Raw genomic sequence first — 144,179 nt, 5'->3', positions numbered from 1 at the left:
GAAGCCAAAGCTCTTGACAGTGCACGAGGCCCCTGGCATTGCGGGGGAGGATCAGATGTACGCAGCCTTACCAACACATGAAGAATGATCAAGAATGTACATATGATGAAAACAACATGACTACCATGATCCTAATCAACCATGATATAGGGATCAACACCAAAACAACTGTAATTTCAACTGCCAAAATACCACTGTTCAATATAGTTCTGCAATGATAATTGGTAACTGAAATGCATGGATATTTCATCAATTACCTGAAAAAGGAACAGAGAAAGAAATGACAATTAACAATCAGTCAAGGAAACAACCATCATATGCAAAGACAACATAGATTAGCAGAAATAGATAATTACCATGCCATCAGGTTGTATGGTAGACACTAAATCTGGCATCCTGCAATTTTGCTCTCAACGCTTGACTTTTCTGATGTTCGAAATGTCTGGTACATTTCCTAGTGACTTGCATCCAGAAATGTCCAAGAATTTTAAGAATGTCAGTTCTTCAAGTCCCCAAATCTCACTAAGTTTCTCACAGTTACGAAGTCCCAATTCCTCTAAATTTGTTAGACTCGACAGATGAGGTATCCTCTCCAAGGTGGTGCACGAATCCAAGTCCAGCATCTTCAAGGATTTCAAAGCCTCAAGTCCCTTAATCTCAAGTAGCTTCTGGCAGTGGGTGAGCTTTAATATTTTCAGCATTTTCAAGTTCGATAGATCAGGTAATCTTTCCAAGGACATGCACCATCTCATATTCAAATATTCCAAGGATTTCAAACCCTTAAGACCCTCAATCTCATGTAGCTTCTGGCACCCGTAGAGTTTTAATTTTTTCAGCATTTCCAAGTTCGATAGATCAGGTAACCTTCCCAAGGCTGTGCAATATGACAACAGCAACATCTTCAAGGATTTCAAACCCTTGAGGCATTCAATCACGTGTAGCTTGTAGCACTTGTAGAACTTTAATTCTTCCAGCATTTCCGAGTTCGATAAATCAGGTAACCTCTCCAAGGCCGTGCAATATGAGAAGTCCAGCATCTTCAAGGATTTCAAACCCTTAAGACCATCAATCTCACGTAGCTTCTCGCACCGGTAGAGCTTTAATTCTTCCAGCATTTCCGAGTTCGATAGATCAGGTAACCTCTCCAAGGCCGGGCAAAGTGAGAAGTCTAGCATCTTCAAGGATTTCAAACCCTTAAGACCATCAATCTCACATACCTTGTGGCACCGGTAGAGCTTTAATTCTTCCAGCATTTCCGAGTTCGATAGATCAGGTAACTTCTCCAAGGCCGTGCAATATGACAAGTCCAGCATCTTCAAGGATTTCAAACCCTTAAGACCCTCAATCTCACATACCTTCTGGCACCGGAAGAGCCATAATTCTTCCAGCATTCCCGAGTTCGATAGATCGGGTAACCTCTCCAAGGCCGTGCAAAATGACAAGTCCAGCATCTTCAAGGATTTCAAACCATCAAGACCCTCAATCTCATGTAGCTTCTGGCACCGGTAGAGCCATAATTCTTCCAGCATTCCCGAGTTCGATAGATCGGGTAACCTCTCCAAGGCCGTGCAAAATGACAAGTCCAGCATCTTCAAGGATTTCAAAACCTCAGGTCCCTCGATTTCATGCAGCTTCTCACACCGGTAGAGCTTTAATTCTTCCAGCATTTCCGAGTTCGATAGATCAGGTAACCTCTCCAAGGCCGTGCAAAATGAGAAGTCCAGCATCTTCAAGGATTTCAAACCCTTAAGACCATCAATCTCACATACCTTGTGGCACCGGTACAGCTTTAATTCTTCCAGCATTTCTGAGTTCGATAGATCAGGTAACTTCTCCAAGGCCGTGCAATATGACAAGTCCAGCATCTTCAAGGATTTCAAACCCTTAAGACCATCAATCTCACATACCTTTTGGCACCGGAAGAGCTTTAATTCTTCCAGCATTTCCGAGTTCGGTAGATCGGGTAACCTCTCCAAGGCCGTGCAAAATGACAAGTCCAGCATCTTCAAGGATTTCAAACCATCAAGACCCTCAATCTCATGTAGCTTCTCGCACCGGTAGAGACATAATTCTTCCAGCATTTCTAAGTTCGATAAATCAGGTAACCTCTCCAAGGATATGCAATATGACAAGTCCAGCATCTTCAAGGATTTCAAAACCTCAGGTCCCTCGATTTCATGCAGCTTCTCGCACCGGTAGAGCTTTAATTCTTCCAGCATTTCCGAGTTCGATAGATCAGGTAACCTCTCCAAGGCCGTGCAAAATGAGAAGTCCAGCATCTTCAAGGATTTCAAACCCTTAAGACCATCAATCTCACGTACCTTGTGGCACCGGTAGAGCTTTAATTCTTCCAGCATTTCCGAGTTCGATAGATCAGGCAACTTCTCCAAGGCCGTGCAATATGACAAGTCCAGCATCTTCAAGGATTTCAAACCCTTAAGACCCTCAATCCCATGTAGCTTTCGGCACCGGTAGAGCCATAATTCTTCGAGCATTCCCAAGTTCAATAGATCAGGTAACTTCTCCAAGGCTGTGCAATACGACAAGTCCAGCATCTTCAAGGATTTCAAACCTTTAAGACCCTCAATCTCATGAAGCTCCTGGCACCAGCAGAGCTTTAATTTTTCCAGCACTCCCAAGTTCGATAGATCAGGTATCCTCTCCAAGGCTGTGCACGATGACAAGTCCAGCATCTTCAAGGATTTCAAAGCCTCAAGACCCTCAATCTCATGTAGCTTCTGGCACTCAGCGAGCTTCAATTGTTCCAGCATTTCCAAGTTTGATAGATTTGGCCATCTTTCCAAGCGTATGCACGATGACAAGTCCAGCATCTTCAAGGATTTCAATCCCTTAATACCCTCAATCTCATGTAGCTTCTGGCACCAGTAGAGCTTTAATTTTTCCAGCATTCCCAAGTTTGATAGATCGGGTATCCTCTCCAAGGCTGTGCACGATGACAAGTCCAGCATCTTCAAGGATTTCAAAGCCTCAAGACCCTCAATCTCATGTAGCTTATGGCACTCGGCAAGCTTCAATTGTTCCAGAAATGCCAAATTTGATAGATCAGGCCATCTTTCCAAGCATATGCACGATGACATGTCCAGCATCTTCAAGGATTTCAAAGCCTCAAGTCCCTCAATCTCATGTAGCTTCTGGCAACGGTAGAGCTTTAATTCTTCCAGCATTCCACAGTTCGATAGATCAGGTAACCTCTCCAAAGCTGTACAATATGACAAGTCCAGCATCTTTAAGGATTTCAATCCCTTAAGACCCTCAATCTCATGTAGCTTTTGGCACGAGTAGAGCTTTAATTTTTCCAGCGTTCCCAAGTTTGATAGATCAGGTATCCTCTCCAAGGCTGTGCAAGATGACAAGTCCAGCATCTTCAAGGATTTCAAAGCCTCAAGACCCTTAATCTCATGTAGCTTCTGACACTTGGCGAGCTTTAAAATTTCTAGCATTTCCAAGTTTGATAGATCATGCCATCTTTCCAAGTGTATGCAGGATGACAAGTCCAGCGTCTTCAAGGATTTCAAAGCCTCAAGACCCTCAATCTCATGTAGCTTCTGGCACTGGTAGAGCTTTAATTCTTCCAGCATTTCCGAGTTCGATAGATCAGGTAACCTCTCCAAGGATGTACAATATGACAAGTCCAGCATCTTTAAGGATTTCAAACCCTTCAAACACTCAATCTCATGTAGCTTCTGGCACTGGTAGAGCTTTAATTCTTCCAGCATTTCCGAGTTCGATAGATCTGGTAAACTCTCCAAGGCTGTGCAATATGACAAGTCCAGTATTTTCAAGGATTTCAAACCCTTAAGACCCACAATCTCATGTAGCTCCTGGCACTGGTGGAGCTTTAATTCTTCCAGCATTTCCCAGTTTGATAGATCAGGTAAACTCTCAAAGGCTGTGCAATATGACAAGTCCAGCATCTTCAAGGATTTCAAACCCTTAAGACCCTCCAACTCATATAGCTTATGGCACTGGTGGAGCTTCAATTCTTTCATCATTTCCAAGTTCGATAGATCTGGCAATCTTTCCAAGGATTCACACCAACTCATATCCAAATATTCCAAGGATTCCAATCTGTCGAGGCCCCTAATTTCATTCATATTCTTGCAATACAAAGTATTTAATTTCCTTAACTTCTTTAAATTCGAAAGATCTGGTAATGTTTCTAGTGATTCACACAATGATGTGGTCAAGTATTTTAAAGATCTTAGTTGTTCAAGCCCTTCAAGCATACATAGCTTTCTGCACCTATAGATATCCAATTTCATTAGGAGTTCTAATCTTCCAAGGCCTTGAATCTCCGTTAACTCTGAGCATTGGTCAAGTATTAGTTCTGATAAATTTTTTGAATTTGGCAGATCTGGAAACCTTTTCATTGACTTGCAAAATCGAAGACGGAGTATGATTAGACTTGAGGGAAGAAGTGGAAGGCATTGAAGTTGTTCACAATGTAACACATTGAGTACCTTGAGCCGAGAAAGACCACCAAGCTCCATTGGCAGGCTGCTAATGTTAATCTTGTACAAGGTCAAGGTCTCGAGTTTGGCTAACTTCCCAATATCTGCGGGAATTTTCAACAGCTTAAAGCAGTTAGAAAAGCACAACTCCTTTAGGTTCATCAGGCTAGGAAGGTTTAGAAATGTCTCCATTAACATGCAAGTAACTCGTAGACTCACTAGACTAGAGGGAAGCTCTGGCAGAAATTGAAGCTCTCTGCAACCCAGTAAATCAAGGGTTTGGAGGCGAGAGAGCCCACAAATGCTTTTTGGAAGGCTACAGATATTTGTCCAATTTAGTCTTAAGATTCTCAGAGAGGATAATCTCTCAAAATTACTGGGAATTTCGCCTTCCAAATCGTAACAACTTGAGGCATGTAATTCTTCAAGTTTCAGTAACATTCCGATGGCACCAGGTAACTTCACTATTGAAGAACAATCAATGTTCAAAATCCTCAAACATTTTAGGTTGCCAATGGAGTCTGGAAGTTCTTTTAATTTGCAGCTCCTTAGTGATAACCGTCGCAATTTCACTAGTGAACCAATTGAGTCTGGTAGTTCAGTGATACACGAATCATCTAATGTAAGGTCTGAAAGAGATTTTAGGTGACCTATTGAGGTAGAAATTTGAGTCAATGATTCGCACCCATTGGCACTAAGAGTTTCAAGCTTCTTCATAACACCTCTACCAATAGGGATTTCTTGTATGGAAGTGCCATCAATAAGGAGCTCTGTTACCACAGAATCAAATTCCAGAGGCAGCCTGTTGAGTTTAGCACAATTCTTCACATTTAAGAAAACTAGACTGTTAAGTTTCCCAATTGATGGATCAATATGATCCAAATTCTCACAGTCTTCAAGAATCAATCTCTCTAAATTTGCATATGCAGAGAAGTCAGGAGTGCTAACCATGTTTTTGCAACATGTGAGATTTAGAACTTTCAACTTTGTTGTAAACTGCAAAATAAGGAAAAAGAGAATTGCTTATAATAAATTACAAACAATTATGTGATGAGACACACGAAACAAAAGCAGAGAAATTGATTAAACCTCCTTGATATGATTCCAACCCTCCCAGGCTGCTGTGATATTGCTCCGTGATAAATCAAGAATGACCAGATTCTTTAGACAAAAAGTGGTAGTCGGTCTAAAAATTTGAGGGCATCCGTTCCAGCGAAGCCATCTTAAGTTTGAAAGAAGTTGCGTAAAATCTCCATCCAGCTCTGCATTGCCAACTTGAAGGAACCTTAGATTAGATAGGTTTGCGAAATCTTTTTTTGTAAGAGCTTTCGCCTGTGGCTCTAATTCAAAGTTAACACAGATAGCTTCAACCTTTCTTGTTCCCTGCCAAAAGAGAACCTTTACATGAGTATAAATAATATATACTAGTATTTGTTGGGGCACAGCGGAAGCAAAAGAAAGAAAGAAAAAACAACAATTCAAACCACAACACAAGATATATACGTGGTCCACTCAAAATCAGGGTTACATCCACGGATGAGAAGAGATTTATTATATATGTAGAGATATTACAATAGTAGAGAATTTTAACACTGGACCATGCACACAAACTCTTGACCAAGTTTTCCGTGTACGCCACGAGACTCCCTCTCACCATCAGTTTTCACTCTACCAAACCCGTAACTCACCCCTACCATCAACGTACTCCCTCATGAGCCTACATCTCTCTCAACTCATAACTCTTAATAATAACCTAAGTGTCTATTTATAGAGTCACATACCCAATTCCTTTGTGGACAAGGATTACAATTTCTTAGAGCCCAATTCACGTCTCTATAAGAAAGTATCATAAAATTACACTCTAAAATAGAAATTAATAATAATAGGAGTTTGAGACATAATTCCTAACAATCTCCACCTTGGCTCAAATTCCATTACGTCAATCATCGCTTCTTATGGCAATTGAATCTGGACAATTCTCTGCAACTTCAATCTTCGCGATCTTATTGCAGAACTCGGATTATCCCCTCACTATACGTTGCTCAATCAGTCAAACCCCAAGGCTCCACCTTGACTTCTCAAGCTCCATGCCATGTAATCAAGCCGATTGACTTCACCTACAACTGAAGCCCGTTGTAGCACATGTTGAGACTTCTTGTGTTTTCCGGATCTCCTTCACCTTTGGCTCTGATACCAGTTGTTGGGGCACAGCGGAAGCAAAAGAAAAAAGAAAAGAAAAATAACAATTCAAACCACAACACAAGATATATACGTGGTTCACCCAAAATCAGAGTTACATCCACGGATGAGAAGAGATTTATTATATATGTAGAGATATTACAATAGTAGAGAATTTCAACACTGGACCATGCACACAAACTCTTGACCGAGTTTTCCGTGTACGCCACAAGACTCCCTCTCACCATCAGTGTTCACTCTACCAAACTCGTAACTCACCCCTACCATCAACGTACTCCCTCATGAGCCTACATCTCTCTCAACTCATAACTCTCAACAATAACCTAAGTGTCTATTTATAGAGTCACATACTCAACTCCTTTGTGGACAAGGATTACAATTTCTTAGAGCCCAATTCACGTCTCTATAAGAAATTACCATAAAATTACACTCTAAAATAGAAATTAATAATAATGGGAATTTGAGACATAATTCCTAACAGTATTAAATGATGATATTCACTCTCTTTGAGAAAATTCCAGTTATTATTTCAACTTTTGAGCAGTGGCGGCTCAATATGAGAGATTCATGTAGTAACATAACTAATATTAATTTACTATCTATATTAAAAATTATATATATATATTTATAAACTATTATTATTCTTGCTACTTGAGATGCAAAATTACTAATTTTGATAGAAAATTTGGTTGTTTATTTACTAAAGTTTCATTTAAATCCCTTTGTATCATTACAAGAGCTCTTAAATTTTTTTTTAAATGGAATTAATTTACCCAAACCTTTCTTTATCGAAATTTATACTCATCCAAATTCACATTTTTAAGTAAAAATATTTATAGATAAACTATAGTTAAAATAAATAAATAAAAAATAAAAAAATAAAGCACGTGAATTAAAGAACAATAGAACCGGCCTTATGTAAATTAGTAAAAAATCTTACCTGATTTCAAGTGTTTGAATTTCTTACAAATTTCTCATCTTTATTTATTTTTTTATTTTTTTTTTAACTTCAAGCAAATTTATTAATATTAGAATGCAAAATTCTCACCTATAAAAGATAAAGATAATTATCTAATATGCTTAATCACATGAAGAAACACATGAGAAGAAGTTTAGAAGAATGTGGAAAGGCATGAGTTTGATAGATATAAATGAAGAAACTAGAAAAAGTGTGAGAGAAGGAGAAATTGCTAGAGAATCTTAACATTAGAACTGCTAAAATTGGCAAACCTATAGTGGGGCCTACTTTAAAAAGACTATAATGAGATTTTTTTATTGGAGGCCCTTAAGACAATCGCCAAATTGGCCTAGTGATTGAGCTGGCACTGCTTTCGAGTTCATACATAATTTTTTTTTTCTTTTCCTAAATGGAGGATTTTTATATAAAGTTAAATGCCAGTTCTGCTTCAGAGTTCATACATAATTGCGTTAGCAAGGTGAGAAAAAATTAATTCTTAATAAAGAACATCTATTTCTTGTTCCCTGCCGAAAGAGAACCTTTACATCAATAAAAAAAATATACATAACTGATATTAATGAAGCTTTCACTCTGAGGAAATTCCAGTTATTATGTCAACTTTCGAGTAGTTCATACATAACTGAGTTAGTAAGGTGACAAGAAAATTAATGCTTAATTAGGGATACCTATTCATGAAGAAGTTGGATCTTACTGTATGTGTCTTCAATATGTCATACGCTTCATTATGCAACCACACCCTACTATGCTCCCCCGGCTTCTTGAAATTTTCTTGACGGACAATATCCCTGCCAAGGTCTCTAAGCTGATCGTGCATCCTTAGCTCATTGTTGTCTCCAATTTTCACCAAGGACATGAAAAGAAGAACTTCAATCCCATTTTCTGGATAAAAATCGCAGGCATCCCACATGTGGAAAGCAATTCTTTTATCCACTCCAATGAAAAGACATGCAATATCGAGAAATATTTGTTTTTGTTCATATTCTAATGCTTCGTAACTTATTCTCAGCTTCTGCTGCACTTCAATATTTGGAATTCTTTTCAACTTCTTTAATATACCTTCCCATACCTCTTTTCCCTTGCCAGACAAAGAAGAACCAATAAGCTCAAGAGCCAAAGGCAACCCTCCAGTAGTGGACACAACATCTCTAGATAGAGTATCATAGTCTTCTGGGGGATAGTCTCTTCTGAAACCATTCCTGCTGAAAAGTTGAAGAGATTGATTAGAATCCAATTCCTTTGGTTCATAAGTCGAATTGACCTCAGCCAGTTTTAGAATCTCTTGGTTTCTAGTTGTGATAATTATCCTACTTCCTGAACAAAACCAATCACACTTTCCCAAAAGTGCAAATGCATGAAGATGATCTTTGTGATCAACATCATCAACAACAAGAAGAACTTTCTTTCCAGAAAATCTACGTTTGATTGCAAAAATTCCTTCATCCATAGACTCAATTAAGACAGGACGTCCCTGTTTTAAGAAGCTAGGTATAAGTTGGTTTTGCAAATGAACAAGACCATTGGGTTGTTGTGCTGTTTTTCTAACATCTTCAAGGAAGCAACGGGATTGAAATTGTCGGGAGAGTTTGTTGTAGATGGCCTTGGCTACAGTGGTTTTGCCGATTCCTCCCATGCCATGGATTCCCACAATCCTTACATCATCGGAATTAACACTCAACAATTTCATCATTTGTTCTTCATGATCATCAATTCCAACTAAGCATTCACTTACAACCAATGAGTAATTTTTTTTCAGCTCTCTCCATACCTTTGAAACAACCTCCTTTATCACTTCTCCTTCAGGCCTGCCAAACATATAATTAATGTTAAATATATATATATAAGGAAAAACCCACAAATATAGATCCCCCCTACTTGATTTAAATTTTCAACAGTAGTTGTCTATTCTCTGAAAACTGAAAAAAAAAATAGAAAATAGAAAATAGCTTCAAAATTCATTTGATTAACAATTTGTGAAAAAACTATTATTTGTAAACTAAGTTAAACAAGTGTCTAATTTGTGAGAACTGAACAAAACAAGTTCATAGTTGGTTTGGTGTAAAATATTATTTTTCCAGATAAAATATATATATATATTTTTTTTTTATTAGGTATTGTGCAAAGGTATCAGTGCAGGTTCCTGTAAAATAACTTATTATTTTTGTTAGATTGTAATTTTTTTTTTTTTTCTTCCTAAATATTTTACTATAACCAAACACCAAAAAAATAAAAATATTTTAAATCTAAACAAATTAATTAAGTATCTATAAATAAAATTAATAAGTATACTCAATTACCTATTATCATTCTTCACCTTCCATCCCTTCAATTGTCCAACCTCCGTCAAGGCTTTCTTCCATCCCTCCCGAGTAGGACTATTATAATAATTGTCCTTCTCGTGTTTCTGGAAGGCCTTTTCGTAACTCCCCTGCTGGTATCGCACATCGGACGTTTTGACATCAAAGAAAATGGGTAATATCAATTGCCCGAATTTCCTCCGACACTCAACCGTCTCGGCGATCTCAATCAGGCACCAGCGACTTGAAGCATAGTCTTTGGAAAAGACGGGGATGGATATCTTGGAGTGCTGTATTGCCTTGAGAAGCTCATCTATCTTCTCTCCAGCCTGAAGCTCCTCGTTGTCTCGAAAAGTGTGAATTCCAGCGTCCACAAGGCCGTTGTAGAGGTTGTCAGTGAAGTTTTCACGGGTGTCTGGACCCCTGAAACTCACGAAAACTTCATAATCCCATCCTCCAGCAGGTGGAGAGGTGGGAGATGAAATGTTGTTCTCTGTATCCATTTTACATGTGTGAGAAAAGAAGAGAAGAGAGGATTATGCAGTGACGAGTTCCTGTGAAGTTTGAGTGGTTAGGAATGAAACTGAGGAGAACCTAACATCAATCAGTGAGTATTGAATAAATGAATTCTTCAATTTCATAACTTCCACGCTCTTTCACTTTCTCAACTATGTCACACGTGACTTATTTTTTCTTTTTCTTTTTTTTTTTTGAATTTTAAGCAAATTTTTAAATTAAAAAAAATATAATTACATGAGTGGGCCGATGGGCCAAAAACAATCCAAAGGAAGGAAAATAAAGTCCAAATAAGGTCCAACAAGGGAAAGGCCCAGGACCAATTTTCAACCTAATAACTGCAATTAACGCCTTGTTTAGCCGTTAATTGTGGGTGTTAATAAGCAGTCCGATAAGTAGCCCTAGAGAAGATGATTAGTGAAATTATCAGTCCGGCTGCCTAGGCAGAGGACAGCAGCAAGCAGGAGAGAGATTCCAATCTGAGAGAATCTTCCTCGAATAGGAGCAGTCGCGTAAGAACCCCAATTTGAGAGTTGCAGTGATTCGAGCAAACATCATTCTTTGAGATGGGCTTTTCCCTTTGAAAATTCTTTCATTTCTTTTCTTCCCAAGTGTGATAAACCATGGATGAGAAGCATAATTTGCAATGTAGATTTGCTGGGGAGTTCCTTTTCCATTGCGCAGAAATCAGTTGTATAAGATCCTCCCAGTTAGTGATTGCAATGAAGAAGTTACATTTGAGTTTGATGAATCGCCAGATAGGAGATACAAAACAACAGGTAAGGAACAAATGCTGATGTGATTCTGTGTGTGATTGACATAGAGCACAAAGGTTGTTGTGGTTGGACATTGATCTGCTATCAAGAGTGGGTAACCTGGATTGTGCTGCTAACCATAGGTTGAATTTTATCCTAGGGATTGTAGGTGAAATCCAAACTAAGTTGTGCCAATGGACTAGTTGAGAGTTCTCTGTAAAGTACAATGTTATGTGCTTGAAACTGAACTTGCCATTTGGTGATGCCAACCAAATCTTGCTATCACTTCTTGAAGAACATGGTGGGGGCTGAAGTAGTAACTCAGGAATGGCAAAGGAAAGGCATGTAGGAAATGACCAAGATGAGTTTTGTATGAAAGTGTCAACTGTGATTGATTCATTGAAACCTGCATTAGTAAGAATTGTTAATGAAAAACGACTACAAAGAGGGCCACCTGAGGACCAGTTGTCAAACCAAAATGAGGTCTCTGAGCCATTGTCAATCCTGTGTTTGAGAAGCTGTCTAACAATGTGCCTGAGTTGCAAAATCTTCCTCCAACTCCAAGAGCAAGGTTGTGGGAAGTTGATTCTCCAAAAATTCCTTGACTTGATAAGGTAAACCTTACACCAAGTGATCCAAATTCTGCCATGGTTGTTTGAGTGAAGATCCCAAATATAGCTTAGGATTCTAGCCTTGTTTGACAGTTTCAAGTTTAGAATGTCAAGACCCCTTTCCTCATTTGGTAAGCAAACTTTACTCCATGTCACTTTTGTACCAGTGGATTTCATTTCAGGACCTGACCAGAGGAATGACCTGAAAATTTTGTTAAGTTCATTGATCACTGTTTTGGGGAGAATGAAGATGTTTGCCCAGTACACTTGTGTTGAGACCAATACAGCTCTGATAAGTTGGAGTCTGCCTACATAAAAGAGTGACCTTGAAAACCAGTGTGAGATTATATTTGTGATCTTTTCAATAAGTATGCTGCAGTGGGCTAATTTTAGGTTGGTGGATATGAATGGAACACCTAAGTATTTGACTAGAAGGGATCCAATCCCAATGCCAAGCATGGCTATGATTGTAGCTTCAGTGTGTGGGTCAGTTCCAGAGAAATAAACATTGTTTTTAGAGAGATTGATGTCCAAACCTGACATACAGCAGAAGTGATTAAGGGTAGATTTCAACACTGAGACTGAGGTGAAGTCTCCATGACAAAACAGAATGATATCATCTGCATAGGAGAGGTGTGTGATCTTCAATGCACCACATTTCCAATAGAATTTGAAGGTATGAGCTCTCTTTACATAATCATTGATGATGGATGACAGTACATCCATAACAATAACAAATAGGAAAGGTGAGATAGGGTCACCTTGTCGCAATCCCCTCTTCCCTTTGAAAAACCCTTGGAATTCTCCATTAAGAGCAATGGTGAAAGAGGGTGAAGAGAAGCAAGCCTATAACAGTGAAATAAACTTGGTTGGGAAGTTAAGGAGTTTGAGACAGCTTAGGATAAAATCCCATTTGACTAAATCAAATGCTTTCTTTAGATCAATCTTGATAGCACTCTTGGCAGTGGAAGATTCAATGTGGTACCCATTTAATAGCTCATGAGCTAGGAGTATGGGGTCTGTAATATTTCTCCCATTAATGAAGGCTGATTGTGACATATCAATTATGTATGGTAGGGAGAGCTGTGTGACACCCTCGAATTTTCGAATATGGGTTGGCCAGGCCCACGCCCAAATACTCGGGGATATCAAAAACAAATCGGTAATAATCGAACGCAGTATATAAGATGATAAATAAGAATAAATAAAAATGCTGAATGAACACTAAAATGTTAATCCAATAAATTCTCAGTATAAATTTTCATTAAATAATAAAATATTCTGATACAACAAATCTTCCAATACAACTCGGGAATCTATACTGTGTGGACCCCTAGAAAATTACAATTGAATAAGTAACCATAATGACTGTTTACATCTAAAAGATGAAACATAAACGAATCTCCTAAGTAGACTCGGAAGAGTGAAGCAGATTGATACCTGCTCAACACGAACAATCCTCTACACCTGAAGAACACGTGAAAAATAATGGTGGGTCAGGTCCACAAACAAGTTTTACTCTACTATAGTCCAAGTAGAGATACAATGCACGTATACATCCTAGTCAATCCAATAACAACTAATAGTCCGTGTATATATACACACACGCGCTAAAGGAAACTCACTAGACTATAGAGTTACCTCAACCTAAATAGTAGGCAATATGCAAAACGCACATATAGTGGGCATGAGTACCTAAACATACTAGGGCGCACAACTACACTATATCTAGCTACACATCCCTGGCGATATACGCGCCCTAACCACTGATCCTGAGACTCAAGCTCATATCATGACACCATAATTATATATATATAATCCAGTAATCATCCTATCCGGTATAAAGTAATCATCTATAAGTCATTCAACTTGTTCAGCTGACCTGACTTGAATATAAGTAGGACTTAACAGTTTAGTTAATCCATTCCCTTATACAAAATAGGTAGGACTTAACTGATAAGTTAATCCGTCCCTAAAGTGCCACCATCCCATACTGGTGCACTACATTCACACAATCCAATAATCGATGCAACAAATAAAATACTACATCAATTAATCCAACAATTAACATAATAATAAAATATCATGCTATCACAAAATAGGAAAACTTAATAAACCTCTTTAAGCTTCTTACATCCTGTATCCTACACAAACTGAATCTTAAATATGCTGATATTTATTTTACAGCCAAATAAGGATTTTCCATATACAATTCATGCTACACATTTAATCCTAATTGCTAGAACAAAATAAAGATTAAATCTATTCCTTTCTCAAAGAATTCAAATAGCATGCATTGTTATATTTCAGTCTGTTTTGAATTTGTTTAAACTCATACATATTCCTTATTTAATGATTAGGACCCCTCCAAATCAATTAAAAATTAATTTAACGCTGTTTACGAAACTTCCTCAGGTAAGGCTCGAGCTTTTATCCTAATTGCTCGAGCTTCCTATTTCAGGCTCGAGTTTCCTGCTTCAAGCTCGAGCTTTTCACCTAATTGCTCGAGCTTTTCATTTCAGGCTCGAGCTTTACATCCATGGCTCGAGTTTTGCCTCCAAGGCTCGAGCACTGTAACAGCGGATCGAGCACTATTACACGAAACAAACCAGAAACCCTATTGTGAATTTATTCTTTACTATTTAAATATTCTAAGACATGTTTCTAGGTTCTATCAATCCACAGACATGAAAATATATCATTTAAACATGTAAAAATTCATAAAGGAATCAAATCAAATGCATGAATTTAACAATTCATAAAACAAGAACAAATATGAAACACATTCATAAAACCTATGTTCTAATCCAATTAAACATGCATAATTATGTAGTTTTATGTGTTTAAGAATCCTGGAATCTTCTAGGCATGTATGGAAACACAAATCAAAGGGAGAGAGATAGAAGAAAAACTTGCCTTAAACTTTCGGATCGAAAGTTAAACTTCTTCTTCTTTGATCTTCTTCTCTAAAGATTCTTCTCCTCCTTCCTTTCTCTTCCTCTAACTCTTTCTAACTCTCTCTCTAGAATATATTACGTGATATATTTTTAACCCCCTTTTACAACCTATAGTTGTATATTTGTAGGCTAAATAATAACCCTATTCATTTTCCCAATCCAAGTCAACGTAATAAAGAAAATAAAAATTAAAATATTGAAAAGGTAACTTAAGATATGTTACGTATATAATCTATGTACATCTTTATTAAATAAATAAAATATATACATCAGATTATTTATTAACAAATTATTTAATAACACTTAAGTTACCATAATATTAAGAGGTAACTTAAAACATGATACATATAAAATCTATATATATCCTTATTATATAAATATATAAAATATATACATTAGATTAAATATTAATACTAAAGTTACCATAAAAATAATTAATAAATTACTTTCCTTTTATATATGTATATACATATATATCTATATATATACATAAACAACTATCTATGGGTAATTATCCATACCCATTAAACCTCTTATCCAAATAGTCCATGTAACCTAATTGGTTGGCCCATTACTACTAACCATAACCATAAAATAAAATAAAATAAAATAAAACAAAACATTTAATCATTTAATCTACAATTAATTACAATTAATCAAACACATCATTTAAGCACACAATCTAATAAACAAATACGACAAATAACACCTTGACAAATAGTCAATTAATCAAGTAACACTTAATTCAATTAAACACATAAGCAATTAGTCAAATAATCAATTAAATAATTTAAAATGTAATTAAAATAAATAAATAAATACCGAGACTATCCTTTTAAAATTAGGGGTATTACAAGCTGCAACTTAGATGCCAAAATTTTTTATATACATTTGTAGATGGAATTGCAACATGATATTAGTCTGTAGTCATGAATGGAGGTTGGATTTTTACATTTAGGAACCAATGCAATGTATGTATTATTTGCTTCAAATAACATTTTTCCATTCCTGAAGAATTCAGCAACAGCCTTGGTGATAGAATTCCCCACAATTCCCCAAGTTTTTTGAAAGAATGCAGCATTGTATCCATCTGGGCCAGGGGCTTTGTCCTTGCTAAGCCTGAACATACATAGCTGGTATCACTATGAGAAGGAATACCATCCAATAGACTGTGTAAGTGATTAGGAACCATTTTGGTAATGAAAGGCTGCAGATCAGAGATGCTATGAGTAGGAGGGTGGGAACAGCCAAGCAAGTTTTTGAAGTGATTTACAACTTCGGTCTTGATAGATTATCTATCTGTTAGAACTTGACCATTATCAGTGGTGAGAGACACAATTTTCTTCCCGTTGTTCCTGGATGAGAGCGATTTATGGAAGTAAGAGGTGTTGCTGTCACCCAACTTTAGCCAAGTCATTCTTGATTTTTGTCTCAACATGTCTTCTTGGTGTTTGGTCAACCTTAGATACTCATTGGTTAATGATTTTTCCAACTGTCTGAGGCATTCATTGCCTGGATCAGTGTCAAGGTCAGTTTGACAGGAATCAAACTCCAATTTAACTGCATATAACTTAGAGTCTATGTCTGTAAATTCTTTTTTACAGTTGGCTTTGAGGACTTGCTTCAGTAATTTGAGCTTCTGGACACATTGGTACATTGCTGTGCCTTTGATGTAAGTTTGCCAAACTACCTAGACTGAGGGTAGGAATTGGGGATAGCTGTTCCAGGCATTAAAGAACTTGAATGGAATGTTTCTTTTTGGGATGTTGAAATTCATGAAAACCAATATGGGACTATGGTTTGAGATCCCTGGTGTCAAGAAGCTACATTCAGATAATGGAAAAGAGTTGATCCACATTTGATTGACCAAGGCTCGATCCAATTTTTTGGCAATGCAGGCTGCTCCAAGCTCCTGTTACACTAAGAATACAGGATTCCATTGAATTTAAGATCTTCAAGTTTAGCTTTTTGCAGGGCACTATTTGAAATCAGTCATAGTTGGGCACTATCTCATTGCTCCACCATGCTTCTCACCAGCATGAGGGATGACATTAAAGTCACCCATTAAAAACCATAGGGATTGAGCTAAGTTGCCTGCATAACAAGTGATATTTTCCCAAAGCACTTGTCTTTCAATTGCTGAGTTAGCTGCATATATGAAAGAGGTGAAGAAGGAAATGTTTTGCCCTATGATGGTTATACTGTAGTGAATTATTTGCCTATTGATGTTTGTCACAGTGAGTTGTAATACATTGGGTTCCACAAAACCCAAAATTCTACCTAGATGAGAAAAATTATAGTTGTGTACAATATACCATGAGGGAGCCAAAAATCTATGAATAGATTCAATGTTTGTATGAAAGACCTTAGTCTCCACAATACAAAGCAAATCAAGTTTCTTATCAGAAATGAGCTTTTTGACCTCTGACTGTTTAGAGGGCTGGTTCAGCCCTCTAATATTCCAAGTAATGAAAGTTAACATAAAAAAAGTATGGGAGAGAGGACCTTCAGGATGCCTGTGGCCTTGAGCAGAGCCAATATACATCAAATTTGTGTTGCTGCAGGACTTCCTCCTTGCTACTTTCTTCATGAATCTAATTATTAACTTCTCATTTGTGGATTTTGCAAAAGGTATGTCCATTTTTTATGACTGATGGATTTTTCCTTGTTCCCTGCACGGAGGGAAGGTAGATGGGGAGGTTGGAGTTATTATGGAGGTGGGCTTATGATGAGTCTTGGGTGGAGGTGGGCTTATGTTTGAGAAGTTTAGTTTTTTGGAACATAGTGGGGAGTGGGGAGGTGTATGTGTAGTAGGTGACATGGTTAAGCTAGAGAAAGTATTTTGTACCAATGTATCAGTAGAGGAGGTGGTGTGATGTAGAGTATGGGTGGATGGGGATGATGAATTAGGGTGTTTTGGTGTGTTGGATTCCTGAGGTAAGAGTTCTAGAGCAGAGAAATGATTGGTAAAAGGGCTGGTGTGGGGTTGCAGTGGGGATTCATGGATGATTGTTGGTGGATTTCTCTTTTTCTTTCTAACTTTTATCCATTCTGTGGTGGGGGGATTGTTTGCTCGGGTGTGGTCTTTCTGTGGGGGGCTGGGATTCATTGTGATTGGTCTTGTGATGAAGAGGTTTAATGAAGTTTAGAGGGCATTAGTTTTCAGAGTGGTTAAACTGGTTGCATTTAGTATAGAATTTAGGGAGCCATTGGTATTTAATTCTGATTCTTTCAATGCTGCCATCCTCCATCTTAAGCTGAACTTCACTCTGTAGTGGTTTGGATAAATCAAGATTAATGCAAATTCTTGCATATTTAAGCTTGGTTTCGATTCTTTGTGGCTTCATCAGCATGGAGGGGCTCTCCCACTGAACTGGAGATGTAACTAAGACATTTGGTTGTCCAATAATTGGGGGGAATATTGTGAAATTTAACCCATAAAGGAATACAACCCAGGTAAGTTAAATGAGGCTTGTTTACTTGGTTCCATTTCATCAAGGAGAAAGGATGGCCAGCAATGGTCCATGGCCCAAGTGATAACACCTTTTCTGCTTCAGTTGTTGAATTGAATCTGAAAAAATAAGAATTTCTTTCTCCTTGTATTGTGGCAATAAGTTCGCGTTTGCTCCATAACTTGGCTGCTGCTGTATGGATGACTTTGAAGGGGATTTTTTTATGGATGGATACACCTACCAGGTGGGATTCATTCCAAAATCGGAGACCTTCTTCAAAAACTTCCTTTAAAGGTTCAATGATGCCTGATGGTGAGGGTGGAGGAAGGAATTCGAATTTCATTTTGTCATTGCATTGTTTAACCACTTCAGACCATGGTTTTGATTGATGGTTAATTGTTTTGGGGGTGGTGGAATGGGATTTGGAAGGTTGTGGATCAGTGATGTAATGTGCTAATGAAGATATAGGTACAGGGTTGGTAATAGTGTGTGGAGAGTTTGGTTGTAAGCCTAACATAGGCTGTAAAGTAAGTGATGGGCTTACCTCAATTGGGATGGTATGTGGGATATGTGGTAAGGGTGGTGCAGTTAACAGTGATGTCTGTAGATGAGCCTACAATGGTAATGTGACATTTCCATTTGAATTCAAATTCAAATTTAAACACAAACCTGGGTCTACCTTGTTTGTCAGATCATCAGAGTTTGAGGTGGTGGTTGCTGGTGACTATTGGTGGTGGATCTGCCTCCTGAGCTCAACAAGTTTTGTTTGTAGCTTTGAGATGGTGTCCATGTAGCCTTGGTGTTCTTCCCTTAATTCAGAGATGATCTTGTTATTTTCCTTGAACAAGTCCAATGTTTTGCCTAAATTTTCATCTTTCTATTGCAGTTGTTCGGTGAGGCGATCAATCTGGTGCCCTAGAGAACTGTATAACAAGGGGTTGAAATTCCTTATTTGCTGTGGCTGCGGGGAAGTTGAAACTTGTTTATGGACAATGGGGGTTTCTGCGAATGAGGGGAAATGTGCTCATTTGTTGAAGATGAGGGAGAGGGAGCAGGTATTATGTTCCTTGTGCTTCAGATTGGTTTAATGGTTGGTGATGGGAATGATTTTCCATTGAGGGAGGTGGTAATGGTGGGGGACAAACTTCTGTTAGCAGGGTTGTAGGTTTTGTTGGTCTATGAGTTGGTGGTGAGTGATGGTGGCGGCTTGTTTTTGTTGGTTTCTTTAATGTTGTTGTCTGTTTTATGTTTGCAGGTGGAATGCATTTACTACGTAAAGGGGTGAATGGTGGCTTAATGTGATACCCCTCGATTCTAGAGTCACAGGTGATCAAGTCCGAGCACAGATTCAAGGGATACTAAACAATTAAGTATATAAACAAGCATTTGATTACAAAAGAAATAACTAAGAACAAAATAGTAGAACAGAATCTAAATAATAAATCCTTGAATTAATAATTAAATAATCCTCCAAATGAAAATATCCAAAACCTCCGATATTATTATAACTCGAGAATCTATCTAGTGAACCCCTAATAATAATCCCAACTGAAAACTAAAAAGAAATATAATCCGAAAGTAAAACAGAAAGAGAATCCTACGTAGAATCGGAAGAGTGATGTGGACTGTCTCTGCTCAGCACGAACAAGCTCTATGTCTAAAACTGACGAACACCTGAAAAATAATAGTGGGTCAGGCCCACGAACAAGTTCTTTCTACGACAACCCAAACAAAGACCGGAGAAATTACATATCTATAGCTAATCCATGCAATAACTACATAGTCCATAAATACATATACACACTAAAGGAACCTCACTAGACTATAGGGTTGCCTCAACCTGAATAGTAGGCAACATGCAAAACGCATTTATAGTAGGCATAAATACCTAGACCTACTAGGGTACACAGCCACACTATATCTAGCTACACATCCTTGGCAATATACGCACCCTAACCACTGATCCTGAGGCTCAAGCTCGTAGCATGGCATATGTCTATATATATATATATATATATATATATATATATATATATATATATATATATATATATATCATACCCAGTATAAAGTAATTCACTATGTATCATCCAACTTATTCAGATGACTTGACACGAATATAAGTAGGACTTAACATTTTAGTTAATCCATTTCCTTATACAAAATAGGTAGGATTTAACTGATAAGTTAATCCATCCCTAGAGTGCCACCATCCCATACTAGTGCACTACATCCACACAATCCAATAGTTGATGTAACAATTAAAGAAGTACACCAAATAATCTAAAAATAAATATAATAACATAATATCATACTATCACAAAATAGGAATGACTTATAATTTATTTAAGCTTCTTACACCATATATTCTACAGAAACTGAATCTTAGACATGCTGATATTTTGTTATACAGTCAAGTAAGTATTTTCCATATACAATTCATGCTACACATTTAATCTTAATTGGTAGAACAAAATAAATATTAAATCAATTCATTCCTCAAAGAATTCAAATAGCATGCATTATTATATTTAAGTCTGTTTAGAATTTATTTAATCTCATACTTAGTCCTTATTTGATGTTTAGGACCCCTCAAAATCAATTAAAATTAATTTAATGCTGTTTACGAAACTTCCCCAGGTAAGGCTCGAGCTTTTGTCTTAATTGCTCGAGCTTCTTGTCCATGGCTCGAGCTTTACATCAATAACTCGAGCTTTGCATCCAAGGCTCGAGCTTTTCACTTATGACTCGACCTTTTCTTTTAAGGCTCTAGCTTTTCACCCATGGCTCGAGCTTTACCTCCAAGGCTCAAGCACTGTAACAACGAACGGACACTGTTTACGCGATTCAACCTAAAATTTCTACTGTGAACTCAATCTTTATTGTTTAAGGATTCTAAGGCATGTTTCTCGGTTCCATCAATACACAGATATGAAAATACATCATTTAAACATGTAAAAATTCATAAAGAAATCAAATCAAATCCATGAATTTATCAATTCAAACAATAAGAACAATCATGAAATATAATTTATAAAACTTATGTTCCAGATCAATTAAATTATAAATTCCAGTTTTAATTATTCTTTAAATAACCCTAAGATTATACTAGAGATATATATTTCACAAATCAAAGGAAAAGTGTAGAATAAGAACTTGTCTTTAGGGATTTGATAAAAAACCCTAACATCATTCTTCCTCTTTCTCTTCCTTCCTCTTCCTTCTTTTTCTCTCTTTCTCTAAAATATATTACATGATATATTTCTAGTCTCCTTTTTCAACCCTATAGTTATATATTTATAGACTAAATAATAACTCAACTCCTTTTCCCAATCCAAATCAAATTAATAAAGAACATAATAAAATTAAAATACTAAAAAGGTAACTAAAATATATGTTACGTATAATCTATGTATATTCTTTTTATATAAATAAGATAAATACATCAGATTATTATTAAAGGACTTTCCTTATACATATATGTATATACACACACACACACACTATCCATGGGTAATTATTTGTACCCATTAAACCCCTTATCTAAGTAGTCTATGGAACTTAATTGGTTGACCCATGACTACAATCCATAACTATTAGAATAAAATAAAATAAAACAACCATTTAAAACATTTAATTCCTAACCATTAATTACAAGAAAACACCTAACATTTAAGCAAACAAATACATATCATCTATCATACAATTCAACTAGACAAGTATTTCAAATAAACATATTATCAATTAATTCATATAAACAATTAAATAAATAGCCAAGAAATCAAATAAAGAATTAAAAACACAATTAAAATAATTAATAAAATACCGAAACTATCCTTTTAAAATTAGGGGTATTACACTTAAGGTGATTTGGAATGGGGTTATTAATTGAGGGGAGGTGATGATTAGAGTGAGAGTTATAATTGAGTGAGGGTTTTTGGTTGAACTGTTGGGAAGATGATTTTTGGCCTTGTGTTTTGGTGAGGATAGTTTTTTACTTGTAAAAGGGTTGTACTGCTGTTGTGAAGTTTTCTTTTGTTTGAACTGGAAATGCTGAGGTTGATGATGGTGATAGGGCTGATTAGAGGTGGAAAGTTGAACATGGTGGTGTTGGATGGAGAGACAAGGTTTGCTCATGGTGGTATTCTCTCACCTTTTTTTGCTACTAAAGTTGGTGGCCTCTGGCTTTGAAAAGGGTAACTGACTTGTCACCACGTGACTTGTTTGATGGAACTTACATGACATGACGTGGAACTTATATAATCTCCTTCACAAAGTTTTCACTGCACTATAAAATAGTACATTATTTAATAAATTGATATAATCGTACATGTATATAAGAAATAAAACACACATGTTCAATTTTAAAAAGTTGATTCAAATGGGTAAGTTTTAATGACTTCCAATTTCAAACTTTGGAACTATTGTATTCTCACTCTCACTTTTCTTAGTATTATACAATTGTATTTTTTAAAAAAAATTATATATCTATAAAAATTTAATGCTACCTCCTTAAAATTAAATATATATACACACATTAGTAAAAGACATGTGTGATGCACGTGATGAATGTTTCATAACTTATTCAATTTTTCTTTTTATATATTTTTTAATTATTTTATAAAAAATATTTTATTTTATTATATATATCCTTGTCTAATTAGATTTTTTTTTATTAAAAAACTCATAATAAATAGGTAAATATAGAGGTTATATGTGATAAAGTTTTATTTTAAAATTGATTAATAATTTTTTTATATTAAAAAATAAATATAAAAAAGTGTTTAATAAAGAAGTGTTCAAAGGTGCTAATGAATTGTTCCTAGTCTTCTTCTTAATGAACACAAGAAAGGGGATGAGGATAATTGCAGCAAGTGTGATGAGACAAGATAACCATAACCAATTATCTTTATACATTTCAAATTTGTGAGAGGCTTATGCAGTGATCTGTTCTTGTTGAGTTTCAGTGGTTAGAAATGAAAACGATGAGAACCTTATCAGTTGGCAATGAAGAAGTAAATTCTTGAATTTTATAATTTCCACACCATTGTTGACTTTCTTGTCAATGGCGCATGATGTATAATGGTGGGTGGACCTTGTTTGATGGAACTTATATGACTGGGACAAGGTCTGGCAAAGGCTGAGGAACTTATAGTGGGTTACACATTCAACACATCAAATTAAAGTGCAACATTATTATTTCAATGCTCGAAATAACGGTATTACACTTCAAATTATTGTGTTGCAATATAGACTGCAACACAATTAAATCGAATGTGGACGCAAAGCTTATTTATCACTCTCACCCAATATATATATATATATATATATATATATATATATATCAATTTTTCATCCTTTTTTTTTTTTCCTTTTTGAGAATTATTTTTCATCCTTATTTATTTATTTATTTTTTTTAGGAAACGGAAACCCTTCCAACCACCGGTTCTTTGGACTTGTAACTGAAAGGTAAATTTCGAATGTGTGCATTCGCCTGCAAAGGACGATATATATCATTCAAACTCACACGTCCAAATTTATGGCTTGCCCCTTGAGACCCTTATTTATCATTATTGTTTTGAATGTGGACGCAAAGCTTGTATAAAATTTGCTATCATTTCATGCAACCGTTATACTACTAGGCGTCAAAATAATGGATTCCACATACAAAAATACAACTACACATGATATGAGATATATATATATATATATATATATACAGAGAGAGAGAGAGAGAGAGAGAGAAATGGGGGTAAAAGAAAGAATTTACCAGTTGGTTTGGGGTTGAAGTAGTGAAAAACAGAGAAAGGTCCATCGCATTTGATGCAGCAAGGGAGGCTGATGAATTTACCCCATCAGATCTCCGAATTAACCTCTATCCCCATCCATGGACTCCACTCACTGCCACAACCTTACGCTCCAATGAATATGCCCTAATGATTTTGTGTCTTGGGGACCCAAAACTGTCAACTTTTCCCACGATTTTAAATTTATTTATTTCGGATTTATAATTAATTCATGGTTAGCTCAAGCTCAAGCAATTGAACTGGAATTTTGACATAGAGAAGTGAATTCCAGCTCCTTTTGGTCATATAGAAATCAATAACAAAAAGAGGATTCAAAGGAAAACAGGAAAATATTGTGTTTAGTAACGTTTTTGTTTTCTGTTTTTGCAATCTTAAGAAAGTAGAAACATAATTTTGCTTTCTTTAATGAAAATAGAAAATAGAAATGATGTTTATTAATACATATTATTGTCACAAATTTGAAAACATAAAACAAGTGTTCAGTAATACAACATATTTGTTACAAAATTTACATAATATTTTTTAATTTTTTAACTTTAATTTTTATTTTTTTCATTTCTATTTTATTTTTTTCATGGCAAGAATTTTAGGAGTTAGTGATTAGAGGGAAGGGTAAGAGAGAGGGTAGATGACTTAAACACGAACTCTCAGACACATGGAGCAATCCAACTACTCAGACACGACACTTGTTTCCATTAATACCAAAAAAACATAAATCTAGAAAATCTAATTTAAGATTATAAATCTTAAAAATACCCAATACAAAATTAGATATACCAAGACAAAAATATTCCCACCAATTATGTATATAAATACATGTATATGCATGATGTATACATTTATTATGTGATATATAATATATTTAGCATATGATAATTTATTATGAATAAAAAATATTAAATAATATATCTTATATGTAATAAAATATATATTGTGTTATAATATTGTAAATTAATTATAATTTAATGTTTACATATAATATAATATAGATATGATATATAATAATATAAAATATATACTGCCTAATAATTTAATAACATTATATTATATATCAAAAATTATTTTATCACAAAAAATAATTTACATTATTATTTAATACATTAGATATTAAAATATATTTTTATCAAATAAAAAATAATATACAATATTTAATCTATTCTATATTAAAAAAATATATTTTTATTAACATTTAATATGCAACTTAGTAGTATATAATACAAATAATATGAATTTTATTTAAAATGAATAGTGCCTGTGCACTGACATTAGTGAAATCGTTTCTGCGCTACAGTGCCGAAAACATAAGAAAAACAAAAACATTTTATTGAACGCGATTTTTATTTTCGTTTTGCCTTTTTAAAAGTTGACAACAGAAAACAAAAAAACGTTTCTTGTTACTAAACGAAACAAATTTTTGACACGTGATGCCATTAATCAAACGGTAATATATCAAAATTATATAAAATAAAAATTAAAGTAATTAAGCAATTGTACAGGTAAAAACTTAAATGCTTTGAATATATTAGGCTCGAACTCTTAACCTTCCTTTAAGAAGTAAGAGTCTGTTACTTCTAGGCTATTGACCTATTAGTAAATCTGTTATTTATCATTGCAAATAATAGATTTATTCGAGAAATTATTATATGGTCCTATCATTAATTTCGGCCAATTATCATCTGACATAACAGTAAAAAGTTAATTATAGCATACACAAATCAGCCATTCCCATTGATTATATTTCGTAATTGTAGAAGTGAAATCTTGATATAATTCGACAAGGCAAGCGACTTTCAAGGCAATAAAATATGAATTTTTTTTTTATATTTCTAGAATTAAACATTTTTGCCTCATTTGTTGAATTATCATGTGACACATCAGTAAAAAGTTAATTATAGTTTACACATTTTTGACTCGATAATTAATTCGAAAATCATATAATAAATTATTTCTCGAATTATTCGTAGACATGTCGGATTTCGGATTCAAATCGTTAAAAGTTTGGGCAAACATTTATCTGGATCTCATGTTTAAGACTCAATTCGTAAATGAACCGAACTACAAACTCTGAAGACCTCCTATAAAAAAATGATTTTAAGATCAATTACATCCGGTTTTATCAGCCCGTACAATTTGATGTGCCAGCCCAGAACTTTTTTAAAAAGTCCATTAGCACCATAAAGAAAACTTAGTCCAAGCCCAAAACCTTAGCAATAATATTCTTGTTAAAAAATAAGTAATCTCAACCTAAGAGAGAAAATAATCCATAATTAGGCCAACCAATCAACGCGAACTTAAACGATCTAATTCAAGTTTAATTTAAATTAAGAAAAATGTGCTAGTTTGAATCTATTGGATTGAGCGATTGAGGGTTCGGTTGTTCTCGATTGAGGTTGAAGATTATATCTTGAACTGGAATTCATGTTAACCTTCAACCTTTTTGAATTGTAATTCTACAAACTACTTCTGAACAAACTCTAAGTTGCTCAATTCATTTGCAGGAGAGATACTATTTATGCTTTGATGAGCCATCTCCAGATATTTTTAAACTTAATATTACTAATATAAAGACCAGAAAACCAATTGGTTAAATGACATCACAGATTGGTAATAATTGTAAATTACTAACCACTAATAGTTTATCAACTAACTAACTATATATATATATATATATATATTTATTTATTTATATTTGTTTATGCATTTTAAATATTGTAATTGACTAATCCCTAGTAGTTTATCGACTAATTTATTTATTTATTATTTTTTTTTATGAATTTTAAATATTAAGTAGACCCCATGTATGATCTCCGTCGACTAATCAACACAGTTCTAATTTATAAACCATATATTGTTTAATTATTGGAGTTTTCAGTAAATCTAATAATTCCACACAATTATAGCAGTACACTAAAAGGACGAAAGCGTGTGGTGGCTTCACACTTTCTCTCTCATACTCATTCCTTTGCTGTCTCCATCTCTCTCTCTCCTCTCCTCTCTCCTCTCTCCTCTCTCCGGTCCTCTGTTCTTAGAACCGAGAATCTCATATTTTGCCTGTTTAAGTCGTTACGCATATACACCACATACATATACACATATATAGATTATATTTTCTGGGTTTGTGATTTTTTGGGATGGGACAGAGAGTCTTGGTTGGACTGTTGATCTTGGCGACGGTGTTCATGGCAATAGCCGTTGCGAGGGCAGAAAAGGTAAATAAGTCGTCTTCCGGAGGGCTATTTTGGTCCAGCGCAAAGGAGGAGGGAGATCTGCTTAGGAAGGCGGAGGCGGAGGAATCCACGGCGGCGTTGAACGACAAAGATGATTTCGACGGCGGGTTTTCTTCCCTCGACGGAATGTTACAGTGGGCAATAGGTGAAGTACCTAATTCTTTCAAATTCTATAATGGGTAATTAAATATGTACTTCTAATTAGTAATTTATCGATAGAAGTTTGATTTTGTTGATTTTCTATTCTGTTTTGGCTACTAATAAGTATTGAGCTTGTGCTTATCTTATTGTGAAGTAGTGATAGTAAAAATTGATGGAACTGTTTTAGTGGGGCTATGTAAAAGTGGTTGATTTAATAGCTTTGGTGAGTAATTTTGGTTGGCACCAATTTTTTAATCAATTTTATAGAGAAAAGTTTAATTTAATTGATTTACAATTCTGTGTTGGCCAGTCACAAGTAATGAGTTTGTGTTTATCTTATTGTAAAGTAGTGACAAGTATATATTGATTACAAATTGATAAAACTGTTTCAGTGGAGTTATGGAAAAGTGGTTGATTTAATATCTTAGGTGAGTTATTTTGGTTGGCACCGTTAGGATTATGTGTTGGTTAAGTTAGCTGAATGTTCATCAAAGAGTGTGAACTACCGATTGTTCATATTATTATCGTGGTCGGGTTAGTGGAAGGAGAATTATATGTCAATGATGATGAAGCATTTGATGTTACTTGAGTAGATCTGTAAATAGAAGTATCATTTGATGAAGCATCATCTCAACTATAGCTGTTTGAATGCCATTGTACCGGGAAAATGCTATAATCTTGTTCTCCCTTGAATTCAAAGCTTCACATAAAACTATACATAGATTCTTACTGTCAAACTTTGCAGTTATTCGACTCTATAAAAACCCAATAAAACTACTGAAGTCTGGAAATGAGAGCCCAATACACAGCTTGACTAAGAATACGATGACCACACTGCAGCTCTTTTCCAGCAAAATTAGAAAAAAAAAAAAAAAAAAAAAAAACACTAAACTACAAGAAGCTAAATCAAACTAATACTTAATTCCAAGAGGTCACAGATTGAGACCAAACCAAATTTTGTAGAATCTATCTACACTTTTTAAATTTTTTTTTCCTTGAGCATCTTATGAAATGCATCATTGGGTATTCAGATATAATGATGACTAGGTCCACTTTCTCCATTTTCCTGATGAGTGATGGCAGCTTCATTTATTTATTTATAAGTTTTTAAGGTCACCTTTTTATCTTTCCCTTTGTGGACAACAATTACTTTGTCGAGATACTAATTCATAAAAGCTAGTTGTATAATGAAATATTCTATATCCTTGTATTAAAATTGATTTTCTTTCTTGCAATTGGACCAGGGCATTCTGATCCGTCAAAGTTGAAGGAAACAGCACAAGATGTTGAACGCCTATCTCTTGACGAGCTAAAGAAGCGTCAAATGGAAATAAAGGTGAGAAGAATATGGTTACTTATGATGTTGAAATTGAAACAAATAATGCTTTCTGTAAATTTCTTTTTCCACTCCACGTGGTCTTTTAAAGATATGTTTTTCTAAATCATGAAAGGAGCCTATGCCTACGCCTACCTCAGTCAAAAGAGATTTTTTCCCAGATGTTCCTCTTTCCTTCTTCTTACAATTCCTTGTTATTACTAGAATAATTAATTGGGTTGAAAATTTGTAAAACCTCAAGTTTATTGTATCAGAGCATATTTCTAATCGATAATAATAGTCTAGCAGATCGAAGTATTTGATTACCCAAGTCCATAGTTATATGGTAGTCTATTTGCATGTGTGGCACACAAAATATAGTTCAGAACGGCAGACAGTACAAAAAAAAAAAAAAGAGTGTGCAACTCAAAATACAGTATTAGAATTCAGATCATCTCATGCACCTAACTGTTTCCTTAATCTCTCCAGTAGTGAACGTCACTGGATACTGTTTGTTAACTTCTTTTTTTCCTAGTTACTGTTTGTTAACTTTCACTCTTTCAACAAGGTATTAGTGATTCATGCTCGTGAAATCGCTCTAGGCGTGTCTCAACCTTAAAACACGCTTTATTTATAGGTTCCTCTAAGTGTAAATGAGTACACCTCGCAGCGTCTATCAACAGAGAGCATTTTTGTCCTCCACAATTAAACTTTTTAAAAGATTTTTCCTCTATGATAAGATAAAGCTCATCATTTGTTTTATTATCTTGCTTACTAGTTGCAAAAGAAGGAGAAATGGCATCGACAAATTCTTCGTTTAGACAATCTAGTGTGGCTTCAAAATTGGCATTGAGGGGAATATAAATATCTTCTTTGAGTTGTGATTCTTTAGACTCTTTTAGCCTTTGCTAGAATCCTAGCATTAGAAATCTTGTTGTTGAAAACTTAAGAACTTATGAATTGTTGTTGGACCTACCTTTCCTTGCATCCAGGAAAGATCACTGATAGTTAATATGCTTTGTATGTCCTGTTGAAGCTTTAACAAAGTCTTCTTTCTTTTCTCTTCTTCCCTCTGGTATGCCACTTGAATTTCAGCTGTTGTAGTGTAAAATCTACAGTCTACTTGCACCTAAACTTGAAGACATTTGTGAATTTTATTCTAATCGGACACATATCCCAATCTCGTAACCAAACTACAGAAATTTTCAGTGTGCTCTTCCATGGACAGACTTACAGCACCAATTGTGTAAATTACAAATGTCACTAATGAGAGTGTGAGCAAAAAATTAGGTGTAGCACGGTAGCACCCATCGGTGAGAAAATTAGAGTAGACTTGAGATGATTTGGACACATGTATCGAAAACCTAGAGAAGCCCCGGGAAAGACTAGTTGTGATAGAAGTTAAGAGACGGAGAGAGGGACCTGAAATAATATGGGATGAGGTTATTAAAAATGACTTTAAAAAGTTAAACATGGTGGGGGAATGACATGTAATAGGAATGAGTGGAGAGAGAGAATTCATGTGGCCGACTCCATTCATATGGGATTAAGGCAAGGATGGTGATGTGTAAATTGCAAATTTGCAAGTAAACTGGCTTCTTGTAATTATTTTGGTAAAAAGTTATGAGTTATCAGGTAGCATAATGTGTTTGTTGGTACTTGGCCTTCCAAATCTTCTTGTCGCTTCTAAAATCATGTTGAAGGTTTTTCTTTGCGGACTTTCTGTAATTTGGGTTTAGGTGAAGGGGTTTGCTTGTGAATGGTTTCTCTTGGGAGTTTTTAATTTTTAGGTGAAATGAGGGATTTAGTTTTAGCATTGTTGCTTTGTATACATTGGATATCCATGTAGCTTTTTTCTTGGATACAAAACAAGAGATTGTTAATGAAGAAAAAACGAAGAGTTACGATTAGGAATTCCACATCCACAAGAAACCACACACGCAGTCCATACCAAAAGAAATAAGCTTCTAAAATCCCACAAACCCAACACTAAATCCCAATATAGGTGGGGAAAATGCCCTATAAAAGGAATAGAAGTAGTAGCTCCTCATTGAGAAAAAAGTGACAGTTCCGTCTTCGGTTGATCTAGAAGACCATTTAGTCTCTGCTTGTAAATAAGGCACCATATCATTAATCTCAAGCATATGATTAGCAGAGTGCCAAGTTCCAACAGCAATCGCAGGGTTGGGAGTTTGGACAATGATTAAGGGTTTCGCTTTCTTTGCCAATATTCTTTGATGGACCTTGTAATGATTAAAATTAATCTGACTATTCTATTTGATTTTTTTATTAGTGCATGTCGCCCTGTCTTGAGTCCTTTTTTCTTTCTTTCTTTTTTTTTTTTAAGGATATCTTGATTGTGTTGAAACTAATTTTGTTGGAGAATCTCCTGAGAGAGTGAATCCTTTATGTGTAACTTCTTGCATATGTTGAGATTCATATATATGATAAAGGCTTAAAGCTAATCCTGAATCTTATGGCTCTTATGGAATACCTGTTAATAAGATGATGCCCTCCTAGTGGGGACCCCTGTAAGGAACTCTCTGCGTGTGGGTGGCAGTTAGTGATTTGTTTTTGTGGTGGGGGGCAGTCCCTTACGTTAATGTGCTGAAATGTGTTTGATGCTTGTAATTCTCCATGTGGACTTGACATGAATGATACAATCTATTTAGACAGGCAAACACATCACACTGTTTCATCTTCCTGTTATAACTAAAACGTTAATTGCTTATATATTATGTTCCTAATTTGCATGTATATCCTTGTTCATTATGATTAGTTGATTACTTTATCGTCTTCTTTGTGCTCACACAGGAACTAATGGAGAGGTTAAAAACTCCATCAGATGCACAATTGATGCAAATTGCAATAGATGACTTGAATAATTCATCTCTGGCTTTGGAAGATCGTCATCGCGCATTACAAGAGCTTTTGGTACTTGTTGAGCCAATAGATAATGCAAATGGTATGTCCATATATATCCCATATTCTGGTGCCAAAATGCTATTCTTGCATAGGTGCCTCAGGAAAGGGTCATTTTCCCTGGTGTTCACCTGTCATCTGTTAAAATGATGATACATCATTTCAATTTCTTTTTGTGTGTAGAAATGTCTGGGCATTTAATGTCCAAGCAGAGATAGCAGTTCAATTTATGAATGATTAGGGCCATCCAAAAAAATTCATAAATGGCACCTGCTGGTCTACTAATTTTTATGCACCATATAGCTTATGTTCTTTGATGTATATAGTCTAGAGGTCCTAGACTATCACATCTTACTGCATGGATTGTATTTGTTTGAGGCAGCAGTTTTAAATAGATTTTATATGTAGGTTGTTGTCATAGGGTTGCTAGCCTTAGATTTTCTATCTTCATTGTACCGTTATTATTTGGTCATATGCTTCTTTACTCTAATATTTATGTTGGCTGAATTTGAGATTATTTTGACTTTTGGCGTCAGCATATTTAATATTATAGAATTGTTTTACAAAAATTGCAATGCATAGAGACTGGGAATTAATAATTAGATAAAGGGCTAATTCCATAAAACCCCCACTACTTTCAAATTTTGATCATAAACCCCCAACTTGTTTCAGAAAACCCCCCACACTATAAAAAGTGATCACATTGCCCCAATATCCGTGTCCGACCTGTTAACCAGGTGGTGAAATGACAAATTTGACCTTACTATTTAATGTTAAATTAAAAACTAAAAATTGTTTTATTAAAATTACAAAAAAACCCAACACCTTATCCACTACCCTCTTCAATGGCTTCCCTCTCGGTCATTCTTCACACCTCAACAAACCAACCTCCACCCCCAATCCCAATATCACCTCTTCAATTTTGCTACCGGCAGCGATCATGACTTTTCTGCTCACTTCTACTCTTGCTGGTGATATTTCGGCATCTAATTCATTTCTTTGTGTTCATCACTTAATTATCCATCAATTTTCAGTGACTGCAAATTTCCAATTATTTTCCCCGATTCATCACTTTCACCTTGTTGGTCTCTGACCGCCGCTGACGAACAAGAGGACCGGCACGAAAATAGACAGCTGAATTTCAGACCCAAATGTTCAATCAAAAACTCTAACCCTAATCTACATGTGGACAAACAAAAGTACAAGTGAATAGATACAAATACTATATGTATATATATATCTTGAGCACTTTTTTATGATATTTTTTTACTTATAAAAAAAAAAAACTACTACGTATATGTGTGTGTGTGTGTGTGTATCATCACTGCAAATTCTCCAAAGCAGGTGACTGAAATTGATGGGATTAGAATCGGAACAAAGGGCTATTTGAACCTGAGGCCCGTGCAACCCTCTGTGGCTTATCTTCTGCATGATTCGAGCCAGCACGAAGGGCAATTTCACGACGGTCTCACCTTTGAACAATGAATTAAGCAAAATCCAAAAATAAGGAAGGGGCCCAAGGAAACCACAACACCTGAATTGAACTTGAAGGCGGAGATCGCGGCGAGGTGAGAGGTGGGGAACATCGGTAACGCTTGCCCTCCTTTCATGCTTCCATTGCTTCTGAGTCTCCGGCTGAGGGAGTTGGAGAGACGAAGCGGCGAGGTGAGAGGTGGAAGACGAAGATGACGAGAGGTGAGAGGTGAAGCAGATGAAGAGCTCGCTGCTGAACTTCCGGTCCGGTGGGGTCTGTCAAAGTCTGTCATTGTGCTGTTATGGCCATTGAAATACACCAAATCTTGATTATATTTTTGAGTGGAAATGATCCAAGAGGTGTGTGCTGTGTGTTTTTTATGTTTGGCGGGTTGGGTTGTAGAGAGAGAGAGATTACAGATGGAGTGAAAGTGATTAGTGGAGAGAGATACATAAAGGTTTAAAGGGTATTTTTGTAACTTTAAAAAATAATTTTCAGTTTTAAATTTAAAATTAAATAGTAAGGTCAAATTTTCATTTCACAGCCCGGTTAACGGGTTGGACACGGATATTGGGGCATTGGGTTAACTTTTTAAAGTGTAGGAGGTTTTCTGAAATAGGTTGGGTATTTATGATCAAAATTTGAAAGTAGTGGGGGTTTTATGAAATTAGCCCTTAGATAAAAATCAAAAATCAATCTGAATAGAAATTTTTTCATGCATGTGTGCGCTTTCCACTTGTGTTATGTTATGTCTTAATCTGAAATAGTCGGAACTTAACCCAAAAGACAGAAAATAAATCTTTTTTGGCATTATTTAATTAACGAGCAATGATACACACCTCCGAATTCGGAGGATGCCGAATAGGGGAATGTGAGTGGGGGTGTGGGCCCCCACCACATGATGTCAGGGTCATGTTGTGTGGTGGGGCCCACACGCCCACTCACACAACACCCACTCGACATCTTCCGAATTTAGAGGATGTATCATTTTTCTTAATTAACTAGTAGAAATGTATTGTTACTATACCATTATTATTTTTGGATACAACTGGGTTTGCATCTAAGAATTTGTAGTCAATAGTTTGTTTTGAAGAAATAGCTTTTAAGGACTCATACTCAGATGGCAAGGGGGAGGATTTGTTGGGCAAGTTTGGGCGGTTAAACTTGATCAGGTCTTGGGTTGACAGAAATGGGGCTAAGGGAGATGTCTTAATCCGAGTCAGGATCTAATTTAGATACAATGCTCTATATATCCTGGATATCGGATATCACATTTTTGCTAGTATAAAAGCCTACAAAGAAATTGTGATAAAGGGGCAATTGTAAGTTCATGGCCTGTTTGGAAACTGTTTTTGTGGCGTGTTTTGCGTTGCGGGTGGTGTACTGTAGTGAAACGAAACACCAAAACACGTTTTGTAACCGGTTGTTGCCATTTTGAATGGTACCCAATTTGTTGCTGAAAAGAGAGGCCTAAATCAGAAACACCAAATTGGTGTTTCATAATGTTTTCACACTGTAGCAGCTAGTAAACAGTACAAAACACTGTAGCAAGCCTTTTTCACTTGCTATTTTGTTACTCAATCATGCAACACTTTTTACCAAACATGTTTTCATGTTTTTTCTTCCAAAAATCTTGCAACAAATTTTACATTACCAAACATGCTTCCAATCACAAATATAGAAACGTTGTTTCTGCTTCGGATGAAAACAGAAACGGTTACCAAACGAGCCCTTAGAGTGTGGTCCAGTACCCACATACTTTATGCCATCAGATTGTGTTGAATGATTATCATAGAACTTTTATGCGGTTGTAAACCTTCTCCAAGAAATTTAATAGGTAGTTTTTTATATCGTTAAAAAAGTGTCGATGATACATTTTCTGTTTAGGCACTGTTCTGCAGATGTTTTGAGATGGGTCTTTTCTGAGTTTGGTGTCCTGAATTTTGAATTTTGCTCAAGTGTGCATGCATGTTCTTTTCCTAGTCAGTAAGCAGCTTGGCATAATGCTGTTTTTGTTTTGTCAGATTTGCACAAACTAGGTGGCCTTGCCGTTGTAATAGGAGAGCTTAATAATGACGATCCAGAAATAAGGAAAACTGCTGCATGGATTCTTGGTAAAGCCAGTCAAAATAACCCTGTTGTTCAGAAGCAGGTTTGCTGATATGCATTTTTTTTTTTTCCCTTTTTCTTTTTTTTTTTTGTTAATAAAAAGACACATCTTAAATATTTAGTTCTATCTTTTATATTCTATTTTCTTTGTATTGTATATTTGTATCTGTGAGATTCACATGAACAATATCTGATGTATAAGACTTGAGGGTCTTAGGTCTTGGAACTCGGTGCATTGCCGAAGCTAATGAAGATGGTAAAAGCTAGTTTTATTGAAGAAGCTATAAAGGCGTTATATGCTGTCTCTGCCTTGATCAGAAACAATTTAGATGGCCAAGAATTGTTTTATGCAGAAGCTGGAGACTTGATGGTACAGGTGACGTAGTCAAGAATGTATAAAATAGCAGTTAAAGTATTTGCATGGGGCTGACAGATGCAATCATTGGTTTGCCTTGTAGGACATACTGAGCAACTCAAGCATTGATATCAGACTGCGGAGGAAATCTGTGTTTCTTGTGGCTGATCTGGCAGAATGTCAATTAGAAACTAGAAATAAAGCAGAGCTACCTTTTTTCAGCAATCGTTTCTTCTTGAAGTCTGTGGTTGATTTAACAGCATCAACTGACCTTGATCTCCAGGAAAAGGTGTTTTGTTAGCATCAGCCTTGTCGTTACACTACTGAAATATTTTGCTGTGGTTGTGAAGTTGTGTGCAAATACCAAATATTTGTCATCCATGCTAATTTGACATGTAAGGTTAAAACACCTCCTTAAGTGGAGAAAACGGTCAAAAGTAGTACAGATTTAATGTGGTTCAGGGACTCCTATAATTTTCTTGAGATCCGAAGTTTAAATGGATGACTAATATTTTTTGTATGTGCTTTTTCACACTGCACATCATCATGGAATGGTGAGAACAGCTCTACTTTTTGCAATCTGCTAATTTGTGTTGCTGATGTGATGCATTGCAGGCCCTTGCTGCAATTAAGAATCTCTTACGGCTCAGGGCAACTGATGCTCTAGTTTTCAAAGACTTCTGCGGACTGGACAGGGCATTGGATAGGATGAGGCAGCAGTTGCAGCAGTTAATGGTTGATGAAGACCAGAGAGATTATGTGGTGGATGTAGAGAGCCTGCGCAGAGAGGTGGAGCTGATTTTCCATGGAAAGCTAGATGAGGTTAAAACTAGATCTTCTTAGATGGATTGCGATTTGATTAACTTGGCTTTTAGCTAAAAGCTTGAAAGTGGCAGGTAACACAAGTTCCAACATGATTCATGGATGCATTTGATCGCCAACAGGCGAACCACCTCGATCACCAAGAACATGGGCAACACATTGAGCACAAAGCTAATGACTTTGTGTCGGCTTGTTAAAAGGCATTTGTACAAAAGAGATATGGATTGCTTAAGAAAGATCAAAGCCAGATTTTGCTCTAACACTTGAGTTTGAGTTTACTACTGATGTGTAACGACAACTTTATACTTCATGAACTCAATTTGTTCATGTCATGTCTCTCCCTCATTCTCTCTAAATCTCATTGTCATTTGTTAAAAAACAGGCTTCAGTTCTGTTGTTTTGGGGAATTTTGTATACCTAAAGTTTGTTTTCTTGATGACTTTTGGGTTTTGGATGTCGTTGTAGTTGTTAGTGTTCTACATATTCTGCAAATTGGACGGATGATAATGATGATGTATGTACCTAGTACATCAGCAAACAATCTGAATGTGAGTACTTTTCAAGCTTTGGGGAACCGACATGCGCCTTTGGATACCATGACAGCTTGAAGGTGTTGAAAATATTTAGTCTACTCATTGTGAAAACCCATTTTGTAAATGAAGGCAATTAAGATTAAAGATAGGTCCGTTACTTTTTCATGATGAGTTTGATTAAGAGTACTGAGTTTTGCTTGCTTTTTAAAGAGTATTGAGTTTTGCTTGCTTTTTAAAGAGTTTTGAGTTTTGAGTTTTGCTTGCTTTTTAAATTACGGTTTTTCATCGACATCTTGAATGAATGATATGATAATTAGATTAATTAATAAAGTTTTCTTTTACGGATAATTAGATTAATTATAAAAATATAATTAGATGGATTGATCAAGCATATCTTTATTCCAATTTCCAATACATTACAATACAAAATGTATTAGAATTCTATCGGGATCCGGACTCCTAAGTTAGGAATCATCCTAATTTTGAGTTTGTGTATATAATGTTGTGGATAATTGTAACATGTGCTAATTGATAACAATTTAGTTTAAAGTATTCCCCTAATTGACACACTATTTATAGACACAACACGTTGCTTAAATCTATACCCATGTCCTCCATCAAACTATCACAAGTATATATATATATGCTAGATTGCTCTTTAAGAGTTCTGTACAAGTTTATACAGAATGTCTTAGTAATGGCTGCCTAGCACGTTTATGACCTTAATTACAAGCAATAGAACCATTTTATTTATTTATTTATTTTTGGTAATTCATCCATAACAAACCATTAGTTACACCCACTCTACCACTTTTTCCTCTCACATTCCTCAATCCGATTTCATCGATCATTTTGGAATAGTAAAGAATCTACCAAACACCTCACTTTTCCAATTATCTCCCCCTAACATAAATTTGAACTCTCCACCACAGTTGAAAGCTTAGTGATTGTGTAAGGCCAACCTGGTCTTCCCTTCTACTTATTTGGCAAACAATTGATTCTGGGCTGTGGATGACAATTTTGAAGAAAAAACTAGTATTTTGATGCCAAAGGTTAAACAATGCACTCTAGCTTTCTGTTTTGAAGAACTTTCTTTATTAGTCCAAGCATTAAATTTCTTTTAGGAGCATCCTATAAGATCAGGGCATTGAGGTTTGGCGTCAACAAGCCTATTCCCATAGTCAAGTTCCAAACGATTGACAGTAACTCTACTGGGACGATCATTGTAATAATGTTGATCGAGTTTATTTTCAAAATTTTGAGTTGTTGGTGTACTCCGAACACAAGGATTAATTTCATTGCTCAAAATTTTTTTGCCTTCGCTTTTCTCTGAAGATTGGGTTTTTCAATTTTAATACACACTAAACATTAATTAGTTTAACATTTCATTAATTATCAACCAAGATATATATATACTACGCAAATATATAAATTAGGTGATGGAAGTTGGAACTCATTGTCCAACCTAAATAACTATAGAGTTGTTAAGTGTTGGAACTCATTATCTAACCAATATAACCATGGAAGCGTTTTTATAGGAGGAGAGAACTGTGCCAAGTCTCTCACTAATCAACACTTCAGATGGTATGACCTCTCTTGAGCCAGTAATTATGTTTAGGCCACAATACAATTAAAAAAATTAAGAGAGGGTAATTTTAAAATTTTAAAAATTTATACATACAAAAATGTAATTTTTAAAAATTGAGGAGGACAATTTTAAAATTTAAAAAATTATACATACAAAAATATAATTTTTAAAAAGTTGGGTGGCACATTTCCCGGCCCTAATTGGCTCCATCCATGCTCTCTTCTCTAAAGGATTAGTTGAGCTTGAGTGTTCGAGTCCAAATTCCAAAACAAAATATAATGATGTGTGTTTGCATGAACTTTTGAGTAAAGAAAAAAAAAAAAAAAAAATTATATAAAAGCATAAGGAAGGAAGAGAGGTCATACTATTAAAGCTAATGTCTATTGGTAACGCTCTGCTCAAATTGTGTACTTACCAATTCTCTGTGTGCTACTATAATTACAAGTCAATTGACAGCCCATGTACTTCAAATCCATCAATTATATACGGAGGAAGGAGACATAAATCAAAGTCATCCACAAGACCGGACCTTGCAAGAAAACCAGATCAATGAAGCACTACTTTTTGCAGTCTGTGGATTGAGGCAGCAGTTAATGGTTGAGGAAGAGCAGAGAGATTATGTGGTGGATGTAGAGAGTTTGCGCAGAGAAGTGGAGCTGATTTTCCATGAAAAGCTGGATGAGGTTAAAACTACATCTTCTTAGATGGATTGTGATTTGATTAACTTGCTTTTAGCTAAAAGCCTTGAAAGTGGCGGGTAACGCAGGCTCCAACATGATTCATGGATGCATTGGATCACCAACAGACGAACCACCTCGATCACCAAGAACACGGGCTTGTTAAAGTGCATATCTACAAAAGATTCATTTTGATCTATGAATTGCTTTAGAAAGATCAAAGCCAGATTTTGCTCCGGACACTTGTTTGAGTTTACTACTGAAATGTGTAATGACAACTTTTATACTTCATGAGTTCAATTTGTTCATGTCTCTCCCTCGTTCTCTCTAAATCTCAATGTCATTTGTTAAGAAACAAGCTTCAGTTCTGTAGTTTTGGGGAATATGCCTATAGTTTTGTTTACTTAATAACTTTTAGATTTTGGAGATTGTTTTAGTTGTTGTGTTCTACATATTCTTCAAATAGGACGTATAATAATGATGATGAATGTACTTGTACATAAGCAAACAATCTGAATGAACTGTCCGTGAGAGTACTTTTCTGACCTTCGGGAACTGGCATGTGCATTTGAATGCTATGACAATTAACATTAAAGATAGAATTAAGTGTTCTGATTATAATAATTGTAATTATCAGTTATAGGCAATATTCGTCTTAAATAATGTTGTTCATCCCATCATCTAGTAATAATGTACAGATTCATCAAATGAGAAAAAGCCTAAATACACACCATTCCTACCTCGACAAGAGATAAATACTGGAAATGATGGGTAATATATTTTGGGTATCATATATAGATTATAGTTTTGAGTTTGTGTATATAATGTTGGTGAAACTGTGTTTGTTTCCATAATTGTATTCTATTTATAGTTAATATAATTAATAATAATTTTAACTTGCCAATTGATAACATGTCAGTATACTAATATGTAGGTGTGTAAATATACATGTGTGATGTGATTGGGTTTTGAAGTGTTCGTGTAATCCAGACATTATTTATAGACAAGCAACTCTATCAAATCCATGCAGATGTCCTCAATCCAATTATAGTACGCCTTTTAGATTATTAGAGAATTCTGTGTTTTATAATACTCTAAATATATGTATAGATTTATCTTAAAAGTTCTATACAAGTTTATATAGCTTTATACAATTTTGAACAAGTATAATTAAGAATTCTAAAATGTCTGGCTAATTGCTACCTAACATATCATACGTAACAACACATTATGTCATCATATGTATACATGAACAAAACAAATCTTTACTTACACCCATTTTAGTTTACCTTAGGGGGCGGTGCTAAGAAAAAATATATATATATTTAAAGAACTAGAAAGGAAAAAATAAGAAAAAATAAAAAAATTAAGAAAAATGACAACTTAAAAAAAAAAATTTAATTTAATTTAATATGGAAATTATAATTTTTTAAAAAGAAATTTAAAGAGTAAATGAAAAAATAAATTAAAAAAATTAAGAAATAATTATATAAAAAAATTTATATATATGTGTGTGTGTGTGTGTAAAATAAAATATATATAAAAACCATACGGGCTTCGTCCCCACTTACACCCACTCTAGCACTTTCTTTCCACCGTGCCTACATTTTTCAATTCCTCCCCATTTTCCTCTAACTTTCCTCACTCCGATTTCATCCATCCTTTTGGAATAATCAAGAATCTACCAAACACCTCACTTTTTCAATTATCTCCCTCTAACATACTTTCGAACTCTCCACAACGTAAGGCCAACCTCGTCTTCTACAGATTCAGATTGATTCAGCAAACAATCTGAATGATTTGTGTGTGAGTATTTTTCTGGCCAGTGAAATAAAATAGATCCTTGGACAATAGGACCTTTATAGAACCATCTTATCTACATTATTAATAATAATAATAATAATAATAATATTATTATTATTATTATTATTATGGGCCGTGGATGACAATTTTGAAGGAAAATTTAATATTTTGATCCAAAGTTAACATGCACTCTAAGAGCATTTCTAATGTAAAATGTTATATATTCTTTCATGTCAAAATTATATTTTGATAGAAGTTACAGTGTCAAAATATTATATTTTAGTAATTCTGCTTTAATGGTATATTTTATTCTAAACACTATTTGAAGTGTATTATTTCCATCCAACTATTATATTTTGAGAGACAGCACCGAATAACAAAAAAGAAACCTCTCAAAAAATTTTGAGAGCTGTTATATATGGCACTACTTTTGATAATCTTAAAATATAAGAGATCTTTCGAGAGTCTGTTGGAGTGTATTATTTTTATCTACTTACTATATTTTGACTTTAAGAGACCCTTTGAGAGGACATTGGAGATGTTCTTGCTTTGTGTTTGTAATTTTTTTTTTTTTTTTAAATGCTATTGAGTGTTCGAATTCCGAGACAAAATATAATCGACATGATTATACTCTTACTCACGGAAGAATTATCTATTTGTGCTACCATTATTCCAAGTCAATTGACAGAGCCCATGTGCTTCAAATCCATCAATTTTGTACATAGGAGACATAATCAGAGGCATCATGTGACCTTCCAAGGGAACCACATCTATCGTAAATCCAAAAGCATTAAATTTCCCAACAAGAATTATTTGAAAAAAACAGAGGCTAAAAGGGCACAATATTTCTCAATAGACTTTATCGGAAGGACTAATTATGTCAAATAAATGAAATAAACATTGATCTTCTCATGATTCTAATACCCAATTTTCTTAGCATACCAATTGCCAAATAATATTGTAGGAAACTTTCAATGCTATGGCAACAACTTTAGCAACTCCATCTTAACTCACCTCCACAACTTTAGTCCCCACGAGATCTAACAAAGAAAGATACGCTTCTTGATTCACTTTCTCACTTCTTTTTATTTGAGGGGTTATTTAAAAAACATATTTTTCAACAACCAAAAAAAAAAGTTTGACGTGGAGGAGAGAAAGGAAAAGAGAATCATCTCCTTTGGGAGGGGGACCTTTGCTTACTATTGTTTGGTTTGGCTTTAGTCGATTTCTTTCACCCCTGGCAAATAGAGAGAATTTCGTCAATTTCATTAACAATAAGAAACATATCCTTCTGAGAATAAATTTGAGAAATTAGTGTTAGGACTTGAGTGCATTTTCACATCATCATATGTACCCAGGGATGGATCTAGAGAGGGAGGCTAGAGGGCCATGAACTCCTCAAAATTTTATAAAATTTCTTATTTGTGGCCCCAAAATAGTTATTTTGTAAATAAACCCTAACTCCTCCAAAATTTATTAAAAATTTCAATTGGCACCTTAAATTTTTTTTCACGGAAATACCTATTTATTGGCCCGAAAAGAGAGGGTTGGAAAAAAAGGAAAAAACTAATGTACCTTCAAACCTCATAAAATTTTTCAACGTATACCCTTTTAGTCATTCTTTGAAAGCCCGAATTTTGTGAAACAAAAATGCAAGTTCATTATTATAATAGTTTTTACCGTTGCATATTGGGACTTCACATGTATATATACACACACATGTATAATATCTATAATGTGAATTTTTGAAAGAAAATTATACTAACATGTCCCCATTTTAATAAAAAAAATAAAAATACAAATATTTTTTATCATATGTTTTCATTGAATGTTATGTACAAGAAAAATATCTAGAATTATATACTAAGCTCCATCGACAAGTCTTGAACATTGGGAAGGAGGGTACATAAAGTTTTTTTGTGACTAAGATGACTAGAATGTAAACAATAACAAAGGTATCATATATGCTAATAAACTGTCACTTCTTAATGACAAACTCTATAACTACTCCTCGTATAATTACTAAATTATTATTTTTATTTTGGTCCTCATAATCCTGTTTTGTTAAAGTTAGCGAGATTTTGTGTTTTAATTTTTTCTTAATCTTTTATCGAGGTAATAGTGATCTATTTTTCTCAAAGTAGAATCAAAGTATTCGAAACATTTTTAAAAAAAAAAAAAAATTAATTTTTTTAATAATTGAAACAATTGTTGGAAGAAAATTGATTCTTTAACAATGTTTTTTCTTTACCTAGTCCCTTCTCGTTTTTACTTGTAACCCATTGTTTCCTTTTCTTTATGTTTTCTTTCTCATTTCAGTTTTTCTTCTCTATTAATTTAAGATTGCATTGCTAATATTAAAACTTTCTCATATCAGTTTTTCGCCTCTATTTATTTAGCTCGTGTTCTTCTCATTTTTTGATTCTATTGTGTGAAAGATACATGTACCAAAACTAAGGTGTTATTTGATAATTCAATTCGGCGCTTAATTGTGAACGAATTAAGCGTTTATCAATTAAATGCGTTTGATAACGCGATTTGAATATCATTGAAAATGCTAAGTATCACTTAAAATGGGATAAATTTTTAAGTGACAGAGACATCACTTATCACTGAATGGTAAATGCTAAAAATTTTACAAATTATCAAAATATATATATATTTTTCAATTACCACTTAAAAATTTCAGTACTTAAAATTCAGTTCTTAAAAATTTCAGTACTTAATTTTCAGTTTTATCAAACAACACCTAATATTATAACAAAAAATACACTATTTATTATTTTTTAAAAATTTTAGTTCAATAGTACAAGTTGTCAAAGGGTCAAATTAGCAGATACCTCGATAGTCCAATGAGTTAGTGCCTCCGGTGGACTTTTGAGTGTCATGTTTTGACTCTTTGCATCTACTAATCTAATTTCTAACACTTCTTGCCTTGTAAAAAAAAAAAAGGGTCAAATTAGACACCATTTTTTGTCGTTGTGGTTGCACCAAGCTAGTTTTTAACTTAAGAGTTGTTTGATGACTCAATCTAGTGCTTAATGCTGAAAGGATTAAACGTTTATCCAATTAAGTGCATTTGATAAAACAATTTAGATATCACTGAAAACGGTAAATGTCACTTAAAATGACATCACTTATCACTAAATGTTGAATGCTGAAAATTTAAAAAGATATCAAAAAATATTTATTTTTTTTATTTTCACTTAAAAACTGCACTTAAAATTCAGCTCTTAAAACTTTCGGTACTTAATTTTCAATTTTATCAGACAACACCTTAGTCTCAACCCACACTCTAGGTGCCTAGAACTAGGGGTGCAACTCGTGCGGGTTGGAAAAATTAGAGGTTTAACTAAAGATCAACCTGGCCGATGTTTGGAATCTTCAACCTTACTAGTTCTAAAAACTAATGTTTCGAATATGAATGAAACTTGCTTACGGTTGGGTGTCTATCTATATCACGTTAGAACTACAACGTGGATATGACTTTATTTGTCTATGTATACCATGTTAAGATCAGCAATAGAATATGTGTTCATAAGGCTACAAATAAGCTGAGCCGAACTTTGGCTTGTTCGGGCACGGGTTCCCGAGGTCAAAAGGGTGCTCAAACTCGGCTCGGGATCGGGCGAGCTTGCCATAGCCAAGCTCGAGCTCAGCTAGCCAATATTTGAACAAGCTCAATCTCGGCTTGCTTAGCAAGTAATCATCGTCATCTCTGCAATATCCTTGCTACTTCATCCTTTCATGAATCTATCAAAAGTAAATATATATATATATATATATGGCTACCAAGAGAGAAAATATGGTTGAGGGACCTTTCAAAAGTGATAATAAAAGCATGGTTAAGAGAGTGAAAGCATGGTTGAAAGAAGGAGAGAGTAATAATCTTTTAGTTTTTGTTGGAGAAAGAATATTACAGCAATCGCCGATAGAAAAGCTGCCAATATTAGAACTGTCATGGATGAAGAGGATTCATGTGGTGTGGATAAGTGTAATCCAGGGTTGTTTAGATATATAGGTTAATATACTTATAAATATACGGGTTAATCGGCCAGTGGAATAAATGTAGGACAAGCTTGTAAAAAATCAAATTTCATAGGCCTTAGAAAGTAATGTGATTGGGTTAAACTTTAATATATATATTTTAAATCTAAGCCCTTTAACTAAACGAGCCCATTCACGAGCTTGGTAAGCCGAGCTCAGAATTGTTCAAGCTCGGCTCATTTATTAAACAAGCCTAAAATTTGAGGTCAGACTTGGCTCGTTCACTAAACGAACAAGCTCGAACTGGGCTTTTAACGAGTTGAGCCCAATAGCTCGGTTCAGTTTCAGTCCTACGTATTCATGAACAATTGTTATGTTTAGTGTGAAAGGTTGTATGGTATTACATGCAGAGTGCTTTAGGTGTAGAATCATCTTATAGCCTATTGGGTCCTTTTATCATCTAAGAAACTCTCTCTCTCCTTTAACTTATTTTGAGAAACACGCTCACTGTAATAATGTCTTCATTAGAGCCCGGAGACATCAGTGTATAAGATTATTTGTTTAAGGGGATGGAGATGTTCAAAGAAGAATTGAAGAGGCATGACAGTCGTAAACTAAAAGACATGTCTATTCATATATGGTAGTTGTAAGGCTAAAACAGTGCAACATTTGGAACTATAGAACTTCAAGCCTTATAACTGAAATAATGCAACATTTGGAACCATTACATTGAATTACATATGGTTGTATCTGATGATGAAGAGACATCATTTTGGTCATAAATATCCCAAGCTGCTATACTTGAACTCCTTTCTCCCACCAAACCATATGAACCCAGTAGGTTCAAGCCATGGTCGAGTGGTGCAAGCCACTAGACCCAAAACCTATAGCATTGAGCCACGGTGAAATGAAATAAACTTCATTTTTTATTATTATTATTATTTTATAAATGAAATACTTGAAGATATTGGCATGACATAAATAATAAATAAATCAAAAACTAATAAATTCAATATGTATATATATATATATATATATATATATATATATATATATATATATATACATATATCGAGTTCAATGTTCAAGTTCTGTAATACCCCTAATTTTAAAAGGATAGTCTTGGGATTTATTTATTTATTTTATTGCATTTTTAATTGATTATTTGACAATGTGGTTAATTGTTATGTGTTTAATTGAATTATTTGTTTATTTTAATTATGTGTTTAAATTGTTTTATTTTAATTAATTGTCTATTTGAATTGTTTGCTAAAATGATGTGTAATTGTTTGAAAGTAATTGTTAGGATTAAATGAAGTAACTGTTTGTTTTATTTTATTTTAAAAGAGTTGGATTTAGATAGTAGTAATGGACTAACCCAATGGGTCGCATGGACTACTTGAATAGGAATCTTGATGGGTATGGATGATTACCCATGGATGTTAGTTTATGTATATACATACATACATACATATATGTATAAGGATAGTTTTATTATTATTATTATTATTTAGTATTAGTATTAGTATTTATAATAATGTTAAGTATAGTCGGTTAGGTATATATATATTAATGTTTTCTAAATAGATATGTATATATATGTAAACAATTATATATATGTATAAGTTTATTTTCCTTCTTTATATTTTATTTTTCCTTTTATTTTCTTTTCCCTTTTAAGGTAGCAGACTTAGAATGGAGGTAGGATTAGGTTAAATTGTGATATAGCCTATATATATGATATGTTATGTCTGTACAGGGGGTTATGTATTACGTGAATACATAGTTTTACAGAAAGAAATTGAGAGATAGAAAGGAGAGAGAACCGAGAGTTTTAGAGAGAGAAGAAGGAGCCGACCAAGGAAGGAAGAAGGCCGAACCAAGGAAGAAGGAAGGGAGATTGCTCGTGAGTATGACCGAGCAGTAGAGAGGTTCGACGGCAACCAAGGTCGCCGGAAAACAGAAGAAGAAAGAGGTTTAAGGTTTCAAGTCAAAATCCTTAAAGGCAAGTTCTTCTTCTAACTTTTCTCCTTATATCACATGCTATATACATACCTAGGACAATTCCATGATAAATAAACAGTAAAATCGAATACATATGCATGCTTAAATCATATTAGAACAGAGGCTATTTGTGAATATATGTTTATGTTCTTGATTAATATGTTCTTGAAATTTGGCATGATGTGTTGTTTAAACTCGATCTTTACATGCTTAAGGTTTCAAAATAAATTATTAAGGAAGTATGAGACTTAGACTGAAGCTTAGGACCCATAACAATGGAGTTTGGAGGAGTTGCAGGGGCTGAAAAATAAAGAGGACGACTCGTAGTAAGAATGAATCGACTCAGTTGCTGAGGGAGAAGGAGCCGACTCAGTTAGGAACTGAGCCTGCTTAGTTGGAACCGAGCCTACTCAGTTGGACTGAATATTGAATTTTGAAGTTTTAGGTTACCAGATGCTACTGTAATCATTTTAATGGATTAATTAGTCTTTATGGGATAAAATAGCTTCCTAGAGTGCATAGATTATAATTGTATGCTAAGGATGTGGATAATATAGAACTTTAAATAATTTATAAATTGATTAATGGATGAGTTTGATGTTTTAAAATTATTGTAACAATTGTAAAAGTTATTCAAATGATTTTAATCATGTATATGGAAGTTTACATAATTTAATTGAGATGTAGGTTATTTACTTGTAATGTAAGTTAACGACATGCTAATTAAATTGTTATTATTGCTTAAATAAAAGCAATAGATATCTGTATAATTGATACCATGCTATTTCTAAATTATTTGATGTGCAATTATATATGTTGCATCAATTGTTGGATATAGATGAATGCACGATTGTTAGGATATAAGGGCATATTATGGATGGATTAACTATTAAGTTAAGTCATATCTATTCGTGTCAGGTCACAAAACCAATTGGATGACATACCATTGAAATACTATGGCGGATAGTTTACTTTTATGTTATGGATATGATTTATATATATGAATATGTGCCATGATATGAGCTTGAATCTCAAGATCAGTGGTTAGGGAGCGTATATTGCTTGGGATGCATAACTGGATATAGTGGATAGTTGTGTGCCCTGGTAGATCATGGTACTCATGCCCAATATATGTGCGTTTTGCATGTTGCCTACTATTCAAGTTGAGGCCACCCTGTAGTCCAGTGAGAGTCATTTAGTGTGTATCTATATATGTACGGACTATGTAGTTATTATTGAGTTGAGTAGGATGTATATGTATATCGGGTCTCTGTTTGGGATGTAGTAGAGTAGAACTTATTCATGGGCCTAACCCACTATTATTTTTCAGGTGTTCGTCAGATCCAGACTTAGAGATTGTTTGTGCTGAGTAAAGACGACTTCACTCTTTCGATTCTACGTAGGATTCTTATTTTTGTTTGGTTTATTTCAGTTGCTTCTATTGGGATTTTATTAGAGGTCCACATTATGGATTTCTGAGGTGTAATCTAGATGGTTACTGGTATCAGAGAATTTATTCTATTGGATTATTTAATGGAGGATTTATTATTTAGTTTCTTTTCAGTTTTATTATTTATTCTTATTTATCTTTTGTATTTTGTGTTCGATTATTACCTAATTGTTTTGGTATCCATCGGTTTTGGGCTTGTGCCTGATTAACCCATGGCTCTATAACTTAGGGGTATCACAGGTTCATATTTTGGGTTCATCAGGTTTTTTAATTCGGGATGAGCTCGGGTTGCCTACCACATTAACCCCAAGCTCGACTCAAAATGAAACTTGGTTTCTAATTTTCAACCCAAGCCCGAACCGAAACCTAAGTAATTTTGGACTAGGCTCAAGTTGGACCCGTTTGAGTTGCGACCCTACTTAGAACACACATCCAGTTACACTCCCACACACAAAGATTAACTAGGATTGAAAGAACATCAAACACATCAATTTTTAGAAGCCCTCGACTTTTAACCTTTACTATATCACAAATAGCACAAGGAAATCTACCCAAGGTGTACAACAAGCTCACAAGTGTACACTCTTTCACTTGTTGCTGACCCTTACGACTATTTATATGCACTCACAAATCTACTTACAATAGGCCATTAAACAACCTAATAACTAGGTGGATGACACCTCATCCACTTAGGGTTTTACTAGTTGATTTGTTGTGTGCCAACAGGGCATGCAGTTGACACCCCCAACTACAAGGGCTTTGTTGGCACATGGCAACCTTTGCCACACTGCATAGGTAGTTGCCAATGCTATTCAATGACTCTTTCATGTCACTAATGTGGGAGAAATGTTCAATAACCACCTATGTGTTATCATGGTCAGAAGTTTCCACCATGCATAGTGGTTGCTAGGTGTGCCTGCCCTCTTACTCCCCCATGTTAACACATATGTGGGAGGTGCTAGCAATTACTCCTATTTTCTTGGAACCGTTTGCTAAAAAAGCCTATGCATACTACCTATAGGGTTCACGTGCCAACCAATGCCTTAGCCATGCCCAGCTCATGGCCTTGCCCCATGCCACCAATATGTTAACAACGAAATGGAACCTAACCCATGTCAAACCAATCTTACATTCCCTTACCTTGTGGCCGAATGCACTTGCCTTAACCAAGTCCAACTCATACGCACATGACTTGTCAAGCCTTGGTCTTTTGGGGCATGGCTCCAGCCATACCCACCTTAGCCATGCATCACAAGTTCATGTTCACCTTGTATACGCCCGTGAAGGCTTGTCAAGCCATAGTTGAATGCCATTTATACCTTGTTTGAGCCACAACCTTGCCAAAAGGGCAAGTTAGCACACCCAAAGGTCCACACATGGCTTGAGGAGCGCGTGCAAGAAATGATTGATGGATGATGCATGTCTCATTGCCTGAAGCACGAATAAGGACACGGGTACAACACCATACAAACATGTTGATACAACAAATGTTAAAAAAATAGGACATCGGTACGGTATGGATAAGTTAATAATAATAATAATAAAATATATATTATTATACATATAAATAACAATTTTTTTTTTATTTTTTTATTATCTATATAATCATGATTAAAATTATTAATTTGGAGTTTAGAGCTATATTTTTGTTATTTTTGTTTTCTTAAATTTTATATTATTTTTTTAATTAATCCATAATATATTTTAAATTGCATTGAATGCCATTCTTCTAAAAAAAATAATTACAAATTCACTCCGTCACATCCTGAAAGTGTCCAAAATGTATTCTTGTTATATCCACGTCGTGTCCAACCAAAAAGTAAAATATTCAATTTTCAGGATACTTCTAGCCGTATTTGACACGTGTCTAGACCGTATTCGCATATCCTACAAATTAATGAGTGCCCTATATCGCCATGGCACCATAAGAAAAGTATTTCTCCTTCATGGCCTATAACATTTTATCAATCCAACAAAATAGACATAAATGGGTGAGGGAAGAGAATGATACTTATTTGTAAAATGACATTATTACTCTTCAATAATTATTTGTTAATTAATTTCAACGAGGGTCTAATTAGGGATGCAAAATCCCCAAACCCAGCAGTCCCCGCCCCATCCGCCTCGTCCTATTTAGGGCGAGTTTGGGGACCTTTTTATGTAAATGGTGATAGGGATGGGGGTAGTTTTTGCCCTATCCCTACCCAGCCTCGTTTAGGGTATACATTTACTAAAATACCCTTATATAATTATGATATATTACTAAATTAGATTAAGTATTGATAAAAGCACTTCTGAAACACACTTAAGAAAAATTATAACTTGGTTGTGTTGAATCTTGAAATTTGAGAATAAGAAAAATTATGTGCAAAAAAAAATTATAGTATGTGTTTACGGGGGCGGGGAGGGCGACTGCGAATATGGGGATATGAGTGAAATTTTAAACGGAAGTGGTTCGGATAGGAATGAAAAAATTCACCTATAAGGATGGAGAATGAGCTACATGCCCCGCCCCATTGTCATCCCTACGTCTAATCATAAAATAATATAAAAACTTTTTATTTTCTTCTCTCTTACCAAATAATAGAAAGGTGGATTTTCTCCTTCTTTCACTTAACCAAACAATTTTTTATTTTTTTTTTCAAAAAAAAATAAAAAAAAAGAAACGAAAGAAAAAAAGAAAAAGAAAGCGTATATTTCCTTTCTTATGGATGTCATTCATACTTTCCTTTGCGTCCACTACTATCTTAGGCCCCAAAAGAAAAATTTATACCTTAAATTAAGGTGAACAAACCCCTCAATCTTTCCAACTTACTCTTATTGCACCCCTTGTTGTATAAAGTTAAAGTCAGCATATTCTAGGAAGAACCAGGTTTTGGTTAACTTGTTGTGCACTTCTCACTATTTGGGGCTTCATTTTGCAGATGCTGGCGATCTGATATTGGGGATATACATATCTATCTCCAGCGCCACCCACCGCCAACACAACGACCTTTTCGCCGCCGTGAAACCCTAGTTCACAGCCACCGCCACAACTCACCACCGGAACATTCATCATTTGCCGCCATCGTCGCCCCCAAAAACCACCATCCCACCACCCGCGAGCACCACCTCCCCCACCGTAAACCCTTCATCGCCGCCACCCTTGTTTGCCTCATACATCCCGGTGGTCGTTCTTGAGAACCTTATCTGCGACTACTGGGCCATCTTTGTCTGCATCTGAGTCACCAATACTCGGTGTACGTTTCGTTATATCTGAGCACGAAGCTATCGGTGATCAAGCCTAAGTCACTGTAGATTTATTTCACTGTCTTAGCCGATTTGCAACAAAATCGCTACATAGGTACCCCCAATTCCTTTCGTAGTTCCATTGTAAACCAGAACCGGATTGGATCTACCCTTTTAGGGAACAACTATTATGTGCTCAATAGTCAATTTTCAGTGCATTTTATAATGCACAATTATTCGTGATATAAATATAGTTTTTACTTGGAAAGAGTGAAGTTTTGCCAAAATGATCTTGGTTATCATTTATGTTGACAAATCTACCTGAGAATATTATTTTCAGCAATCCAAAGTTCTCTGTTGAACTTTCAGTTTCATCAAACATTCCCTCTACTTATCTGTGTATATATTGATGTAGTTCTAGAATTTTGTTAACAGGTTCAATTAGTCTTTCTTCATAAGATTTTATTGTTGGGCGTTCTCATTAATTTTAGCATACTCAAGTGAGTTTGCTGTTTTTCTCTTTGTTTTTTATATCTTCCTTGTGCTGCTTTGTGTTTCAATTTTCTTCATGTTGATTTCACATATGTTAGACTCGGTGTCTTCTTTAGTGTGTTTGAAGTCTTGTGAATTGGCTATCAGTGAGTTTTATTCTTGGAATTGCATGCTTTGGTGTTATTTTAATTGGGTTGGGCAACTATGTGGTTCATTTCTCATGTTAGTGAATCTTAGCTTCCTTTCTTTATTGCCTAGTCAGTTGTCATTGTGTATGAACATATTTTCTTGCGTTGTTGAAAACTGTAGGTGTTTCCTCGTCAACCCACTGCTATATTTTGGCAGCTTGGTGGGGGATGCACAGGGTGGATGGTGCTCCGAGTAATTTTGTTGCTTGAAAGCTGAAAATATTGATACCTAAGGCTAATCTCAGAATAAGGGATATGGAAAGTTTTTGGTAATTTAGAAGGGGAAAGGAATAAGGAAGAAATTAACGAGTCGGATTAATTTGTAGGAGAAAGCGGGTTGAGTGCGAAAGAGACTGATAGGAGGAAGGAGAGAAATTACAGGGATTCAGGGTCTCCTTTTTTGTTTCCTTTTTGAGGACATGGGGGTATGGATTGTGTCTGAATCAAACACTTTATGTAAATAATGCCAATATTAGGTCTATCTTCACTTAAGCTAGAATGCTGTCTTATTCTTCTAGGAAACTGCTTTCATAAATATCTAAACTAAGAAACCATCTTTAATCACTGACTGAAATAAAAAGAAAACTCTTCAATGCCCCATCGGGCCATAACTTCAGAGGAAGCCACCAAACCTTAAGTGGTATCACTGCAAGCCCTAGCAGAATAGGAATAAACTGTAAATTGGGGAACATTCACATAAAAGACTAGCTATGAATATCCAAACCATTAATTGAAGCTTCAAACGAATTAGAGCATCCAAAATCCAATTTGAAATTCTCAATTAACTTCTTTAATCACAAACAAGGGAAGCTATAAACCAAATTTTAACCACCAATAGCTTCCCTCAAAACACTGTCAGTAGATCAAGTATGGCCGGGTGTCACTTTGGATAGCTTCTTTTTCCTGGTGTGCAGGTGTGAGCGTTTGAGGATATGCGTTGTTTGTTGGGGGGCGTAGTGTCTCATGGAGTTAAGTAGCGAAAACAAAAGCTTTGAACAAGGACAGAGGATACCAAAAAGAAAACAAAAGCTTTTGAACAAGGACAGAAGATACCAAAAAAAAAAAAGGCAGTGTAAAACATTGCCAATCATGGGAGAATGGTTCCCAGCTGACAAGTTCACCAGTCCCTTTCGTTAATTGGTTAAAAATCCTTACACCAGGGTAACAGAAAATAGAAGTCCAGCATAACAATGAATACCAATTGTAACATGAAAGCCATCACTTATGCTTTTTGTTTATTTCTAGAAACTCTCCCCATTGTGTTAATGAAAATCTTTTCGAAGTCTTTATGCTAATCCTTTTCATGTATTCCAATAGACATTTTGGTTCCATCCATTTTTCATTTACCCCTCTTTTTCTGTGTCATTGCAATCTCATTTTCAACAAAAGACAGAAACCAAATTATTTAAAGCTTAAATATGTAAGGCCTTAGAAGCCTAAGAATTTGAACTGTTCTGTCAAAAGTATGATCCATCAAAACAACTAATGAATTAAGCACAAATAACATTACTTAATTAAAAGCCATCAGTTCTGATATTAGAGTCATGAATTAGCATTTTTAGTCAAAGAGACAGATATAAAATCCTGAAAATTTTGCAGAAAATTTTACTTATCAAAAAAAAAAAAAGGTTTTTGCAGAAAATTTTACTAGTTATAAAACATGTGTGAGTCCAATCAAACAAAGCCACAGGAAAAGCCTATGTGCTCAGGGCAATCCAAGCAGATAAAAAAACCTTGGGATTCCTGTATCGTATTGCGAATACACCACTTAAACTAGTTTAATACATTTAAAGCACTTGTAATGGCCTCAGAGACCCTTTTTAGTGTAGCTTTCCCTAAGCAAGTAAAAGCAATTAAGAGAAGAGATATATCACTTCTTTATTCGTTCCTCGCTTTTAGGTTCACTAGGCAACTAGTAGAATACCTTCTCTTGCCAGAGGTAACTAAGGAACTACTACAGAATATCATCTGGAAGCCAAGAGAGTGATGTCCTCCCCTTGTGAGGAGGATGAGCAAAAGCCTATCTTTTCTATATAAATTAATCTCTACTACCTTGCAGAATTAATTCACTTCTGTGATCAATAAAATGTTTGTATACGAGTAAGATAAAAGCATTATAGTTCTCTTTTTTTGGTGGTGTATTTGGAAGGAGCAGAATAGAAGATCTTATGATGGGGAGGAATCCTCCATTGGGGCTTTGAAATTTCTTATTATTAGTTATCTTTTTAGTTGGGTGATGGGGAGAAATTGTATATCTATAGAGGAAATTGTTGATTTTTTGGGTTCCTTGGGTGCTTAGGATCCTTTCTTTGGCTTCTGCCCTTGTATAGTCTTTGGGATGCGTTCCCCTTTTGAACGCTTTCTAATGTATTCTTACTTATCAAAAAAAAAAAAAAAAAAAGAGAAAAGAAAAGAAAAGAGAGAAGATAAAAGCATTATTTTCCCCTTGAAAGCTAGTAGTTCATGACTATGAACTCCAAAGCCCCCAGACAAGCCTGAGAAGTTCATACCTCGCTTGAGATGCTTGGATAGCTAGCCCCCTTTGTTTTTGGTGGGGATTATGGCACGAAAGGAATAGTTCTTTTGATGGAATTGAAGCTCTGATATGGGTGTTAAAACACCTCATCTTGAGCTCTCTCTTTTTGCTCGATATTTTTGGATAGTCTGAGATAATAGAGATGTAGTGTTTTTTTGTGCAGTTCTTGGGTTTGCTCTCCTCTGAGCTTTTTTTTTATTGAAATATTACTTACAAAAATAAATAAATAAAGGGAACACTCTTTAGCTCAGGAAAGGGAACAAAAGAGTGGGTTGATAGTCAGAGAGGAGGAGTGATAAGAATAGGAGTTTGACAGGAATAATTTAATGTTGGGAAAGGAGATTAGTTGGAAACAAAAGACTCAAGAAAGGTACAATGATGGTGCACACTTTCATTGGGAAATAAAATGATTAATTAGATATGCTGGCTCGTTATAGATTGGATAGAGGTTAGAAGGGAGGCGAATATTAAAAATGATATAGTGCATGTCTCTGAGAAGATGTACATCAAGACTTCTAATATGATATCTAAATGTGCATAACTATGACACGCCCGTGATGTTCTCCCAGTAATAGTGGGAATTGGTCAGGAAGGATGTTGTGGAAGAAGGGTTCGAGAGGTGGGAAATCACTTACTATGATGAGGCCACCAGGAATGTAGACCTAGGTGGAAGTCCAAGCTATCACACGAGACTCCTCAAAGGAGGTTCAAGGAAGGGAAACGAGGACAGTTCTTGTAATCTCTTGTGAAGTTAAGACAGGTTTCTCTTTGTTTTCCTATGGTAGTTCGCTTCATAAATGGAACTATTAACTCCTTTTGTACTAGGTTGTCTCCTGATAAAGACCATGAGTGAAAGGGATTGACCACCGGTTGTCGCCTGATTAACCCCAGGGTACTAAAAGGGTAAGATGTGACCCCATTCGGAGGCCTAAGATAAATTGCCTGCCTCATCAGGGAAAAGGAGGGGGGCAAACATTTAATTTGATTATGATAAGGGAGATTTCGCATTAAAATGCGAGGGTTGTGGGTACTTGCTCTACTTTAAGAGAGATCATTTCTCTTCCTTTCTCGGTGATCAGCTAAGAAGCACCTGCTCTTTCGGGCCGCAGCAGCAGCAGCTTCTTGACAATCTTCAAACCTCAATCACCAGACCAATATTCCCTTGGGTCCCATAATGAGGTTACTACCGTGAGGTCTACCCCGAGGCACTACCCCTTCCTCGAATTTTATCCGGGAAGAGAATCTCCTCGAGGTTTATCCTTAGAGAGGCTGTCCTCGAGGGCCTTTTGGTTATTTCTCAAAGTTTATCTGTAAAGAAGTGCTCCTAAGGGCTTTCGGTTCTTTCATCTTAGAGGCTTATACGCAGACAGAAAGTCCTCATAACTATTAGGTGGCTTTGAGGTTTATGCGTAGAGAGGAGGTCCTCGTTAAAGAATGCTCCCTAAAGGCTTTGGGTATCTCCATTGGAGCTTCATTCCGACCTGAAGCTACACTTGTTTGCACTTGTAAAGTAAATTATAAATTATAGAATTAATGTTGAGGGTTTCCCCTTTTGGGGAGTAGTCTTCGAAGGCCCTACCATAGCAACTATCACGCTTGTTCCTTGACTTTTAGTCTTGTGGTGGGCCCTATGTAACACCGTTGTTTGCACATCATAGTTGAGTTGACGAGGTCTATGCCACGTAGTTGTTGTCAAACCCTGAGCTGGTAGACTGGGTCCCACAGATGTCATAGCAATCTGTCATTATTTTCATGACTTGGGTGAGTTTAAAAGGAGCTTGAATGCCTCCTTTACTGCTTTGACTCACAAGGAGAGCTTGATCGTGCAATTCAAGGACTTGGATCAATTAGTTTTGTTAGAGGAGTTCATAAAATTATTACTACACTGCCTAGCCTTGAGAACAATTAGAGCAGTAGATAGTGTTATTTAATTCTCGAAATGCCTTTGTTGGAGGTCATCAATCGAGAATATAATCTTGTGGCTGATGAGTGTGTTGTCTACAGAATTTGATAAGTTGGCCGGTGTTTATTTGTAAGCTTGTCAATGTAAAGGCATGCTGTTATATCAAGTTTTGCATATAATGAAGAGGGCTCGTTTCGAGAGGAAATGAATAAATTTTTGTACAATGAAGTTTTCCATTTTGATTAAGGCTGGCTGGATTATTTGACAGTTGACGTTGCATTACGCAAGGGGACCTTTTTTCGCTGATGGAAGTTTCAAGTAGAATGTTTGGTTGCTTATTGTTTTTTATACTGGAAATTGGAATAAGTGGGTGCTTCTTTATGTTGGCAACTATTATTAGGGTCTTGACTGGGGTCTCTTCCTGCCACTAATCTGGGATAGTTTTAGAGAAGGTATGTACATGTTGAAGAGCATATTAAGGTGATGATTGTTGCCAAAGATGAAAAATGGTGGTAACAATAAGACTAAGGTGATGATTGTTGTCAAAGATGAAAAATGGTGGCAACAATAAGGCTAAGTTGATGATCTTGGTTAATTTAATGACTGATAAAGTGATAGTGGGTTGTTGAAGAATTTGAGGTAGATGGTCTGTGAAGATTAACGGATAGAGGGAAGGGAGAGAGAAAGGTGGATACCAATGACAATTTGAGATGATAAAGTTTGAATGGATAAACAAAATATAGGTCGTTTTGTAGTTCTGCTACACAACCATATGTTGATCAAAAGGTGGTTTGACAAAAGAGGGTTTTTTGAAACCTTCTTCTAGATGGAAGATTTTTTGGCCTGAAAATTAGTTCAAGAGAGTTAGTTGCATAAATTGTGCAGTACATGGCTTTTTCATAATTTCTCCTAAACAAATAATCATTTGGTTTGTTTCCAGCCTTCCCCTTTTCAGCACCGTGTAGGTGAGACCAACACTGAGTAATGATATATTTTTTTCTTCTAATTGCTGTGGCTGGTTGTATTCATAAATGTTTGAGGCTACTTGTTTTATTCCTTTTATTTGTTAATTTATCAAATCTTAACCTTTCATTTAACTATGTTATGCAGGAAGTTATTTGTAACTCATCATAGAGATTTGAAAAAACAATCGTCCTGTGTTTTTCTTGTAATTATATATGGGCTGAGGTGTACATTTCATGGGAGGTGTAGAGGATGATGAACCACCCCCGTCAAAACGTGTGAAAGTATCCTCTGGAGAATTGAGAGGTCTTTCAGACAGTACATCTCTTAGGGAGCCTGCAACTCGCTCGTTGAGTGACTTAATGGCTAGGCTCCTACCGTCCCAAGGAGATGAAGAGATGGTTGGCTCGAAAGGAGTTATTAAAAAGGTGGAATTTGTTCGAATTATAGCTGAGGCATTATATTCTCTTGGCTATAAGAAAACTGGAGCACATCTGGAGGAAGAGTCGGGAATAACCTTGCACTCCTCTGTAGTAAATTTGTTTATGCAGCAGATTCTTGATGGTAATTGGGATGAAAGTGTAGCTTCATTGCATAAGATTGGTCTAACGGATGAAACTATCATTAAGTCGGCAACTTTTGTTATATTGGAGCAAAAGTTTTTTGAACTTCTGGATGGGGAAAAAGTCACGGATGCTTTGAAGACATTGAGGACTGAGATTGCACCTCTTTGTATAAATAATAATAGAGTCCGTGAGCTTTCCTCCTGCATTGTATCTCCTGCACAACGTGGACTTGTAGGGTTTCCCAGTGTAGATAATGGGGGGTCAAAATCTCGGCCAAAACTGCTGGAGGAATTGCAGAAATTGCTTCCGCCAACAATTATGATACCAGAAAAAAGGTTGGAGCATCTTGTTGAACAGGCTCTTAACTTGCAACTAGATGCTTGCATGTTTCACAACTCTTTGGATAGGGAAATGTCATTGTACACTGATCATCGGTGTGGGAGAGACCAGATTCCTTCTCAAACTTTACAGGTTAGGACATGTTTTTCTGATCTGAGTTTGTTTTTTATTATTTGGTGTACGAACACTATAATTACATGTGAGCAACACTTCAGTGATGGAGCTTTACATGTTTATGGCAACACAAATTATGGTACATTTAACTTCGATTATTATTATTATTTTGCAATAGATAATAGTAGTAGATCTTTAGGCCTTTTATGCGGATATATTATTTCCCTGGTCTAGTACTACTATATATGTTTATCTGCTCCAGACACATGTAACTGTTGGCTACTATTTTAAATTTGATTTATCTGAATCCTGGAACACAGGAATGGTGGAGAACGTTATAAGACGTTTCCATTAGAATATCATTTCTTTTGATTATTATTATTATTTATAATTTTTAACTAGCTATGCAAGTCAATTGCTCTGAAAATGAATAAAGTTCTAGGATGGGAGGATTCAGGGAGAGGGTAGCAAAGAAATCTTGGGCATCACTTATAAGCTAGCTGGGGAGGTAAATTGGGAAAGTTTTCGAGGAAGTTATATGGAGTGTCGTCATTAAATCTTAGAATTTTCCTGTTAAATGTGGGGTTTCTGTTCCTAGGATTTAATATTATCAGTCAATCATTTACAGTGAAATTGATTGGTGAAAGGAGGGGTCAGGGGATGGGGTGTTATTATATGGTTGACTTTTTGAGGATTATACAAGAATTTCGCAAGGTAATTCTGGTAACGCAGCAAGAATTTCCCAAGGTAATTCTGGTAACGGAGAATGTCCCACTTTTATTTTTATGGTTGTATGAAATGTTATCAGGGAGGGCAATTGTTAGATGATAGATCGTCAGTCAGATCGTTATATCTTAAATGGCATTATCTAAATAGTCAAGATTTTGGTTAGACAATAATGAACATATACCTTTGATCCTTTTGCATTCTGACTGTGTTAAATTTGCATTCTGATCCGAGTATCAAGAGTACGGATAATATATATATTTTTTGGAAGTTGAGTGCGGATCATATTTAAATTGCAGGTAAATGCATTTATATAGAGAAACTATGAAGGCGCACTTGCCTCAGTAAGATTCACTTCACTTCATTGATTCTGTGAGGAGTTCTTATAATATGCTCTTTAAAGTATGGCCTTCATAGCAAATTAAGTGATACGGAATGTTGTCTTCCAATTCCAATCTTAATTGGTATTATGTGGTACATATAATTACTTTCTAGAATTCTAAGTTACGGGTGCAAAGATCTACTATGCCTAATCTTTTTGTTCTATGAAATTTTTTACTTATAAAAAAAAAAAAAAAAAATTATCGTGGGAAATATCAATTTTACATGAAAGGGGTCCGCCTGAAAGGAGTGCTATCATTTTTGTTACACAGCCTTTAACCAGAGCAGGTAGAATCTTCAGTAGTGCATTTCTGCGCCTGTGCATGTGTTTGTGTGCGCAGTGGTGGGGAATTGAGAGTATCAGAAAGGCAAAAATTGAGTGAGCATGGAATTACAGTTGCAATTTGCGGAGACATCCTGGTTTTGTGCAATTTTCAGCATGAACGGAAAAATTATTCCTGACTTTTTTTTATTCTTTCTGAAAAAAAAAATTGATTCTTTCTGCCGTTTCAGGGTAAATAGAAAATCTTGCAATGTAAGAGTCAATTGGGCTAGGTGATGTTCCAAATGGATTGCAATTTGCAATGGTCTTGGGTTGCAAAAAGGTTCCGTCTCTTCTGCTAATCCATGGTTCCTCTTAGAACTCCTTCGGAGATGAAAGCAATTTGGAAACAAGTAGTTGGTAGATGCCATATGTAATTTAACCTGCCTTGAGGTTGTACTAGTTCTTAGGAGTAAAGTTGATATCAGTGAAAACTCACTCTTCAATTTGCTGAGAGACTTATTTTGCAGGGAAGAGAGGAGGAATACTATTTTCATTTGGTTAGTGGGGAAGGTGTTTTGATGAAGGGAAAATGAGCCCTTAAGGTAAGACCAATCAAGGTGTTGAAAAAGATCTCTTCAGATGAATGGCTTTGAAAATTGGAAGTTCCACAATGATTTAAAAGAGTTAGTCAGGTAAATAATTGTGGCAAAATAGAGGTCATTCGATGAGAGATGTTTAACTTTAGATTCTAGTAGCTCATTCTCGTCTGAGTCTTATTGCAGTTCCCTTTCCTAATTGGACATATTTTCTCTGAATCGTTGAGGTTATTTGGAAGGCCAAGATCCCTCACAAAATTAAGGCTTTAGTTCAGTTGGTTGCTTACAGGGAGGTATACACACCAAAGAGATGCTTTAGATGGAAAGACCTATTGAAGCCCTGAACCCTAACATATTTGTTTTATACCGATCTTAGAGTGAAAACTTCAGTAACCTTTTCATTCACTGCCCCTTTTCTGTTACTCTTGTAGGGACTTTTTGCCATGGTAGATTCATGGTGGTTGAAGTGGATATTCACTTAACAATTAAGACCTCTTTTAGTGGTTTTTTTAAGGGGGAGAACCAAATCATTACATATTGGGTATTATTTGGTGATCTAGACACAAAATAATTCTAGAATTTTGGTTGAAGAGAAAAGTTCCTCTTTGGAGGAGGCTTGGGATAGAATTGGTCTTGGGAGAGAATTGAATTCCTCTCTTCCCTTTGACAAAGCCGGTCTTCAAGTGTTACAACACATAACAGAGGACGATTATGCATGATGGGTATGCATGTAAGAGCATGGGAGTGGGGAAGGAAGGGATCAGAGTACTGGATACATGATATGAAAAGGCAATGATGCGTTGCAGCTGCTAAGTATGTATACTTGTTTGAATTTCAAAGAGGTAGGGTCAGAGGCATGTGATGACACTAGAGGCAAGACTGAGGTTTTAGAGAAGGCCCTGGCAATTGTGCCATATATGAAGAGTTAGGTTGGAACATTGTTAGCATCTAGCGAACTAGGGAATGGGGAGAATACAGTACTTTTTGTGTACGGTTTGATTTTTTCTTGAAAATTAGAATGAGAAATTCATCATGTCATAGAAAATTGAGGACAATCACATTTACATGTTTGTATTTCAGGGGTAATACGGATATTGGTCAGAATTTGGGATTAAAAATACTGTGATGACTATTTTTTATAGATTACAATGATCATTATTTTATTTATTTATTCTTTGAAACACATCATCAACAATCGTTATCTATGTTTTCTACCTCAGCTTGAAATCTTGTTTGTTAACTTCTTTTTCTTTTCTTTTTTGTTCTTTTCCTTCTTTTTTTCAAAATAAAAATAAAAATCTTTCTTTATGTTGAATGGACTACATAGTCTATTAATCTGCAGTATCTATTGTAAATTTGGTTTCTTTTTATCACTGCGGGAATTGTTGTTAACTGCTTCTGTTACTCCTGATAACACAGTTATTGCAAGAACATTCTGATGAAGTCTGGTTTTTGCGCTTTTCGCATAATGGGAAGTACTTAGCCTCATCATCCCGCGATCAATCAGCAATCATATGGGAGGTAGATTTGTTGTATTTGACTGCTAAAATATGAAATAATTTGAACATGTATTCATTACCTCATGGTGTGTATGCATGTCATCTCTGGAAATTTTATTCTCATTGCTTCATCCCTCTTTTAGTAGTAGTTTGTTCTACTAAATTCCTACTTCAATTTTCGTTTAATTTCTATATGTGAACTCTGTAATAGTCTTAATGCCATTTATTGGGGCCATTGCTTGGTGTAACGGTAAAAACTTAGTTGATAAGTGTGAGAGTGCACAACAGTTCATTTGTGCAAAAATAATGTGTTATGCTTTTATTCAGTCTTCCGCTTGTAGCATCCCGCATAGGCAGAACCAACTTTAGATAATGACTTTTACTGTTAATGCCTTCTGCTTATTATGTTATGGATTCTTGATTGCTTTAGAACTTTTCAGATCTCAAGTGTTAATATAATTTGAGTTGCATATTTATGCGTCCTAATTACTTGAGCCCTAGATTTTGTCATTCCACGAGTGAAGACATCTTAAAGGTTTTTCACTTGTATAATTACATTTACTAGAGTGCACAGTTTTATAATTTATTGACATTTTGTAACGCAGCACTTCCTTTCAAGTGTAATGTCATGAACTTTAGAACTTATCTAAAAATTGGTGGGGGTAACATGTAGAATTCAAGACTCAAAAACTTTCAATTTTCAAAATTATCTTGCCCCAGTGTCCATAATGCAAGTCAATTGTTATCTAAATTTTTGGCTTTCATAGGTTAATGTGAATGGTAAGGTGTCCTTGAAGCATAGATTATCTGGTCACCAGAAACCCATCTCCTATGTTTCATGGAGTCCTGATGACCATCAGCTTCTCACCTGTGGGGTAGAGGAGTCTGTCCGACGCTGGGACGTTTTGTCCGGTGAATGCCTCCATGTTTATGAGAAAGTTGGTCTTGGTTTGTTATCTTGTGCATGGTCTGTTGATGGGAAATGGGTAATCTCTGGTGTTACTGATAAAAGCATCTGCTTGTGGGAATTGGATGGGAAAGAGCTGGAGTGTTGGAAAGGGCAACGAACTGCCAGGATTTCGGACTTGGAAGTAACAAGTGATGGGAAACGGATCATTACTGTTTGTAGAGAAGCTGCAATACTGTTACTTGACAGGGAAGCAAATAGTGAGAAGTTCATTGAGGAGGATCAAGCAATAACATCATTCTCTTTATCCAGGGACAATAAATTCTTGCTGGTTAGTCTTCTGAATCAAGAAATCCATCTTTGGAACATAGAGCACGATGTAAAGCTTGTTGCTAAGTATAAAGGTCACAAACGTTCTCGGTTCATTGTTAGATCCTGTTTTGGCGGACTTGATCAAGCATTTATTGCTAGCGGTAGTGAGGACTCTCAGGTATATATCTTCACATTTAAATTCTTTATAAGATTGATGTGAATTCACGTTATATTATAATTTTTATGATTGATTTAAATTCACTGTATACTAGAATCTGATTCTGAATTTGTGAAGAGTAGCTCTTAATAAGTAGATTCAATAGGGTATGTTGTTCAATGCCCCTTGTTGAAAAAACTTGTTTGTGTGTAGAAGGCTCTCAAACCCAAACTAAGCAAACCTGTTGTTTTCCATGTAAAGATTTACATAACTTGCAGATGTCCATAATACCATTTGGTGCAAGCACATTCTTGTTCATGTGTTTTATCAGTTGTGGCTAAAAACTACGTGTTCCTCTGATATTTGATGGCTTTCGCATTTTGCAAAAATGCTGCCACATTGTAGCTGTTGCAGTTGATTAGATCATATCAATATTTGGAATACAGATCGATTGCTCAACATATTTTGATATAATTATTATGCTGCTTATAATTATATTATTTTCTATTTCCCTTTGTTCTGTGGGTAGGGGAATAAATTTTGGAGAATATTTTTGGCAGTTTTGGATTTGCACTATTGTAGTGCCTCCTTGTGTGGTTTTCTGTGGTTGGTATTTCATGAGCTTTACTATTTAAACAGATTGTTATTTTATCAGGACTTTCTGAATTACTACAAGTTGTTTATGGAATATAGGGCCTGTGTGGTTCACTTTTATGAGAACAACTTTCTGTTTCGAGAGAACCGATAAATGAAAAACAGAAGATGGAAACTATTTTCTGGAAATGCCCTGTTTATGGAAACGGTCTTTTTATAGTTATCTGAAATTGACCGTTCAGAGAAATTTAAGGTAACCAAACTGGCTTAAAGAAGCTTTGCACGAATCTACCACACAAGGGGAATTCAACAATAATGCCACTTTCCTGCTTTCATATGTAGTTCTTGCTATGCACTAATTCTGTCCTTGATGTGCAATATGGTGCTTCTCTGCAGTATCTATATCAATTAAAATGTTGAACATCAAATGATCCTAAGGTGCACTCACCGATTTACATAACCCTTTGAGAAATGCTTTAGAAGGTTGGCAATACACGATATGAATGAATGATACTTTTAGGACCCGACATGTGCATACATCACATTTAACCTTAGAGGTTGACCTTATTGTTGATAAACATGATCAATCCAGTTAAACAGTAGGTAGGAATTGGAAGTTGAGTCCAAAGAAACCATGTGCTGGTTTGATTGAAATTGCAACCATTTCTTGTATATTTTAATATTCTGAAGTTCATTAATATAGTTGCCACTTTTGAAGATGAGTAATTTATTACTATATTTGTAGGTCTGTATATGGCAAAGAAGCTCAGGAGAGCTCATAGAGGCTCTACGGGGTCATTCTGGAGCTGTTAACTGTGTTAGCTGGAATCCGGCAAACCCACACATGTTGGCATCAGCCAGTGATGACCGTACAATCCGCATATGGGGCTTAGGTTGTTTTAAGATGACGGCCAAGGGGACACACAGCAATGGTGTCCACTATTGCAATGGAGGAACTTGAATTAGGTCGAGGAAACAAGCATGAAATCTTCAGTCATTGATATTTCTTTCCTTGACCATTGCTTTTGTGTAAATACTTATATACTTTCGTCTTAAGCAGACATTCGTACAAACAAGCATGTGAACTGTGCATCTCATCTGAAAATAAATTATATGTTGGTTCATTTCTAGTATCTGATTTATTAATGGATTTGGTTTGTATTTTCTAATAAGGGTGTGAAGGTATTTTGGAGTAATCTTTGGTGATAATGCTTTTTGATCAAAGCGATTCTTTTTGTAAATGGTTGGTCACATTGTACTTCTTGTTAGCCTATTAGAACTCTTGATTAGGGAAAACATATGTCACACAATTCTTCTAAACAAGAATCGCTTTCACTCTTGTGCTTTGTACAGGCGCGTTGGCTCTCACACTCGCTTTCACTCTAGCTTCATGTGACTTGGGGTAAAACATAATGGTTTCTCAACTATATATTTGCTTATTTGGTTCTAAGGCTAATGGCTAATTGCATGCTTAAAACTAGATTAAATTGTGCTTGATGATCATATTAAGATCAATCAATTTCGGTTCGCTTGTAAAGCTCTCAAAAGGTTACGGAAAAAATAAATCAACAAATTGTACAATACACTTCACTGTTAAAAATAAAATAACTACAAAAATTAAAATTAAAGAAATTTAAAACAATCATAGAAATAAAATACTTTTGACGATGACAGTGTATGAGTCTTTTGAGTGCACTTCATAATCCGCTCTAAGGTACATGTATCTAGTAATATGAAATTAACACACCCCTTCTTGCCTTTATTAGAATTGGTTTAAGATAATCCTAATAGGGATAAAAACAAATTGTAAAGGGAGTTAAAACCCGCAAAGATCGAACCCGTTCCGATTAATAATAATAATTTTTTTTATTAAATAAATAACGTGGGATGAAATTATTAAAAACGATTTTAAAAAGTTAAATATAATAAGCTATATATCCTCATTCACGTGGGAAGAACGCAAATATGATGAGTTTGAGTTTTTCTTTATCCTTATGTTTTATAATTATTTTAAATTTTAACTATTTGTTATTATGATTATTAAGTTTTTTTCTATGCTTAGTTATTTATTTATATGTCAAATATGGATACTCTATTGACATTGGCAAATACGTGTCCGATGTTAAATTTATTCTTAAATTTTAACACGTATCAGATGTTAAATTTAGAATGCGAAAATATAAAATGTAAAATAAAAAGATGGAAGAGAGAAAGATAGATAACACATCATATACATGATTTCTATATCCATGGATCAAGAGCCACTAGGCTACCTTTCTCTTATTGCTTGTAGTACTTGATATGTTTACATTATATTGATACACAATATATAGGAACAAAGTTGCAGACAAAAGGAATAAATCAAAGAGGAAATAAGGAAAGAAAAATAAATCAAAGAGGAAATAAGGGAAAAAGAAAACAAAATATAATATATATTTCAATATTTAATATTTTTCAGATATTTCTTATCTTATGGTATTTCTATTAACAAGTGCGAACATTAAAATGTAACTTTTCTAACAACAATAATGTCATGTTATAATGGTTAAGAAAATTTTAAATTTTATTCAGTGATAAATAGGAATATTTATATTTATGTATTGTGAAAGGAACTTACATGTTATATTAATCATTACATTTAGATTTATAATATTTTTAAAAATTAACAAAAAATTAATTTATATATATAATAAAATTTGTTAATTTTTTTTTTTCTTCATGTCCCAAATTGTATCAAGGTTGGATCGGACTCTCACAATGTAAAGTGGGCCGGGACAAATTGACGACCCTGTCTTGTATATATTTTTTAGTTTGGTAAAAGAATATAAAGGTGAAAGTTACTCATTTTTGAAACCCTTCAAATTTGAAAAATGGACAAAAAAATAAAAAACTGATAATAATGAATTGACTTTATTACTTTTTAATATAAAATTGATGTTTTAATTAACTTTATTATCCTCGGATCAACCCCAACCCCAACCCCTTTCTGTGTGTGTGGGTGTGTGTGTGTGTGTGGGGAATAATAATGGGGAACAAAAAACCTAAAAAAAAATAATAATAATAAGGGAAATTGATGGAGGTCATGGAGATTGTGTGAAGATAAGCTGAAGAAGTGGATATAAAATATATATACTCACATATAAATTTACATATATACTAGAAACAGATCATAAAAGCATTTTTCCTCTCTTCGATTACCGTATTTTGCACATACAAGTCCTAATCTTCTATTTGAATCTAAATAAGCCTTAATCTGAATTTTTTCTGTAAAAATGTGGAGATTTCCATTACTAATTCTGAGTTAGAGATGGAAGTGAAAGCACAAACTTTATCAACCAGAGAAATAGAAGAGGAAGAGACTAGAGAGAGGAATTTGGGGAGAGAAAATCGAAAGAGATAGCAAGTTTGACTTTTCCATATACACAGATACATATATATACACATATATATACAGGCGGCGACGGTGAATGGATCTGCGGCCTTCATCCTTCGATTCCGTCGACCCATAGAGCCTTCATCCTTCGATTCCGACCCAAATTTTGCAAAGATTGATACATATATATGTACACACCCCCTTTCTGTCTCATCCATAACCCATTCACAGCTCCTTTCTATGAATACAAACCTTGATCTGGCGGCGGAGGGATCGCCTTTCCCGCCGGTGTTGCTGGTGGTGTTATAATGTGTGCGTATATATATATATATATATGTTTGCAGATAGAGAGAGGCATGGTGTGAACCGTGTGATAGGGAGAGGAGGAGAGAAAAAACGAATAAGAGGTATTGTGTCATTTTGTAAAGTCTGATATTTTGTAATGTGTCTGAATTTAAAATTGAGGGGTAAATTTGTCTTTTCATATAGCTTAAACCTTGTTTGGATGAAATTTAAGAAAAAGGAATGTCTTTGTTAAAAAAAATGAGTAATCTTCACCTGTCTGCCCTTTTTATTGAACCTTCAGCGTGTAGCTATACTTTACCCTATTTTTTTATTTGGCAAGTGACACGTCTCTTTTTCTCTGTCAAGTCCAGAAAGAAAGAAAATAGTCCAGAAGGTTTTAGAATGCGTATGCGAATCATTCTAAAATACTAGCTTTGTTCTTTTGGGTACGGTAACTAATACAGAGATTTCTAGGGTTTCACTCTCTGTTCTGGACAATCTTGATTGATTGGTGACGAAGGCTCTTCAATCTGTGTTGGGATGGCTCTGAATCCTCAGCTGTTTCCCAATGGGATGCCCGTTCCGTTTGTGAACGAGATGTTCGTCTTGGCCAGAGATGGCGTCGAGTTTGAGGTTGATAAAATCCCAGGGTAAGCAATCTTTTTATCCCTTCTTGCTTTTCTAATTTTCACAATTCTCAATTTCGTTTTTTGGGTTATTTTCTGATGATTATATTTTACTTGCTATTGAATTTTCCCATTCCGTAAGAATTGTGAACACAACCCACCTATGTATTTAGACATACATGTATGTTGATAATTGTGTTTATATATTCCTTTATTTGATTAGGGCTTTTGTATTTTTCAGTCAGCGCCTCATTTTTCTCCAATGAGAATATTCTAGAATTGGTATGGTTGAAGAACGTTTTTTTATTTTTATTTTATATTAAAAAATTGAAAATTTGATCACTGTTTTGTGGGTTTCTATAAGATACCATAAGTTGAGTCCTCTCCTGTTCGCAGCGTGCGCCTATACCATATGTTCCATTGTTAGTTTGTTTGTTAGCCTTCAATTCCTATCATACTAGTTTCATGAATGCGATGATTCTTAATATTATAAGAGATTTGCCCAGACTTGCCCAGACTGAGATCATGAAATGGATTTTTCCTTTTACAAAAGGTTTCCTCCTATACTATCATTTTCCTTAGCCTATGTTGGGTTGGAGGGAAGAAAGGGGACGGGGTGGAAGTGAGGAGGGATGGAGCAAACTTTCTCTGTTAGGTAGAGGGGAGAGGTGGAGGGGAAGGATGGGAGGAGGGATGAATCATCTTTCCAGGTTCACCATTTTGTTTCCATCCAAAAGTAGGAGGAAGAGGGGAGAAGAAAATTTATTGGATTAAATGAAACAAAGTTTATCATCCTTATTTAAGTGTATAGATTGATGCATTGTTGGGGCACTCATTCTATGATTTCTCTATGATAAACCTGCTTTTAAGTGTTAATAGCAACGGTGTGTTAGTAATTGCTTCAGCCTAGTGTGATTTAAGGCCGAAGTCTTGCGAGTCACCTTAGACTAACTTTATTGATTGGTTTTTGGCCTTAATTCAGTAGTTATTCTCTAGCATAGTGCTAAGTGATGCATAGTTAATTGTGTCACGTCACACGTGTCTTCAGCTACTAATCCGACATGGCTACTCAATCTCATAGGATAAGTGTAAAAACTTGTGAATAGAGATAGAAAAGGATGAGACATGTATGTATATACATGTGAATGTATGTTAAGAATATACTTGTGTAATATATGATTAAGATGATTCCTTTACTCCCCTGCCTATTTCTTATATATATATATATTCCAGTGATCAGGATTGAAGTCATAAACCTATATTTCTTCTGTACTTATATATATATATATATGTATTTATTTATTATATATAATTAGATCTGAACTTATATATATATATATATGTTAGATCTATCTTTTTTTGTGTGACATTGTACTGTAACAGATTTCGTTGTAAACTTCTTTAGTGAAATCCTTCTATTTTACGCCTTTTCTCCCTTCAGAATGTGATTTAACTTTCCTTAATAAAATTTATATGAACTTTTATGGCAAGAAAATCATCTCTCTAATGTTTAGGTTTGTTAATCACATAGGTAAGTTTCCTAAAAGTTTTCACGGCATGCTTGAGAATATGATATCATAGACAAGATTGAGATATATTGGAGACATGTTTGGAATTTTTTATAAGTTTAAGCATTTGACATGCCTCTAATATTGACATAGTTCTATCGTAGAAGTATAAATGTTTAGGTTAGAAGCCTTTTTTAGATTATTTTAAACTTTGTTATGGAAACGGGCTTGTATGACTTTTTGAGGTGCACTGCCTAGAAATTGGGGAGATTTGAGGTGTAATCTCTATAAGGCGTTGAGAGGGCAGTCTTTTGTTTTGCTTGACAAAAATATTCTAAGGTGATTTTCTTTGGTTGTACAACAATGGTAGAGAAAATTTGATGTTAGATAATTTGGCCTATAACTATTAACTCTTGAATTGTTATCACATGTTTGAAGGTGTGGGAGTGATGGTGGATCACAAATTGCTTCATTTCCTACTGCATGGAAATAATCTCTCTTCTTTTACCTTCTTTTCTTATCATGCCATTAGGTGTGTTTTATCTGTCATAATTAAAATAATAATAATAATAATGAAAAAGAAAAAGTAAAAACAGAAAACAGGTTTACGAAGCTTACCCACTTGAAACAACAAAACACTGATCATATCTTAACCTTACAGTTTCCTTATCACGAGAAAACAATGATGTTGCCAATCCGACTTTCAATTGGCCAACTAATATATGCCAGTGTGATTATTATTTCTTTATGGTGTTTTATTGACTCTTGCCTTTTACTTTGCTCTCAGGGCTCCCGGAGGAAAATTTAAAGCAAAGGGGACAATCTACTTGTCAAATATACGCATGGTCTTTGTTGCAGATAAACCTGTTGGAAACATATATGCTTTTGATATGCCTCTGGTATGGATAAGTTGTATTTTCTGGCTTCTTGTTTCTCTACCTCTGTTTCTTTTGTGTTATGAGTAACTGTTATGGAATTGTCAATCAAGCTGCTTTTCCCTTGATTAATTTCAATGGTTTCTTGCATTATTTGCAGATGCTTTGGTTTATCTCCTATATTTTGTCCTTTTTAATTTTTTTGGTAAATTACATTGGTGCTTCTGAAATATGCCTCGTCTTTTGACTTAGTACATTAGTCCATTGATGATGGATCGATTCTTTTGAGTATAATATTTTGCATTGTGCTCCTTTGTGTTACACTACTGTCCGGAAGAGTAACAGAAACAGAGAAAAACAGCACAATTTATTATTTAATTTTATGACTAAAGGACCCTTGAATGAATCTTTCCTAGCGCAAAGGCCAAAATCTCTCTTTTCTCACACACTGTCACAATCCTAACCATTGTTGCTTGTACCTACCATCTGATAACATTGACTACAGCCTTTATGAAAACCCAGCCATCACCATCACCATCACCATCACCACCACCACCACCACCACCACCAAACATTACAAACCCAGAATTTAATAATCACCACCAGAGCACCATTTGCCCATTTTTTGATAATTTTTCTGATTAAGTTGTCTGTCCATCCACTACACTAGCTACTCCACTTCTGTACCCACATTGCCATTGTTTCTGGTTGCCCAACAACATGGTCTGGTAAAGGCTAGCTAATTGGCTGTAGTAGCTACGGTATGAAGATGGATTGGATGTGACTAGTAGTTGTGCTTTAAAGATTTAGAGGGGTGGGGAGCTAGACCTGTACTTTATGATTCAGTGGTTCAAACATGACAAATGTTGAGCATGAAATTGGTGAAAGTAAATTATTTTATTTTATTTTTTAGAAAAGAGATATGGAAATGGTTTAGGTTGGAAGTTCAGAGAGAAATTATAGAGAGAGAAGAGACTTAATAGAAAATTTTAATGCCTCCACTTGCTACTGGTAAAAAAAAATTTCTATCTTAGTCCAAGTGTTGACTCTTTCCATCTATATAATAGTATTTAAACCACCCCCACCACCAACCCCCAACAAACAACAAAACCCACACACACAAAGAGAACCTCACTAACAGGGAGGTCAATCTGGGAACTCTTTTCAAAAAGGATAGTAGAATCTTTGTTGAAATGAGAATTCTGAGATGAATGAAATTGTGTCTAGAGGAGATGGGGTTAATAATTAACGTGTACGGGACAAACTAGGAGCGATGTCTATTAGTGATAATATAAGAGAGAACAGATTTAGATTGTTTGAATGTAGACCTATAGATGTAACAGTAAGAAAAGGAAAATGAGGCCGACAAAAAACCTGACATGGGATGTAGTAATTAGAGATGATTAAAAAATATTACATATAATAGGAGACATGTCTCCTATTGAAAAAGAGAACTTGTGATTGACCCTATTGATATGGGACGAAGAAGGATGAGATGATGATGATCTATCTGAATCGTCTCTGTCCAACTAATTTTCCTTAGTATATGTCCATAAACGATCTAGCTTGATCCATATTCCTAGTTAATTTAGCTATGGTTTCTACTAATTTTTAGTTACGTCATTTTCCACCTAGTTTGTTTTGTTTTGTTTTGTTTTGTTTTTTTTTTGTGTGTGTGTGTGTGAGTGATCTTTTGCATTCTCTTGGTATCAATTTTGATGTGTGATATTTTCTAGTCTTATGTATAAAACTCTTTCTTTATTTTGTGTATTTTATCATACCAATCATACAATCCACTTTTTTTTAAAACCATGAATTGTTTTAATTTTCATTCTGGTTCCATTTGTTTTCCGTTTTTTGTTACAGTTTCCGTTACATGTGAGAATGTAATTGTAAAGTTTCCATTATTTGGAATAAAATTTGGATTTGGTTACATTTTTTTTAATTTTATTAGAGGGGCATAAATGGAAATGGGTCACAGTTAGCTCCTTTCTATTTCCTTTTTTCCTCCCTTACTTTATGGCAAATTAGTTATATGATTTCATTTAAGTTGGTTATAAACACGTTATGAATTTTTTTGGCTGCAAGTAAGATATGCCAGGGTTCTTTTCTTTTTGATATTAGTGTATGTCAGCGATGCCATGTCTTATACTTGATTGGTATTTTTATATTTGTTCTGTTGACTTTTAGAGGTGACCAAATCTATCCCAAGTAACCTTATGCATGAAGTTAAGATGAATTTAGTCTGGGATTCTACCAAGATCACCTTCTCATCACATTTATTTAAGGACATGTGTATCATTTTAACTAAGTTGCAATAATGTTGAATTAATTGTGGGGGGTGACCAAAAAGGAATGAGGGAACCATCTGGTGGAAGTGATAATGTGAAATATAGCAGCTATGAAATGTGTGCAAAACAAGCAAATGAGAAAATCAGCTGGAGTTAAATGCTGATGTTTAACACATTGGGGAATTGTATATTTTGAGCCAAAGAGTGTGGATTACTTTCTCATAGTTATATCTTGTGACTACTATGGTGCGGATAGGAGTCGTGGAATCCTTCCATCGGTCATAAAAAATTAAAAAATAAGATAAAAATGAATTAGTGACATCTGGAACACCAACAACAAGTAATGTGATACGATTTATTTGTTACGAAGAATATCCTGAAATGTTCTGTCAACATGATCATAGATGCTTCTGTATTGTTGTAATGAGTTTGAAGGCGGTTGCTGGCAAAAACATGAATTTAGTTAGTTTCCAACAACTGTGATGGAAATTACTGAGTTGAAATTTTGTTGATTTGGCATTACAGTTTGCTGTTATAAAAGGTGAAGATATTAAAATCTCTTCATAATATTATCCTATTTGGTTGGGGCTCTTTTTGGATGTTTCCTTGAGATAGATGAACCCATTCACCCTTTGTGTTCCTTTTTTAACTTGAAATTTATTATTTAAATGGAGATATTTGATAGTACTGGAGAATGAACCATATTTATTGATACTTGCTCAGTTTTAGCTTCTCTTGAAATGACAAAGTTCAACATTTCTAATCTGTTTTTTAGATGGCTACCATCTTCCTAAATAACTGTTCAAGATGATAAATCTTTTGAATTGGCATGATATGTGGAAGGGGATTGGATCATTTGCATTCAGAGAACCTCTATATAAGATGATGGTTTTTTAACTGGCATGGCGTGTGGAAAGTGCACCGAATCATTTGCATTAAAGGATTCCAAATGGTCCCTTAATCAAAATCCTGCAATGCAATGTCTATTACTGCTTTATTCTGTGGCATCTGTTTCTGTGTTTGGTGCATCTTGTAGTCTTCATTTTCCTAGTGACATGCTTTGCTCTATTGGTTTGATGAGAGTTCCTTTGAATCCATTAAAGCTTAGTTCTCCAATTTTTGCTTTGGTTCTTCACAGAATTTGTTATGCAGGTGTGTTATGTCTAGGTGCATGCATTCACCTCTCACCAATCCTATAACTTGCTTCCTTTTGCAGCTTCATGTGCATGGTGAAAAATTTAACCAGCCAATATTCCACTGCAACAATATAACTGGATTTGTGGAGCCTGTAAGTACATGACGAAGATGTTCAGATTTGAGGGCTGTGGCTACTTCTCCTTATTTATAGGTCTGATTTCCATCCTGACCAATTTCAGGTAGTCCCTGATGATCAGAATAGGGCTCTGTACTCCACTCACTCATTCAAGATCATATTCAAGGAAGGAGGCTGTGGAACATTCATCCCACTATTTTTCAATCTGATCAATTCCGTGAGACAATATAATCAACATGCTGGTTCGGGGGCAGAGTCTCATACTGATCCTTTACAAGCAGCGCAAACTCCAGTTGATGAAATGATGAGACACGCGTAAGTGAAATTGGTTGTATCATTTGTATAGTCAATGTGATCTCAGTATCTCACATGAATCTGTTTATTTTGCAGATATGTTGATCCCAACGATCCAACAAAAATCTTTCTGCAGCAGCCCACTCCAGAGTCTCAGTTGAGGCGCCGGACATACCAGCCACAACCAGCTGAACGCGCTATATAATGTATAATCTTTAGTCCTGAATAAATTGTATCTACTTTCAAGACACCAAAGTACACTCTAAACTCTACTACCATGCTTCGTGTAACAAAATTCACTGGTTTTTTACCTTCAATATAAGAAGATTATATATTTCTAGTCTTGTTCTTTGGAAAATGTTGAGTTAGCTAATTACTTTAATACATTGCTTGGTCATGGTGGTGATTTGTGGTGGATACCATCCTTGAAAAGTTGAATAAGCCATCATCAAATGATTTCACTTCAATGAAGAGAATCTTTAAAAGAGGTGAAAAGAAAGAGCAAGTTACTGTTTGATAAATTTGAATTTTTTTAAAAAATAATAATAATAATTCAGCACATAGGAAAGCATTAGCAGGAAATAAAGTTCAAAAGAAGGAAAAGACTGTTTTGTACATCTTTGGAAATAGACAAGAAAATCCAGAAATTAAAAAACATGCATTGCGTTATTTGATAAAATGTAGTAGTGACAGCTCCAGTGTCTTTTCATGGTATCGTCCACCGTAATGTACTTAGCTTCTTAATGACGATTGTCTTGTACATCTTTGGAAGCTATACATTATTTTCTATGAGGTTACTTAGAGTATATAGAGTGCATTCTAGTTATACATCTTTGGAAATAGACAAGAAAATTCAGAAACTAAAAAACATGCATTGCCTTATTTGATAAAATGTAGTAGTGAGTAGTGACAGCTCCAGTGTCTTTTCATGGTATCGTCCGCCATAATGTAGTTAGCTTCTTAATGACGACTGTCTTGTACATCTTTGGAAAGCTATACATTATTTTCTTTGAGGTTACTTAGAGTATACAGAGTGCATTCTAGCAATTTTTTGCTGTATCTTTGTTTCCTTCATATCTAGAAAGAACTTTTTCTTCCCTGCCCCCTCGAAGGTAACTAGGGTTTGGGAAACTGTTAACCTAATTGTAAATCTCTTTAAAGTCTTGGTGTCTATTGTATGATTGTGTTTTACCTACTTTGTTATTCTGTTTATGCTGTTGATTGCATGATGGATGGATTGAATTATTTCTTTGGTAATTAGTTTTTTATATTTTTAATTGTAATTAATTTAGCTAAAATTTAAAAATTAGTTAAACTAAGTTAGTTAGGGTATATATCATGGCCCTTGTGAGTTGTGCCTGCTTGGTCATGGAGCTTTCTCCTCACCGGAGCTTGACGTGGCGTCCAAGATCTTGTAACAGAGTTGCCCATGGCTTAAGCAAATGGGCTGCTCAGATTAAAATGGTGAGGTTGACTGGGACATTTGGCCCTAGTGGTTGTTGGATCCATTGATGGATGATTGTAGTTTCTCATTGGTTGATTAATACGAGTAATATTTAGGTTTGTGTTTAATATATATATATATATGGGTGTACTAGAGAGAGTGATGTGTATGCACGGAAGTGTTTTGAGTGAGTGAATGAAGTCTCTGGGGATTTGATCATGTGATCAGTAGTAGTATTGGAGATAGTTCTGGGTGAGTGCATGAAATCTACCAAGTATTTTGTGTACAGGTGCGAGTGTATTTGTATATGAGTATTCTTTGTGACACACAGAGATGCATATAGGAATGGTTATATGTCCATGGAACATAATGTTAGGAATGGTTATATGTGTATGGAACATAATGTACGAGCGTGAGAGAGTAGGGGGAAGCTGCAAATGGTGAGAAAAAATTCATGAAGTTGCTAGTAACTAGTTTACTGCTCTACTGAATAGCCGGAGTAATAGGGGTGCACAAAAATATCGTTGGAACCATACTGAACTGTTGCTTCGGTTCGGTTATCTGCGATTCCAAAATAAGGAACTATTATTTTTCCTTATTATTTTACAATTCTGATTTCAGTATCAGATCTATTAGAACTGAATCGAACTGAACCATTATATATATATATATATATATATATATATATATATATGAATAAACAAAAATATAACATAAGTCACAAAAGTAAAATTGGTATTTTTTAAATTAATATAAAAATTTTACTAGTTCATTTGATTTTGGAATTGTTACATATGTATACATCCCAATTTCTTTGACGAATTTTTTTCTATTTTGCTAGTTAGTTAGAATTGGTCGGTACTTTTTGTTCAATCAAAAAAGTACTGTTCATAAGAAGACCTCTTCTTCTAAGAACGCCCGATTTAGATCAAAGAAGTTAAAGACACCCTCATTTATTTGAAATGGTTCCGCCTGAAGTTAGCACAAACGGGTATGGTCATTGAGCCGCCCACCTGATATATCCTCAAAGGTTCTAATGGGAAGGTTTAGTTTAATTGGAAGTAGAGATAATTCAAAGTTACACATAACAAACTTCAACTAGAAAGTTACACATAACAAACTTCAACTAGAAACCTATTACAGGTTTAGTTTAATTGAGAGCGTTATAGATCACTCTGTAGTTGTAGATCACTCTGTAGTAGGTCCCCATCGTTCAAGGCCACTTGAACTGTTCTTTTATGGTAAGCCAACTGTGAATCATATATCAAAATAAATTTAAAATTAAATTACAAAGTATTAGATTTATCTTCCAAACTCTAGATTTTGAGATACCCGCTCCTTATATAGGCATGTCTCTCTGGGATGTATGGGTAAGATTTATTCTCTCTAACTTTATAGCTATCTAGATATTTAGAACCTCAGTAAAAAACAAAATCTCCACTCTTCTAAATATTCTCTAATCTACAAATTCTTATAATTGTTTAGAAATTCTTTGCAATACTTTACAATTTTCTATACAAATCTAAAATACTTTAGAAACTTGCTGAAGTTCTCCTCAACGTTGACATGTGGCCAACGTGACACAACTTCCTTGCATGTTGGCAGAATTGGTAACTTGATTGCAGATGGGTTGTTCTACACTCTCTTATTCCTTTGTATCCTGTGGCTATCCCAAAAATAATAATAATAATAAATAAATAAATAAAAAGAAGAAAAAAGAAAGAAGAAAAGTCATTTTTTTATCTAGTACAAAAAAACTGAGTACTTACCAAATGGTGAGACACAGCCTCTTACTGCATAACCTTCTTTCTCTCTCCCTCGGAATCTCTTATATTTCTTACCTTCACTCTATTTCGAATGGTATTACTTCCTCATTTTGTTTATAGAACGTATAGATATGCATCAAATATCAAATTCCATACATTTTTGTTTTGATTATATAACAAGTCATTGTCGCCGTCATCATCCTAACATTACATATGAATGAGGGTGGACCACATGATTATTATTATTATTATTTTTTAAGTCTTTTTAAATTACTTCATTTGTAAGTTTTGATCAGCCTCTTGGTTGGTTACCTTTTAAGTGAACGTCTCTTTTTTTTTTAACAAGTGTATTATAGGGTTTACTTGAATATGACCATATCGTCTAAATATAATTTTTCAATTTTATATCATTTATAAGCGTTAAATTTAATGTTTCCCCTCACACATTCATTTATTTATTTTATCTCTTCTACCTATTCCTATCTATCATCCAACATAACATCCTTATTTTCGCTACATCGAAAACTTGTATTTGTGCCTTTCTTTTCTTTTTTTCTTTTTTTTAACGCCTGCCTTATTTGATAAAATCCAGCAGTGACAGGTCCAGTATCTTTTCATGGTATCACACAACTGCTTTGTCCATTAAGGTTATACAGAAGAAATCGTTACTTCGACATTCTCGTTTTTTAACTAATAGGATTTTATTTTAAGGGGGCACAGTTCGCTTATTGAAATATATATATATATATATATATAATAAAAAATAAAAATGTATGACAGATATAATTTTTTAATATCAGAAGGCAAATAAGAAAAAAAAAAAAAATAGTTGTAAAATAATATGTTAAATAAGTATTGTAAAAAAAATTATACTTTGACAAATATAAGAATCAAAATATTGATTAATAATATTTTAATTAAATATAATCACAAATGTCTTCGAAAAAAAGAAAAAAGAGGAAAAAATGGTAAAATACATAATTATATATAAGTCTCCGTTTGATTAGATGGAAATAAGCAAGAAAAGAAATGAAATGAAAAATGAAAGAAAAGTGAAGTGAATGGAAAAAAAATTATTTTCCAGCATGCATTTGGTTAGAATGAAGTTTTTTAAAGAAAATTGTAGAAAAATATTAATTTGTTATTTTGGATAGCATGAAAGTGAAAAGAAATCGATTAAAGATACTAAATTTACCCTTATAATTTTAAATACTAATAAATAAATGAATTTGTATTTGTTGAAGTCGATTTTTAGCAAAGAAATAGTAAAATAAAGGATTATTAAATTTAATAATATAATTATTTATAATTAAAATAAGACTTCATAATATTTTCTAAAGCAGAAGTAGAACTAATTATTAGTGTATGAGAAATGAAACTTAAAAAAAACACGGAGATGTATTGATGGCAATACTAATTTTTTTTAGAGAAAGATTTGATTATATTTTGTTGTTGCCAATTATATATGGACTTGTGCAAAAAAATAAAAATAAAATAAAAAAATGGCTGAAAAAAAAAGAAGCTGTTTTTGAGAGAACTTGCCTCTTAGAAATTAATCTAGTACAAAAATAAAATGAGGAAATTATTTTTCATGATTAAGTTAATAGGTAAAATAGGAATGTCAAGTAAAAAGGCAAACATTTCACGCGAAAAAAATTATTTCCCTGTGTTTTATGTATGAAAAGTTTTGAGAGAAAATAGACAAGTATGGAAATAAAATTTTCCATTAATTTTCTCTTTCTATCTATCCACCTAACCAAACAAAGCTAAGTGAAAAAAGAATTTTTTTGAAAAAGGAAACAAAAATTAGAAAAGGAAAAATATATGGTATAAAGAAGGGGGATATATGTAACTTTTTTTTATTAGAGGAATTTGAAATTTTTGTTTTTTTTTGGGGGGGGAGGGGGTATAAATATATGTATATAGCAAAAATATGTACTTATTAGTAAGTTAGAGCAGGGGCGGCGGACGCGTGCCCCCTCTAGGCCTTAATTACCTCCGCCTCTGCTTTTAACAGCAATGGCATACTAAACCCTTCGCAACTGGAGGAAAAATTTTATTCTTTTCGTAAGCTCGTTCATTCTTCAAGTAAAATATTCTTTTATTTTTACTTTTTCAGTGTTTGGTAAATGTGTTTGGCAGGGCATGTAAAATAACTTGTCAAAAATTAATGAATAAGTTATTTTTGTTAAATTTTAATGTTTTTTTTCTTCGTAAAAATTTACGACAAGCACACTAAAAATATATTTTAGATCCAAACAAACCGACCTCTTTTGGCATCAACAACATTTAGAACCATAAAACTCAAAAGATGCACAAAAGACTCCTCTTGCCAAGACATGTTATATATTTGACCTTTGATCTTTTAAGGTACGAGTGCTTGTCAATCAATCACTTAATTTAAGTAGCATACACATATGGCATATGTATATTAATACATATACTTACATATATAGTATATGCACATATCACGTATGTATAATACACGTAAGTATATATCAAGCACCACATAGGCAGTGGGAACTCCACCATGTGAGTAGACAATCGGAGGTAATCTTATGAGCACACGACAGAGAAATCCGGCCATCCGCATTATGCAAGAATGGGAGTTCCCATCGTCCTTCATTCGAAGCATTTCCATTTCTCCATCAATTCGGATGATCGATGCTCACCGAAGGGCAATATCACACAGCAACGCTCCTCTATTTTTGAATTTGAAAATTTGAAAGTTTTTTGGCTTGGTTGGGCTTGGGCAACTTCTTTTGGATACACTATATTGTAAATGTTTGATATGTGGGCTCTTGCGAAGTCTGGCTCTGGGCCACGTTGCTGGTTTAACTCTATTAAGCCCACTTCTATGTTTCCACTCTTTGTATTAATACATTATTGAAAATAATATATTATTTGCTTCGCGTTCCCACTCTATATTTGTAGTATATACAAATGTATGGGTAAATTACACTAACCTTCCTTGAGGTTTAAGCAAATTACACATAGAGAGCATTTGGCATTTATTATTTTATGAAATTTGATGTGTGTACTCAATTTACACCCTTACCATTAATGAAAATTTAAAAAATGACTAATTTGTCCTTTTCTTATGTTAAAATATCTCAATAATCTTATATGTGGACATGAAATGACAAAAATACAATGAAATGCCATTAAAATGCAAAGTAGATTTTATAATTTTATTTTTATTTTTTTAATGACATTTGATTGGGTTTTTTTAGAGTTTGATTAAGTTTGTTTTTTTAAAAAAAAAAAATTGTTAGGTAATATAGTGTTTAAAATATGAAAAAAAAAACAAAATAAAAATACAAGAGCTTTTGGTTTGATAGATATATATATATTTTTAATAATAAAATTAGATAAGGATACAGAAACACATTTAAAAACCCACCAAAAGATATTATACTTAAATTTTATAGTAGGTGGCAATAAATCAATCACGTGAATAAATATGATAGCAAGTGGCCATAGATCGTGATTATAATTTGGACAAAGGGTTGTTCCATTTAGTGGTTTAATGAATATACGAATATGATTATATTCAGAAAGCAGCCAGAATGAATGAAAATTTAACAGTTTATTCCACCCTCACTTCTAGATTCATATACCTTACCTGCTAAAATTACAATTTCTACAGAACTTTACCCTTTTAAAATATTCTCTAATTTACAAATTCTTACACTCTCTAATATGGTAGAATCTCATCTTTCTACACTACTTTTACAATTCTCCATAAAAATGTAAATAATCTAGAACACTCCACATATGTTGTGCAATTGCCATTTGCCATGCAAAGTCCTCCCAAGTGTTTGTGACACAACCTCAGATGATTGAAAGCTACTTCTACAAATAAAATTAATAATTAATAAATCAAATAATTTTTTTCCCCACATATATGTTATACAAGTCCATCTACGTAGTTACCAAATGGTATAAAACACACTATATAACGCACAGTTTCCTCTCATCTACCTGTGTGTAAGCAAATAATGCCAATTTAGCAAAATATTAGTGCAACAAGTTTATTAGTGTACATATATTTAAGTAATTGGTGCATTTCATCATACATGAGATACACATGCATCCGAAACATGTAGTGAGAGAGGAGCATAGGCTATTCACAAATTCAAATTTGTGTCCTAACAGCAAGAATTCACAAATTCAAATTGAAAGCATCAAAACAGCAACAAAACTTAAAAGAAAGAACAATGTCACTTTAGGGATGAAAGTAACTGAACTTGTCATCTTCCAAAGCATCAAAATGTCCAGAATCAGCTTTCAGCTACCACCACCTTCATATTCACCTAACACACCACAGACAACATTCAAAAGCATCACCTTCAACAATTAAGGATAGAAGCCTTTTTTTTTGAAGAGCAAACCCCCGTGCAAATCGACAAAAGATACCAAAAAAAAAAAAACCATTGAACTGCTTTATTTGATAAAATCTAGCAGTGACAGCTCCAGTGTCTTTTCATGGTATCATCCACTATAACAAAGCATCTGATGTTACATCAAAGATTCCATGGGATATCAAAACACTCCCTTAGATTCTTATTCATCCAGTCCACAGTGCAACATCACAACTGCCTTTGTCCATTAAGGTCATATAGACGGAATCGATACTTTGGCATTCTCATTTGATTCATAATATAAACAAACACAAGCAAAGGAAGTCTATAGTTCAAAAGCCATTATGAGATTTGATTTCATCGTGGCATAATTATCTAAAATTGGTTCCATATTTCAAACTGGATATTAAACATACATAATGACCATTTCTCATCTATCACATATTTACACCAACTGGCAACTGCAAGGAAGATGATAGATAGTCTAATTTGTCCACTACATATACAAACAACTTAGACAATGCAAAAACTGAACTCCTTACATTTCTGTAACATCTATTCTTCATGATACAAATATAAGCCAAGGCCAAACCGTGCACATGCTCTGCAAAAAGCTATTTCCTCAGCTGCAGCAACAGGATCCTTCAGATGGCCGCTACCAGATGATACCGTCCCAGTAGATTCACGGTGTGCCTGCATTAGTATGTCACTCATGTCATGGCTACAATTATTAGAGAGAATATATGCACTAAGCAAATGCAGCTTACTGAAACCTGGAAATGTACGACAAATTACAGGAGAACAAGACATTTCGAGAACATGCTAATGTAATTTACTATTCACGTCACTTGTCGGGCTTACAAGAAAAGTAAAATTTATGGAAATGCAGCATAAGATACTTGGTGAGTCCAATTTTCTTACAGTGTCTCAGATTTCAAGTTGTCCCTACTAAAGGAAAAAAGGATTTAAGTTGTACCACAAGCTACCACAAGAAACAGTCTGGTGGTAACATGGATATCCACAATAAGTTACAAGCATAGTAATCAGAACTAGACCAGACATCAACCTGGTTAAAGGGTTGGAGCGCGGTTCATCAGTTAAACTACTGGGTTAATTAGTTGAATGGAAAGCTATCAATACAAATTATTCTAAATAGGTGTACTCTATAGTTATTCATAATGTTAAATATCTATAAATACTAACTGTTTGAAGAACATCAAAAAAGGAGCAGCGAACTGGTAATTTAATGCAGCTTACGCAACCTGATATTTGAGAAGATTGTCTCATGAAGCCTGGTCTCATATTGTTTCAAGGGAAGCAGATAGGTTACCAGTTCAACCAATAGATTTATCCCAGAATAACATAAATCAACCTGGTTAGGGTCAGCCAGAACGGGCTGTCTTCGTTTTTTAGCTAACATAATCCAAACAATTGAAACACACTCGTTGATGATTTCACTGGTTTCACGCTGATTATATAACCACAACATACTATGTTTTCCTACTTTGATAGTATGTTATGCTTTTAACGTCATTGGCGTATTAACATGAAAACCCTTCGCTCTAACTAGAGAAGAAATCTTATTTGTTTCTTTACAGCTCTTAGCATTAACAACCTAGAACCACAAAACTCAAAGATGCAGCCAAAGGCTTCTGGAGTTCAATACCTTCATGAATCACTTGTTCTAGCTAAAAGTTTTTGAATTATCCAAGAGAAACAAGAAGCGTTATATATTTGATGTTTGATATTTTAAGGTACATGTGCTTGTCTTATCACATATATAATGTTCTTGTTTAGATTTCCAGATTTTATTAATTATAATCAATCACTTAATTTAAGTACCATACACATACACAACGGATATGTATATTGATACACTTGCATATATATGTCTTCATGTTAATTTGATATCAGGTTCATGAGTTGACATTTAGATTAATGGACTGACTTCATATGCTTATACATTTCACTAGAATTGTGATTGGAGTTAGTTTTTGTTATATATGAATATGAATATATATTTATGTAAATGTAAACATACATTTGGAATTGGATTTTTTTTGTTCGGATTAAACATTCATTTGGAATTGAAATAAAATAAATAAATAAAAACAAAATTTACAAAAATAAATTTTCATTTGTCCTACAAGAAGAAAAAAAAAAAAAAAAAAATTAAACACAAAAAAATAAAACAGAAAATGCATTTTAAGAAAATGATTGAATAATAATATTATAAAAATAGAAAATGTATTTAAACAATAAAAAAATGATGTGAAACTCTTTGATAGATAGATATAAATAGGATGTAGATGTAAATATATAATATATAGAAAGAGGACTCAAAATTTACAGGTCAAGGGATAATAATGCAATTTATTTTTTTTTAAATTTTAAATAAAATTGTATAATATACAAGGTATTTACAGTATGGATATTGGGCTACTATACAAAAGCAGCCCAGTTTGGAGTAATACACTGGAGTGATAACTCCCTTTCAAATTGATCTAGCCCATACTGATTGTTGTCTAAAAATAGGCCCAAAGACCATTCAAAACCCTAGCAATCAGAAACCAACTCAATACGAAAAATGGAAGAAGCAGCCATCAGTAACGCACACAAACTCCTCCTGTGTCTTTTTTCACCACCACCATCACCACTAGCCTTCCGGCGAAGGATGGAAGTCTTGACGAGCATCATCATATAGGAGGCGATTGGGAAATTTTGGTGGTACGACATCGGAGAAACAGCGAGATGCTGACAACGATGGAGGAGAGGATGATGACGATGGAGTTCTCTGAGCTTGGTGACGACGACGGACTCGAGACAGAGAGTGGTCGATCGGTTCTCAGCGACGAAGGAGTTGAGGAGTGATTGGGAGGGTTGAGAGAGATCGATTTTTTCAGGTTTGAATTTCATGATGATTTGGAATCGAAAATATCATATCCAGGCTTAGAATTGAAATTGTGTAATTGAGACCCTTGGCATTAAGAATGAATTCCAATTCTATTATCCCTTAAGAGAACCGAAAAAATAAATTGGGATTGGAAGGCAAATTCCAATTCTAAGGGCTCAATTCCAAATATCCGAACAGACCCTTTGCTCTTTTAGAATATTCTCTAATTTACAAATTCTTATAAACTCTCTAGTATTGTAGAATCCTCCATCTCTCTACAACACAGTCAACACTCCACAATTCTCTATACAAATGTGAAAAATTCTAGAACACTCCACATATGTCATGCAAATGCCATGCAGAATCCTTCTAAGCGCTCGTGTGTCGATGGTGTGACGCAAGCTCCATGCATATTGGGGGCGTGACATATAGGTGACTTAATTGGGGAACAGGTTGTTGTTCTAGACTCTTCTCTTATTCCATATAAGTAGTGGCTATCCTAGAGATCCATTGGAAGCTAGTTCTACAAAAAAATTAAAAAAATAAAATAAAATAAGAGAGTAGATATATATATATATATATATATGTATTCCACAACACATGTATGTATGTTACACTTGAAATAAATGTGTTGCGGATCTCCCGAGTTAAATTTGTTAAGTTATTTTGAAATTGCAAATGTTTTCATCCCCTGGTTTAAAAGATGTCACATTAGCATGTTAAACAAAATATTTTTCAAAGGCATCGTTTCGAATGCCAAGTCCATCTGCGCAGATACCAAATGGTATAAAACACACTCTATTACATAACCTTTTTTCTCACTCCCTTGCATCTCCCGAAATCTCTCTTCTTTCTGACATTCTCTTTACGCTTCCCCAATTTCGAACTGGTTTAATTTTTTCATTTGGTTTACATAACTTAGAGATCCATCTGATTCCAAATTCCTAATATATTTTTGTCTGGGTTACACAATTATCTCTCATCTACTTGTGAGTGTAAGCAAATAATGCCAATTTAACAAAATATTAATGCAACAAGCTTATTAGTATATTTATTTAAATGATTGCATTTCATCATACATGAGATGCACCAACTTCTGAAACATATAGTGAGAGGGACATGAGCAATTCACAAATTCAAATTGGTTCCCCTAAGAGCAAGAATTCACAAATTCAAATTGAAGCACCAAAACCACAACAAAACTGAAAGAGAGAACAATATAAAGAGTAAAAGTTATAAACTCAATCCATTTCTTATTCACTCTTCACTTTCATCTCTACTATAATCTATTCTAAGAGGATTGGGATTCCACTAATCTGACCATACGAAGTGAGACCGAGCGTTCTTAAAATGGCTTCTAAAAGTAGAATTGTTCCTTAATAGCTAAGGTAGAAAGCGAAGATCAATAAGTCACAATCCACCAACGGGCCAGTGGCCTAGTGGTTCCCAAAGGAAGGTAAGGGGTTTGAACCTCGATGGAGGCATGTGTGTGTGAGTACCAACTAGGAAAAAAAAGAAGTCACAATCCATTTCTTATTCACTGTTTCACTTTCATCTCTACTATAATATATTCTAGGAGGATTGGAAAAGTATAAGGAGAACTTGCAAACTACGGATATATGCTTTAAAAACTAAGGAAAATGATTCTTGCACCGAATAATTACAGTGAATTGCTAGACCTACTCTTTTAATTGGTCAATTATGCAACAAATAAGGAAGTGGAGCCCTCCACTTAGTTGTATTTCGTATAAATAACCAATTAAAAATTATTCGGTTAGGCAATTCATTGCAAGCGTTTGGTGTGAGTATTAGTACTCAAAAACTAAAAGTTGGTAATTAAGAACATTATAACCGTGGAACCTTACTGATTTCTAGTAAAACACGTAATAATAGAAATAATATGGTTAAAGCAAAAACAGCTAGTAAATGAGATCCTTTTAGTATTTTGCAAATTAAAATTAGAAGTTGACTATCCAAGAAATCAAGAAGATTATGTGTAAAGAACAGATTGAATCAGGAAAATCTATTTGAAATTCCCAAATGTACAGTTGAAGTTTGACGTAGACATTAAGCTACTAGGTCAGTTTTACACTGAAGGTCTGTACATGTAGACTAAAGATTTTTGTGGTGACATGATCCGTTGTCTGAATTGAAAAGGCCAAGAAGGAAATCAAGAGGCATAGTCCAGCAGATATGTCTTCTCCAGATAAACAAACAGCTCTTTTATAATTTCATCTGAACCCAGGTTTGTAGTTACTATTCTTTCATGGACACCAAAATAAGTCATTCTTCTGTAATTGGTAAACTTAAAGTTCAAAGATGGGAAGAGGGTCTGCCTGCCACGACACAAAGGTTGGGTGCAATTTCCAGTCCAATTTTCATTTTAACTCTTAAGGAGCTACCTTCCTGCTGTAGATCATCTAAACACTGGGAACAAACTTGTTTTCTTGTAATCAAGAGACATAATGTATGCTTTAACATTGTTGCCTGTCCAGATAGGTTGGATATAATATGGAAATGAATATAAAATAGCATTTCTACCTTCTTTCTTACCAGAGTTCACTAGAAAGGAGAAAACAAAATCAATGCATCTTTGACGGTAACAAGCTGCATTTGAAGGACCTCCTCACTACGTCATTTCTAGTAATACATAATTTCATCCCCAAAAACACATTTCCAAATCCTTTTATTCACATTCGCCAATGACATTTTCCAGAAATTTTATCATGGAAATTCTCAGCACCCTCTTCTTACTAGAGTTAACTAGAAAGGCGAAAACAACCTCAATGCTCTATAATGGCATCATGCTGCATATTGAAGGACTCCTTCCAATTCCACTAGTAAATTTTTAACAATTGCATAGTTCTTCAATGCTACCTCCAATGTTATATATAAAATATATGTGTATATATCATCTTGCTTTCTGTTTCTCTATATCTCCCTGCAATCCCTGATAATAACTAACTTCTGAATTAAACTTCTTTTTCATTTCTAGAAGATTTTAGTTTCTCCAAAATCCTCTATGGGTTGCCAGTCTAATTTAAAACGTCCTGCTGCATACCACCTTACCATACTTTTTTTTTTTTTTTTTTGACTAGTAAATACCACCTTACCTTTGAAGACCTTTGCAGTCCAGAGATGGAAACGACAATGTCTTTAAAAAAAATTACTCTCCAAAAGACACAACTTGATATTTATGGAAAACAAGCGCTTCTTTTGAAGGGAAAACAAACAAACAAACAAACAAACTTCCCCCAAAACTCTAATGTTTGAAGCCAAATTTTCAGTAGAGCTATTGTTTACATAAAAGGCCTTCAAAAGAACCAGGTACACCTAGTTTTCTTCATAATGCTCTCGATGAATACCCCTACACGGTGAGGCTTGAAACACAGAACTCAAACTTGGGATACCACACTGCATACCACAGAGCCAACAGGTCTACGGTGACATGGACGGAAAGTTGGTTTACTTCCCTCTATTTACATGAACTTACATCTCAGCGGAAGCACCTAAACCATTAATTCATTAACTGATCAAATGATGTAAGAAAATAAAAGCATTGATGTTTCCTTAGAGAACCTAAAACCCCATGCCAGGACAGAAGAAAGAACAGAGACGAGACCCACCATGTACGTTATTTTGCACCTTGCAAGTGCAAGAACTTAAAACCCAACCTCAAGTTTCACAGCAATCCAAAGGTAAAAGGTGAACCTATTCAAGTAAAATGGAAACTCCAGCAACACCTATTGTGATTTAGATAGCTGCTTCTACCTAGTAATTTAAAATTGTGTGTGAAATAGCACAAAGATAAGAAGATAACTATTTAGACAAAGTTTGAAATCGTTATGGAAACTATCTGGTTTAACTTCAAAAGAAGGGAGATTGTACAAGAAATAAATTATGCATACCTTGATAAGTACAGGCTTTTACAATGAATGCAGGAAGAACAATCTAGGATAACTAATAACCTTTAGAATTTCAGCATAAATAAATCTTTGCTGTTTTTACAAGTAATGGTTCAATCAAAGATTGCACTATTCTTTTTTTTTTTTTCCTAGTTGGGACTCACATACACTGCCTCCACTGAGGTTCGAACCCCTGACCTCCCTTAGGGAAGTAGGAGCCTTACACCACTAGGCCACAGGCTTGTTGGTGATTGCACTATTCTATTTCATAATTAACTTGGAAAACACATGAAATTATTCAAACATGTCTTATGCGCATATTTATTTACATTTGATATAGCATCAGTTCTAGTTATTAAATATATCAACTGAAAATTTCAAGCCCTTGCTCGAAAATCTGCATAAGCTACCTATATATAGTGATAGCTTTTAAGTGCTTTTTTTAAGCAATACAAGGTTGTGTGACATGGAACCAATATTTTAAAAATAAATAAAATTCAAAAAAATATAACAAATAAATGAACAAGTTTTCACAACGTCTTAGAAAATATACGATAAGTCAAAGGTTTTGAAATAAAATTTAGTGTGTTTCAATTTGGTTTGATTATGGTCATATGAAAATATTTATTGGACATAAAATCTTATAACATAAAAGAAACTTATCAGATGAAAACACATACAGACACATCGCATCACACAGAAAAGAGACGCACCTCTCCATCAGAACCTCGTATTGTGACACGGTACACCACAGTCACACTTCCATTTTCAGAGAAAATAACATCCCGTATCTCTCCACACCAACCTGCAGAAAGGGTCCAAACATCAGAGAAGATCTGGAAATTTGTGGGTTCATCACTGAGATGGTGAGAAATAAGGAAACCCCACCCCAAATCTGTCTTGTGAAAAAAAAAACTAAACCACCAAGCCCCGCCCCCAACTCGAGGAAAGAGCGAGTTCAAGTCACCTTGCTGTGCACAATTTTGAAGGGATAAAAAAAAAAAAAAAAAAAAAGAAAAAGAAAAAGAAAGAAAGAAAGAAATCTAAAATTATATGCATAAATTTCTTAACATTGTAGTTAGAAATCTAAAAAGAACGTGGAAAAAAAAAAAATCCAAGAATGAAATAGTTATTTATGATCTTGTTTTAAATAATCATAGAGGGTCTGGACAGTACAATTTTTAACTCTCCTCCCAAACCCATCTCTACACCCCGATTAGCAGACATCCAAACCCATCCTAATAGGGGTGGGGCTGGTAGAATTGTCATCTGTACGCATAAAATCCAACTGATGCCAGAGGGCCTAGGTAAACAAACACCAACAAGTCAAATACTGCATATTCCCTTTTCTACCCTAAAGCTCCGACTGAATTAGCATTGGTTATTCTTTGACCTGTACCACATTGATGTTAAGAAGCCTTATTTTTTTTCAGGAAAGCCACCACCCTCTGAGCTCACACAATACACTCAATAGTGAGTGAGGTAAGATTTGCACCTCCACAGTAATCATCTACAGAATTATCCCGTGTAGCACAAGAATTCATAGATCTACATAGTGCAGCATCTCACATTTTCTCTCACTTATTTCAAGGAAATAGAGAAAGATAAACTCATAAAGGACACCATAAGAGAACGCTTGAAAAGGCTTGACACTTTGACAGGTTCTTTTATGTCCTAAAATTGATATACCAGAGGATTGATCTTCTTATAATCTTTGCCAATCTTGTGCATGTTATCATTCACACAAGAGAGGACAACCACAACACAACAATACCACATGAACATTAGAGATGACTTGGAAATTTGCATATCATGTAACTGTGTTTGTGATCACCCAAATGTGTGTCGTCGAGTGCAACATAATTCCAGTCTGACGACCAATAGTTACCGAAGTAACCTAGGGTAAATAATTTGCCCAAAATTCTTTAATTTGTTTAAAATCAGTTAACTCAGCTCATGATAATTACAAAAAAGTTTAACATCAAATTCATCAATACATTTCAATCCAAAGAAACAACAGAACTATGCACGCGGAAACGTAGGGAAAACGCCTAAATTGAAAAGGGGATAAAAGATGACAGGGAAAGATAATTATATGTAATACAATGCAATTCGGATAATAAACCAGGATCACATTTCTGGTGTTTTGACCGATTTGAAAATTTGTAGGTATCTGTATATGAATATATATATACACACACACACACATATTATATGACAAGCCCAGAGGAGCAAATAAACCAGAGATCGCACCTGGAGCATAGAAACTCAACATCCGATTGGCATGGTACCTGCAAATCATAAGATCAACCCAAAATTCCCCTCAGATCAACCATCAGATCGAACACCAAACACAAAGAAAATATCAAAATTTACACTGCGAACCCACAAACAAAGAAATAGGAGTCGTCAAATTACCAGGGTATGAAAGTGGAATTATCACCATCATCAGATTTGATGATGTTATCAGGAATCCTCTTGTTGAGGTCCCTGAGGATCTCGGCGAGAGGCCGAGTGATGCAAGACGACTTGTCCAGTGGCACCACGTAGTTCGAATTCGGCACCGACGTCTTCTTACCGCCATCGGAACCACTGATATTCCTATCCAGAGCCATCACCGGCACTGAAGCTATGCACCTTCTGTTAATTCCGTCACTCCTACCTCCGAAACGGGTACCCATTTTCAACCTCCGATTGGAAATTTGGTGGCCGGAATAGCAGGACGTGATCGCCGGAACACGAGTCTCCGTCGCCGGCATCGTGAATTGTGTGAGGAAACTGCCACTCTGAATGGCCATTTCGACGAAGACGAAGAGGCAAACAACCCTTATAGCGTGTATGTATATATTTATTTATTAGAGAGAGAAAGAGAGAGAGTTGTGTTGTAGATCGGACTAGTAGATGAACTCTTCTTCTCTGTTCCCCTGTAGTAGCTGAAAAAAAAAACGACTTTCACGCACACACTTACACACACATACATATGTGTGTATTTAATTGGGAAGACTGACTTTGAAAGCGGGCTTCAGAATCGGGTAGGTTTGTTGGGGGCGTTGTCTGAAAGAGATTGTGGACTGAGGCCCACAATGCTGTGGGGACCAGCCCATGAATTGGGAGGGTGGTGGGTGGTGGGTGAGGAGGATTGACGAAGCAACTCTTGATCACCTCCTAATTCAATCAAACATTTGAATCAAACATTGGTTTTGTTTTTTAGCCCAAATATGGACTAATGATTTAGATATAATGACAAATTTATTGTGGAAGATTAATGCTATATTAGAAAATAACGAATATTTATGTTGATTTAGGATTAAGTTATTAAGTATCTTGGAGTAACGGCTGAATAAATAAGTTGTTAAGTATTGTATATTTTGTGGGACAAGTACCTACCTCTAAATTATATTTTGCGTATTATTTTTATCTCTATTTTAAAAAAGTGTGAAAAACATTCATAATTTTTTTACATTGTGAAAAAATAACCCTATGATATAAATTAGTATTGTACTACATGTTTTGCCTTTTTACTCTTCCGAAAATATTCAAGGGGTATATATGTTATTAATCTCATAGTATAGGGGTGTTATGTGCATATTACCTTTTTTTCTTTTTCTTTTTTTAACTTTTTTTCTCTATATATATCTCTCAAATTTTATTTTATTTTTTTATTTTTTTGAACTTTGAGAATTTATAGAACACGGATTTGAATTTTTGAGATTTGAATTTACTACTTTTTATATAAAAAAATAAAATAAAATAAAAACCTTTTAAAAAAAAAAAAGGAGAAAAAATCCCAATATCAGTTTGCACTGGTTTTCTGAGTTTGGAAAGATTTGTTTTCTTTAGTTTGCATTTTATTTTTATTTTTTTTTCTATTATTATCTTTTCTTGTCCATTGACAGCGTTCTCCAATAGTGTCATTTTTTGTCATTTTACAAAATTATATATTATTTATATATTTTATAAAATGGTCCAGTAAGGGTAATTTAGTCAACTTAGGGTTTAAATTTGTTAGAGGGGCCTATTTGCACCAAATTGAAACTTTAGGGGTGTTTTTTGCACGTGATGGGTGTGATATGCATTGTAAGCATATTTTGGAGATGTTTTCTGCACTTGACCCTATATTTTGTAAAGATTTATATTGTAATCTCTTTAATACTTATGTGTCGCATTTTATTCTTATTGATTAGTTGATTAAGCTTCTCACTTTTAAAAGAAATTTTTAGCATAAAATTATAAGCATATATTATTAAATGTCATAGGATTTTTGAGTTGAAAAGTAATATTCAAGCCCATTAGTTAAACTTATTTGTTAAAGTTAATACGATGAAAACTAGTCCGCGGAAATATCCTAACTCTTTTGAGTAAGATTAATAACTTACCAGATACCAGTTAACACCAACTAATATATATATATATATATATATATATATATATAATAGAAGTCAATAATTCTCATAATAAATTTATAATTGAGGAGTTGCTAATCGGGTATGTGTAATGTGCGTTTTATATACTACATATATATAGAGAGAGTGTGTTTGCTTTTTTATTTTTATTTTTTATAAGAACACACCTACTACTATTTTAAGAAAATTTGATGTATATATATTATACACACACGTATGCATAATATAGGTAAAGCACACACTCTCTACTATTGAAAATTAATTGGTAAAAAAATACCACTGTGTTAAGATTTAATTAATTGATAATACTATATCAACAAAATGGCATGATATTACTACTCTATTGTAATTCTTATCCTACTGTTTTTTTCTATGAAAAATTGATTAAGAGAATTTGAACTCGCCCCTAAAAAAGTTTATCAATTGAGCTCATAGTGTCCCTGATTAATTGAAGAATTGATAATAAAATAATAATAAGAATAATAATAAATGTTGGTGCTTAAAAGGAAAAATGTAATTGATTAAGTTTTCTTATAAACAATAACACAAGAATTTCCATTTTCTATACAAGCAAGCACTGGTCCAATTAATTAAAAAAAATTGCAAAATCAAGTTGATTATGAACTGCAATAAATATTGGAAATAATTATCTCCTCAAACAGCTTGCCAGAGAACAGCAGTGGACCATATGCCCTAAATGCAAATACACTATTGTTCGCTACGGTTGTTGCCACAACCATATTAAAGGCACCAATATTAAATCATATTACCCACCCAACACGGACTCATTAATCATGAGTAGGCAGTCTCCATACTTTCCACTCCCTGTCACAATAGAGTTTGAAGAATAACATTGAATAATAATAGACAATTTGATTCAAGACTATTTTGACCAAGTCACTACTAGTCTTTTGGTTTGGTCCCAATTAGATTGCAAATTAGTCTTCACAACACATCATTACCCAATTTATATGTTTCCCCATGTTGTTGGGTGATAGGAAGTAAAGATATTAGATTAATTTTTCAAAGTAATTGTTTTAGCTATTAAATTTATGAAACTCCAACTTTATTAGTGAAGGCTTAATGAAGTTTTACATTTAATGTAATTAATCCAATTTATGTAATAGAATTTTAAGTTCACTAAATATTAAGTTATACAGATAGATATATATAAATATATGGGTAAATTACAATGACACCCCTCGAGATTTGTTGTAACGACAGTCATATATATAAGTTAGTCATTTTTTAATAACGACACCCCTTCAGTTTTGCTTCCTTTGACAAAGACATCCTTAGTGGTTTGACATGTGTTTAAAATGACCTAAATGCCCCTTGACTTTTGAAGTGGCACTTTTAAATAGTAAAATTACCAATTTACCCAATCTAAAATGTCTAAAATAACCTTTCATCTCAAGCACCTACCCACAAAGCCTCCACTCCCTCTTCGCAGCAGCAGCAGCAGCACCACCACCACCACCACCACCACCACCACCTCTTCTTTCCTCTATTTATTCTCTTATATATATATATACACACACACACACACTTGTATTACACACATACACAATTATATACACATACAATTATAATCCAATGACAAAAAATTTCTCAAATTAATCACAAAATTTTTTTATCCAAACCAATTTCAATGGAGGCCCCAAAACTGTTAAGACACTATTTTTCTCTCCCACCCCAAATCGTCGCTGCTGGCTAAACTTGGATCCTCAACAAAATCACAATCAACACCAACAGTACCAACAATGGATGATGATGAATCAGAATCAGCCCCCACCCCCACAACAACCACCACAACAGCCTATGTATTACCACCAGCAACCATCGCCTCTAGCAACCGTGCCACTGCAAAAGCTCCAGCAACCATAACAGTAACCGCAAAACTCAGCCGCCACTCAGCCCGCTAGCGCTGACAAGATCCGTTCCGTCTGGATAGCACCGCCGGTCCCAAGGCGACCTCCCTCGCCTTCGCTGTCAACTTTACAGGCCAAACCATCGCTGAATTGGAGCTTCATCAAGAAGAAGTCGTCGAAGTAGTTCGTTATCCTCTCTCGACCCTGATCACAGCCCGTTTCTTATTAAACTCGCGCGTGATACAAGCACCGCTGGTGATGGCCCAATCAAGGCGTTGGACTACACACTCCGAGCTTCAAATTTGTTTGAGCTGTGCACCATCAACGGTGATCCGGACCTGACGATATGCCACATCTCACCTAACCTCGATCTCAGGCGAGTGTTTAAAGAGAGATAAAGAGGATAGAGAGAGGGAGGGTAGAAGGGCAAAAATGTCCTTTCAAGATTTTGATATTTTACAATTAAAATCAATTAAATATTAATGGACAATCTCGTCTTTTTCAACCTATTAAGGGCCTGTTTGGATTAAAATTCTGATAGGGGGTGTCATTGTTCAAAAAATGCCCAACTTGTTTATGACTGTCATTATGTCAAACCTCAGGGGTGTCATTGTAATTTACCCTAAATATATATATATACATTATCCATTCTAAAGTGTATTTCACGTAGCACATTTACTCTCTATTTGAAAAAGTGTGCAAAAAGTGCCTTTAATTTTTTTACATTGTGCAAAAAAAATTTCAATAAAAAATCTGAAATAAATTAGTGTTATAATACCCAGTTTACATGTTTACTCTTTTAAAAATGCCCAAGGGGGTATATATGTTACAATTTCATAATATATGGGTGTTATGTGCATATTACCTTATATATATATATATATATATATATATATATATATATATATATATTTGAAATTTTTTTCTTTATATATTTTTCTAAACTTTTTTATTTATTTTTATTTTTTAAAACTTTGAAAATTTGTAGAATAAAGATTTGAATTTTTTGATATTTTAGTTTACTATTTTCTACTAATTTTTTCTTCTTCTTTATTTTATTTTATTTTTCGTACCAACATTGTTAAAAATAAAATAAAAAATTCCAATATCAGTGTGCACTGATTTTCGGAATTTGGAGTAGATTTGTTTTCTTTAGTTTGCACTATATATTGGTTTTTTAATTTTTCTTTACTTTTCTTTTATATTTATATTTATATTTTCTATTTTTATCTTTACTTATCCATTGCCGACGTTCTCCAATAGTGTCATTTTCGATCATTTTATAAAATTATTTATTTTTATATATTTTATAAAATGTTTCAGTAAGGGTAATTTAGTCAACTTAATGTTTTAATTTGTCAGATGGACCTATTTGCACCAAATTAAAACTTTAGGTGTGCTTTTTACACGCAAGGACATGATATGCACTGCAAACATATTTTAGGGGTGTTTTCTACCCCTCAATTTGAAGTTCTTTTCTTACGTATTCTTGATAAACTAGGGTTTATATATAAATGTAGGAGGATCTGTTTGGGAAGTAAGAAGCACCTTTGACATCTCTTCGTCTGCAAATATTTCTCGATGTGAAAACACAGAGACAAATAGTTCCAGAAATAAAGTGGATCCGCAGGATCCCAAATGAATTGGCTTATTCGACCTATTATATAAATAATAGTCTAACTAACAATAATTAAGAGATCGAGCCTGAGCATTAAATTTTTGAGAGAAGTTTTTTTTAATTATTGAGTTTTTGAGAATATTTTTTTTTTAATTATTGAGTTTGAGTGTTAGTATTATCTTTGTATTGATCAAAATAAGATAAATATATAACTTCATGAAGAGAAATATAACATAGCGGAATATTAATTCAAAGAGTTGGGTGTTATACCAAATATGCCACTTAGTAACCAATTTGGATTATTTGTCAAACACAATAATTAGAGTCACTTGCAAAAATTCGGCTTTGCCAGTGATGATTACCTCTGCTGTCGTGTAATGAGAGAAAACATCAAATATTGTTTTTTTGGAAAGTCAGACATCAAAAATTTGGTATGCCAAATATTGGGCGCTATACCAAATATTTTCTATCATGTCATGAGAGAAAACATTGGTAAAACTATTTTGGACTTCATTCAATTCTGGATGTGGAACTTTCTAGGGATTTATGGTAAAACTAAATTGTAAATTTAATTCCAATGTTGTGGAATATGTTAGTAGTTTCTCATGATTCTTTGGATTTGATTCAGTTTTGCCTTCTCCACAACAACCACCCTCTGAATACTAGGAGATTTTCCTTATGATTCTGCTGTTTTTGTAGCCTGGGTGGCTTCTTCTTCCACCGGCCTATGAGGACCTCTCCTCCGGCTTCAATGTGAATCCCACTGGTAGTGGCAACATGATCCACCGCCGGCGGTGAAGGAGGAGTGTGACCAGTCAATTACGGCCTGCGGATGGAGTTGAGTATGTTGGGTCTCCGCCGTGTCTTTCTAGTGGCACCGCCTTCTTCCTTCGACCACTAGGAACCCATCATTTCCTAATTCAATCTCACATTGGTTTTTTTTTTTGGCCCAAATATGGACTAATGATTTAGATATAATGACAAATTTATTGTGGAAGATTAATGCTATATTAATAACGATTATTTATGTTGATTTAGGATAAGTTATTGAGTATCTTGGAGTAACGGCTGAATAAATGAGTTGTTTTGATGGTTAAGTATTGTATATTTTGTGGTACAAGTATATGCCTCTAAAATATATTTGGCGTATTATTTTTATCCTTATTTTAAAAAGTGTATAAAAAATATCCATAATTTTTTTACATTGTGTAAAAAATACATAAATTAGTATTGTAACACTTGTTTTGCATTTTTACTTTTCCGAAAATATTCAAAGGTATATATGTTATTAATCTCATAGTATAGGGGTGTAATGTGCATATTATATTTTTTTCCTAAAAAAACTTTTTTCTCTATATATATCTCTCAACACTTTTTTTTTTTTTTTTTTTTTAAAAAAAAAAAAAAGAACCTTTGAGGATTTATGGAACACGGATTTGAATTTTTTGAGATTTGAATTTATTGTTTTCTATAAAAAAATAAAAAAAGGGAAAAAAAAATCCCAATATCAGTATACACTGATTTTCAGAGGTTGAAAAGATTTGTTTTTTTTAGTTTGCGCTTTATTTTCAATTTTTTTCTTTCTACTTTTATCTTTTCTTATCCATTAACACCGTCCTCTAATAGAGTCATTGTCGGTCATTTTACAAAATTATATATTATTTATATATTTTATAAAATGGTTCAGTAAAGATAATTTAATTAACTTAAAGTTTAAATTTGTTAGAGGGACCTATTTGCACCAAATTGAAACTTTATGGTCGTTTTTTTGCACGTAAGGGATATTCTCCAATAATGTCTTTTCGGTCATTTTACAAAATTATTTATTTTTATATGTTTTATAAAATGGTTCAGTAAGGGTAATTTAATCAATTTAGGGTTTAAATTTGTTAAAGAGACCTATTTGCACCAAATTGAAACTTTAAAGATGTTTTTTTTTTGTACGTGATAGGTGTGATATGCACTTTAAGCATATTTTGTACATATTTTCTGCACTTGACCCTATATTTTGTAAAGATTTATATTGTAATCTCTTTAATACTTATGCAGTCACATTTTATTCATATTGATTAGTTGATTAAGCTTCTCACTTTTAAAAGAAATTTTTAGCATAAAGTTATAAGCATATATTATTAAATGTCAAAGAATTTTTGAGTTGATAAATAATATTCAGGTCTGTTAGTTAAACTTATTTGTTAAAGTTAAACAATTAGAATTATTCAACTTGAATATTATAACTCTTTTGAGTAAGCTTGATAACTTACCAGATACCAGTTAACACCAACTTATATATATATATATATATATATATATATATAAAATAGAAGTCAATAATTCTCGTAATAAATTTTTAATTATAGAGTTGCTAATTGGCTATGTGTAATGTGCGCTTTATATACTAAGAGAGAGTGTGTGTGTGTGTGTTTTTATTTTTTAAAACACACCTACTACTATTTTAAAGAAAATTTGATGTATATTATATATATTATACACAAACGTATGCATAATGTAGGTAAAACACACACACTCTACTATTGAAAATTAATTGGTAAAAAAATACCACTGTGTTAAGATTTAATTAGTTGATAATACTATATCAACAAAATGGCATGATATTACTACTCCATTGTAATTCTTATCCCACTGTTTTTTTCTATGAAAATTTGATCAAATTAGAATTTGAACTCGCCCCTAAAAAAGTTTATCAATTGAGCTCATAGTGTCCCTGATTAATTGAAGAATTGATAAAAAAATAATAATAAGAATAAAAATAAATGTTGGTGCTTAAAAGGAAAAATGTAATTGATTAATTTTTCTTATAAACAATAACACAAGAATTTCCATTTTCTATACAAGCAAGCGCTGGTCCAATTAATTAAAAAAAATTGCAAAATCAAGTTGATTATGAACTGCAAAAAATAATGGAAATAATTATCTCTTCAAGCAGCTTGCCAGAGAACAGCAGTGGACCATATGCCCTAAATGCAAATACACTATTGTTCTCTAAGGTTGTTGCCACAACCATATTAAAGACACCAATGTTAAATCATATTACCCATCTAACACGGACTCATTAATTATGAGTAGGCAGTTTCCCTACTTTCCACTCCTGTCACAATCGAGGTCGAAGAATAACATTGAATAATAATAGACCATTTGAATCACGACTATTTTGACCAAGTCACTACTAGCCTTTTGGTTTGGTCCCAATTAGATTGCAAATTAGTCTTCACAACACATCATTACCCAATTTATATGTTTCCCCATGTTGTTGGGTGATAGGAAGTAAAGATATTAGATTAATTTTTCGAAGTAATTGTTTTAGCAATTAAATTTATAAAACTCCAACTTTATTAGTGAAGGCTTAATGAAGTTTTACATTTAATGTAATTAATCTAATTTATGTAATAAAATTTTAAGTTCACTATATATATATATATATATATATATATATATATATATATATATATGCATTATCTATTCTAAAGTGTATTTCATGTAACACATTAATCTCCATTTGAAAAAGTGTGCAAAAAGTGCTCTTAATCTTTTTACATTGTGCAAAAAAAAATTCAATAAAAAATCTGACATAAATTAGTGTTATAATACCCATTTTACACGTTTACTCTTTTAAAAATGCCCAAAGAAGTATATATGCTACTAATTTCATAGTATCTGAGTGTTATGCGCACATTACCTTATATATATATATATTTGAAATTTTTTTCTCTATATATATTTCTAAACTTATTTATTTATTTTTATTTTTTTAAACTTTGAGAATTTGTAGAATAAGGATTTGAATTTTTTGAGATTTCAGTTTACTATTTTATACTAATTTTTTCTTCTTCTTTATTTTATTTTATTTTTTGTACCAACATTATTAAAAATAAAATAAAAAATCCCAATATCTGTGTGCATTGATTTTCGGAATTTGGAGCATATTTGTTTTCTTTAGTTTGCACTTTATTTTGGTTTTTGTAATTTTTCTTTACTTTTCTTTTACACTTTTATTTTTTATTTTCTATTTTTATCTTTACTTATCCATTATCAGCGTCTTCCAATAGTGTCATTTTCGATCATTTTATAAAATTATTTATTTTTATATATTTTATAAAATGTTTCAGTAAGGATAATTTAGTCAACTTAGAGGTTTTAATTTGTCAGAGGAACCTATTTGCACCAAATTAAAACTTTAGGTGTGCTTTTTACACGCAAGGATATGATATGCACTGCAAGCATATTTTAGGGGTATTTTCTACCCTTCAATTTGAAGTGTTTTTCTTGCGTATTCTTGATAAATCAGCGTTTATATATAGATGAAGGAGGATCTGTTTGGGAAGTAAGAAGCATCTTTGACATCTCTTCGTCTGCTAATAACTCTCGATGTGAAAATACAGAAACAAAAGAGTCCTGAAAAAAAAGTGGATCCGTAGGATCCCAAATGAATTAACTTATTTGACCTGTTATATAAATAATAGTCTCACTAACAATAATCAAGAGAGCCTGAGCATTAAATTTTTGAGAGAAGTATTTTTAAATTATTGAGTTTTTGAGAATATTTTTTTTAATTATTGAGTTTGAGTGTTAGTATTATCTTTGTATTGATAGAAATAAGATGAATATATAACTTTATGAAGAGAAATATAACAATAGCGAAATATTAATTCAAAGATTTGAATGCTATAACAAATAGGTCACTTAGCAATCAAGTTCAGTTATTTGTCAAACACAATTATTAAAGTCACTTGCAAAAATTCGGCTTTGCCAGTGATGATTACCTTGCTTTCATATGTACTGAGAGAAACCATCAAATATTTTTTTTTGGAAAGTCACACATCAAATATTTGGTATGCCAAATATTGGGCGCTATACCAAATATTTTCTATCATGTCATGAGAGAAAACATTGGTAAAACTGTTTTGGACTTCATTCAATTCTGGATGTGGAACTTTCTAGGGATTTATGATAAAACTAAATTGTAAATTTAATTTCAATGTTGCATTATAATAATTGGAATATGTTAGTAGTTTCTCATAATTCTTTGGATTTGGTTCAGTTTTGCCTTCTCCACAACCACCACCCTCTGAATACTAGGAGATTTTCCTTATGATTCTGGTGTTTTTGTAGCCTGGGTGGCTTCTTCCTCCACCGGCCTCTGAGGACCTCTCCTCATCTTCAATGTGAATCCCACCGGTATTGTGGAGATTGAGATAATATAGATATAGATATAGATACGCATAAATAAGGAAATGACTTGGCATTGGGTACGACTATTTTGAAGTTATTTTGATTAGACAGAATATTATTATTTTATTTTTAATTAAAGAGTTGCTAATTCGCTATGCGTAATGTGCGTGTCAAAGAAAATTTCAAAGAACACACCTACTATTATTTCAAAGAAAATTTGATGCGACACATATGTATACGCAGGTAAAACACACACTCTCTACTATTGAAAAATAATTGGTTGGAACAAATGCCATGTGTTAATATTTTGGGCGGATCGTGTAAGTTTTACAGGTCTTTTCTTTTCTTTTTATTATTTTTTTTATTTTTAATAAATATACAAATTACATTTTCTTTTTCCATATTTGTGAACATCAAATTTTTTAAACATCAAAATTTTGGGTGGGTCGGTCGGGTTTCACGGGTAATTTTTTTTTTTTTAAGAAAATTTTATTTTTAAACATCAATATTTTGGGCGGGTCGATCAGGCTTCATGGGCCAATTTTTTTTTTTTTTTTTTTTTTTTTTTTACAAATATACAAATTACGTTTTCCTTTTCCATGTTTGTAAATATCAAAATTTTTAAATATCAAAATTTTGAACTGGTCGGTCGGGTTTCACGGGTGAAATTTTATTTTACTTTATTTTTCAAATATACAAATTACATTTTCTTTTTTCATATTTGTAAACATCAAAATTTTTAAGAAAATTTTATTTTTTAAATATCAAAATTTTGGGCGGGTCAGTCTGGTTTCACGGTTCATTTTTTTTTTTTTTTTTTTTTTCAAATATTAAAATAACATTTTTTTTTCCATGTCTGTAAACATCAAATTTTTAAGAAATTTTTATTTTTTAAACATCAATATTTTGGGCGGGTCGATCGGGTTTCACGGGTCAATTTTTTTTTTTTTTTTTTTACAAAAATCCAAATTACATTTTCCTTTTCCATATTTGTAAACATCAAAATTTTTTAAAAAAATTTATTTTTTAAACATCAATATTTTGGGTGGGTCGAACTGGTTTCACGGGTCATTTTTTTTTTACAAATATGCAAATTACATTTTCTTTTTTCATGTTTGTAAATATCAAAAATTTTAATGGGTCCACGGGTCATAATGGGTTAACCCTATACACTTTTAACTCGTCTATTTTCAACTCGTTCTGAGCAGGTTGAATATGGGTCTTGACCCATGTTTGACCAGCCCATTTTCAATTCAGCCCAAATCTAACCCAACCCGTCCATTTGCCACCACCTGATTAAAAAAATTAGGCTATTTGTTAGACATCTTCCATTTTCTTACACTTTTAACCACTAAAAATATATTAATTTTACATTAAACCCTCAGCTATACATGTTAAAAAATGCCCTCGACAGAACTTATTAGAGGTGTAAAAGGATAGGTTTGATTTAGACGCTAAACTTTTGAGTCGGTTCAATATTAATACGTAAACTTACATAATAATATATATATAGCGTAATATACATTTAGCCTAAATCAAACCTCATTTAACCTAATTTTTTTTGTCACTGATGAATATTCCTCTATTACCTATTTGAGAGTGCATTTCTACTTTTTAAAATCTTTTAATAGCATAGCAATAATGTAATGCTAAAAATTAAAGTTAGAAAAAGGAGTATATATAACTTTGGTTTAATGTGATTCAAGACTAAAATAACATTTAAATTATGGGCTGATCCTAACATTTCAACTATTTTTAGCCCAATGAGCCAAAAATAACATTTGGAAAAACCAAAACAAAATCGTTGATTTGGAAAACCAAACCAAGTTGCACTATTTGAATTCAAGGATCCAATTGAAGATTTGAACATTATAGTACGCACCAAGAACTCACATCAATAACATGCGAAAAAAGGACGAAAACAAATTCCCTCTTTCTTAAATTAAAGTGAGTGATCTTACACTTTGTTTGAATTGTTGAAAATGTAAGAAAAAGAATGAAAAATCTAATTTCTTTTTGTTTTAAAAGGGTGAAGGAAAAAAATATTAAATTTTATTTGGAGGACGAGCTCACTCTATAAACATTGATTTTTCTATCATTTCAAAGTGGGAGAAAATAGATGAAAAAGAAACTGGAGTTTGATATTACCTGTTTGCCCCTATTTTCCCTTAAAAATAAATTGATGTTATGCCCTAACGATCACAAAATAAAATTAGTAACGGAAAAAATAAAGATTTATATAGTGAGCAACACTCCTTTTAACCAAACGAACTTCATTCTTAAAAAGAAATAATATAAAAGTCCTTAACTCAAAAATAAGAAAACCAGGTATTATTAATATATTTATCATTTATGTTAAGAAAAAGATCAAAAAAAAAAAAAAAAAAATATGGGAGTGCATTTATCATATTCTTTTAAGTCATGTTTGGTGTGAGTGAATAGAATCAAATAAAACTGGAATGGAATATTTTTGTTTTCATTCTCTTGTTTGGTATGTCACATTAAAAATGGAATGGACATTCTCAGAAATGCTAAAAAAAAATCAAAGACAAAAAAATAGCCTTTGGCTTCATTTCTCTCTCTCTCTCTCTGCGTACCAAAAATACACATGTAAAAGTGAAGCTCACAGGTGTGGGATGAGGCTCGCTGGACTAACCTTTTGGTTTGGTCATCACTAGTCTCGTCGGACTTGTTCACAAAGTTTGTCGGAACTATTGGTCACCGTGACTGAAGCACGCTGGAACTGATGCTTCAGTTGAATCGTCAATGCTCACTGACCAAGCTTCGGATGTGAACTTTGGTGGGTCATTGGAGTGAGTTGAAACTTAGCAACTCGCCAGAATGATGAAGATTCTGCAACTGGAGCACATCGGAATTAATAGACCTTTGTTGCTCGGAATTCACACCGGAATCACTGGTTGAATGAAGCTCGCCAGCGTTCATGGTGATAGAGCATCAACTGGGTCTATCTTTACCGGAACCGTTGAGTCTTTGAATGCAGCTCGCCGATTTGCCAGAGCTGAAGGGTTTTCACCGGTTTTAATGGAAGTCGAGAGTCCCAGTGTTCACCGGTTTTAACAGAAGCCAAAGGTCTGAACTTTCGCCGGAACAGTGAAAAGACTCCCTTCTTTGCTTGGCCACAATGAACACTTCAGATTCAATTTGTATCAAGCTCTGATTTGCTTGTAAATGATTTCTTTCACCAGATTCAATTTATTGTTCTCCTGTTATATCTATAATACCCACATATATATACATGTATATACTTACATATACATATATTTATGTTTCTCTACTTTCTCTCTCCATCCTGTTTATTTTCTCTTTTTATTATCTATTCTCCCTTTTGTTTTTGTAGAAGTTAATTTTTTTAGTTAAATTTTTTTACTAATAATAAAATATAATTTAAAGAAATAATATAAATTCATTCCATTCCAACTTTTTTCCCAAACACAGGAATAAGAGTGAGCATTTCATTTTTACACATTCATGTTTGCAACCAAACGATAGAATGAGAATCATCATTCTCATTCCATTCTCTTGTCATTTCATTCCCACCTCCATTCTCTTGTCATTCCATTCCCACCTCCATTCTCATTCTATTCCAATTCATTCCACCACACCAAACTAGCCCTTACAATATTCTTTCAATTCATTTCTTTTCCCTCATAAATAAGAAATGATAAATGCACCTCTTTTTCATTTTATTTTCTTAAACTAATGTAAATATCCTGATGTAGGACAATTTTATCCACTTAGTAATTTTTATTATTTAGATTCCTTATTTATTTTATTTTTATATTTTTTATAGGAAGTGTAGTTTTATTTAATTTCTTTGAGGAATTGTTTTCTTTTTGTTATTAGGTTTCTTTATGTTTTTGTTTTCTTGTAGAGTTAGGTTTCTATTATTATAAATAATTGTACTGCAAAGTGCAGAATTAACCTTTTATTCATACAATTATTAAATAATATATTAGATTTCTTTGAATTCTCTTTTCGTTTTATGGATTCAAAACACTCACCTTATGGATTCAAGGTAAGCTGCTCCTAGTGAACAAATTTATCACTTCCGCTTACGTCAGTTGGTATCAAAGCCTTGTCTTTTCCTGGTCTAATGGCAGGTGGCAGGTGATCGTTTTCGTGGCAACCTCACTGGCAACGAAGATCGATAGAGAATGGCTCCTTATAGAATCGAATTTCAAGACTATCAAAGTGAAACCCAGCAAACGTTGCAAGATATTTAAGCAAAGATTGTTAGGCTTAAGTTGGGTCTAGAGCAGAACCGCGATAACAATAGGTTGTGCAACGACATAGATCGTGTTCATCCTGTTCGTAATCGCAACCCCTTCCCTCCGCATAGTCAATCAGCCTATGAGGAAAAGGTGTTTGGGGATCATAGAGACGCACAAAGATATCATGATTATGGGGATTATGATTTTAGGAATTTTCCTTCTAAAAGTTTTGATGGTCTCTTTCATGTTGAAGATTTTTTTAGATTGGCTAGAAGATTTTGAGAGGTTCTTTGATTACATGGGGATTCCAAAGGATAAAAAGGTGGCACTAGTCGCATACAAATTGAAGGGAAGAACTTTTGTTTGGTGGGATCAATTATTGGTCACTCGTGCACAACAAAGAAAAGCATCAATACAATCTTGGTTGAAGATGAAACGTATTTTGAAAGCCAAATTTCTTCCACTAGATTACGAGGAATGTGAGAAGAATCAATTTTAGTCGTATTAGGATTATCGACCAAGGTGTAGGAAGGTTCTGCCTTATGCCTTCGAAAGTTCAACATACTCCAATGATGGAACGGTTTGCAAGCAGGCATAAAGTAATAATAAAATTATATATGTCCAAGAAATAACACCCCAAGGTAATTGCTTAGAAGAAGAGAAGTAAAAAATAAATGAAAAGGATGAAGTTGTCGGTTTTGTACAACCTAGAAAAGAAAGGGATAAAATTGTTGTTACTAATCTTGTAAAGCAAATCAAGAGTGCTACTAATATTGTTGGGCCAATATTTGTTGAAGGGGATATGAGTTTTTCAATATAAAAGCAACTGCCCAAACACAAGTTATTATTAGGGTTCATAGGTGGAACTTCCACAAAGAAACAAAGTATTGGGTTAGTATTTCTCACTATTTTTGCTGGTCCTCCTCTGCTTGTCGGAGCTTCTCTGCGTGTCGGAGTTTTCTCTGCGTGTCGGAGCTACTTTTTTCATCGGTGTTCTCTCTGCTTGTCGGAGTGCTACAGTGGGGGGCCGTTTTGATCGGCCTGTTTAGTCAATTTCCTCACTGTTATGCTCGTTGCTTAGAGTTTTGAGGCTTGTTTGTGTTAGGATTGTTGAGGCGGTATGAGATTCTATTGCGGCAAGTTGGTTTTTTGGAGATCCTTAAGGCTCACAATACTGACTGTTTATCAGAGGGTTGTTGGTCTGGCTGGGGATACCGAAGCTGTATCAGCGGTAGAGAGCGTATGGTTCTTTAAATCTTTGTTAGTTATCTGTCATGTTCTTTTGGTTGGAGTTCTTGGTAAAAGCGGCGGCGCTGCGTTTTTCTATTGTGGCAAATTTGTTTCATTGCAGATCTTTGAAATGAGCTCTATTGGTTGTGTCTTGGGAGGTTCTTGGTGCAATTGGGGCCACTGTTGTGGCTTATTCGGTGGCTATAGTGATGGATCGGCCGGCGGCTATTGCCATTGCTGATGGACACGAATCTACTGTCTCCCGGAAACGTCTGGAATACGCGAGATAGGGACTACAGGTTTGGTGGGCCAAGGTCTAGCACATAATTAGGCCGCTCAGTCATCCTCTTTGTTGGCAAATGGGCTGAACCCAGTTAGGGACTTCAATCATCTGAGGTCTTGTAGGCTAACTAATAGTGGTCTGGCCCGACATGTTCAATTTCATCAACCTTTGGTTGGTTCTGCGGGATCTCGTTTTTCTTCTGCTTATTCTTCAGCCGTTCTAAGTATATCAGGTTTACGACTTCCGCCTTATTCTATTGATGGTCCATCTTATTTGATGCATCATAGTTCTTTGCGGAGTCTGGTTTGGAATTGCCAAGGGGTGGGGAACTCGCTTACTGTTAGACAATTACTACAACTTAACAAGATTCATTCACCTGATATTATCACTTTGTTTGAAACTAAAAACAATTCATAGAAAATTGAACGGCTGAAACGACAATTAAAGGTGGATTTTTGTTGGTCTATTAATTCAGTTGGGTCGGCAGGGGGTATTGCTATTTTTTGGCGGTTGGAAAATCTGATGCGCATTACTGATCATTGTGACTATCAGATTACTGTGGAACTTTATGCTGCAAAGAAAGGTACTTAGATTCTTATGTTTATTTATGCTAACACTGATGATGTTATTCGGGCGGCACAGTGGGCGTATCTTACACGCATGCAGAAGATTTGGGATGATCGTTGGCTTATAATTGGTGATTTTAATGATTTGTTGTCGCCAATGGAAAAACGGGGTGGACTTCCTAAACCGTGTTGGGTTTTCAAGAATTTTTGAAATTTGGTAGCTAATTGTGCCTTCATTGATTTGGGATTTGATGGGTACCCATTTACATGGAATAATCATCGTTGTGGTGGTGCTAATATTCAAGAAAAATTGGATCGCGCCTTAGTTAGTAAGGCTTGGAGTAGGATGTTTCCTAAAACTCGAGTCCATTATATCACTGTTGCCAGCTCTGATCATTATGCTTTGCTTCTCGATCTCGAGCCAGTCTTTCATAAGAAATCTAGATAATTTCATTTTGAGGCTCATTGGGTGTCTGATCCGCAGTGTGGTGATATTATACGGGACATGTGGAGTGTGCCCATTTCTGGGTCCCAATTGTACCGATGGTCTGAAAAAATAAAAAAATGTAAAAAGCTCTGGTTCACTGGGTCCGGACAACTAATCATCATGCTCAGAAAAAAAAATTACACTAGCTAAAGCCAAATTGCAACAATTAAAGGAAAATTTGGTCGATTGTGATTATGAACAGGTTCTCGCCGTAGAGCAACAATTATAATCGTCTTGGAGACAGGAAGAATTGTATTGGTTCCAGAAAGCCAGGATTCAATGGTTGCAGTTGGGGGATCGGAATTCTAAATTCTTCCATGCTTCTACCATCTGACGACATCATCATAACCATATTTCCAGAGTAGAGGATTCCACCGGCCGATGGATTGAGGACGAATCTCAATTTTGGATGATTTTTCTTAATTATTTTCAAGATTTATTCCACACTCGATCGCCGAGTGGTATTGATCATTTTTTATGGCATGTTTCTCCATGAGTTTCTCCTGAAATGAATAGGAGTCTTCTAAAGCCGCCTTCAGAGGAAGAAATACGCCAAGCAATTTTTAATATGCAACCTTGCAAAGTTTCAGGTCTGGATGAGCTGACACCATTGTTCTATCAGCAATATTGGCCTATCCTCAAAACCAAGGTAACTGCTGCGGTATGTAGTTTTTTACATTCGGGCTATTTTTTATCTAGTATGAATCATACTAATATTGTTTTAATTCCTAAAATTGATTCCCCAACCCAAGTAGCACATTACCGACCCATATCTTTATGCAATGTTTCTTATCGGATAATTGCCAAGTTGTTTTCCACTCGGCTTCGAGAATGTATTCCTTCTGTTGTTAGTGAGACCCAAAGTGCTTTTGTCACTGGACGCCATATCACTGATAATATTTTGATTTCTCATGAAATACTTCGTTATCTAAAAAATAAGCATAAAGGTAAAAATGTTTTTCTTGCTTTGAAGCTTGATATGAGTAAAGCTTGTGATCGTATTAAGTGGTCTTTTTTGTTTGCTATGTTGGCGAAATTGGGATTTCACCCTCATTGGATTAAAATTATCCATGCTTGTATTTCTACAGTCTCTTATTCTGTGATGATTAATGGGAGCCATGTGGGTAGGTTTAAACCTATGCGAGGTTTTCGACAAGGGGATCCTTTATCTCCATACCTATTTATTTTATATGCAGAAGCTTTATCTATTTCCATGCAGGTTGCTCTTCAACATAGAGTGTTATCCGGTATCCATATCTGTCTCTATGCGCCTCCTATTTCACATTTATTTTTTGCAGATGATGCGATTGTTTTTTGCCAAGCTTCACAGTCTGAAATTACATTTCTTAAGACTCTCTTAAAGTGATATGAAAGGGCTTCTGGACAGCAGATTAATTTCTTTAAATTTGCTATTTTTTTCTCCAAAACTACTCGCCCTGCGATTCGGACTACCTTATGTCAGTTGTTGGAAATTCAAGAGGAATGATTGTGTGTTAAATATTTGGAGATGCCGATAATTATCGGACGTTTAAAGTGGGATGTTTTTCATTACATTTCAGAACGAGTGGCGGCTCGCTTAGCAAGTTGGACATCGCTCTTATTGTCACAGGCTGGTAAGTAAATTTTAATTAAAGCAGATTTGAATGCATTACCTACATATGTGATGTCTTATTTCAGGTTGACTCCTAAGCTTTATAACACCATTCTGACACATGTCCGTCGTTTTTGGTAGGGTAAAGCGGGGGCGTCTTCCAATATTCACTAGGTTAAATGGGATTTCTTATGTGCATCAAAAGATAAAGAAGGTTTAGGTTTTTGCAATTTTGAGGCATATAATGAGGCCTTGTTGGCTAAACATGGTTGGAATTTTATGGTTCACCAACAAGGTTTGGCTTTTCAACTTTTTAAAGCTAAATATTTTCGCCATTGTTCATTTTTAGAAGCGCAATTGGGATCTAATCCTTCTTGGGCTTGGTGGAGTATTTGGTTTACGCAACATCTCATTGCAAATGGATCTAGATAGATTGTAGGGAATGGCCACTCTATTAATATCTGGAATGATCGATGGGTTGCTGGTATCCCAGGAAATGGGTGGAATGTGGAGTTTGGTGGCGGAGTTATTCAATCATTCTGGTCATGGGTGGAATGTGGAGTTGCTTGCTTATTTATTTCCATCGTCCACTGTGGGCGCTATACTTCATTGTTCCTTTAGTATGTTTTCTAGAGAAGACAAGTTGGCTTGGGATCTCGAGCCAAATGGTGAGTTTTCGGTGCGATCCGCCTATCGATTGGCTCATTAGTTATTGCATCTTGGTAGTGGAAATTCTCAAGAGGATTCTAAGCTGTTGTCGTCTAATAGGTTGTTTTGGAAGAGTATTTGGAAATGTAAAGTTCCACCCAAAATTCAGCATTTTTTTGTGGAAATACTGTAAGAGGGCTCTCCTAGTTCGTCAGCTACTTTTAGCTCATAGGATAAAGGTGGAGGTAGTGTGTCCCAGGTGTGGCTTGGATCAGGAATCTATTGAACATTTGATTTTCCTATGCCCTCATTCCATCAAGTTTGGAAACACCCCGTTAAGTTTTGATTTTGCATATGCTCCTCCTTCTTCCTTTTCTAATTGGTGGATGGCTTTAGTTGGGCAGTGGGTGGCTACAGACGGGGGAATGGACGTGCTGGGTTTGGTGGCCTGCTGTTGTTGAGGTATTTGGAAGGCCCGAAATAAATTTGTTTTCGATAGAGTTTTTTGGGATGTCGATAGAGTCATTTTTATGGCGTGTTCTCAGTTTTGGAAGTACAAGGATGCATTATCTTTATTTTAATCCAGATTATCTCCAGGCTTGTCTATTCCTTCATTTTCCCGTTGGATGCCTCCAACTAATGGGATGGTTAAATGTAATGTGGATGCGTCTTTTTTCTCTTCATCACACGTTGGGGGTGGTAGTGCTGTCTTTCAAGACTCTAGGGGAACTATTTTGTAGGCAATGGTGTTTTCTCCCTTCCCTGCTGCTAGTGCAACCGTCGCTGAGGCCATTTGCCTTCGTAAAGCAGTTCTTGGGCTATTTCTTCTTTACTTTCATGGGTTTGGTTTGAACGTGATTCTATGATTGTGATTCAAGATGTGTTAGGTGTTGCTTCTGGACTGCTTGCAATTCATCCAGTTGTCTTTGATATTCAAGTAGCGCTTCGGAGATTTAACTTTTATCGCATTAGCCATGTCTATAGAACAGGCAATCAAGTTGCTCACGCTATTGCGAAGCTTTCCCGACATCATATTCCTGGGGATCTTGCTTTTGTTCATATTCCTAGGGATATTCTTACGTTGGCATCCACGGACAGTTTGCATTGTTAGGTGCCGTGGTATTTGCTATCTGCTATCTACTGGTTGACCCGGTCCTTGGCTATGCTAACACTTTCTAGTTTTAGGTTGTTGTCAATGCTGTGATCTTGCCTTTAGTGGGTGTTAGTTTTGCTTTGGATTGTTGTCTGTGTATGTGTTTCTTTGTTGTATGTTCTTGCCATATAGATGTCGTATGGTATGGCGGTTTTCTTGCCAGGAAAAAAAAAAAAAAAATTTTGTTGAAGGTGGCATGTCAACTGATGTTAATTTTATGGATTTTTAAAGTGGAATTGACGTGGCAGTTGACGCCAACTTGAATGGGGGAAATTCAAATACTACTTAGGTGGCCAATTGTGATCATGAGGTTGGAGTAAAAGAAGATGATGCACAAAGGTATGTGGCCTTGGAAAAGGTGACAAAACTTGACCTACCCATTAAATGCTACGAGTATAGAAATTCTGATCCATTTGAATTTCAGTTTTCATCCAAAGTGATTAAATTCAATCTTTTTGAAAACTCTCAAAGTGTTTATATTTCTCAGTGGGTAATTGATTTTTCAATACAAAGAATTTTGGCTCACAATCATTCCCATTGCAAGATGGTTTTGGTGAAATTGGATTCCAAAAAATTGGTCCAGAATAATTTTCATGATTTTGTTCCTTGTGATATAGGGAATTATCACTCTAACAATTTCTTTTCTTCTAAGCTACCCAAGGAGATAAGAAATATGTTAAGATTGGTGTTCTCTTGGAATTGGACAATTAAAAAGCAAGTTTAAGGTCAAGCATTCAATGGTATGAAATTTTATTCATATTAATATATGATGAGTAGCAGCGTAACTCGAGGACGAGTTTTTTCTGAAGTAGAGGGGACTGATGTAGGACAATTTTATCCACTTAGTAATTTTTATTATTTAGATTTCTTATTTATTTTATTGTTATATTTTTTTATAAGAAGTGTAGTTTTATTTAATTTCGTTGAGGAATTGTTTTCCTTTTGCTATTAGGTTTCTTTATGTTTTCGTTTTCTGGTAGAGTTAGGTTTCTATTCTTATAAATAAGCGTACTGCAAAGTGCATAATTAACCTTTTATTCATACAATTATTAAATAATATATTAGATTTCTTTGAATTCTCTTTTCGTTTTGTGGATTCAAAACACCCACCTTGTGGATTCAAGGTAACATGTTCCTCGTGAACAAATTTATCGCTTCCGCTTACGTCATATCCTTTATACTTGATTCTTATGAACTTAATCAGTTGACAATAATTGTCATTTCACATTGAAAATGGAGTGAGAAAAGTGCATTTATCACCTATCATGATATTATTATTTCTTTTATTTTTCATCTTACTAGTCGAAACATACCCTTAGGGCTAGTTTGGTGTGCAAGAATGAAATAGAGTGGGAATGGAATAAAATTGAGAATGGAATGAGAATGGGAATGACCATTCCATTCTAGTGTTTGGTTAGAAACATGGAATGCTGTAAATATGGAATGACGATTCTCATTCATGTGTTTGGTTGAACCAATTTAAAAGTTGGAATGAAATTAATTTACATTGATTTCTCCAAATTACCCTTTATCATGAATAAAGAAATTTAACTTAAAAAAAGAAAAGAAAATAAATTTAACAAAAAAATTAACTTAAGAAATGAAATTGGGGCAAGATCAGGGCAAGAAGGCAAGAAGACGCCATGTTGAGAAGAAGGTGATCGAACAAAGGGGAGGCGTCTCCGCGATGGTGGTGAGATAGGGGGTAGTGAGAGAGGAAAACGGAGGAAGATAAGTGTACACACAAATTTTATAATCTGCAAATAAAACAAAATATGGAGCAAATAAAATATTTTATTAATTTATAAAGATATAGTACAATCCTTTCTAATATTTTTTACAAAAAAGAATGGTCCTTTGATTCGATCTCCTTTTTGTTGTTGGTTGGATCCATGGGCTGCACGAGCTTGTTCTTGAATCGCCGTGGAATTTGATGAGGAACTGCACGATTTGATGTGCTTGTTGTTGATCACCGTGGAATTTGATGAAGACCAGTACGATTTGATGTGCTTGGTGTTCTTCGCTTTTTGGTTTGGATTCTGAATTTGTGCCTCTGACTTCTGAGTCTCTGGATTTCTGGACTTCTGAATTCTGAATTTGTGTCTGAATTTCTGGACTTCTGAATTCTGATTTTGTGTCCTTTGTTGAATTTGAGGAAGAACGACACGTCTTTGGATATGCTTGTTGTTCTTTGTCTTCAGAGAGGAGAGAATTTGTTGAATTTGGTGAAGAACGGCATGACTTTGGATGTGCTTGGTGTTCTTCGCCTTTAGGTTTGTCCTCTGGATTTCTAACTCTCTAATTCTCTCAATTTCTGAGTCTCTGGATTTCTGGACTCTGAATTTTTGTCCCCCTCCTTCTTCCCGCAGGCCTCTATTAATAGGCTTCTTGGGTTGATAGGATGATGACACGTGTCATCTCCTGATAAGGATAAAATTATAACTGGGCCGGACCGGTTATATTATGATAATTATCCTTAAAAATAATTATTCCAAATTATTTTATTAGGAATAATTATCTGTTTATTTAACCATCTGGGTTGGACTAATTAAATAATTTAAATGAACCAAGCTTGAGCCAATTAACTAACTTAATTAAACATTAAGCCCATAATGGGTCAATTTGTCAAAACCAAAGCCCACTAAATTTTTAGTGTTTACAAATTGCCCCCACTTCAAGTCGCAGGTTTGATAAGACTTGGTCTCCTTTTTCAAATGGGACTTGAAATATCCAACTTTCCTTTCCTCTCCAACTTTGGATGGTAAGATTTCTTCTTTTGCTTTTCTATCCAACTTTGATTTGGAATTTTACTTTCCCATTTAAACTAAATTATACAAATCCAAATACAAACAGGAGGTATTTTGTTGCCTATATATACCCCCAATAGTATAGGGTTTGGCATCAATTCCAATATTCTCTGAAGACTTGTCAAATCACAACTTCTGAAGACGGTGTTGGATTGCGGCCTCTGCTCAAATGAATAATTGGCATGACTCTTCTTTTTTCCTTTTCTTTCTTTTTTTTTTTTTTTTTTTTTCAGCTTTTCCTTTTTTTTTTCACCCATTTTTTCCACGCTAGAAAATTTTCATCACCCATGTTTTTCACGCTAGAAAATTTTCACGAAATTTGTTTTTTCTCTTTTTTTTTATTTTTTTCACGAATTTTTTTTCCTCATTTTTTTCTTTTTTTTCACAATTTTTTTTCCCACGTTTTTTTTTTTTTTTTTTTTTTTCTTTCCCTTTTTTTTTTTCTCTTTTTTTCACAACACTCTTTTTTTTTTTCACGCCTTTTTTTCTTTCCTTTTTTTTTTTCTCTTTTTTGCACGAATTTTTTTTTCTTCCTTTCTTTTTTTTCTTTTTTTTTTATTTATTTATTTCACTTGCCTTTTTTCTTTCCTTCTTTTTTTCCCTTTGTTTTTTTTTTTTTTTTCTCTCTCCCTCTCTCTCTCTTTCCCCCCCCCCCCCCCTTTTTTTTCTTTTCCTTTTTTTCCCTCTTTTTTTTTTTTTTTTTTTTTTCTTTTTCTTTCCTTTTTTTTTTCTCTCTTTTTTTTCACGAATTTTTTCTTTCCTTCTTCTTCTTCTTTTTTTTTTTTTTTTTCTCTTTTTTTTTTTTCACCAAAAATTTTTTCTTTCCTTTTTCCTATTTTGTTTCACGACTTTTTTTTTTTTTTTTTTTCCTCTCTTTTTTTGTTTCACGAATTTTTTTTTTCTTTTTCTTTCTTTTTTTTTTTCACTTGCCTTTTTTGTTTCCTTCTCCCCCCCCCCCCCTTTTTTTTTCAGTGGTGCTAGCCAACCATAGCGTTTTTCAAGAGTTTCAAGCCCCATACTATTACCGTTTTGGAGCGAGAACAAACTCTAATGTCAGCAGCCACGAATCGACTTGGAGCGTAGCGAGATATGTAGACCCAGGGAGGTTTTACCAAGAAACTCAGACAATATTATCAACACCTATTGCCAGAACGTATTTATCAGCCATGGATCATCCTGCAGCCATTAATAGAGCAAAAATAGATTCTGAGAGGTCATGCCACCAGCAAAGGCAGTGTCGTCAGCAACCACGAATCATCCCAGAGAGCAACGACAGATATAGTTGGAGAGATGTTTTACCACTAGCTCAGACAACGTTGTCAACACCCGCTGCCAAAGCGTCTTCATCAACCATGGATCATCCAGTAGCCATTGATAGAGTGAAAATAGACTCCGAGAGGTCATGCCACCAGCGCAGGCAGTGTCGTCAGCAGCCACAAATCAGCGTAGAGAGCAACAATAGATGTAAATGGAGAGAGGTTTTACCACTAGCTCAGACAACATTGTCAACACCCGCCGCCAGAGCGTCTACATTAGCCATTGATCATCTAGCAGCCATTGATAGAGCGAGACCAGACTCCGAGAGGTCATGCCACCAGCACAGGCAGTGTTGTCAGCAGTCACGAATCAGCCCAGAGAGCAAAGACAGATATAGATGGAGAGAGGTTTTACCACTAGCTCATACAACGTTGTCAACACCCGCCGCCAGAGCGCCTTCATCAGCCATGGATCATCTAGCAGCCATTGATAAAGTGAGACCAGACTCCGAGAGGTCATGCGACCAGCATAAACAGTGTCGTCAACATCCATGAATCAATACAGAGATTAGACATCAACCATTCAGAGAGTATGAACAAACTCCAAGAGGTCAGACCACTAGCATTGTTAGCCATTGCCAGAACGTCTTCATCAGCCATGGATCATCCAGCAGCCATTGATAGAGTGAGACCATACTCCGAGAGGTCATACCACCAGCATCATTAGCTATTATCAGTTTTGATGATAATTTCAAGCCGAAGCTCCACCAAAAGATCCGACTCAGTGTACAAGTTTACTTATGCATCAGACACCAATAGCCACTTGACATGAAGTTACCGAGTTTCGCAAGTGTGCTTGTGCATATCTGTTTCAAAGATAGAACTCTGTTGTAAATGCTGTAAGGATGTGACAAACAAAGCTTGCATGCCTATGCCTCCGTGTGGGGATTTGTTTTTACTTCAGCAATATCTTGGCGACGCCGTGAATTTTCCTTAACGCAATACCTCAATAGAAAACCAAATTTCTCTTTCAGCAACACCTCAGCGGCAAGCAAATTTTTTTTAGCGACACCTCGACGATGAGTCAAAATTTTGTTGCAGCAACACTTTGGTGATGAACCGAAATCTTCAGCGACGCCTTGTCGGCAAGTCAATTTTATTTATTTCTTCTAGCCTTACCTCGATGACAAACAAATTTTTTTTTTCTTCAACTATAGCTCAACGAAAATCTTTTCCAGCAATACCTCGGCGGTGAGCAGAATTTTTCTTGGCACTTACAGTCTTGCGACGAACCAATTTATTTCTTCACAACTACACTTTGCCGGATCAAAATTTCCTTTGTAGCTACAATTATGGAGACGGACCAAAATTCTTACTTGTAGCTACATTTTGGCGGTGGGCCAAATTTCTTCTTTGCAGCTACAATTTGGCGACAGACCAAAATTTTCTTTGCAACTACACTTTGGTGGCATGCCAAGTTGACAGGTGTGACGAGCATTTTTGATATCACATGATGAGTGACAACATCTTGAGAGCGAGCCAAGTTGAAAATTTGTGACGAGCGACAACAATCTTGACAGTAAGCTATGTTGATTAATTGCGACTAGTCATTTTGATATCTTGTGACGAGCACACTTTGCCATTTTGCATACTCTGAGAATTTTTTTTTTTTTTTTTTGTTTAGCGTTATACTGAACTTAAAATAAAATTCTAAACTGCCTAAATACCCTCAAAAGAGGGATCAAGTCATCACGTAGTTCAATAGAGACATGAGTTTTTTTCGAAAAAGTTTATACTCATGTCACAGAGGTTTTTTTTATTTTATTTTATTTTTTTTATACTCATGTCAAAGAGTTCTTGATTTTTTTTCTTCAGGTGGACAATTTATACTCATGCCAAGGAGTGTTATTTTTTTTCTTCTTCAGATAAACAGTTTATACTCATATCAAGGAGTGTCAAATTTTTTTTTTCAAGTAGATAGTTTAAGCTCGTGTCAAGGAGTGTCATTTTTTTTTGTTTGGGAGACAGTTTAAACTCGTATCAAGGAGTTCTTGATTTTTTTTTTTTCTAGATAGACAGTTTAAACTCATGTCAAGGAGTGTCATCGACAGTTTAGGCTCGTATCTGGGAGCACTTCAAATTTAATAATTTTCTTCAACTTTACAAGAATCAGACAACAATCCAAACCTATGCTGAAGGGCACGGACTATCTCGTCGCACTTTGAGGATTTTTTTCTTGGTTTCCTTGACTTAATGCCCCTTGTGATTTTGCACTTTCGGTTGAAATTGTTGTTGTAGCATGGTGCGTTTCTTGATGCAAGTCTTTTGAGATGATGCTTATAATGAAAGATGAAGCTATTTCGTCATCCGAGTTAAGAAGTATATTGTTTTCTTTTTCTGACTCACTTCCCTCATTTTCTTGAAGGTTGTCGGGTATATCTGGAACATCTTTCCTAGCACCATGATTTTCCATGCTAAGGTCCATGTCATGGGCTCGAGTAACAAGCTCTTCAAATGTGCGAGGCTTAATCCCTTGTAGGATGTAAAGAAGCTCCCAGCACATGCCTTGCATACATGCTTCAATTGCAGAAATTTCAGATAAACGATCCTTGTAGTCAAGACTTAGAGCTCGTCAACGGTTGATGTAGTTAACCATGGGTTCACCCTTCATCTGTTTTGTGTTTGTAAGCTCCAGCATACTTACAGTACAACGAGTGCTATAGAAAAGGTTGAGAAATTCTCGTTCCATCTGCTCCCAACTGTCAATACCTTTAGCTTTGAGGTCTGTGTACCAATCAAATGCATTCCCTTTGAGGGAACGAACGAATTGCTTGACAAGGAGATCTCCGTCTGTACCAGCATTACCGCAAGTCTCTACAAAGTGTGCGACATGTTGTTTGGGATTACCTTTTCCGTCAAACTGTTGAAGCTTTGGAGGTTGATACCGAACCGGCATTTTTAAAATGTCACTTCTTTATGTGTAAGGCTTTGAGTACATGCGAGCACTTTGAGGAACGCCACAGTATTGTTCTCTTATGCGATTTACTATCATGTCTTGAAGTTATTGGACAGAAAGTGAGGTGACGGAGACAGCATCAATTGTTGGATTGGTGGATATGTAATTTTGATCATCAATTGGAGTGTTTTCTGGCATAGAATTAGAATGAGGAATTCGGCCTTTGCTTGACTCAGCATTGTCGTCACACAATTTTAACTTTTCTGTCAGCAAGGCAATTTTCAGATCTTGCTCCTTGAGAGAGTGTTGTAATCTTTCAATTGTATGGGCCATAGTAGTCAATTGTTCTTCGTACGATGTAGTACTCGTCATCATGACTGACATAGTGATGGAGTCAGAAAAAATTTTTGGGCTTGGGTGGACCAGCCTTGAACTTGAACTTATAACTGGAGTAACCTTTGAGGTTGTAGGAACCTTCTTTCTTGCCCCCAACGAGGTGGAACTTGAACTTGTGACTAGAGCAACCTTTGAGGTTGTAGGAACCTTCCTCTTTGCCCTCAGCGAGGTAAAGGCGATATGAGTTTGAGTTGTTACTTTGACAGATTTGGCAGAATTGACTCTCATCGCATCGTGCTGTCTTTTGGCAGGAACGGATGATTTGACCATGCTCCACATTATTGAACTTGCAGAGGTGTTTGTACCACTTGACGAAGTTGCAACCTTTTTGCCACCTTTTGTGATGGTATTGATGTTGTCCGTCATGACCGCGATGTCTTTGGTGGTATTCTTGCTCTTCGTCTTAATCTTATTGGAAGTCATAGAATGAATTTGTTGAAGATTTGATGTAGGAGAAAGAGACGAGAGGCAGAGGATGTCCCACCGGGCATGCCAGAAATTTGTACACACAAATTTTGTAATTTGCAAATAAAACAAAATATGGAGCAAATAAAATATTTTATTAATTTATCAAGATAGAGTACAATCCTTTGTAATATCTTTTACAAAAAAGATATTCGATCTCTTTTTTGTTGTTGGTTGGATCCAAGGGCTGCACGAGCTTGTTCTTGAATCGCCGTGGAATTTGATGAGGAACGGCACGATTTGATGTGCTTGTTGTTGATCACCGTAGAATTTGATGAAGACCGGCACGATTTGATGTGCTTGGTGTTCTTCGCTTTTGGGTTTGGATTCTGAATTTGTGTCTCTGACTTCTGAGTCTCTGGATTTCTGGACTTCTGAATTCTAAATTTGTGTCTGAATTTCTGGACTTCTGAATTCTGATTTTGTGCCCTTTGTTGAATTTGAGGAAGAACGACACGTCTTTGGATGTGCTTGTTGTTCTTCATCTTCAGAGATGAGAGAATTTGTTGAATTTGGTGAAGAACGACACGACTTTGGATATGCTTGGTGCTCTTCGCCTTTAGGTTTGTCCTCTGGATTTCTAACTCTCTAATTCTCTCAATTTCTGAGTCTCTAGATTTCTGGACTCTGAATTTTTGTCCCCCTCCTTCTTCCCCCAGGCCTCTATTAATAGGCTTGTTGGGTTGATAGGATGATGACACGTGTCATCTCCTAATAAGGATAAAATTATAACTGGGCCGGACCGGTTATATTATGATAATTATCCTTAAAAATAATTATTCCAAATATATTTTATTAGGAATAATTATCTGTTTATTTAACCATCTGGGTTGGGCTAATTAAATAATTTAAATGGACCAAGCTTGGGCCAATTAAATAACTTAATTAAACATTAAGCCCATAATGGGTCAATTTGTCAAAATCAAAGCCCACTAAATTTTTAGTGTCTACAATAAGGAAGTTGAATTTGTTTCTGGCGGCAAAAAGAGACGACGAAGGTGAAACCAGCGCTTGGAGACGAGAAAGGCGGCTGGGTTGTGTTATGGTCTTGTATGTTTCATCGTTGAGAAAGTAGATGATGATGGCGGTGGAGCAAGGAAATGATGATGGCAGCAGCTGGGTTGTGTTAATGGCGGTTGGGTTGTGATGATGATAGCAGCGGCTGGGTTGTTTTGATGGCGGCTGGGTTGTGTTTATGTTTCACCGTTGAGAAAGGAGATGATGATTGCGGCGATTGGATTGTGTTGTGTCATTGTCGTGGTTCTAGGCTGTGGAAGGAACTCCGAAGTTGATGGGTTGGAAGATGTCGATGTGTTGGAAGAGAACAGAAATGGGTTTAAGAAACAGATGATAAACAGATTTTTTAGGCATAATTTTTTTTAATCTTATTCCATGTGGAAATGGAATGATCATTTCATTTGGTAAAAGAAGGAATGATTTTGGTGGAATGACCATTTTTTTAGAATGGTGAAGAATGATAATTCTACATTTAATAGCCCACACCAAAAAAAAAAAAAAAAAAAAAAAAAAAAAAAAAAAAACCCTTCTTATTTGATTCCACTCATCCACACCAAACACTACCTTAAGGAATGGAATTGTAGAAAATAAATCAAATTCAAATTACGTGTAAAATTGACATGAAATATTAAAATTTAAGTGTTGCAGGAAAGTATGTTAATGATAAATCAAGAATCTCTTTAACATCTACTCTGAAACTTAGATTAATGTAAAATTTTCAATTAAAATTCTACTTTGATTTATTGATGATTATTACTCCATAAATACTAAAATTGAGTGATTAAAAAAGGATACATATTATTATTATTGCTGGGACACGTGGTGATGTCTGAACTAGGTTCCATACAAAGAATATAACGCATGGACACCACAAGCAACTATTGTGAATTTCTTCTTATCCTTCTTCCTGCTAATGCAAAGATAGAGAGAGAATCTCCACTAACCCACATCCAAACATTACCAACCAATAACATCTCCCCAGCTCAGCTTCCTTCACTCACTCGTCACTCCCCATCTTATCCTCTCTCCTCCCCATTCCACCACTAATTTCCACTCCCCAAAATCTAAAAACCATCCCTCCAACTCCCTCCCTCAACTTCCCCTCCTCTCTCTCTCTACAATTCTGCAAGAAAAAAAAATCCAGAAAACTTTTGTTTAGAGAGAGAAAGCAAAAATGTCTCTCACAATACCCATAAACCTCTCCAAACCCATCACAACCAAACCCAGGCTCAGCTCTCAATTCACCTCCACCAAATCAAGACCGTTGATCACATGCTCAGCCAACTCAGACCCATCATCATCATCATCCGGTGCATCGCCACTCCAGGGGTTCTCCGCTGCGCTCGCACTCTCCTCCATCCTCCTTTCGGCCCCACTCCCCGCGTCAGCCGACATCTCCGGCCTCACGCCATGCAAGGAATCCAAACAGTTCGCCAAGCGCGAGAAGCAGCAGCTGAAGAAGCTGGAATCGTCGCTGAAGCTGTACGCGCCTGATAGTGCGCCGGCACTGGCGATCAAAGCCACGATGGAGAAGACGAAGCGGAGGTTTGACAATTACGGGAAGCAGGGGCTGCTGTGCGGATCGGACGGCCTGCCTCACTTGATCGTGAGTGGGGACCAGAGGCACTGGGGCGAGTTCATTACGCCCGGGATATTGTTCCTGTACATCGCGGGTTGGATCGGGTGGGTGGGTCGGAGCTACCTGATTGCGATCCGGGAGGAAAAGAAGCCCACCATGAAGGAGATCATCATTGACGTGCCACTGGCGTTGAGTATCGTCTTCAGGGGTTTCATCTGGCCTGTTGCTGCCTACAGAGATTTGGTGAATGGGGAGCTTATTGACAAAACTGTCTAAATTCATCAGCTCAGGTTCGTTTTTCTATTCTGATATATATATATATATATATATATATATAACACTACTGACCTAATAATAAAAAATAAAGATTAATGTTTGGTTTAATAAAAATTAAAAATTAGAGTTGAATTTTAAGTGATAATTGCAAATTGATTTACATGATATTTTAAGTGTTAAGCAATAGGTGATATTATTTATCATTGACACTTGGAAATTTTAACTCATTTGAAGTGAGGCTTATGTTTTAAGTGATATTCAAATTATGTTATCAAATGTACTTAATCCAATAAACGTTAACTTTTTCAGAATAGAATTAAATTCTGAAGTTAACTGCTTATTTTTTTTTTTTAAGGGATATTCAAATTGTGTGGTCAAATGCACTTAATCGAGTAAACATTTTAACTTTTTTGGACTAAGTTCTGAATTGGTTAGCTGCCGAATGTGGTTACGAAAATCAACGTGAAGAGATTCTAATTGTGGTAATTGCAAAAAATTAATGTTATCAAAATTATCTGGTAATATTTTATTTAACTACTGAATTGAAATAGTTTTTAAATAAAATTTAAATAAATTCAACTTTTTACTTTGTAAGGTGAGAAAATAGGTCGACGACTTCTCTTAATAACATTACTCATTGTATGAACTCCTCTTAATTACAAAAATCTACACGCATCCAAATTTTGTCTCAAAATAGTTGTCCATATTTTTTCTATTTACACCAAATTGTTATTTGTTACTATTGTAAGTCATTTATGCGACTTGTGTTCTGTTTTTAGGTACAGTGGTGGGGTTGAAGCAGTAAAGAGACTAATGTGGAGGTATTAAATTGGGAGTTCATTCGATGTATTTAAATGTGTAAACTTTTGGTTATTTGTATGTAATGCGTTCGTTTTGGACACTTAAATTCATCTGCTTAATTTTCAATTTGAACTGTACTTTTGAGCCACTCCACCATTGCATTTACATGCTGTCTGTTTGATTCCCCATTCAATTAGAGGAAAAAAAAGGAAGGATGCTTGAATTTTCAAATTTACTACCAATAAGTTTTTTAGTCGTTCCAAGTTTCCAACCATAATACCAAAAATGTTTATTCCTACCGATTCGACCTAAACTAACCACTCACCTACAGAGTAGGTGAAGGATTCCACTGTCAATCGAGAAATCCTTTCATGCACTTTTAATACTTCACTATCTGTGCCATCAACTACCTGTATCATGTCACATAAGTAAAATATTTTATTTTAGTTAATTCTATATCTGTGTCAGTATCGAATACCATGTTACTAATGCAACCATGTCAGATAAGTAAAATATTTTATTTTAGTTAATTCTATATCTGTGTCAATACCGAATACCACATTACTAATGCAACCGCCACAATTAAGTTTTTCTCCTAACAACTACCCAAAATAGATGTCATAATGAATGATGAATTACGGAGCTCTCCTTGGTATCAACATCTCGACACTGTCACCAGTGGATTGGAAGATTAAGGTTTCAGGCCTACATTGGTTGTAAAAGTGATGGTGAACTATACAAGGTTCTTTTGGTAGCAAAGGGGTTCAACCAATTTTACTTTGAGAAAGTCTACAATACACGGTATCATAACCATAAAGTCTCTTAACTGTTAGGATTATTTATTGGGTGAGTCTTACCGCCACATTCAACGTTTGGAAACTTGGAAGAGAGTACTAGGGCATTATACACTTTCACACTTTAGTAAAACATTTAGTCCATTTTTTTTTTTTTTTTTTTTTTGGTGCAATTATAAATTTATATGTATGAACAATTTATGAGCAGCCCAACAACCAGGCGGCCCAAAGACCAAATTACATTAGCCCTAGAATAAACATGACCAACTAAACAAGCCCAAGCCATACAACCCCGAGGCCAAGAAACATTTAGCCCATTGTTAAAGGCCCGTTTGACATACGTTTTGTTTTTGGCTAAAACAGAAACAGTGTTTTTGTTGTAGGAGTATTTTGGAAAAAAACCGGAAGCACGTTTGGGAACGATGTTTTGCTCTGAAAATGTCGAAAACAAAAACATGCACAGTTATAGTTTGGGCCATGAACAACTGTCAAAACAAGAAAAAACTTCTTTTTGGTGTTTTGATTTTGGACCACTGTTCACGAAATGTTTTAGTATTGTGTAAAATAAAATAAGGCCGCACCAAACATGTTTTTTTTTGCCAAAATAGACGCTGTGGCAGTCCAAAAACAAAAACAGTAAAAACAAAACGCATACCAAACGGGATCTAAACATGCAACCTCACACACCGTTATTTGTTGCGATTTCTAAAGAATTGCGTCATAGACAATTGGATGTTAAAAATGCTTTCCATAATGATTAATTTTTTTTAATAAAAAAGTATACATGCAACTATAATTTAAAGTTTTAGGTGAAAAATATAAAAGTTATATTTAAACGTCTAATGTTTTTCTTTCCCGGAAGATATAATGCTTAATTTATTAGTCTTAAGTAATAATTATTTTTTAGATGGAAAGTGACTAATTAAAATTTTGCATTCGAGTTTAATAAGAAATTTAGGAAAGTGAAAAAAAAAAATTAAGAGGACATGAAATGTAACATTGTTTTATTACTTTTCAATACTTAGGCTCTGTTTGTTTAGACGTAAAAAAAAATTTTGAAAAATAATTTTTTTTTTTTTAGGTAAAATATTCTTTTATTTTTACTTTGTTGGTATTTGGCAAAAGTCTATGTCGATGTTGAGGTCGAGTCCATCGGGCGAGGCATGTAAAATAACTTGTCGAAAATTAATGGATAAGTTATTTTTGTTAAATTTTAATATTTTTTTTCTTCATAAATATTTTACAACAAACAAACACCAGAAAATAAAAAAATATTTTCTAAAAAATATTTTACATCCAAACAAACGGAGCCTATATGAATTAAATTGTAGTGACCTAAAATATATGGGGATGAATAAAACATTTTAGGGCCCAAGGAACATAAGATAGTAAAATTTTATGCCCGACATACCTCCAAAATTTTATTTATACCAATCAAAAACAATTATTTTGAAAACAACTTAAATTATAGTCACTTTGGCCCCCCAAATCTTTTTCAAAACACTTCATTGGCCCCAAAAATAGTAAATTTGTAAATAAATATAATTTGTATCCCCTTAAAACTCATAGAAATTCTAACTTCACCATTTTTAGCCTACTTTTGAAGTTCAATTCTTGTGAAATATAAATCCGTAGGCCTTACTATAATATATCATTATTCCATTTATATTTACATACACATGTATAATATTCTTTATATGAATTCAAGAGAGAAAAGGAAAAAATTACACTAATGTATCTCATCTTTAATAATAAATACATAAACCTTCCTTATAATCATTTTTGTGTTTACATGAAAAATATTTAGAATCAAATGTTAATCTCCTTCGGTGAGTCTTGAAAGCATTGGGAAGAAGGAAAAACAAAAGTGTTATGAGATTAAGATAACAAAAATGCCAACAACATTTTTTTAATGTACCATATATGCTAATTTTTTAGTTGTCACTTGTTAGATAACAAATTGTACAGCTACTCATTCTATAAGTTATTAAATTGCTTCCTCATTTTGTTCTTGATAATCGTGTTTTTTAAAAATTTTGTAATATTTTGTTTTAGTTAGAATTGTACATTTTTTTTTAGTATCTTTGATCAAGTTTGGAATTGTACTAAAAAAACTTTGCATTTTTTAAAATTTGAAACAATTGTTAAAGTAAAATTAATTATTTAATAATATCTTTCACTACCACTTATCTTTTTACATGTAGCTTATTGTTTCTCTTCTCTATGTATTTTCTTTCTCATATTAATTATCCATCTTTATTTATTAAGTTGTATTTTTCTCATTTTTTTAATTATATTTTCCTCAATATATAGAATAATATTATAAAAAATTATAGTACAATTGATTTATAAATTTTTCAAAATTTCACAAGCCACCCAAATAAAAATTTCTGGCTCTCAAGCCACAAGACTTTGGTCAATGATGGGCCTTAATCCATGGGGGAATGCTTTGAGCTTATCTTTTTGTTGCCTTTTGTTTCTGTTTATTCTTTCCTTCCTTTTTCCCTCTCAAATGTCATTCTCCATTTCCACTCAAAATAAAAAAATGCAAGACTTTCTTGAACCCAATTTAAAATTTTTTATTTATTATTGTGATGCAAACATGATATTTTAGAAATTTAATTTTCCCCAGTTGCACCCACTTTTCAATTCTTTATTATTATTGTTGCAATCAGCTTTGGACTATTCTTCAGTTTGAACTTTGAATTTCCCTTCTTTGACGTTTCAGCAATGAAAGTAATACTTTTCAAGGCTTTGCAGCTCAATGAATTATATCCAATACTCTGATACCATACCTGGTCTTTTAGTCGTTGGATGTAGTGGTGAGCCTCACCTGATGAACGATCTAACGATTTAGACACCTTAAGTACGATACCCGAGATATTGCAGAACCTTTTACAAGATGGTCAAGATATACATATGGTTATGAATAAGAGACTAAACATCATTTACCATTTGAAATGTAATATTTGCGAAACAAAAATATGGGGTTTTCAGCCTTTGGTGTACTAACATTATCTTACATCCTTTTTGTGTCCTTTTCATTGGCAACTCCAAGTTCTTCATTTCATGAAAACTTTGTGAATTGCTTTTACTTCAAAGCAAACCTTTCTCACCCCAATTCCCAAGTACTGTTCACTAAAAACAGTTCATCATATTCATCTGTCTTGCAATCTGCTGCACAAAACCTCAGATTCTCAACAACTTCAACTCCCAAGCCACAACTTATCGTCAAGCCAACTCATGAATCACACATTCAAGCAGCCATAGTTTGTTCCAAGAAGCACGGCCTGCAATTACGAGCACGAAGTGGTGGCCATGACTACGAGGGCCTTTCTTATGTGTCTGATGTTCCATTCATCATTGTTGATCTTGCCAATCTTAGATCTGTCAGGATTGACATAGAAGATGAGAGTGCATGGGTAGAGTCTGGTGCAACTGTAGGAGAACTATATTACAGAATCGCGGAGAAGAGCAAGGTTTACGCCTTCCCAGCAGGCAGCAGTCTTACAGTAGGTGTTGGGGGACACTTCAGTGGAGGCGGATTTGGTACCATTTTCAGAAAATATGGCCTAGCAGCAGATAATGTCGTCGATGCTCGGATAATTGATGTCAATGGCAGAGTTCTTGATAGGCAATCCATGGGTGAGGATCTATTCTGGGCTATCAGAGGAGGAGGAGGAGGAGGAGGAGGAAGCTTTGGAGTCGTCGTTTCTTGGAAAATAAAGTTAGTCCCTGTTCCATCCATTGTCACCATTTGTAGTGTCCAAAAGACCCTAGAACAAGGTGCAACCAAGCTTCTCTACAAGTGGCAAACCGTAGCAGACAAACTCCCTGAAGACCTCTTCCTCCATGCCACCATAGGAGTTGTCGATGCAAGTCAAAATGCAAACAAAAGTAAAACGATACTAGTTTCTTTTGATGGCTTGTTTCTTGGAGGTGTTGAGGAACTCCTTCCTCTAGTACAAGAGAGCTTCCCCGAATTAGATTTGGAGCACGGTGACTGCCTCGAAATGAGTTGGATTGAGTCCGTCCTTCCCTTTGTCGGCTTCTCAGTCCACGAATCCATTGATGTTTTGCTCAACAGGACTCAGCAATCCATCTCCTTCTTCAAGGCAAAATCCGACTACGTGGAGGAGCCCATTCCCGGAGCTGGGCTGCAAGGATTAATGGAAATTCTACTTGAAGATGAAGCTGCATATATGATCTTGACGCCTTATGGTGGAAAGATGAGCGCGATTTCAGATTCCGAGACTCCTTTCCCTCATAGAAGTGGAATCATTTACAAAATTCTGTACATGGTTTCCTGGGAAACAAACAAGGAAACCAAGGATCACATCTCCTGGATGAGAAAGCTCTATGCCTACATGAAACCTTATGTTTCGAAGTCTCCAAGAGCTGCTTATGTCAACTATAGAGATCTCGACTTGGGTAGGAACAAGAATGGTGGTAATACAAGCTATGCACAAGCAAGTGTTTGGGGTTTGAAGTACTTCAAGAACAACTTCAAGAGATTAGCACATATAAAGACCAATACTGATCCATCTAACTTCTTTAGGAATGAACAGAGCATCCCATTGTTTCCATTATCCGAAAAAAAACAGGGGAACTAGAAATAGCATATCATGTCTGTCTTTTATTGTATTTATCGAAAGAGAGAACGATAAAATTTATGTAAAGAGTACTCTTAAATAAAATTTACATTGTCAAATGTCTTTTAATACATTTTTGATGAATTGGAAGGATGTATAATGGTCTAAAAGTTCTATGAAAGTTAGATTACCATGGTAGGTCCTTATCATATCACAGTCATTGCTTATTTTCAAGTGACTGTGAATATATATGTTGAAATTGTGAGAGAAAATGGCATCATCTTCAACCTCTAAATACCAGTACTCATCTAACCTTAATTTGGAAAGAGTAGTGATACTCACGCTAAACACTTACACTCAATTGTGTAATAGAATAATTTTTAATTGGCTATTTATACCAAATACAATTAATGGATGGCTCAATTTTCTTATTTGCTACATAATTGACCAATTAAAAGAGTAAGTCTAACAATTCACTGCAACTATTCGGTTCAAGAATCATTTTCCATATTGGGCAAGAATTGAAATAGGAAACTTAATATTCAAATATTCATTTTTCCACGTAGTGTTAGATTATGTGTAATTGAGATGGAAAATTAAATATTTATCTTCCAAAGATATGGAATTCAAATATTTAAATTCAATGCATACTTTATATGCTGTTCTTTCATATATATATATATATATATATATATATAAACCCTGAAGATGGTTATTTCACTTTGCTGCTTTGTGTAAGAGTTTGTACAAGCTTTACTGGACCGGTGTAGAATGGTTCTTACACAAAGATTCTAATGTCATTGTGGCACGTTTGCACACAAAACTGGCCTGAAGCCGAAAGCCAAAGCCCAAAGCCCAAAGCCCAAATGGCAACAAAAATAAACAAATCCAAAGACAGCCCACTGGCTTGACCCAAGGCCCATTGAATAGGTTGTTTTGATGAAAAATGTGTTTCAGAATCTTTTGTTTGAAAAATGCTTTTGAAGCTGATTGAATACAATCAAATACAACCAAGGGGAATCCAATTTGAATCCAAAGAAAAGATACAAAATCAATAAAATAGGTTGGGTGGAAAAATTTATTGGATACCTTAGATATCACTGACCCTGGTATCTAATACATTCTACTTACTATTGAATTTGAACCAACGACTACCGCCGTATGAAAGCAATCTACTTTAAGCAAGTTATTTGTGATTGTAGATTATTTCATTTTATAATATTAGCAGTGTACAACTGTCAAACAGGATTGAAATTCTTAGCCGAACACTGTTTATGTCTTATTAATCAGTAGTGTTTGATTGAGGGTAACGGTTGAAATCCTCTACTAATATTACCCGACACCTTTTACTTTTGAGAAATGAACGGTCTCACATCTCCCAATGGACTCACAAGAAATTTGTGAGTGCCAAAGAGTTCAAATTCGAATTCATAGGTTCAGTTTCTTCTTCATTGTTCTTCTTGATTGTTAAGCTGACTCTCTTACGAGGAAATCATGCATGAGCCCACCACTTTTTTTTAGTTTCTTGTTCTTCTTGATTGATAATCTGACTCTTGAAATGGTGCATGAATCGTCGGCGGCTCGTGAACCATATCAATTTATTTTTTGGGTGCAATCTGTTAAAAATTGTAACTTCAAAATTCATTTCTAGTACACTTGATTCATCATAACGATCATTAGATTTTGAATCCATGGATCTAATGATCATTTTTATCATTGAATTGGGAAATGATTAGTGATGGCAATTTTATTAGTGTAAAGGTAGTTCTTGTGTTAAGTTGGTAAGAGGTACGAATGGGGATGTAATAATAGAAAGATGGCGGGAAAGGCCTTCCTTGGTCCTTTTGTTCCGCTGAGAGGATGAAAATTGATGTAGGATAGTTTTACGTGTTTAATATATAAATTTGTTTAAGTATAAATTTGTTTACGAGGAACGAGTTATTTTGAATTAATCTAGTACGATGTCTTGAATCCATTTACCTGACATTTATATTGATAATTGAATGAATAAAAATTAATTCTGCATTTGACATTACATGTATTTATAATATAAAAAAAAAAAAATGTAACACTAGAAGAAGATAAAAAATATAAAGAAACTTAATAGTAAAAGGAAAATATTTCTTAAAGAAATTAATTAGGATTAAACTTTCTATTAAAACATATATATAAAAAAAAACCTAAAATTAATAAATATATATTAAATGCGTAAAATTGTCCTACATAAAAAATAGAAGGTCAGTCTCTTTTTATTGTTTGATAAGATAGGTTGAAAATGAACAACAGCTTTTGAATATATATTTTTACCACTGTATCTCCCTCAATACAAAGTAAATCGATAGGGAAAGTTCGACAAGAAATATTATTATTTCCTTCCTCTCTTGTATGTATTTTGGTGAAAATTACATGTTAGTACTATATTTTTTTTGACCAATTTTTTAATTAGGGTATTCCTACAGTGAGTTCGCCCCCTCATATATTGGATCCGATGATGATGCACTATAGTTTTTTGAGCAACTTTATGATTAGGGTATTTTTTAGTGAATTTATCTCAGATCTATTGAATTCGACGGTGACAACGTTCAACGAATTCAATAAATATGAAAGTGAACTTATTGTATAAATACCTTCATCATGGTATTATTTTTAGATAATATAAAAAATTATTCAGATGATTCGATATGTCATAAAAATTAAGTATGAGAAATGTGATTAGGATATTCTTAGTAAAGTTTCTCATCCATTAGATTTGATGATAATGTTATTCAACAAATTTAATGAATGAGAATGAAAACTCGGGAATGTCATTCACCGTGAAATTATTTTTAAATAATATAAAAATACAAACGAGATTATTCAATGGTGACAGAAAGTTTGTGACACTGCTACATTTTTCTATAATAATATATGAACCTACCTCTATTCTGTCATGTCATCTGATTAACATTTAGTCCAAATTGCATTGGTCACACTCTTGTCTATTGGGAGGATGTTTCTAGCCGTTATACATCCACTTTTTCCATATATTTTAGTCTTGATGTATCCAAGCAACATTTGAGGAACATGGGGTTAAAGTTTCCTCATTTGAATTTCAAATTGCCATTTCACAAGAATTTTTAAAGCTGAGTTTACATATATATATATATATATATATATAGATATATTTAAATAAGAAAGCTAAGTTCTTAGGTTGGTTATTTGACTTTCAAGGTTTTCTAATTTTTATCTTGACAAGAAATTTATACACTCATTTTAACTCAATTTTTCCCTTCAAAAGTTTAAAAGGATAAGATGAAATTAAAGAGTTAATATATTCTTTTATTGTTTGACCAAAAAAAATGTAAATAAAAATAGAATAAATATTTATATAGAGAAAAAAAGCCCTATGAATAGTTCTTTTGATTCTCAAAATAAGTATTATTTCATGTAACCAACCGTCTAGTAACTTAGTAATATCAAACCTCTATTTTTTAAAGAGAGGTAAGAGATTTGAACCTCAATAGAGGCACATATATGAAATACCAACTTAAAAAAAAAAGAAAGTATTTCATGGAATGAGCCATAATTCACTTAATAATCTCCCACCGTAATTAACTAAAAAACAATGTTATATTATTAAAGGGATATACAATTATTATATATTTAATATTTTTTATATGAGTAGAGGATGACTTCGTCTTAAATTTTTCAATACTTTTTATTATTATTATTATTATTATTTATTCTTTTCTTTTCTTGGAAATTCATTTGTCTACCACCAAAAAGCCAGGTGATGCTTACATCAGCTTGATAGAATCAAGATTAGCAGCACAACATCCAAAAAAAAAAGAAAAGCACAACCTATAGAAAAACTTGAGCTTGCTTTGGTTGGTCCAATTAGGGCACACTATACTATCCTATTAGTCAAATCAAAAATCTTGCAGGAGTCTTCAAGATTTTCCTGAAAGTGACTCCCAATATCCACATTAGAGGTGAGATTATGATAGGATGCGAAAAAAAAAAAAAAAAAATGATTGGTCCCTAGAGATCCTATTTTAAGGCCAAGTGTTTGTTTGATGCCACTTTCATTGTGGCGGTTTGAAGATGTCTAACTTTTCTTTCTTTAACTGGCTAACAAGGTGCCAAAATTTTCCACACCCACAGTATCTTTTCAGGAACAGTTTGAAAATATGTGGCTATTTTAATATCCCCTTTAAATTAATAATTAGATTATTTAATTTAATTCAATTTTTTTTTGTTTTTGTTTTTGGTAAGACTTTTAGGTTAGACGTTTGTGATTCAGATTCAATGTGGGATAAGAATCGTGATATTCTCCCACACTCAAAACCCGTAACATTCTCGTTATAGTTGTTCTACACAGCCTACCCGACTACCTTAATAGTGGAAAACTAGGTAACAACCAAAACATTTCGGTTTTGAACGTTTGACGTGATATTAGATCAAAAATTGAATTCGCTCTGATCCCATTTACGATGAGCTGAAGATTCATTTTAGTCAAGAATTATTAATGTCAAAATTTCATGCTAATGATGCAAAATCTGATGTTGCATGGTCATTGAATTAACCAAAGGTCTTTCCTGTATATGAACCCCAATCTTTAAGTAAAGGGGTTAGGCAAAAAATTCTTAAAAATAATAGTAAGACATGATGAAAGCAGAAGAAAAATGTTAGTACGAAAGTGTTGATACTTGGTACCATTGCTCTTCAAAATGTGGGAACAAAATAAAGTATTGAGAAGATACCAATTCCATTCAAAGTGTTGGTACAAAAGCGGCTCCCAAAGAGTCCATTCCCATCATGAAAACAGCAGCAGAAACAAGAAAAGGTGGAGCTTTTGTCAAAGGAATGCACAGCAACAATGGTTTTGTTTTTAATCTTCTTCGTGGGAAACGGAAAATTTTCCAATCTAGTGATCCTTGGTCCTCCTCTTCTTCGCGGGAAACGAAAAATCTTGCAATCTAGTGATCTTTGGTGCACGAAAGTTTAGTCCTGTTCTTTGTGGGAAACGAAAAATCTTCCAATCTAGTGGATCTTTGTAACTATGCAAGTTTCGTCCTGAAGATCCCTTATCCATTGTCTACTACCGTACTGGCTCGTAATGCCTTTTTCCAATTTTGACCTTTCTTATTGACATCAAACTTAGCAATTTTCTAAACTGATTAACACATTATTTAAGTTTGACTATTCGTAGTGAAACCTATTATATCATGCTTTAAAGTCTTTTATCTGATTTAATACTTTAAAAGTTTCAAAATCAAATTCATGCATTATATTCATAAAAATCATTCATTATATTTTAATAAGCAAAGGACATTATTATGTTCCATTCGGTATGAAGGAAAAAAATTGAATGGAAAAGAGACAAGAAGAGATGACTGAGACACTAGGAAAGAGATTAAACGTTTTCCTCTTTCTGTTCGGTTGAATAGAAGCGAATGGAAAAAATAACCATTATGGAGTAATTTAAAAATTCTATAATAGACTCATTTGTCTTCTCTCCTATATTCCGCCTATATTTGGAGAAATGAAAATTTGTAAAAGATGAGTCATCATTCTTATTATCTTTTCTTTTCTTATATCATCTTTATGGAATGAAGTAAATTTGTTTCTTCCTTCCTATTTTCTTTCTACCTTCTTCTTTCTTTCCCACTAAACATAGCAAATGTGTTTCAATATGAAAGGCCAGAATTAGAAATATTTTGTTTCTAGTGGAGTTACGAATTTAATTGAAAATATTTACAAAAAATTTAGAACTTTGTTGTCTTAATAAAAATTTATAAGATTTATTGGTTCTTACAATTGAAATATAGGACTAAACTGTAATTTTGTTTTCTTGTTTTGCCTACCTTGCAAGTTCAAACAGGCCATGATAGAACTTTAATATTGAGAAAGTTCATTCTGAATCAGAAAACTTCTATATAATCTTTTCACTTTTTCTATTTTCTTATGAATTATCCCAAAGCACATTAACCTATGCTGCACTGATCTATATCTTCAAAGTAGCTTTGAGGGACTTCAAAAAAACACAATAGGCATCCTCACGAAAATTATTTACCCATGCTCGAACCCAAAACCTGATATTTCATGAGACACCACGGCTTAGCCTGACTACAATTTAATCCGTGTAAGTACCCTCACGAAAATTATTTACCCAGATGCTCGACCCCAAAACCTAATGCTTCATGAGGCACCAGAGCCAGCGTTCTCACCTGCTAGGCGAACCCTTTGGGATTATATTAGACCTTCTCTAATTTGTTATTAATCTGACACTCCAATTCCACCTGAATATAAAGTTCCAATTTTATGAGCAAACACTCTGTGCATGTGATATCAAAGATTAAGACTATCAAATACTGCTTTGTCCACTGCATTACTTACATTAAATTAATTGAAAATCCATGTAGTAATTAGTCATGCAATCAAAATTTAGCTGCTATATAATTGCTCAATTATGTGAAGTCAAGCCATATATATACAATGACAGAGACCCTCTTCAAACCAAACTAGGTGAATAGCCTCCACCACCAGTTATCTGTTGAAGTATAGTGAGGATCTAACACCATAATCAAAAGGAAACACATATATATATATATATATATATAAATATATATATGTATATGTATATATTAATAGTAAGAGAAATGTAGCTCATGAGCTAGCATGACCACATTGAGTCTCCCAAGCTGGCCTGGTCCACCATATCCATATCAAAAAGAGGCCTAGCCTGTGAAGCCACAATCCTAGATGAGGGCGAGCCACTATTTGAAGGACTAAGGGCTTGATTTGATGCAGCCTGTCGCACCCTCAGGTGCACCACCTCGGCCTGAGCTATCGCCAATTGGGTCTGAAGCACATCAATTTGTTGTTGTAGAGATGATATTGCCCCAACACATCCATACACAGGGTCTCTGACTCTGGCATTGGCTTCATAAACCATACTGCTCACAGCATCTCCTCGTTGGTGCACCGGCAATTCCTGTAAAATTCACAATCTCCCGAGTTAGGGTTATACAAGAATCCGTTTAAATCGTGTTTTGGTCACATATTACCATCATCTATGCTATTTTAGGCGATTCCCGTAAAATTTACTATCATGTATATTAGGGATGCACAAGAATCCGTTTAAATCGTGACTTAATCACATACTATTAGCATCATCTATGCTAATTTAAATAATAAATGTTAGTTGTAGGACTATTATATTTGGTTTTTTGTGTTTTTAGGTGAAATACATGTAACAGAAGTACCAACTGTACCAACTCTAAATGATAAGATTTGTTCATTTTTCTTTTCTTCCTTGATAAATAGAAACAGTAGCAAAAAGCTTCATGTGATTCTCAAATATTTTTCAAAACAGTGAAAAAAAGTTATGAAATATTTAATGAAAATAATTAAGTTATTTCTCAATTTTCTTAATTTCCACCAATCCTTGAACCATGACTTGAGCTATGGCATCTAATCAAACTAAGATACAATAAGAGCCTGTAAATGCAAATTAAATAGGACTTAGAAGTGGTACTCACGGATTGTTTGAGTCGTTACTCAGAATTTAAGTCATATAAAGTGAAAGCGAGACTAAATTAGAAGTCCGATTACAAAATGTGACTCATGACAACTATTTAATATATGTGATTTACATGGTCTAAGTCTTACTTTCTCTTTAAGAATCGTTGAGCTATGTTTGATGATCTTGGACAACAATACGAGAGAACATTTTTATCCATAGATTATATTTTTCACTTTTGTCAATCCCTATCCACCTTTTTTCTTCTTTTTCTTTTAAGAGCAGAGACTACTGTTACTAAAAGTCCTATGTATTTGAAAATAATAATTAGATATTTGTAAATTTCTAAGATAAAATAGTCAAATCCTTTGTTCTTTTTCCATCCAATACCGCCGTGCGGGGCGGGGGGAGGGGTGAATATGAATTCTTGGAGGTACCGACCTTATAGTAGTATTTTGTTTGATAATAAAATATAATTCACATTAATCAGGTACTACGTTATTAGTACTCCTGGTATACAATATTTTCTCCGAGATAAGGTGATACAAATGATATGCTAGACACGGGCTAGTGACATAAAAAACAAAACCTAAAAGATGCTAGTATAACAAAGAAATCCTACTAGATAGAACCATTTTTGTTTTACTTTTCCTCATTTTCCAAAGAACCAAACAGAACCTTTCATTTCAATTTTCTGAAATTACCCCAGAACACACTAGTATTTTCTTTGATAATAAAATATAACTAGTCATATTGGTTGGGTATTACATTGTTAGTATATGTGGCGGACAAGAAACGTAAAAAACAAAACCTAAAAGGATGCTAGTACAACAAAAAAGATGCTAGTACAACAAAAAAAATCCTACTAGCTAGAACCATTTTTGTTTTACTTTTCCTCACTTTCCAAAGAGCCAAACAGAACCGTTCACTTCAATTTTCTAAAATTATTGATAATAAAATATAACTAGTCGTATTCATCCGGTATTACATTGTCAGTACTCCATGCACACAATATTTACTCGATAACACACGCCCAAGTGACGTAAAAAAAACAAAACCTATAAGATGATAGTACTAACAAAGAAATGCTACTAGCTAGAACCATTTTTGTTTCCCTTTCCCCCATTTTCCAAAGAACCAAACAAAACCCTTCATTTCAATTTTCTGAAATAACCCAAATCTCTTCAACTAAAGATCATCAAAGGTATAACCTACTTCAAGTGTAGTATATAGGAAAAAATAACACAAAAAAGACTTCAAAGATGAAGTGCTTGGGGGTAGTTAAGGAAGAACATGTTTGGAGAAGCCAAGTTTTCTTTTAAAAGTTGCTTTCAAACACACATTAGTGGAAGAATGTGGAAAAAAGTTACGTATTTCAAAAGTTAGGAATTGAAATACCTGCAACATTTTGTTGACATTACTAGCACCAAAGACCTTGTGGACATTGGCAAACTTGTGTGGCTCATCTGCAGGAAAATAAGGAGCAAACACACATTCCTGAGCACACCTTCTCCTTAGAAGCTTGCAGGCTGCACATGGTGAGGGTGCACCTTGTTTCCTGCCCCTCTCCATGCCTCCCAAGTGTGAACACACACACAATCCCCAACAGTCTCAACTTTAAGGACAACTTACCCTTGATTTGTAGGGAACTAGCTTTGTCCCAGAAAGGACAAAACACTAGGGAATAAGAAGAAAAGTCACAAAAGAGAGAGGGAGTGAGTGATGGATAGAAGAAAGGAAAGGAAGGGGAGGTCAGGGGAAGAGGTGGTGGGTGTTATATAGGGATGTTATATGAGGTGGGTCCCTCCTATAGATTTTGGCCGACCAATACCATCTCTGTTGACAACTTTTTGGGGCCATCTTTTGCAATTTATTTTTTTATATATTTTTTAATTATATAATCTACTTTTTGGTAATATGTAGTATGTTATATATTTTGTTTATGTGACATATACACTAATGTATTAAAGTAATAACATAAATAATGATGATAATAATAATTAATGATACAATTGTAACGAAATCCGTTAATTGGTTTTGATAGATGGTCCCCTACATATTCTACTGTATGATTTGTTACAAATAAATTAATAAATTAATGTTGCGTTTGGCAACACATAATTACAAATAAATTAATAAAAGTCGTGGCGTGAGTGATGGTTCACATCACAACTTTATAGTACGATTCATTACAGATAAACTAATTTTTTATTTGACAACACAGAATTTACACATATAAAGTTCAATTCTAATGCATAGGTCCTGTGACTTATCCAGGCACGGACCTACTTTCTTTGGCAGTAAGGGTAATTGCCACGGGTGAAATATATATATATATATATATATATATATATATATATATATATATATATTTGTAATATATGCTTATTATTTTTCTTTTCTTTTTTTATTAAATACTTATAGAATTTTAAAATTACTCCCATTCAAATTATAAAAAAAATTCAACCATTGCCTCCGCAACATTCTTTATATTATTGTTGTTAAAGACCATCCCAATACATAATTTTCTGGATCGGTCTCTTGAACTTGTTTAATTTGATTTTTCTAATAAAAGTCGCATATCATTGTGAGAGCATAGGGAAGGCTTTGATATCATTTGTTTGCCACGTGTAGTTCTAGGAGTTGAAGGTTCTTGGTAAAGATTTAGGGCGAAAGAGTTTGGTTTTGTGATGACTTGTTGAAAGAATATTCTTCAGAATATTCAAAAATAGTTTCTCAATGGTGGACTTGAGAAAAAGATTCTCATTTTCTCGTAAGGTCTCACATTCTTTCTTTAAACATCAAAATACAAGATAGAGAAATCACTTGAACTAGATGCTTGATAATTGATTATTCAAATAACGTAATATATATATATATATATGAACACTACTTAAAAAAAAAATTGTCACATAAAATTATTGTCATTTAGGCTAACAAAATTTGCCAAATTAAAGATTCATATCTCTTAGTTGAAAAGAGGAGACACAGAGTATTGGTGGAATAGTTATAAAGCCTGTGAGAGCTTGAGACCTTGGCTTTGTCTTGAGTCATTGTCCATGGTACCAAAGTTTGCCAAATAGAAGATTTTTGTGGCCTAGTAATTGAAAAATGGAGATGAGAGTGTTTGGTAGAATAGTTATAAAGCCTGTGAGAGCTTGAGACCTTGTCCATGCATTCATGAAAGCTGGTCAAGAATCGGAGAAGGCTTCATTTTGAGTTTACATATAATCACAAGTTAAACGGCAATGTAAAAAAACTGAATAAAATTGACACATTTGCTTCCATGTCAACTAATAATTAGTCGAAATCACATTGTCCTAGATTATTTAATCATTTCTCTTGAAATAAATTGAAGCAGAAAAAAAAAAAGAAAAAAAAGAAAAAAAAACACACACACACAAATTAAACTCCTTTCGGGTGAGGCAATCATTTTCTCAAGAAGAAAAATATATACATAATCAGACAGTCCAAGTCAAAATGTAGGAAAAAATTGAAATTGCAATAATTCCCGTGAAATATTAGCGGCGAAACAATAGCCGTTGGATGGTCAAATCCCACATGGGACATGCTTTGACGGTTGGGAAAAAAAAATGAGAATCTCTTTCGGTTGGTAAAGAAAAGGAGGGAAGCAACAAGAATTTCAAATAATTTGAAACAAAAAAGGGGACACATTTCAAACCAAAGGGGTCCCAATTTAGTAGAAATTGTGTGACCTAAACACCTTTTGCTATTCCAAATGCTTTAACCTATGCTTTATTAGTAGTATTAATATTATTATTATTATATATGTATATATAATGAATGAGGTTTCAACGTAGGAGGAAACATACTTGTATTAATATTTGAATTGGTTATAGTGCACCTAATTTAGAGACACTAGTGAAGACTAGGACGTGTTTTGTTAGGACAAAAAGGTGAGGCTTTTAAAAGTCTTCCACAAAATAGGAAAGTTAGCTATCCAATTTAGGCACATTGCGTGTTCCAACGTCGTCGTTTAACAAATTAAATTTTTTTTTAAGAAAACAAAATAAGATATTTTCATTAGGTGCTAATAGAGAGGTTGGAGTAGGCGTGAAAAAAAGGCATAACACGCGGACACTTTAATCACCAAAGAAGCATTTGCCCGTACAACACACACTCTAAAGTCTATGAGAACTTTGGCATGCTCGTGTACTCAAACCGCAACAATTTTAGACTACTTGTATAGAAAATTATTGAGATTACGGATTCGGGTCCGAGCAGTGTGTCGAAGTCGGACGTTCGGCACTCCTTAGATGCGTATTCGATGCATCATATAAATAAAAATAAATTTTTATTATTTTAAACACTTGAGTCAACATTTTTAATACAAGTTTACATAGTAATCTTTAAAATAATATGAATGTGTTTTAAAATTTTTAACTTTTTCTTTAAGAAAATTTGACATTATACACGTGATCACAAACAAAACATTAAATGATATTTGTTCATTTAAAATAAAAACACCATTATAACAAAATAGTGGAATAACTGTATATATGATATAAAAATCATTATAACTCTTAGTATATAATTAAAAATAAATTAAAGTTTTATAATACTATTACACAATACAGGTATATAAATAAAAATTTATATTTATATATAGCCGTATCCAAGCAATACCCATGTCTTACTTTTTAAAAATTTGATGTGTCAACGTATTCGTGTCGTATCGTATTCGTGTCCATGCTACTTAGTAGATAACACAAGGATAGATTAATTCTAAAAAACACAGGGATATATTCTTTTGTTTTCTTGTTAATGGCTGTGTAGTTTAGTGATATCTTTTTTACTTTTTTAATAGGATGGTAAGAGTTTGATGGTGAGGGTTCAACTCCACACAAGGACTTGAGATTTAATATTATTGTGGGAATATCATAATAATACATCAAGGTTCTCATATAATAATTTTTGCTTAATTTATAGCTAATATTTTTTAATATAAAATTAATTATAACGTAGATATTATAATTTATTAATATAAATGGTGCAGGTGACATTTCCCCATGCTTGCCTTATACGCTGTGGATTTTCAATCATAATCCTAATTGAATTCTCGCCCCCCAAAAATTTTCAAATTCTTTTAATTTCCTTTTGAAAAAAAAAATTACATATATCCCCCTTCTTCAAGTATACCATATATTTTTTCTTTTCTAATTTTTACTTTTTTTTTCAAAAAAAATCTTTTTTCACTTATGTATAATTATGTATTTTTCTATTTTTTCTACTTATTTCTTTTTATCGATGACATTTGTAATTGTATTTAATTATAATATTATTAATCAATATTTTGATTCTTATATTTGTAATTATATTTTTTTTTACAGCATTTATTTAGCATATTATTTTATAACTATTTTTTTTCTTGTTTGCCTTTTGATTAAAAAAATTATATTTGTCATATTTATTGATTTTTTTTTCGACAAGTGCATTGTGCGCCCTCTAAAATAAGATTCTGGCTCCGCCCCTAAATCTAAGCAATTGATCAATACATGTACTAGAATTACAATGACAAATTATATTGAAGAGATAGAATTGAAGTTCTTTGACAAAGGTACCGCTTCACCAAGTCAAACAAAATGTGACAATACCTTAATATATGAAGTTTTTGACTCACATAGAAGATTTACAGTAAATTATCTAATCAAATATTTTTTATTAATTATTTATATTAAATACAATCAAGTGAAAGATTTTATTTTCTTATTTATTATATAAATGACTAATTAAAAATAATAAATCTCAAGTACTTGGTGTAAAAATTATTTTTCTTTTATTTTGTGTGGTGAGATGAGATGAGATGACTTAATAAAAAAAATTTACAACAGTGAAAAAAGAATTGATTAATGATGTCCGACATTTGACAAACTTCAAACACAACATTCTGACCACCAAGAGCTATAATTTAGTTATATATATATATATATATTCAACCAATTAAAAATGAGAGGTTAATGTTTGTGGTGTCAGTCACCAACTGCTACATGGCGCGTTAAAAAACTCAACACTACTCTTTAATTAGGACCACAAGTTGAAAAGTCAAATAACTGCATTAAGTCCTGACATCGCACCAGGCCACTAAGCCTTAAGGGATTAATCCTCGAACATTCCAAGCCCTGGCATCGCACCAAACCACCAAGCCTTAAGGGATTAACCCTCGAGCATCCCAAACCCTGGCATCGCACCAGGCCACCAAACCTCGAGAATTTAACTCTCGAGCACCCCAAGCTCTGGCATCGTACCTGGTTATCAAGCCTCGAAAACTCAACCTTCGAGTAGCTCAAACCCTAGCAGCGCACCAGGTCAATAAACCTAAAGGAACAAACCCTCAAGTAACTCAAACCCTAGCAGCGCACCAGGTCAACAAAGCCTCGAGTAACTCAAATCGTGGCATTACATCAAGTCAACAAAGTCTCGAGGAACCAACCCTCGAGTAACTCAAACCCTAGCACCGCACCAGGTCAACAAAGCCTCGAGGAATCAACACTCTAGTAACTCAAACATTGGTACCGCACCAGGTCAACAAAACCTCGAGGAACTAATCCTCGAGTAACCCAAACCCTGGCACTGCACCAGGTCAACAAAGCCTCGAGGAACCAACCCTTGAGTAACTCAAACCCTGACATCGCACTAAGTCAATAAAGCCTTGAGAACCCAAACCTCAAGCTACAAACCTTAGCAAAAGGCCAAGTTAATAGCACTCGAAGGTTCAGCCTATAGGCTTCTTTGAGCCTCACAATACCTCGAAACATTAAAGCCCCAGAGAGCTCGCCTACAAATTGCCATATCTTCATAGGTCCAAACATAGCACAAAACGAAGGTAGGGCCTTCTCAGCTGTGTGGGATTTCACTTTGAGAAACTTAGAAGGAGCTTGAACTGGTAGATGAGAAGTTAAGAAATGCCTTTGCCCCCAGCGAGGCCCAATCAACGAGATGATGGGAATATATACATTATGACAACAAACCTTAGAATCACATTTAATGTTATGATAGACTTGGCCAACCGACGGCCAAGCAAGAACAAAAAAGCATTTAATACCCCAAATTGGGGGGACGCAACATAGTGCATGGCTCGATAAAAAGATTGGATCGACCTCTTAGGCTCCTAGGTCTATCAGGACTACCAATGCGATTATGGTTAGGAGCGAGACGCGCGAGGAACTACTGGTTAATAACCAGCATGTTCTAGAGCCTATAAATAACACTATCACATGAAAGAAAGATAAGCCAAAAAAGAATTGTCATAAGTATTGTATATCTACCCTATCCCCATCTCAATCTTGAAGATCAGTCTTCTTCTCTTCCTTCACTAAGCATCTTCTCTATTT

At 34.4% G+C, this 144,179-nt stretch overlaps 9 protein-coding genes across 12 annotated transcripts in view; 6 read left to right on the top strand and 3 right to left on the bottom strand.

Moving 5' to 3' along the window:
• Positions 1 to 10,637, bottom strand: part of LOC132304659 (disease resistance protein L6-like) — an 11,388-nt gene extending 751 nt beyond the window's left edge. Inside the window, exons 1-5 of the mRNA XM_059802402.1 lie at positions 9,945 to 10,637; positions 8,342 to 9,452; positions 5,562 to 5,855; positions 357 to 5,468; positions 1 to 257 (exon numbers count right to left, since the gene is read on the bottom strand). The exon at positions 1 to 257 is cut by the window's left edge and continues 751 nt beyond it. Of these exons, the coding sequence (XP_059658385.1) occupies positions 411 to 5,468; positions 5,562 to 5,855; positions 8,342 to 9,452; positions 9,945 to 10,447 (6,966 nt within the window). The 5' untranslated portion in view covers positions 10,448 to 10,637 and the 3' untranslated portion in view covers positions 1 to 257; positions 357 to 410. The remainder of the gene's footprint in view (positions 258 to 356; positions 5,469 to 5,561; positions 5,856 to 8,341; positions 9,453 to 9,944) is intronic.
• A 16,326-nt stretch (positions 10,638 to 26,963) lies between these two features.
• Positions 26,964 to 36,843, top strand: LOC132304643 (uncharacterized). 2 transcript variants are annotated; one of them, XM_059802394.1, is made up of 8 exons: positions 26,964 to 27,414; positions 28,655 to 28,746; positions 31,540 to 31,690; positions 35,146 to 35,273; positions 35,448 to 35,600; positions 35,689 to 35,874; positions 36,201 to 36,407; positions 36,482 to 36,843. In XM_059802394.1, exons 1-8 carry the CDS (start codon positions 27,174 to 27,176, stop codon positions 36,500 to 36,502), a joined length of 1,179 nt encoding a protein of 392 aa, XP_059658377.1. In that variant the 5' UTR covers positions 26,964 to 27,173; the 3' UTR covers positions 36,503 to 36,843. The 2 variants fall into 2 exon arrangements, with proteins under 2 accessions (XP_059658377.1, XP_059658373.1); XM_059802390.1 differs by having other exon boundaries at positions 35,448 to 35,606.
• Positions 36,844 to 51,166: 14,323 nt separating this feature from the next.
• Positions 51,167 to 65,387, top strand: LOC132304633 (WD repeat-containing protein 26 homolog). Its single transcript, XM_059802381.1, has 6 exons — positions 51,167 to 51,233; positions 51,374 to 51,792; positions 57,907 to 58,796; positions 62,166 to 62,267; positions 63,013 to 63,642; positions 64,961 to 65,387. Exons 3-6 carry the CDS (start codon positions 57,996 to 57,998, stop codon positions 65,174 to 65,176), a joined length of 1,749 nt encoding a protein of 582 aa, XP_059658364.1. The 5' UTR covers positions 51,167 to 51,233; positions 51,374 to 51,792; positions 57,907 to 57,995; the 3' UTR covers positions 65,177 to 65,387.
• A 2,813-nt stretch (positions 65,388 to 68,200) lies between these two features.
• On the top strand, positions 68,201 to 75,080 carry LOC132304627 (UPF0664 stress-induced protein C29B12.11c). The gene is made up of 5 exons (XM_059802374.1): positions 68,201 to 68,523; positions 70,795 to 70,906; positions 74,390 to 74,461; positions 74,550 to 74,761; positions 74,837 to 75,080. The coding sequence occupies exons 1-5, from the start codon at positions 68,414 to 68,416 to the stop codon at positions 74,943 to 74,945; spliced, it is 615 nt and encodes a 204-aa protein (XP_059658357.1). The 5' UTR covers positions 68,201 to 68,413; the 3' UTR covers positions 74,946 to 75,080.
• Positions 75,081 to 81,941: 6,861 nt separating this feature from the next.
• Positions 81,942 to 92,079, bottom strand: LOC132304613 (DNA repair RAD52-like protein 2, chloroplastic). Of its 2 annotated transcripts, XM_059802370.1 has the most exons (5): positions 91,531 to 92,079; positions 91,366 to 91,403; positions 89,826 to 89,917; positions 82,857 to 83,007; positions 81,942 to 82,266 (listed from the first exon to the last, which is right to left on the bottom strand). In XM_059802370.1, the coding sequence occupies exons 1-4, from the start codon at positions 91,908 to 91,910 to the stop codon at positions 82,870 to 82,872; spliced, it is 648 nt and encodes a 215-aa protein (XP_059658353.1). In that variant the 5' UTR covers positions 91,911 to 92,079; the 3' UTR covers positions 81,942 to 82,266; positions 82,857 to 82,869. The 2 variants fall into 2 exon arrangements, with proteins under 2 accessions (XP_059658353.1, XP_059658349.1); XM_059802366.1 differs by lacking the exon at positions 81,942 to 82,266 and having other exon boundaries at positions 82,643 to 83,007; positions 91,531 to 92,078.
• A 17,421-nt stretch (positions 92,080 to 109,500) lies between these two features.
• Positions 109,501 to 111,022, top strand: LOC132276803 (uncharacterized). Its single transcript, XM_059778417.1, has 6 exons — positions 109,501 to 109,653; positions 109,801 to 110,112; positions 110,212 to 110,354; positions 110,552 to 110,605; positions 110,725 to 110,797; positions 110,933 to 111,022. The coding sequence occupies exons 1-6, from the start codon at positions 109,501 to 109,503 to the stop codon at positions 111,020 to 111,022; spliced, it is 825 nt and encodes a 274-aa protein (XP_059634400.1).
• An 11,306-nt stretch (positions 111,023 to 122,328) lies between these two features.
• LOC132304582 (photosystem I reaction center subunit III, chloroplastic-like) lies at positions 122,329 to 124,085 on the top strand. 2 transcript variants are annotated; one of them, XM_059802343.1, is made up of 2 exons: positions 122,329 to 123,150; positions 123,922 to 124,085. In XM_059802343.1, the coding sequence occupies exon 1, from the start codon at positions 122,456 to 122,458 to the stop codon at positions 123,134 to 123,136; it is 681 nt and encodes a 226-aa protein (XP_059658326.1). In that variant the 5' UTR covers positions 122,329 to 122,455; the 3' UTR covers positions 123,137 to 123,150; positions 123,922 to 124,085. The 2 variants fall into 2 exon arrangements, with proteins under 2 accessions (XP_059658326.1, XP_059658321.1); XM_059802338.1 differs by having other exon boundaries at positions 122,331 to 123,150; positions 123,916 to 124,085.
• Positions 124,086 to 127,013: 2,928 nt separating this feature from the next.
• LOC132304593 (tetrahydroberberine oxidase-like) lies at positions 127,014 to 129,468 on the top strand. The gene has a single exon (XM_059802350.1). It carries the CDS (start codon positions 127,716 to 127,718, stop codon positions 129,342 to 129,344), a length of 1,629 nt encoding a protein of 542 aa, XP_059658333.1. The 5' UTR covers positions 127,014 to 127,715; the 3' UTR covers positions 129,345 to 129,468.
• A 6,262-nt stretch (positions 129,469 to 135,730) lies between these two features.
• Positions 135,731 to 138,697, bottom strand: LOC132304601 (LOB domain-containing protein 4-like). Its single transcript, XM_059802357.1, has 2 exons — positions 138,226 to 138,697; positions 135,731 to 136,299 (listed from the first exon to the last, which is right to left on the bottom strand). Exons 1-2 carry the CDS (start codon positions 138,397 to 138,399, stop codon positions 135,979 to 135,981), a joined length of 495 nt encoding a protein of 164 aa, XP_059658340.1. The 5' UTR covers positions 138,400 to 138,697; the 3' UTR covers positions 135,731 to 135,978.
• Between the last annotated feature and the right edge of the window lie 5,482 nt (positions 138,698 to 144,179).

This window comes from Cornus florida, unplaced genomic scaffold (assembly GCF_030987335.1).
Source record: "Cornus florida cultivar Cherokee Brave unplaced genomic scaffold, ASM3098733v1 CherokeeBrave_3.0.0_Hap2_Chr01, whole genome shotgun sequence".
Taxonomy (NCBI): domain Eukaryota; kingdom Viridiplantae; phylum Streptophyta; class Magnoliopsida; order Cornales; family Cornaceae; genus Cornus; species Cornus florida.
Note: the sequence above shows the minus strand (reverse complement) of the source record. Positions and strands in the feature narration are given on the sequence as shown.

Coding starts and splice junctions, on each gene's coding strand:
- LOC132304582 (XM_059802343.1), top strand. CDS start 122,456: ATGTCTCTCACAATACCCATAAACCTCTCCAAACCCATCACAACCAAA.
- LOC132304643 (XM_059802390.1), top strand. CDS start 27,174: ATGGGACAGAGAGTCTTGGTTGGACTGTTGATCTTGGCGACGGTGTTC. Junction 35,607..35,688: donor CTGGAGACTTGATGGTACAG/GTGACGTAGTCA, acceptor TTTGCCTTGTAG/GACATACTGAGCAACTCAAG. Junction 36,408..36,481: donor TCCATGGAAAGCTAGATGAG/GTTAAAACTAGA, acceptor TGAAAGTGGCAG/GTAACACAAGTTCCAACATG.
- LOC132304593 (XM_059802350.1), top strand. CDS start 127,716: ATGGGGTTTTCAGCCTTTGGTGTACTAACATTATCTTACATCCTTTTT.
- LOC132304601 (XM_059802357.1), bottom strand. CDS start 138,399: ATGGAGAGGGGCAGGAAACAAGGTGCACCCTCACCATGTGCAGCCTGC. Junction 136,300..138,225: donor ATGTCAACAAAATGTTGCAG/GTATTTCAATTC, acceptor TGAATTTTACAG/GAATTGCCGGTGCACCAACG.
- LOC132304633 (XM_059802381.1), top strand. CDS start 57,996: ATGGGAGGTGTAGAGGATGATGAACCACCCCCGTCAAAACGTGTGAAA. Junction 58,797..62,165: donor TTCCTTCTCAAACTTTACAG/GTTAGGACATGT, acceptor CTGATAACACAG/TTATTGCAAGAACATTCTGA. Junction 62,268..63,012: donor AATCAGCAATCATATGGGAG/GTAGATTTGTTG, acceptor TGGCTTTCATAG/GTTAATGTGAATGGTAAGGT.
- LOC132304613 (XM_059802370.1), bottom strand. CDS start 91,910: ATGGCCATTCAGAGTGGCAGTTTCCTCACACAATTCACGATGCCGGCG. Junction 91,404..91,530: donor AATTCCACTTTCATACCCTG/GTAATTTGACGA, acceptor TATGATTTGCAG/GTACCATGCCAATCGGATGT. Junction 83,008..89,825: donor TACGAGGTTCTGATGGAGAG/GTGCGTCTCTTT, acceptor ATACTAATGCAG/GCACACCGTGAATCTACTGG.
- LOC132304627 (XM_059802374.1), top strand. CDS start 68,414: ATGGCTCTGAATCCTCAGCTGTTTCCCAATGGGATGCCCGTTCCGTTT. Junction 68,524..70,794: donor GAGGTTGATAAAATCCCAGG/GTAAGCAATCTT, acceptor CTTTGCTCTCAG/GGCTCCCGGAGGAAAATTTA. Junction 70,907..74,389: donor ATGCTTTTGATATGCCTCTG/GTATGGATAAGT, acceptor TTCCTTTTGCAG/CTTCATGTGCATGGTGAAAA.
- LOC132276803 (XM_059778417.1), top strand. CDS start 109,501: ATGAATAGGAGTCTTCTAAAGCCGCCTTCAGAGGAAGAAATACGCCAA. Junction 109,654..109,800: donor AAACCAAGGTAACTGCTGCG/GTATGTAGTTTT, acceptor ATAATTGCCAAG/TTGTTTTCCACTCGGCTTCG. Junction 110,113..110,211: donor TGATGATTAATGGGAGCCAT/GTGGGTAGGTTT, acceptor ATTTCCATGCAG/GTTGCTCTTCAACATAGAGT.